The 110,000-nt window shown below is 44.8% G+C and overlaps 3 protein-coding genes across 3 annotated transcripts in view; 1 reads left to right on the forward strand and 2 right to left on the reverse strand.

The window, feature by feature from the left end:
• itga11a (integrin, alpha 11a) overlaps positions 1–5,871 on the reverse strand; it is a 48,505-nt gene extending 42,634 nt beyond the window's left edge. The window contains exon 1 of the mRNA XM_079997373.1: positions 5,794–5,871. Coding sequence (XP_079853499.1) covers positions 5,794–5,842 — 49 coding nt within the window. The 5' untranslated portion in view covers positions 5,843–5,871. The remainder of the gene's footprint in view (positions 1–5,793) is intronic.
• A 32,075-nt stretch (positions 5,872–37,946) lies between these two features.
• Positions 37,947–84,839, forward strand: coro2ba (coronin, actin binding protein, 2Ba). Its single transcript, XM_079997844.1, has 12 exons — positions 37,947–38,000; positions 68,067–68,267; positions 75,968–76,084; positions 77,656–77,805; positions 79,283–79,447; positions 80,112–80,228; positions 80,322–80,426; positions 81,448–81,544; positions 82,355–82,467; positions 82,611–82,701; positions 83,852–83,991; positions 84,343–84,839. Exons 1-12 carry the CDS (start codon positions 37,986–37,988, stop codon positions 84,475–84,477), a joined length of 1,446 nt encoding a protein of 481 aa, XP_079853970.1. The 5' UTR covers positions 37,947–37,985; the 3' UTR covers positions 84,478–84,839.
• A 3,604-nt stretch (positions 84,840–88,443) lies between these two features.
• Positions 88,444–94,620, reverse strand: anp32a (acidic (leucine-rich) nuclear phosphoprotein 32 family, member A). The gene is made up of 7 exons (XM_079998179.1): positions 93,126–94,620; positions 91,169–91,318; positions 90,927–91,049; positions 90,284–90,485; positions 89,891–90,027; positions 89,726–89,807; positions 88,444–89,636 (listed from the first exon to the last, which is right to left on the reverse strand). The coding sequence occupies exons 1-7, from the start codon at positions 93,177–93,179 to the stop codon at positions 89,566–89,568; spliced, it is 819 nt and encodes a 272-aa protein (XP_079854305.1). The 5' UTR covers positions 93,180–94,620; the 3' UTR covers positions 88,444–89,565.
• Positions 94,621–110,000: the final 15,380 nt, after the last annotated feature.

Genomic DNA, 110,000 nt, shown 5'->3' on the forward strand with positions numbered 1-110,000 from the left:
CTGATCTCCTTTTCACCCGTCGGCGGCGCTGTTGCGTACTTCCTCTCCGCTGTTCACTTGCTTTAGAGTAATGAGTAACGCTCCAGCTACTGTGGGGGTCGAAGGTCACGTCGGCCGTTACACAGGAAAACCAGCGATATCGGATTACGCTTGAAAGATCGCCAAGAATATACAGACTTGCAGGCGTGTAAAAGGCCCGTGTCACAATTTGCGGCGGGCAACAGAGCGCACGTTTAAGAGTAGCGAGGGGAGGAAAGGAAGAGGAAATGAAAATAGAGCTGCGCAGCTTTTAAAGCAATCACGCTTAATTACATACACAGCCTAGTTTCTGGCGCGGGGGGCGGGGGGCTGCATGTTTTTCCTCAAGAAGCGATCTGCTTCTTTTTCCTTTCTTTGTATCGCTGTCCGAGACCCTCAGCTGAGATGTAGAGAAGGAGGCCCTCACAAAGCCCCCACACTCCCACCCCGCTCTGGTCTGGCTGTGGTCCACGCGCCGTGGGCCTCCTTCCACCGCTTCCAACCTCTCCACACCTCCTCCGCTCTCGCCTCTGGATAACCATCTGCAAGGCTCGGGGGTCAAGTCGAGTCAAGTGAGCCCCTTTTACCCCCGCTAGGAAAGATTCTCCTCAGTATAAGCAACAAGCAGGAGGAATGATCAACATGCTAAACGTAGACACAACAAGTTTTTCGGAAAGCAGATGGCGGATACGGGGTCAAAGTCCGGGCAGTGGGACACGCTTCTCCCACACAAAGTACATTAAGTTTATGTACAAACTATAATGTAAAATGTTGCCCATTCACATAATGTGCATTTCATTGCAACGTCAATTGACCTTATCATGACTATCCACAGCATGGATATAACAAAGACGGTTCCAAAAAAGGTTTTGATACAAAATGCTAAATAATGTTAATTAAGGCTGCTAATTGGTTGAAGAATTGCATCCATACTTTAAAAGTTACCAAGCTTATCAGTGTAAACAAACAATAGATGGTTTCCAGAAGTTTGGGGTCCCGATGGTGGTTGCACGAGGATAAAATGCATAATATTGCATTTGTTATGGTTTGCTTTAGAAACAAAGAACCGGTTATACTACGCAGCTGTATTTCTTTAAGAACATGGTTCCTTAACAGGAAACAGAAGTCGTCCACATCCACATAGTCAATACATCGAGCGGATTATAAAATTGTAGGAGCAGGGAGGAGGAAACCTTAAATTCACTCCCAGAGCTCAGGAGCAGACGTACAGGAGGTTTGCATATGTCAAGTGGCAGTGAAACCATCAAGACTGACGGTTTTATGACTATAGGTGAGTTTGTAGTGGATGTGTAGGTTTTGGTTGTTGAATCTTCCAATCATTAAAACCCCCTTTTTGTTTTTAATCCTTCACAATAAAGTCTATCTGCCCAACAGGAGTGTATCACCCTGAAATATACAACTACAGTATATGCCTACTTCGCCTTGTGAAACCCTCCGTTCATGCCACGGCCTTTCAGCATTCATACCATTCATCTAAATATTGACGCATTTGGCACATTGCTCATTTCCCATCAGATGAATGGTGCTCGTATCCAGTCGGCCTCTTTTTGCTTCCCTCGAGTACTCCACTTTAAAGTCCATTAATTATAGAATGATCAGAAATTGAGCCTAAAATAGATATTTAAGCAAGCATGCAGGTTGGGTAAAGAAATTCACCGCAGCGACTTTTGAATCTACCATTAACTGTTGAACTCAAAGATAATTCAGCTAATGGACTAGATGATAGCTTGATTGTTTTATAATGATAGAGCACTCACTCCAGGAACAACGTCAGAACATCGTCGTGGTCTTAGTCCGACCGCGCAAAAAGAAAAAGTGCGAGAAACTGGAGGAATAAGGGTGATGGAGAGGGAAAGGGAAAGGCGTTGGGGCGAAAGCATGAGAGTGGAGGTGTTCCAGTTTCCATTTCAGGCCCCCTAACATGGCAAAGCAATTTAATATTCCAAGTAATAACGGCGGCTTCTAATGCTGGGTCAGAGTCTTGCTGGGTTTCCTGTGTACTGGCGGCCGTGCCCAGATAAATAAACCTCAAGCTGGTGGCTGCCGCTGCGACCCACATTCTAGCGCTACTGCCCTTGGCCCCGCACCAAGCTGCAGGAGCTCCACCGCAGAACCAGTGACACGGCCCCCACCCTGGGGAGAACCATCAGTCTGAGGAGGTCCACACGTAGTGCAAGTAGTGACGGGATCAAAGCAAAGGGTGACACCTTCACTTTGCTCTCATTTGAACCTTTTTGCCATGAGCAGCATGTAGACGCAAGCATATAAGCTCTGTGGAATATTCGATTCTGATTGATCAGTCGCGACAGTCGGCGGTCCGTCGTTTCTGAATACCGCTGTCTGTTAATAATGACCGTGGTCACGGGCAAAACACTTCTCCACCTGGATTCATGTCAAGATTTAAACAGATTAATGTTGATGTGTCCAATTTAACATTTCACCAACGGTTATTGTCATCCTGTACTGTATGTACTGTAGGGTGAAGGTTATTCTTGTAGGGTGAGTAGTTCAGTACATGTAGATAGATATAGATCTAGATATAGTAGTTACAATAATGTCAAATGAACCTTCCCTCTCAATGTATTATTTTATTTTATTTTTAAGCAGCTTTGTAATAAGCGGGATAATGTGCTGCCAGTCATTAGCAAATAACCCCCTTCAGATACAAGTTGTGATCATCCTGTCAGGGCTTATTTTCCGATATAGACCGTCTGGCTGCACATTTTCCCTTACTAAATTCAATGAAGGCATATACTGTATCTATACAGATGCATCTCCATCTCCCTTCCCCTCGTGCTACTGAAGATAGTATTTTCTTTTCCATTGATGCATTTTGGGTTTCCATTGAAATGATTTTCTGTGGAAAGCGTCGAAAAAAAAATGGACAATATACTTTTGGCCATTTTGAGACGATGTTACCCGTGGCCAAGGTAAATGCATGGGGAGGCGTGGGGTATCTGACACCAGATGTTCCTCATTCATGATGTCCAACTGGGCTCAACGTAGCAAGCTTTTAGCCAATCCAAGGCCCGGCCAGGGTCTTAAACAAATCTTCTATGATAGCGAATGAAGCCAAACCATACAGGATACAGCTACACGCACAGCTGTGCACCACTGTGGAGTTTTCTATGCATGGACCATAGAATATGTATTGAGTTGTATTAACTGAGCTGCAAAAATCCGACGTTGCTTTGAACATGTGCCATATCATTGCATGTCTACTGGACCGGTGACAGCTAAAGCGCAATACAAATGACTGCTTTGATTTCCCCTTCATTTTACTGTAAAGGTAACCTGTTTTTTTTATATGCAATGTTTCATTTTCATTTAATTGAGGGACGGCACTGTTGTGGCCACTGTGGCGCTGATACCTGAGAGCAAGATCCGACCAACGACAATCGACCACATGTTGAATCTTATTTGACTCTGGGAGCCAACTTGGATGCAGATCATTTCAGCGATTGTTGGTTTTGTACCATAATAGCAAAGTAAATCTCCCTGGATTGTTTAACTTGTTTGAATTTATAACAGAGAACTAACAGCGTGCTGTAAATTATCCTTCGAGAACTATGTTTATTTCTCTATTTATTCTTTTTAAGCTGAAATCAGCTATCATGGAGAATTTTCAACTGTTTATTACATATATTTCGGGTGCCCCAATAACAGCCAAAAAGCAGCACATGTGTATATCATTAGACCTACATTACATGTCTAGTCGAGAAGGACTAAATCGAAGTCTTGCTGTAAATTTCCTCCTGTAAATTCCAGGCTGTGTATGCTGATACCAGGATCCCCTATAAAAGTACCATGATACACTGGTTCTTTTATAGGACGAAGGTTCTCATTGGTAGTTCACATGAAATTCATAACTGCTCTTTCTCATCTGATTCTCCTCAAAATATCTGGACATTATTGTCACCCTTGCGTGAACTTCCTTCTGTGTTTCCTGGTGTGTCTATCTGTATGTTTTACAGCATTTTATCCTCCTTCACAGTCTCCATCTGCCTCCCCCCAACCTCCTGGAACCACCCACCGCTCTGCATTGCGAATCCAAGCCTCTTTTCCAAGAAATACCCAAGATCAAAGCAAATATTTACAAAAGTCAGTTCCTCCTCTCCGCTCTTTGTCCAAAGACGAAGATTAATGAACTTCCTCCAGCTGAATATTCCCAGTCTTCAGACCTCAGATGTCCTCTTCTGGTGTCAAACTCCAAGTGATGAAACTTTCACACTAGTGGGAGTCAAGTATTTTGAAATTATTTTCATCACTAAGATAAATATTATTTCTGCTTAATGAACTTAAAAGATCATATCCTTCACATTAACCGGCATTTAAGCTTTTTTCTTGAAAATGATGGATTGCATGGAGAGACCCAAATAAAAACAAGCATTTATTTCAATTATAATAATCCCATATCGAATTCAGCCCACTCAGTTCACATAAATATATTATATTATTGAGAAAATTCCTTCCGTTGGCTCTCCATCTCTCCCTCTCTCTCTTTTCCCCTCGCTCACTCTCACATTGACATGTTGGTGGTGTTGTGATTTCACTGGTAATTGACCCTGGGTTGGGCCACATGCCAAAATCTCCCCAGCCTCTGGAAACTCTGAGCGCTTGACGGACAGATAGCGTCGACTTTCAAATCTCAAATCGCAGGCCTGCTTCCAATGAAAGGCGGAGAACGCCTCCGCCAACACGTCCTCCGGATGAATCCCCTCCATCTCTGAGCCGAGTGACAGGAACCAGGAGATACGGTGAATGTGAGAATATGATCATCTGATGTTATGTAGAATATCACGATGCACAATTTACTGGTTTTCAAGGTTCCAGTCTCTACTTCATTGGCCAGGCAGCAGGCTGAATATTTGAGAAAAGTTAACAAACTTAATTTTGACACTTAGCACAAACTTTTGGTAAGGAAAAGTTTCCTCAGATGAGCAAGGGAGAGGTAAAAATATGTATATATATATAGATATATACAGTTCTGTGCAAAAGCTTTAGGCACTTTAGATGTTGCACAACAACATTTTTCTTAGACAATTATTGTCTAACTTCTGCATTAGTGTGTCAATGTGTCTGTAGCGTGACAACGACCCCAAATATGCAACCAGAGTCATAAAGAACCAGAGTCATAAAGAACCATCTTCAGCGAAAAGAAGAACAAGGAGTCCTGCAACAGATGGTACGGCCCCCACTGAGCCCTGATGTCAACATCATTGAGTTTGTCTGGGATTACTTGAAGAGACAGAAGCAATTGAGACCTGAGCCCGAATCCGCTGAAGAACTGTGGCAAGTTTTCCAAGACAACCTACCTGTGGTGTACCTTAAAAAACTGTGCAATTGCACCGACAATAGGAGAATTGGTGCTTTTTTAAAAGGCAAAGCGTCATCACCCCAAATATTGATTTGATTAATGTTTTTTCTGTAGACCATACTGTTGTAAAAACTATTCATGGCATTATTTTTGAAGGCATCCTCACTTCACAGGATTGTTTCACAAGTGTCTAAAACTTTCATACAGTACTGTATATAACATATGTAAAACTCGACACACGACATTTGCATGCTTCGACCAGAGGATGCACCAGGATCCAGGTGGATTCACAAACACGTGGATTCACAAAACACAGGTGACACACACAAGCACGCATCCATTCACACACGCACACACACACACACACACACACACACACACACACACACACACACACACACACACACACACACACACACCAACCCATTTCCACTCACCTAGCAGCTGGCTGCAGATCCAAAACACCAGGAGGTAATTGTACTCCATATTTAAACGGTGTCTGTGTGTGTGCGTGTGTGTTGATATCTGTAAATGTGTGTGTTGTGTTGGGAGGGCAGAGGCAAAGAGAGTCCCAGCGACATGTAGTGTTTAAAGATCCAGCTCTCATTGACTGCCCTGCTAGTGGAAAGGCTGTCTATATCTCAGCCAAAAAGGCGGAGTTTGTGGCTGAGCCGGAGAAGGAGGTCCACTCGTCTCCACTTCTCTCCTCCACACACTCTGGTCAATGAGGCTGAGCCCTACGCTGTGGGAAGATCCATCTCAATCTCTGATGCTGATTATTGGGCCAAAGCCTTTGGTTGTTGTGGTCTGGTTTTGGTTGACACGTTGAAATGTAATCACGTAAAATTGGGTGGTTTGTTGGGACACAAAATATTGAACGCATCATTCCTTGTTAGAGATAATTCGTTTTAAGGGCAATGCCGCCACATGACCGCAAGAACACTCAGAGCACAATGCACTGCAGCCACAGAAGACCGCCCAACCTACAGAGAAGCTGAGAATCCGCAGAGGAACACTCACGCATGACCCAAGGTGCACAAACCAGAGAACATGAAATGATCCTGCACCCCTGAACCATGTACTGGTTTTCTGATGAACTTGCACAAGGCATTTCCACCTGCCGCATTGTTTAATATGTTTTTGAGATTTGGATGCAAGTCAATGGAGAGGAAAAATCAGTTCTCCATGCAGTGGCTATAGAAGCTACTGGTCAAAGTGAGTGGCAGTATACAGTATGTGAAAATAACTACTGCAACTCTTCCACAGAACTTCCATATCGCTTCAAATGAGTAGAGTTAACAGACCTAACCCTAACTAATATAACAAACTACCATACTTACAAATGGAATAATTCAAATAGTTTTCTGAAGGGAGAGGGACTCAACAGGGAACTGCACATCTTCTCTTAAAGATCACTTCATTTTATTATGTACTTATATTTGACAATGTCCATGGCATGTCAGCTGATCTGTTCCAGAAGTGAACTGGACCATCAACATATTTAGTTTAAAGCCATTACCAGTTAATGCATAAAATGTTTTTATTTGTCTTTGCACCTTAGATTAATGGCATAATGTTTGTTCTCTTGCACGTTGTACTTTAATTCTATTTCAACTTAATTATGGGGTATAAGTACTTTTTCCACCATTGCTGCTGCCTTTTTCAGGTCTCTTAATGAGATTCCATAACTTCTTAGCAAAATAAAGGTTGAATAAATATTATTGCCAGTGCAATTTTTGTGAGAATTATCTTGTCTGAGCTCAACCATGCTTTACTAATACTAAACACATTCAAATATTGATAAGTCAGCCTACCAACCCATTGTTTGTTAAAAAGCGTAAAGCCCTCAGCCATATTGAAGCTATGCACCACACATGGCATCATAATAGGGAGACCGCAATCTAACCAGCATATTCACAGTGGCAGTGAATTTGGGGCTTGTATGTTACCTCATACCCTTGCAGTTGAACCATCCAGTCCTAACTATGTATAATGATCTGAATTACGTAATACATGTAGTTTGTTTTGGGGGGGTACAAGTCAGTACCCCTGATTTTCCATTTGTGGTCATTTACTGTAGCGGAGGACCAAATCACAAATGTAATGTTGTCCATACATCCCATTATTAGTCCATATCCTCCCTGAGGCCTCACATTCAGTCCTGCCTACTTATTTAATTTAAAAAACAAAGTATTTGTTAAAAATTCTTTAACTAAAATTAAGTAAAGGTTCAATATTGTTACAGTAGTTTCTTGTCTAGCTTTTAATAATGACGAAGATTTCATGTGTATAGTATGTGCTGTTGGTGTGCTATATGGGCCTAGCCCATGGTCGTTAACGAGATAAGACACGGTCAAATAAGATGAGATAAGATAAGGAAAGATAACATAAGATTGGGGAAATTCAGGAAGTTAATTGGATACAATGTTATCAGACTAGCAGTCACTCCATCAGGATTTCACAGTCAACGATAGAAGCAATGGCAGAAAATCAACAAAATCAGCAATATTTAATATTTAATATTTAAATTAAATAAAAACAGAGTGACATTTAACATCAAACTGAACCTGTTAAACATGGCTGATCACTGGCATTACTTTTCCAGACTGATGCTTCCTCCATATCTATAATGTGCTTCACAGATGCAGATCCTCACTGAAGCAGAAGAGCATCGGACTGAATGCTTTACAATTCCATCATGATTGACAAATGGCACTCATTGAGCAAATATCAATAAATTTGACAAATACCAAGGCATTTACTCCATTAGAGAGAAATAAATGCAGGACTGTCAATCGGCATCAGTCTTGAGGCAAAACGGGGCATATTTATGGACGAATCCATTCTGCGTATGAAATTATGTATCTCACCTGTTGCCACAGCTTTGAATGGAATACCAATATTTACTTCCCTTTTCCTTATAAAGTTTGAATCAAAATAGTTGAAATCAGAACAGAACCCTGTTGAAAACGGGAATCTAAACCCAGCTTGTACTTTAAACATCCAGAATCGCTGACCCTCACGAAAAGATTAAAAAACCAAAATAACTCAAAGCTTTCTTTCTTCATTGGAAGTGCTTAAATGCTCATTGGATTTTGTTTTTTTCTCTCTCTCCTCCTCCTCCTCCTCCTCCACTTCTCCTCTGAACTGCTGGTTCTCTTGTTCCTTCTTTTAAGTCAGGAAATTAACTTTGCACCTACTGCTGGTGCCTGTGTCCACACACACACACACACACACACACACACACACACACACACACACACACACACACACACACACACACACACACACACACACACACACTCCACTGTGTTGATATAACTGTGAATGTCTCAAGTTCTTGAATGAGTTACTGCCGCCGCCGCTGCCCACTGGAGAGGGAGAGCTGTATTCCCTGCGCAAGTCCATTCCTTTGGTCCATTGCGTTGGGAATGAAATCCTCACTCTGCAGGAGTGAACGTCTGCAGATACCAAGTGAAGGGTTTCAACAGAGAAATCAATCTATTCTAGAAAATGTATATTTGCTGCTATATTTTTGATTTCCTTACAACTTACAAAACAGTCATATTACAAGAATGGCTTCAAGCCGTATCGTGGGACACAAACACAGAGCTCGAAGAATCCCTCTCCGTACGTATGCAGGACAAATGATGAATCGGAAAGGAACCTACAATTAAGATTAAGGTCTTTTGCTCTGAATGGAGGCAGTGTGCCACTGCAGTTTCAGGAATTCTCTTTCTGTCAGTATTTCCAGACCAGGGGGGTGGGGGGACTAGCTCTCCCCAATGCTGTTTTCGCTGACCAAAATTGCCATGTGGATATTTAACTCATTTTCAGGAAAGGGTAATGGGTGTGGGGGAGGAGGGGGTGCAGCTGGGGCACCCCAAAAGAGAACGAAAGCGGGTGTGGAAAAAGTTAGTTTTGAAATCCTCATACTTTTCTACCATTTCAGCCTGAAGCACGAATCCCGAACGGGAGTACTATACTTACCTCACCTTTTCGGGGTTGTCTTCAACACCACGCCACAACTGCAAGCAATTACCCCAATCGCCCCCCGGATTAACTGTTCGTGTGCGATATACGGCCAGCTTCTCGGGGACTGAGAAGGGGCCAGCAGCACCGAGCCGGGCAGAGGTCAAGTCCACCGGGATCAGGAGAAAAAGCAACAAATAGCCAACCTGAAGGTGTGGGCCACATGTTAGAGATCCACATCTATCAGTGCTCTGCCACTCAGTCCACAGCCTCACGTTGCTTGTGCTCAGCTACTGTTTTCCTGAGGCGTGAGAGGAGAGGTTCATGTTGAGGACCTGCTCTCAAGCCAGTTAGACAGCTACAGGACGGCTATGGATCAGACTCAAGGAAAAAAAAAATGTCTTTGACCCAAATATGTGTTACTTTCCAGCAGGGGTCCATGGTTGACCTTAGCCATTGAAAGCCCAGAAGTCATGAAGGCTCAAGTGACAGAGTAAAAGCCATGTTCCCCACCACCGCTCCCTCTGTCCTTCCCCCACTCTCCCCCCATAGAACTATTACTTTTCCCCATTAGGGTTCCTGGGATCTGCTTCAGCAGTTTGGCATGGGTGACTGCTGCTGGCTCTTTAAACATACAGGAGATAAAACCGCTTGGAGATCAGATCAGCCTCAGCCAAGCAGAGTGACTGGGAATCTTTATGTATGCCCTCTATTCCTATACAAAGTTCCACTTGTGCCAAAACAACGTCAGAAGCTGTTAGGATCGCTGAGACCCTTGTCACAAGCCATCTCCGCACACTGTTGCCACGATTGACGTTTCTTGGAAAGGGCTCCTAAAGCATTGGGCTGCTGTGCAAGCCGAAGCCTATTGTCTGTGGAAATGTTGCGTTACAGAAATCACAGCGGAGGAAGCAGGCAACAGCAAATGATTACTTCCAGCTATGCCATGCACTTAAAAGTAATCTGAGAAACTTCTTGAAACAATATTTTGGGGTCGTTTTTCTTTTTCCTTTTTTAAAGCTGCCTATTTTCGGACCCCAATCTCCTGTTGTGAAGACATTAAGGAGAAATCACGGCACATTTCCGCCATGTGGTCCTGTATTAGTCATTAGACAGGGGAATGTACTGGACAAAACAGGCCAGTTGCTTTCTGCAGAACTCAGCAGGAAACATATTATGCTGAACATGATGTAACTAAATACTGCAGAAGGCGTCTCTAGTATCCAGCTGGGATTTATCTGCTAGTCTGTTTAAAGTATATTTGTGTCTTAAAAATTTACGAGGAAGTTTATTTATTTTTATTGTTTGTTTATTCAAAGATTAATTGTCACTTCATTATATTAATTATTTTGGATGAATGTTTGGTTTTGGTTAAACAAGGGTTTTAACATTAAAAAACACAGCATCAGTGAAGAAACCGTCTTTTAGAATATAAATGGTAAGGATGTCAAAGCAGGTCAAAGTAAAAAAAAAAGAAAGAAAGGTTTTGTAAGCAAGAAGGTAATTCATTAACATTTGAACCGATACCAGTAACGGTACCCAAATGTACCTTTTTCTGTACTTTACTCCCTCTGTAAAAACAAAAATGTAATTTCAGTTGTAAAAAAAGATGTAACATCTCAATTTCAACCTCGTTATTAAAGCGGTCCCGAGCTCCCTCTCCCCTCCCAACCCATCCCTACAACCTCCAGCCTGTCACAGTGTCACCACCAGGGCATAGCGTGAGAACGCTGTTGTGTTTTTGTCTGGGAGGAAGATATCCTTCCCAGGATCTAGGAGCTGTAGCAGGGAGGTTAGTTCAGTGGGGTTGGGAAAAATGGGGGGACATTTAAAAACATTTTTTTGTCAAGCTGGCCAGCAGTGGCATCCGGTCCCTCTTCTGCCACCACCACCGGTCGGGATCCACTGAGCTCAGGACTGCCAGGACACGAGGGCGGGTTGAGACTGGGACAGGGTGACCCGTCAGTGAAAGCAAGCGTGTAAACCAGGGGTTCCTTTCTTTTTTTTCTTGTTTTTGACAAAGCCGGATCAGAGTGATCTCAAATTGAAAACAAGCAAGCGAACAGTTGTTTTTTATTGTACTGAAACAAACAACAACATGCACATGTAAAGATCTATTTCTATTTTATGTCATAGTTATGGCAGTAAATGAGGGAGGAAAGTATGACAATTTTATTCAAATTATTTCAATTGCAGGACGGACGAGAAGAGAAGCACATCGGGGCAGGAGCGTGACGGGCGAGATCGCAGCCGCCCGCCACATCCCTACATAGCTTGCACCCCACCCGTCCTGCAAACCCTAGGCCTAGTGTGTGGTGTTTGTACTGAGTTTGAGTTCTGGCACTAGGAGAGATAGGCAAAGCAAGACCAGGTCAACGCAGGGATGCAGCAGGCCGGGCAGCCGCCACGCGGACCCAACCCCGGACCCAACTTGTCCCGCTTTTCAACATTCCCAACCAAATTGTCCCGGTTTTCAGCACAATTTAAATAATAATAATGTTATACTTGTTGTCAGCGCTCACATCCTGTACGTTATTTACTGTAAACAGGCAAGTGGAAAAGAGCGTGCACGAGGATCCCACCACGTGTGTGTGTGTATAGACGACTCCCCTGCACGTCCCCGTGCCTCTCCCTTACATTTTTGAACTCAAGATAAAAAGGGCCGTGCATAACGGGGACGCTCCCGCCGCCAACAGAGTGCCGAACATGCAGTAGACTTAAGGATCCCAGTTCTGGTGTTTCAAAAAGTGGTCACCGTAGCTCTCAGGTACTGAAATTTGGCAGCGATTAGTTTTACGTGAATTTGTACTCGTTAGTACCGACGTAATTTGGTCAGTACCCTTAATAGTAACCCTAGCAGTGACATTACGCAATTAGATGTGATGTTGAAATAATGTTAAATGATGTTTTGGTGAATGGCGTCTTCCTCTGGGAATGGGGAGAGTTATTCCGATGGTCACGGCTTCCAAACCCGCTAAGCTGGGAGTGGGAGGGGGTTTGGACGATTGAGACCGAGTGACAGAATGCTGGTCCTGACACGCTGCCTGGTTTTTGAATCTCGGATCTGGATTTGGATTTTTAAGACAGAGTCCTTCAATTTCGGGGACATGATTCAGCCGGCAGTCTGACGTCTTTTCTTGTGTTTGGTATTACAGTCTTGCCTTACACAAGCGGTTCGGGAGGATCTTGTTGTTGTTTGGAATGGATACGGCGACTGTATTTACCCAGGTCACAATATACTGTTGATGAGACAAAAAAGGATGATCTGTGTGTGAGTGTGTGTGTCTGTGTGTGTGTGTGTGTGTGTGTATATGCATGGAAATCCACTTATACAGTAAGAATGCAAGGCGCAGATCATCGTTTTGTAAACACATACACTTGTAAACAACTGATTTTAAGCAGTAGTTGTTCCAGTGGTTTGGGGCCCGTACTGTGGATGTTTTCCGACGGAGGCAGAAAGAATAAACAGTCGAAAGTAGCTGCAAACTCGACGTGACATCTATAGCGTCCGCGGCGACTCCGGAGCCAAGCTGTTGTGGAAATATACAATACTTACATTACAGCGACGGTAATATTATGATCAAAGATCTGCAGAGTTGTACTAGGACACTGAAAAGCAGAGAAGGACATTCGCTGCTGAGTCCGAAGGCCAAATGAATTGAATTGATTTATAAAGAGACATTTCCCTTCTATACAGCAGCAGAGTGCAGCACAGGCGACAGCCAACAAGCATTTGCTTTTTGTCTAATGTTAGATTTCTCTGTTTATTTCCTTTTCTTTTCAGGAACAGAGCTGCCTTTCCAGTGATTAGCGGGATGCAGATTTTTTGAAGTGGTAATCTGTACGATTATTTTGTAGAGAAATCCAATATTTGACACTTTATTTTGCTGGTACTCTTTATGAATCAGCCATTCAATGTATTTGTGTTATGTGCGCCTCTATATGCTGCTCGCATTGTTGGTGGCGGGGTCAGCCTTTCCTGGCAAGAATGCGAAGATCAGGAGAAAGAAGTAAAGGACCTCAGTTCTTGGTGACTATGAGGAAAGAACCAACTGTAGAATTTTAAATGGTTTGCAGAAAATGAGCAAAAAAAGACTTCTTGCAAAGCACAGATATACTTCACTGACCAGTCTTCATGAGCATCAAAAGATATATAATTGTGAAAATCTGAACTCTGCAAAGAGTCATCTCACCAAAAAGATGCAGCGGACAGTGGCAGTGGCAGTGGCAGTGGACACACATCCGCCGCAGGACGCCAAAATCTTGAATTGTTTTGTCTTGCCTGCCTCGAAATAGAAATGTATGTTTTCTTCTTCACGTCATTAGAGGTCCTGTGGTGTCCAAAAGGCACCGAGCACCGTGTACGGTATAGTTTAACCCACAAAAGTCAAACCTTGGCCGATGCACTTCCTGGCTATTAAGTTGTTCCGACCCCCATTTTGTTATTGAGTACCTCGGAGTTTGTCCGGGGACATAAACCCATTTCCCTCCCTGGATCTTGCTCAGCATTTTCTAAGCGTTTGTTAAATTGCTACAACTCGCCAACTTTTCTATTGGAACCACAGCGGAGGTCCAAAAAAATGTGACTACTGTATGATCTTCACAGGAACCGTGAAATAAAGCCAAAAGCAACGGGTAGAAGTCCAGCACTGGTGGAAGAACTTCACAGCATGTTTTTGCTTACAGTATACATTAGTGCTATATATATTTTTTTAGCCAGATTCAATCTTATTCTACATTCTGAATCCACAGTTTCTGTCTATTGAGGTAATAACGTCTCTGGAGCGTGGTTCTGGAAACAGCCTGAAAAAAAGGAAGAGGGGCATCATGACGATTGGTAGTCTTCATGGGCAAGCCGAGATGCCTCTGGAAAATTGCAATAAATAGTAAAAATGGGAAAAACAGAGGCATAAACAGATACTCGAAAGAGAGAGAAGGAAAGATATGTTTCTGTCTGAGCTGGTGTGAGTCATTCTAACTTTTCCAGATCTCTGGCAGACGACGGTGCAAGTCAAGTTGTGCCAGTAGCAATACTGGGATGTGGACTAATGTGGAAAGTGAAGCCACACACCGCAAGATGGATGACAATGGAACATCGCATAGCTCACGCATCGGGGCTCGGGGCAAAGCCTCCTCTCTCAGCACCCAGATTAAATCAAAAGCCACGACATCCATATGGCAGTAGTCATATTCTGAAAGAATATACGTTTCAAAGAGTAATTCATTGTATTGAAATCAGAGTTAAAAACCACTCGCCGCCTGCTATGGCCACATTAGGGCCCATGAGAATAGTCACATTAGGGCCTATGAGAATAGTCACATTAGGGCCCATGAGAATAGTCACATTAGGGCCCATGAGAATAGTCACATTAGGGCCCATGAGAATAGTCACATTAGGGCCTATGAGAATAGTCACATTAGGGCCCATGAGAATAGTCACATTAGGGCCTATGAGAATAGTCACATTAGGGCCTATGAGAATAGTCACATTAGGGCCCATGAGAATAGTCACATTAGGGCCTATGAGAATAGTCACATTAGGGCCTATGAGAATAGTCACATTAGGGCCCATGAGAATAGTCACATTAGGGCCTATGAGAATAGTCACATTAGGGCCTATGAGAAGGTCACATTAGGGCCTATGAGAATAGTCACATTAGGGCCCATGAGAATAGTCACATTATGGCCCATGAGAATAGTCACATTAGGGCCTATGAGAATAGTCACATTAGGGCCTATGAGAATAATCACATTAGGGCCCATGAGAAGGTCACATTAGGGCCTATGAGAATAGTCACATTAGGGCCTATGAGAATAGTCACATTAGGGCCCATGATAAAGGTCACATTAGGGCCTCTGAGAACAGTCTCATTAGGGCCTATCAGAATAGTCACATTAGGGCCTCTGAGAACAGTCTCATTAGGGCCTATCAGAATAGTCACATTAGGGCCTCTGAGAACAGTCTCATTAGGGCCTATCAGAATAGTCACATTAGGGCCCATGAGAATAGTCACATTAGGGTCTCTGAGAACAGTCACATTAGGGCCTATGAGAACAGTCTCATTAGGGCCCATGAGAACAGTCACATTAGGGCCAATCAGAGACAGTTATTGGAGTTCAACCTTCATAGTCACCTGATTTAAAAGCCGCGACCCAATGAAAACAACTTAGCGACCCATATGGCAAAACGTCCTTTATATTTACAATCCAGCGACGTCCGGCGTATAGCGCAAAGGTACTGAGGCCTGTCGTTCTCACACCAACATCCAGATCACGTTGCCTCTGCGGTCAAACCGTAGCCTCCGATGTCCTCGTCATGGCAGAACACATACTTCTGTTTCGATGCGTTTGCATTTACACTCACTCGGAGACAGATGGAAAAACTGTCTTGACAGGAAAAAAAACAATTTCACCCCCCCCCACCCCCCACGCTCAGTCTCCCTCTCATTCTTAATGGAAACGCAAACGCTCGACAATTTTCCGCATGTAATCGTTAGGTTTAAACAAGCTTACAGATAATCCGCTGTAGGCCGGCCGCTCAAACACCGGAAAAAAAAAGAAAAGGAACGTGCACCATACGACGGCGCGTCGGGCGATAAAGTAACGCATCATGTGGTGGTTCCAATGGGAACGTCTGCACTTGAAGGTGCTTCTCTGTTGTTCCAGGCCCCCGGAGCTACTGTTAACACCGAGGCAGGAGCTTCGGATCTTTATTTTTGTTAGAGTTTTGGCAGTTCGTTTGCTTTCGAGAAGACAGATTTGTTTTCTCCGGCTGTCTATTTTGTATGAACTATGTCATCGGGCAGGGAAAAGCTTCTCTTCCTCCAATGGGCTCCGCTCCGGTTTAATTATAGTTTATCCAGTGCCTTCATATTTTTACAGGACTGTCTCTGGCATGAGTGTTACACTGCCCCGAGGAACAAAAAAATGTGCACTTTCTTCTGGGTGGAGGTTGAGATTTTGAAATGACTGTTATCTTGGCACCGAATGCTCTGTGCAACATGAATCAAAGCTGGACACTGGATGAGGTTTGAGTCTCAGACGACATAATCAATTACTGTGCTGGCGGCTTCAATCAATGTCTTGTTTGTATAAAAGTGTTGAAATTTAGATATAAAATTACATTTTCTTCCTAACCTTTTGACTGATACCTCAAAGCATTTGTCAATTAGACCCAGGGTTCCCAAACTGGGGCATACAGCGCCCTCGGTGTCCTTGATTTCGGCCTCTAATAGCACCATGCATTGCGCACCAGTTGCGCCCGATTCACAAACGATACGCCATAACCTTTTGCTGCTGAGTGCAATTTGCGCTTGTGTTGTGTGTACAATGCGTTTGCATCGCAATTACTGCATCCATGTGACAAAGTAAATCATCTGCGCATCCGTGCGCCGACGAGGGCGGGGTGGTCACGCAGCCTGACACGGGACACACTCTGTTTATTTTAATTAGGAAAAAGTAGTTAAGTAAATACACCTAAAATAATACAAAGCCACTGCTTTTGTTTGTTTTATTTGGAGAAGCGGGGAACGGGCACACGCAGCGGAGCACAAATGTCTAATGGCGAGTCTTCGTTACGCATCTAGGTCACTGCTCTACACCTGCCTGTTTTACGAATTATCTTGTCTTGAATAAATAGAAAACTTTAAATAATTTTCACAGTAGTTATTTTGATTTAAAGTGTGGAATGAAAATGTCAAATTGTAAGGAAATCCTTTGGGGCACTGCGTTGGTGTAATGCAAAAGCTATAGCCCCCTCTTAACGGTGCCACTGCAATTTTGTGCCAAACGTATGCGTATTACCTCATTTAAATACAGGCAAAAAGCAACAGTGCACCGCGACGCTGTTTGTATGGCAGCGCAGTGAGGGGTGCAATTCACTGTTCGCGAATGCTCTGAGAATTATGGTAGACTGTTGCTTTTTGTGTTATTTGCGCAGGTTTAGCGGCCGCGAAAGTGCAATCCTTTTGTAAAATAAGCCCCTTAAGTGTGTTTATTAGTTTGAGGTTGTTTTATTTTTAGTTTATAATTTTAGTTAGTTCAATGAATGTGAATGAACTCACAAATTCAATTAAAAAAAATGTGTTGTTGTCAGATCTGCTGTTTTTGTGAGCCAGGTTTAAGAAAGATTTCATATTTGTGTATCTAATTTATTCAGCATATCGTCAGGATCTCTCAGCGAAGCCGGCAGTAATTCCACGCAGTAAGCACCGCAGATACTCAAAATAGCGACATGACTAATTCATCTCTTCCTTTGAATCAGCCTTGGAAACCAAAACTGTATACAATTTTGTTATTAAAATGAACTTGAAATCCAGCCGTCTGCATGGTCCCCCAGGTTTATTCTGGCAAACAGCCAGTGTCCAGGAATAAGATGTTTATTTGTGTAGAACAGGTATAAACAGTTTTTAACACGTAAATAATAATAGTAAAATAACTTATCGAAATAAAACCTCACAGTCAGACCAGTGCGCGTGTGCCTTCGCTTTGTGAAGCTGACGTGCGCTCCTTTTCAGCCCGGGCAACTTAAACAAACAACACAAGATAAAGAAGAGAAAAAGAAAGGCTCATCACCACGCGAGTTCCCCTCATTCCTACAAAAGAGCCGTTCAAAAGAATTGATCAAGTGAAGTTCGTAATAAAGAGGGACATCGCAGAGGTTAATTTCCTGCCGGACACTTTGATTGATTGTACCCTTTACAAACATATTTCTGTTTTCTTGAAAGGGCTGCCTAGCCACACACAGTTGAAAAACAGATCGACGTCTCGCGCCACAATAGAGAAAAGCTGCGCGGCGCGGCCGACATGGCCGCTGGCGCCGCAGATGGATTGGATTCAGTGGGAAGCAGCACGTACGGCATGCCGCTCCCGTACGCTGCGCCAACACGTCAGGTGGACTTCCATCGTGAAAGCGTAACACCGTCGTTCACGTGTGTATTGAACCATAAGTGGGATACTGAATTTTGATCAATACTGTGTTCTGTTGCATCCCAAGTTTAGATGGATGAACACTGGGACCCGATGGACGGTGAAACAGGAGGACAGGTTGAATCTCCGCTGGGGCAGGCCCTTTGCCACCTAGTGGGGATGCTCGCCATCCAGCAACAGACCCAGGCCTGCTTGAGTTTTAGAGTTGATGAGCCAGCATACAGAACAGGGCTCCAGACTGACTTTTTAAATTGGCGGCACTGCCTAACTTTCTCATTAAGCACACAACTTAGGTGCACCCGAAACGTTTCACCGCACCGTTTGGCGCCACAATACATTTTAAGCATTACCTTTTTTGTCAGTTCCCATACACATTGGCAATTTCTAAACACATTATGTAAATTTTTTTTTAAAAGGAATTAAGGTGCACATAAATGTTTGTCTTTATTTAAATCACAGCACACTCAACAAAAAATTGCGATAATCTCAATTTCTTCAAAATAATTAATAAAAAAAGTGACGTCAGGGTGGCTGCATACATGTTGCTTGGTGGTTTGGCTAATGAGCAACAGGTTAAAACCCCAATCCTCAGACACACTCAGTATAGGATCCCTGTCATAACATGTTCTATCTGCTCCTGGCTAATTCCGCCAAGCCTCCTCTCTACAATAAACTGGTGTCGACAACATCATCATCTCTGTCTCTGTGCCGCAGGTCCCTGAAAATGCCACTTGGGGGGCGTGTGGCAGACAGAACTGCCACAATGGTACTTGTCGATATTCCAAAATACATTTAAATCATTGCAAAAAATGTTAATAATAATAAATGGCCGACTCTGCTCACTATCGTTCGCTGGAAGCAAACCAGGGAGTTAAACCAACTGAATAAAATTAAACGACTCATTTTACTGAGTGACTAGTCAAGAACTGAGTCTCAGAAATGAGTCAAACCTTTCACCACGAGCAGAGCAGGTGATGTGCACTCGGAACAACCAGAGCAGACACTCTGCTTATCTCATCTTTGGCTATATTATAAGCAGTGTTCAATTATATTATAATTTCCTCCATTTATAAGAGTCCTCGCTGCCTCAGTTTGCCGCTGCCTGGCACTGAAACGCTGCGGGAAGGGGGCTGCTCTCCCGGTCACGTTCGTGCGCAAGGAATGTGGGAGGACTACAGAGCACGTGCTCAAACACGCACACACACACACACACACACACACACGCACACACACACACACACACACACACACACACACACGCACACACACACACACGTGCACAGTACATGTGCACATGCATCAAATTCCTTGTGTGTCGGGTTAGAGATCGTTAAGTTAAGGTATAGGCTTGGAGATGGACAGTTTAGGTATGAGGTTAGAGATGGTTATGTTTTGGATTAGGGTGCCGTCTGTGTCCAATACATTTTTCTGAATATTGGGGTAGAGCAGAGGACGTGGTGGAAAAGGTGGTGATGGTGATGGAGCAGCTGATTGTCATCCTCCCCGGCCAAACCACCGACTGGGTCCAGTGTCACCGCCCCACCAGCCTGGAAGCGGAGGTCACCCTGGTGGAGAACCATCTTTCCCTCCCCTCTCGGAGACCAAAAGAACGTGGACACCAGGTAGTCTAGACCCACACCGGCTTCAGGGAGTAGCTGTCCAGGGACGCACCCATACACCACACCCAAAGTTTTATTCCCCAATTAATCTCCACAAAAAAGCTCATGCCGCAGCCTTTACCCCTCTCTCCCTTATTCCCCACAGGGCCCAGCCTCACTGTCCCCTGTTTTGGACCCACACAGGGTACTTCAGACATCAGGATATTTGCTGGCATTGTCATCAACCCAGACACGTCCGCAAGGAGTGTCCACTGGAGCTGGGTGTGGTCTGGGTCATCGGCAAGCTGGCCTCCTCTCCCCATCCAGAAAGGAGGTACAGTATACCAGTAAATATACAGGGCTGCACACAGACTCTGATCCACCAGAGTTGGTGTTGGCTCAACCTGTGGCACTAGTGGAGGCGTTGTGGGTGAGGATAAGGTGTGTGCGTGGGGATATTCATGAGTACCCAGTAGTGCCGGTGGAAATTCACTGTAAGGGGAAAAAGCATAAAGGAGCTCCCAGTTAGCTCCCACCTCACGCATCCCCTGTTATTAGGGACTGATTGGCTGAGGTTAAATAGGCTATTTAGGGAGGTAGTGGGGGTGCGTTCACGACTGGCAGAGACATGTCAGTGGTGTGGTGCTCAGTGGAGACACAGGGTCGTCCGATGCGGCTGAGGGGAGAGAGCCAGAGGGGCCTGTAAAGGAGAGCACAGAGGCTCCTAAGGTCAGCCCCATGGCAGATTTCCCACACCGTGTGCTCGGCCTTTGACCAGGTGATGAAAATCCATGGTCAACTGGTGTACCCTGGCATAGCTCCCACTCACCCATACTTATGCGTAATCCAGGATAAACTGTACAGAGTCGTGACTCCTCCTCTGTTTGAGTCATGAAACTCAAACAGAGGAGGAGGTTCAGCAATTGCTCGTGCCGAAAAGCTGTAGGGAAATGGTTTTTCAGACAGCTCATCACAATCCTATCGCCGGTCACCTGGGTTATGATAAAACACTCAACCGGATAACAGCCTGTTTCCATTGTCCAGGGATTCACGTAGCTGTGCAACAGTGGAGTCAACTGCCGCTATTGGCTAACTGCTGCAAATGCCAGTTAGCCAATCTGCTGGTCACACCAAAAGCACCATTGTGGCCCCTTCCCTTAGTTGAGGTCCCCTTTGAAAGAATAGGGACGGACCTCATGGGGCCATTAGACAGGAGTGCATGGGGATACAGTGTTAGTCCTGGTAGACACGGTATCCCGAAGCGGTTCCCTGCCTAGCATCTGTGCAAAGGGTGTTGCACAGGCTCTGTTTCACCTCCCGAGGCAGATTCCTGAAGGGGCTCTGACTGATCAAGGCACTTAATTTCTGTCATGCACACTCAGGGAACTGTAAGAATTGTCGGCTCCATTCAGGCCATTGTGGAACGGTTCAATAAAATGGTGAAGAACATTGTTCGTAAGTTGGTTCACCAGGATTGCTGAAATTGGGATAGGTGGTTGGACCCTTTGTTATTTGCAGTGCGGGAAGTTCCCTAGGCATTTGGACACTCTATTATTTGCAATGCAGGAGGTTCCCCAGGCCCGGGAACTTTGAGCTTCTCATCGGTAGAAAGCCCAGGGGTGTGTTGGACCCCTGGGCTTAAGGAAAGCTGGGATTGAGGTCCAAGCACAAGTAAAAATAAGATTCAATACATCCTGGACCTGAGAGCAAAACTCCAGACACTTGCTCCAGGCACATGAACGGCAATGGCGCATGTATGACAGAGGGGCTCAGCTGAGACAATTCTCACTGAGAGATAAGTCCCTCATTTTACTTCACACATCTAGCTCCATATTACTTTCCAAGTGAAAATGGCCCTTTGTGGTCATGCAGCAAGTAGGGGATGTTGATTATGTGGTTGTATGCCCAGACAGGGAGGAGGGCTTACGAAACTGACCACCTCAACCTCCTAAAAGCATGGTGGGAGGCAGCCCCTGTCTTTCTCGCAACAACTGTAGTAGAGAGAGATGGGTTGGGACTGGAGGTCCTAAAGTTGAATCAACGCACCCCGGTCCCTTGTGATCTCCCACCGGGCCAGAAAGAAGAGGTTGCCATGGTGGTTTGCCAATTTCTTTTCCTCCTTGCCAGGGCACACCAACCTCATGGACCAGGGGTTACGGTACGTTTACGGCCCTATTGCTTGCCTGAACACAAAAGAAAGGTGGTGCAGGCAAAGATCCATGTTAGGCCATGTTAGACATGGGAGTGATTGAGGAGTCCAACAGCAACTGCCTTAGCCCCATTGTGCTGGCATCGAAGCCTGGTGGGTCTTTACGGTTCTGTTGAGACTATCCCAGGGTGCATGATGTGTCAAAGTTTGATGCCTATCCAATGCTCCGGGTCGACAAACTCCTGGATTGGTTTGGCACGGCCCACTTTTTCATGACACTGGATTTGACCAAGGGCTACTGGCAGATTCCCTTATGTTGTTGTCCTGAAGTGCTTGAGGCAGGCCAGGCTGACAGCTAACCTAAAGTGTGTGTGGTTAGAAGGGGGGAGGTATGGTATCCGGAGTACGACATGGGTGGTGTTCAGGTGCGTCCTTAGATAGACAAGGTAGTCGTAATTGCAGCTGACCCAAGGCCCAAGACAAAAAAAAACTAGTGAGGAGATTTTTCGGGGTGGCAGGCTATTACAACCGCTTTTTTTCAAAATTTTCAGTGCTGACCTCACCAAGAGGGCTGCCTCAGATCCGGTCCAGGGGATGGGGCCATGCCAAGTGGTGTTTGAGAAGATTAAACAGGCCCTCTGTGGGGAGCCAGTGCTCCATACACCTAACATACACCTTGATCTCCCTTTTGTCCTGCAGATAGACGGCTCGAATGGAGGATTGGGCACTGTTTTGACGCAGGAGTTGGACGGGACCGAACACATGGTGCTGTACATCAGTAGGAAGCTCTCTGGCATGGCAGTGAAGTGGGCAATTAGCACTCTAAGGTATTACCTCCTGGGGCGCCCGTTCGCCCTGTATTTTGACCACGCCCCGCTCCAATGGCTTGACTGCATGAGAGATGCCAATGCCCGGATCACACAGTGGTATCTGGCTTTACAGCCTTTTGATTTCAAAATGATCCATAGGCCGGGGTTCAAGATGGTGGAGGCTGACTTCCTCTATTGCTTTATCCGCCGCGGGGATATGTGGTAGTGGAGAGTGGTTTTGTGGCATCTGCAGGTGAGGAGAGCCAGCACTGGCAACCGGAAGGGGACGCAGCTGAGGTAAGCTTGAGGTAATTAGCAGAGTATTTAAAAGCTGCTGTGATTTCACCTCACTCTCACTCTCCTGACAGCGAGGCTGGGTTCCCAGACTGCATACTACGGTGCTTACATATACGTTTGTCTGAAAAAACAATAAACATCCAACAAAGACTGGTTTTCCGCTACACCTGCCTCCTGGTCCATCTCCAACCCCGCAAACGACAACAGACTTGTTACAGTGGAAATACCAAAATACTTCAAACCTTTTTGAGCAGTCCCTATACTTTTTCCTCAACAGTAATTCACTGTCAAAACAGGACACTCTTCCAAAAAGGGTCTCCAGAGAGACATTTACTCTGCAGAGGTACAGATAAACAGGTCTGGTTCCAATATCGCTTTGTTCTGCCACACACTTTATGGACTGATCTGCAGACCTCTTTTGCTGGGTTTTGAGATATGACACGGGTTTATGGTCTGTCGATGAGTCAGTGCTTGTGCTACACATCTGTGAACACACTCCCAGAGGACCTTTAGAGTAGACCTGTTTGTTCTGTTCCTGCACCATCTGCATTTGAACCTGCTGCTATGTATAGACAAACTGCTTCCCATGTAAATAGAGAGCTGTTTATAATCTGGGGGACCTGCCGCCGATCTGCCAGTGAGATGTTCAAATAAAACACGAAAATATTTGAAATGAGCTCTAAATCTGGAGTGGGTGGTGCCGAAAACTCAAGCCGATTCAGAGAACATTTTTTTTTGGTTGTTCAAACCAGGAACTGCTTAGTAATGCATCTAAAACACACTCAATTTATAGCAGACACGGTGATCTGATCTTCTACAAGATCCGATGGTTCTGATGCTTCAGGACAGCTTTGAACCTCCTCCCATGCTTCCCTTTTAACTCCATCAGTCTGGAAGGACTATATGAAAATAATTATTGAGTCGGCCCAATTGAGAACCCTTTGAAAACGAGATGATTGGTTAATTTGATGACGACAGGGTGAAAAAATGCAACGGCAACTGACAAGGAACACAAATTCTACACAACAACAACAATGACCACTTTTGAGGACTTTAGAGATGCTGATAAAAGTGATGTAAGACTCGCTAGTGATTCATTCGTCGTGAACAAATCTTTAAAGTGACTCAGAAGTCAGGAGTCACTCCGGCAAAAGAGTCATTCAATTGTTTCCTTCGTGACTCCCTAAATACAAAATTTAACAAAAATGTTTTACCGAGTCATTTCTCAAGACCCGAAGCTCTAAAAAGAGACAATCTTTTCAACACTAGATGTTACTCTTAACATCAGTTGTTTCCGGACTGGTAGGCCTTACTTTACTGAAAACCGACAAAATAGAGGTTTTTTAAAGACCTTTTTAAAAATGATTGAAGGTTGATCTAACTAATCTATATCTGCTCACTAACATCTCCCAGCGGCACCAGCAGCTAGAGCAGTGCCAAAAGCAGGCCTTATAAATGACTGATGGAGGATGCTTCAACTTTGTTCAAACAGGCTGACTGGCCCGACTTGCAATTGCAAACTCTGTCCCCGATTGGCCTTTTCCCTGTTTAGATAAAGGTTTATTATTCAGGCTATCAAATATTACTATTATATATTAGTCTTAATAAACCGATGGCGTAGATATGCTTTGTCTTTAGATGCTATTTTCGTTACAATCACAAGCATGTCATTAGCAGAGAATAAAACATTCCTCATTACACCATGTCTACATTTGGCTAAAGAATTGTTTTTAGCAGATTTCTCAAAGGAATGCTGGTTTCATCAAAAACGGCAGCTCATCAAGTAAACAATTCCATTTGACTTTCCTCATGCGGGTAATATGCGTTAGCTTCAGGCAGCTGGCACCAATCACGTCTCAAACTCGGCTGAGCGTATTTTAATTATCAACGCAATCTGAAGACTGAATGGAGACCATCACTGAGGGTATGCGGTGTCTCGCTGCTATTATCCAGGCGTCGGACGTCGCAGCGATGATGCTTTTTTCAGATGGAATTGACATTTCAGACATATTTCCCATTAGTCATTAACCTGGCTTCTCAAAAACTCTCAGCACCGGCGAGTTTGTCTCTCTTTGCTTCTCTTTTTTATCATCGCTCTCTTGGCCGTGCACCGGCATCCACCAGAGGTCCGCGTCTGCAGAAAGAGTTCAATAGCATTCCGAAGGTTTTAAGATAAGCTCCGGCCGGTTAGAGCTGAGCCTGGGAGTGAGAGGCTTGGGCTGGCGCTGAGGCTGAATAAGCACAGACAGAAGCAGCACTAATTGAAGAAAGAGCGCCAGACTTATCTCCAGACTTAGCGCTGTCTTTGAGGTGGGAGACGCACAGGCCACACAGACACATCCACATCGGCTGGTTTCGGTTTTGACTTCTCCTATTGTTTTAGATGACCACTCTTCGGTCCACCGGTTCTGGACCAGGGTGGGAGGACGGGGCAGTGAAATACTTTGGAAGGAAAAGAGCAGCCTTTACACGTGTTATTAGATGTGGTATTAAGCATTAATAATGATAAACATAACACATGTAATAACAAGTGTAAATGCTGTGTAAGAAGGCTGCTCCCCAAACTACACAGGATATGTCACCAATCACAATTAAGCGACAAAAAATATATTTTTATTTGCATTGTCTGATCGCTTCAGAAGATAGGCTATATCAAGAGAATTACATTGTAATTGGTACACAGGGTGAGGTGACTTTGGGTGCTCTCTCCATTCACCCATGCTTTCAGATGACAGCAAAGCAATTTAGGATTGCATTCAGACAAGTCCAAAAAATAAAAATAAAGTTTTGGTGCCCTTTAACTAGCGCCCAAATGGAAAACCAAATGGACCTAGAGCTCTCTAAATATTCAGCGGTGTGGTCAGAACCGCATTATAGGTCTCCTCAAATAGATTACCCGGGCAAAGGTTTGTGCTTCTAATGTGTTATTTACTTATAAAAGAGTTTAAAATACCGTGCTGGAACTCGCTCTAACAATGGGTTAAAAGTTAAGGTTTTTTGTTTTATTACCATCTCCACTAATGGCATCATGAGGAAACACAAGCAGAAGCCAGCATTCTAATACCGTAACTCGATGAGGCATGTAGAGGTCTTTCAAGTAAGCAAACATTATCTTCTATTGCGTCTCTAATATCACGATTTGGCAAAAAGTTAAGCGATTATTCCAATGTTTTTCTTTGTTAAGTCCATTGCATCAAACAGTCCTTAACTGCTACCACATGTGGGGCTGTTGTGTTGCTGTGCACTGACTTACTGTAGTTGTTTTCCAGACTATGTGTGTGTGTGTGTGTGTCTAGAGATAACGTTTAAAAGGACCTGAATACCCATCAGCAATAATAGGACATTGGGATCACTTGGACAGTTAGTGTCATAATGATTTCAGGATTAATATATATATCATATTTCTGTCCTCATAATTGAATATATAATATACGTATAATAATAATATCATAATACCAAAAATGTTTTAATGCTGCTTTAAAATGTCATAAAATTAAAATAAATGAATATTTCATACGCATCTCCTGATTTATTCTCATGATTTAGAAATTGTACAAATCTGCATGATCCCAACAAATCTAGTTTTAAAGTTTAATTTTTTTTTTATAGATGTCCCTATATAAGACAGACCTGCACACTACCTGTATCTGTATGTGTGTGTGTGTGTGTGTGTGTGTGTGTGTGTGTGTGTGTGTAGACAGTATACTCTATGTGTGTACAGCCCACGTTCTCATTGTCAACAATACTCTAACTTCCCCCACACACACACACACACACACACACACACACACACACACACACACACACACACACACACACAAACACTGTGTGCTGCTGAGCCGCTGATGTCATGACGTGGCCAAGGTTGGGGGATATGGCACATTGGAAAAAGGAACCGCTCTAATTTGAAGGCATCGGCCTCTCTCTCTCTCTCTTCACCTGAGGAGGAGGAAGGGAGAGTGGGGGGAGGGTGACAGACTTCTTCGTGAATCTGCTCCTATGGGTGCCAGGTGGAACAATAGATGAGCCGACAGGGACTCAGAGGGATGGGCTGGGTGGGCTGCGGGATTATCAGCAAGTGGGGATGTGGAGAATGGGAAAACATTGCAAAATGATTCAGAGTAGAGGGAAGGGTGTAGGGAGGGAGGGAAGGAGGGAGCATCGCAGTGTCATGTTTAGTACACGAGTGTGTATACAGTGTGACGATACACTGTGCGTCAGTTCTACGCTTGTACTGTGTATGTTCATTCACACAACCCACAGTTTGCAGGTTTCCCGTTATCCCTTCATTTCATCTCCCTGCACATGCACACGCACACGCGCAAACACGCACGGTTTATGGGGACATTAAAAGCATTAGAATTATTACAAGAGAACTCCATTTTTTTTGAATCATCATGATAAATCAGAAGATGAATATAAAATGATTTTTTATGAACGCTTACTTTTTTCGGATTATGAGGACACTACGTGTCCTGACGATTCCAGTGTCCCATGAGTGCTGGTGTCCCTTTAAAACCATGCATGGAAACACACGCACGCACGCACGCACACACACACACACACACACACACACACACACACACACACACACACACACACACATGCTTTGTACTGGTATCAAAGCGAGGTCAAGTCCTTGAAATCCTAATGAGGTGACAAAAACATTGAAATAGCACTGTTTCAACCAATCAATTTGCCAAACCATTTGACGTGTAACCAGAGCGCCCCTCAGCGAAGTGGAGAACAAATAACTTCCTAGTTCCAGGTTGCAGCAGATAGTAAAGAGTGGCAGGTGGTTGAAAAACTATTTAAATCAACAAATACGGAATATACTATGTATATAGATACAGTATCTATACTGTATACAGCATATAGTGCTTATCACCACTCCCAGCGCTTTGAGGCGGACGCTGATTGCAGGGTCCCTCCCTCCCCTCGGTCCCTCTCTCCATACCTGGATGAGACTCATTAAAAAGACTGATGTGTGGAGTGAAATGAAGTCCACCCTTCCCTTTTATGATTTCTTATTCATTTCCCTCGTAGATGGAGGATGGAGGAGGAAGTGGTTTGTGTGCAGACTGCGGCCGGCTGGAACACTCTGCCCTGAAACCGGAGCCCGGGAGCATTAAAAGTTCCACTAGACTCACAAATTCTGTTCAAGTGGCTGAAGGGGGGGAACCTCAGTTTGGGATGGGAAGAAAGAAGGAGGAGGAGGAGGAGTCAAAATATGGAGCAGGAGAGGCAGTGATGTCATTGTGAGTGAGTCTGTGTGTGTGTGTGTGTGTGTGTGTGTGTGTGTGTGTGTGTGTGTGTGTGTGTGTGTGTGTGTGTGTGTGTGTGTGTGTGTGTGTGTGTGTGTGTGTGTGTGTGTGTGTGTGTGTGTGTGTGTGTGTCTGTGTGTCTGTTTGTGTGTTTATCCATCAACCCCAGACTATGCCTGGGGTTGATGGATAAACTGAGCATACATCTGGTTGATTTCACCTCTACTAACGTCTGCTGGTATAATGCAGAAAGATTATTTTGTATTTTCTTTGAAAGATGGGCTGGACAACTGATTGTTCCTTTATCTGAGGATGTTTTACGGATCCAACCTGTAACTTAGTGCCTGTAGTTGGCTTTTAATGATAGGTAGTACAGTGGTATCAACTACTAATGTATATGTTTCTGTCGTACTTTAAATAAATACAAACATGCACTATATACTGTATATACAGTATGTAAAAAGTATCTATCGGCTGTCAACAACTCGTTTGCGGTCCAGTAAAATTCCCCTCAACACCGAAGTGAACACTGAAGTATCATTGAAGTATCATTTAACAGTGTATTTGATGTTTTATGAGAAATTTTACCTGATAGATAACGTAAGAGATCAGATGAATGGGACTTATTAACAACCTGGTAATGAGCTCAAAGTGGCATGCATGAGCTACGCGCCCTGTAAGTGTTTAAAGAATGAGAGGAAATAAACCTTGTGAAACAGAGAACAGTTAGTTCATCCATTCATTTATATAAAACTGCCCAAAAATGCACAATATCATAAGAACTGTGCTAAACTTCCAAAATGGAGAACAAAAAAAAAAAAAATCCATGTTGAGAATCCACATCCGTTCATTTGTTTTATTTATACGTTTATTCCCAGTCAGCGTGACCTGCAGAAGTGTCACTCATTTAAAAGCATTAGAGACACAAACAATAAAGACTCATAATGAATGTCTGCAAAGCGATCTCCAAACGTCTAAATGTCAGGGTTCATCGTCTCTCCCCCTGTTTACGCATCGTACGGTCTACTATGCGGATCCCTGGCCAGTCAGCCTGTCGCCAGCTTCGGCCGTCGGTCTTCGGTCTCAGAGGGACCTCAACCACGCCTGACCGCTCTGCCACCCACACTCTTCGCTCGCTTTGACTTTCGTGAACGACCCCTTGATTGTCTGCAACAAACCTGGTTAGAAACCGCGTGCGCTTACGAGTCTGTGTTCTGCATCATCGGGTCCCAAATCACACGTGTCGTAACACTTAACGTAAAAGCCATACGGGGGGAAATCCCTCTCATCCAGCTCCCTTATCTCTCATCACGTCCTGTTCAACTCTGATTGGTCGGAACGAGGCAGAAAGCGCATGAAAGTCCATTTGTTCTGATGATTATCTGTTATCAGCCTTTGTTTAAGGAGATCAGCAACACGAATGGACCTAGGAGATGAAGCTACGTCTCCCTCTGACTTATTTGTCGTTGCGATCATGGGCTGCTATCCTATATCACGACTAAAACTGGACATATTGGGGTCTGGAAATGGAGACTCTTTGTTAAACGTTATGAGGAAACTCCCCTAAATGATCCAAACCCAAGGCCCTCACAGGTCAGTTTGCAGAAAAGGTCACACGAGATCGCAAGTTGTAAGAAATGAAACCCACGTGTATAACCTACTGTATACACAGGTATAATCTATACATGGGTATAATCTATAACCTTCTAAAAGGTTACAATTTGAAGAAAAATGACTTGAATTAATTCAAAGTATGCACACTCAAATCAAACTAATCCTGAATCTGGATTAGCTCTTGTGATGGTGATCCGAAATGCGGATTCGAATCAGCTGTATGTGGCACAAAACTCTCGATGATATCCAAAGTCTATTTCTAGCAACTGTAGGACACGGCCTGTCTTCGCCAGACAATGTCAAAAGATTTAAAAAAAAAAATTTGAAAAATAAACCATAAAAGAATACAATTCAATTAGAATTGAAAGAGTATTTAAAAATGTAAAAAAAACAAACAAACAAAGAATTGTTTTCAAGATTTTTTTCAACTGATAAAAACATTTATTCATTACCTCACAGACATGTAATGATAGTACAATGTTAATTATGTTCTACCTATTTGAACGCAGTAATGAGTTTTTACCACTAGAGGGGAGCAGCACACAGTTAACGCATACACCCACTTCACTGTCAATACTTAAATTGACGTCTCAATTTCATTAAATCATTACAATTAATACAATTCCAAACTTAGCAAGCAGTACGATATATATATATATATATATATATATATATATATATATATATATATATATATATTTATTTATTTATTTATTTATTTATTTATTTATTTTTTTTTTTATCGATTTTTTAAAACACAACAAGTATTGGATACTTTATTATTGACATTTCAAGCCCTCCTTTAGGAATTGAAATTCAAATATCGGATTTGTGGCGATTTCAAAATGACGGAATCGAACCGTTGACAGCGACGAGGAGTTGTTTTGACAAGGCTGCTGTTGACCCAAACATATCACTGTTATCATGTCATCTCACGATGATCATGCAGGGGCATGAAAATGACGGCAACTTGCGCTTCTCTTGATTCAACAACGACGTCCGAGCGGTGTCCATCTCAATGGCGCTGACGGCGACCAGCATGTTTCACTTTCCAGCTCGTAAGTAGCCGGATGTAAACAAGTTCTTTAACTGTAGAAAACATCACCTATAAGAAATATACCTATGTGTGTATATATATGTATATATATATATATATGGAAGTGGGATATGAGAGCGAGGTTGATGAGCGAGCGGGTCTGGTTTTCGGCATGGCTACAGGCGACAGTAGCCTATGCTGTTATTCAATAAATGCACTGGACTATAGCATTATCACCCCTTGTGTTTACTCGAAGCCTTGAGCGGAACGCTACATTTGGTGTCAGAAGTTAAACGCGACGATACCTTACCCTTTAGCCTAGCTGGACAGCCGGCTACCACCTGGTGGTAGTGACGCAGTGGAATGGGGCACGCCCGAAGATTAAAGAGGCAGAGGGAGAAAGCAATCACGCTTCGGTGTCTGGTGTGGTGACAGAGTTTGGACGTGCTTCTGTGGAACACAAAACCCGCGTGATAGAGTCACTTGTAAGTTCGTGCCAGCCGTAACTCCCAGAGAGCTGCGCATCCAGATCCAACTGGCACACCCCCGTACCCTGCAAGAGGCATTGGAGCTGGCCTCTGGAAAGAGAGATTGTGGGAGCTGGAGCTGTAGAGCGCAGTCTTATAGAAAGCAGTTCTATAGTGAGAACTGCAGGGGACAACAGCCAAGCTCAGGAGAAGCTCATAAAGACAGGACGATACGGACCCCTGGCCTTGTGTCCCATACCACCCCATCACCAGCAGCAGGAGCCTGACAGCACATGCGGGGGAGGTGGGCTCCTCCCCAAAGCAGATGATAGCGGGGCCACAATTTGAGCAGAATACGGTGCAACTATGGACAGTGAGCGGTGAGCTAGCCCCTATGCTAGGGAAGGAAGGGTGACTATAGATGTGGGGGGTAGAGGTGCAGAACCCCTGTATACTCCACACCACACCACAGGGGTGCCCCAAGGCTCGGTGCTGGGACCCCTCCTCTTTGCCATATACACCACCTCACTGGGCCCGATCATCCGCTGGCATACCCAATATGCCACTCAACTGCTGGTACAAACCTTGGTGATGTCCCGTCTCGACTACTGCAACGCCCTCTTAACAGGCTTGCCGGCCTGTGCGGTGAAGCCACTGCAGATGATACAGAGTGCGGCAGCGCGACTGGTGTTCAACCAGCCAAAGAGGGCACATGTCACTCTGCTGCTCATCGAGCTCCACTGGTTACCTGTAGCCGCTCGCATCAAGTTCAAGTCTCTTGTGCTGGCCTACAGAGTGATTGTTGGGAATGCTCCCACCTACTTTAATGCTCTTGTAAAAGCACATGTTACCCCCCGGATGCTGCTCTCAACAAATGAGCGTCGCCTGGCTCTGCCGGCCGTACAGCCACGGCAATCCAGGTTATTCTCATTTGTAGTTCCACGTTGGTGGAACGAGCTGCCAAAAATGACCAGAGCAGGGACCTCCCTCTCTGTCTTTAAGAAGCACTTGAAGACCCAGCTCTTCAGAGAGCACCTCCTCTCCTAACTTACAATTATTTAGCACTACCTAGAAGTATTTATTGTTACACTAATGTCTCTGTCGCAATGTAGCTTGAATGTTATTCTCCCTTGTAAGTCGCTTTGGATAAAAGCGTCTGCTAAATGACTAAATGAAATGTAAATGTAATGTAATACTGGTATTGGACTTCCTGAGGTTTGCTCGCTGCCTGCTGGACCTAGGGGAGAACACACTGAACTTCCCTGGGTGCCCCATTGTTAAAATGATATTCTCCTCACAAACCCCAAGACCACACCCACTGGCTGTGAAGGCCAAAGAGACAAAATGTGACACTACAAACCTCCCAGTCAGTAGCGATCGCTCCCCATTACCGAGTTCAGAAGCTCAAGAGAGGTATTCCCCCACCCCTTCAGCAGTTGGCAGCCCATCCCTTATGCCCCACACTCCTGCCAACAGACGGCCCCCCTCTCTGGCAACAGTCCCCTCTATGTGCTTGTGCCCCCTTCCCCTGGCCCAGCCAACCATGATGGAAGAGATGGATAGATTGTCAGCGGTGAGGGAGATATGGAAACGCAACTGTGATGTGCTAGAGCCCTGGCAGTGGGAAGAGCTGTGGCAATGTGGAATTCAAGGACGTATTTGCTCTGACAGATGGTGATGTGGGACACATCTGGTGCAGCATGAAATAGACACTGGGGATGCTCATCCCATCAAGACATGTCTCCGACGTCTTCCCATGGCACACTGGGAGGCCACAGACAGCGTGATTGAGGAGGTTCAGCGGCCAGGCATCATTGAGCCCTCAGATAGCCCATGGGCTTTGGGAGTAATGATGGTCACAAAGAAACAGAGCCCCAAGATGAGATTGTGTGTCAACTACAGACCCCTGAACAACCAGCAAAGACTTGTACCCATTGCCCCACATCGATGAGTCACTGGACCTGGTGTCCGGTTTGTTCTGGTTCTCCTCACTCGACCTGTGCAGTGGCTACTGGCGGAACTTGCCAGTAGCCACTGCCCCGAGGTTGAGGTCTCAGCCCCGAGGTTGAGGGGCTGAGACCAAAGACCGCCTTTTGCACAGGTAGGGGGCTGTGGCAGTTTTGCGTCCCTAGCTTTGGTTTGTGCAGCACCCCAGCCACATTTGAGAGGTTAATGGAGAAGGTGGTGGCTGGTATCCCCCACCAGGAATGTCTTGTGTATATGGACGACATCTTGGCATATGGGAGCTCCTTCCAGGTGGCCCTGGGGGTGCTGCTGCAGGTACTTGAGAGAGTGGAAGTAGCAGGTCTGAAGCTCCACCCCGAAATGTGCCGCTTCATGAGAAAGGAGGTGAAGTTCTTATGGCACAGACTGGGGAGGAAGGCATCAGCACACTGGAGGAGAAGGTACACGCAGTAAGAGACTGGCCCACTCCCACTGACCAACGACAACTGAAAAGTCTTGGTCCTGGCCTCATACTACAGGAGGTTTGTACGAGGCTTCTCTTGCACACCCTGTACCATCTGCTGCAAAAGGACAGGAGTTTTATGTGGACACCAGAGTGCCAGCAGGCTTTCAGCTCTCCAGGGGGCATTGATGGAGTCCCCCACTCTCATCCCTTAGACCACACCTTGCCTTTTATTGTGGATACCGACGCCAGCAATGTTGGCGTTGGTGCGGTGCTGGCTCAGACGGGGCCAGCAGGAGCATGAGTGGTGGCGTACTTTAGCAAAACTTTCAACAAGGCTGAGCACTGCTACTGCGCCACTCGTTGCGAACTTCTAGCAATGGTGACGGCAGTGAGGCACTTCAAGTACTATCTCTGTGGCCTGCCCTTCACTTTCCGGAGTGATCACTCAGCTCTCCAGTGGCTGTTGTCTTTCAGAGAACTGGAGGGGCAGGTTGCACGCTGGCTGGAGGAGCTACAGTGTTATGTCTTCAACAGTGGTGCAGAGGGCCGGGGCTCGCCATTCCAACGCCGACGCCCTGTCCCGACGCCCCTGTGCTCCAGATGGATGCTGATACTGTGAGCGGAGAGAGGCATAGGAGAGGGAGCTCCAGGAGGAGGAGGAGTTATGCCCCATTCACGAAGGGAGTGGGCCGGTCTGTCAGGAGATGCGGGTAATCGGCACGGCTGAGTGGAGAGCACAACAAGAGCAGGACACGGAGCTACACCCAGTGTTGCTGTGGGTGGAGTCTGGACAGAGGCCACCTTGGGACGAGGTGGCGGGGAGTTCAACGGCAACTAAGGGACCGTGGGAAAAGTTTGAGGGTGAGTGATGGGGTGCTGCAGAGGGCCTGGAAGGTGCCAGCTACGGGAGAGGGAAGGTGGCAGGTGGTGGTCCCCAGAGCAGTGAGAGAGGCCGTGCTCAAAACCTCTCATGGTACCACTGGGGCAGGGCATTTTGGAGTCTCCAAAACCCTTCGCCACCTTTGTTAGGGGTTCTACTGGGGACAGTTCAAAAGGGATGTTGACGACTTTTGTCGCCGCTGTGACCTCTTCTGCCCACAAGGGCCCCCCAGGTCAGTTTCATGCCCAGCTCCAGCAGCTGGTGGTGGGGGCCCAGATGGAGAGAGTAGCAGTGGATGTCATTGGCCCGTGTCCCCACACCAACAAGGGCAACCGTTATGTCCTGGCTGCCATGGACTACTTTACAAAGTGGCCAGAGGCATATGCGGTGCCGGATCAGGAGGCAGAGACTGTGGTGGATGCCCTCGTGGAGGGCATGTTCAGTAGGTTTAGAGCAGCAGAGACTATCCACAGCGACCAGGGAAGGAACTTTGAGTCGCGTGTCTTTGCCATAATTTGTGTGCGTCTGGGCATGCATAAGACTCAGACCACAGCCCTGCATTCCCAGAGTGATGGTCTCATAGAACGCTTTAATAGAACCCTCGTGCAGCACACTCCCTGTCCCTCCCTTTCTCCAGCCATGGTCCCTGCTAGTCAATGGAGCAGCCTCAATCGAGTCGCCTTTGCCAATATCAGGATCACGTCCCCAGTGACTGAGGCAGGCCCCGGGTCATCTCAGAGAGCAATGCTCTTCGAAATATTCAAACTGTGTTCTTGATGTGTTTATTGTTAGTGTGTTGCGGGCTTAGATGCTTAAGGAGGCGGGTCCAGGAATTGGAGGGGGGGAGTGAGGTATTAGAGCGAGGTTGATGAGTAAACAGGTCTGTTTTTCAGCGTGGTTATAGCCAACAGAAGCCTCGGCTGTTATTCTGGATAACAGCATAATGTCCTTGAATTTCATTTTGTAATGCTAATAAACCCTGTCTATATATATATATTTTTAGCAGGTACTTAATAAGAAACAGCCATTCAATGTCAAAGGTATGTGCTCTTCTATACTCTGCCTCCATTGTTGGTGGAAACACAAGACAAGAGACGGAACAAAATAGAAATTCTTCACAAATATACTGAAGTTAAAGTAAAAAAAAGAGTTCCAATATCTACCCAGAAAAGCTGGGTTGTAAAAAGTTGGCAGAGAAATGTCCTCAAAAGGCTACTTAAGATTTACTTAGTAAATGAGTAGCTAGATCCTAACCACCTCTGGAATTAACTGTAATGACAGCACTGAAGGAAAACAGAAAAGACACGACAGGTCTCAAAGTGGGAGATGTGATTTAACTCCAATTCTCCTAAAATACATTATTTTGATCATACTCACCAAATTGCATTTGTTATCCGTTTGGATTTGACACACACACACGCACACACACACCCACACAACAACAAAAACAACGAAGCCTTTATTGTGGCAGGAGGGTTCAGCAGAACACGAGTGAAGGGTCCCATGGAGCTAGAAAAACCCAGGGATAGTTTATTGCAACCTAGATGGAATCTTGGCATGTGTCTCCGTCATCCCCCAAGTTGAGAAAGACTTCGTGACCTTGGGGAAAGCATGAGTAGTAACAAGTTTTGTCGTATGTGTGTGTGAGTGCCTCTCCTTGTGTGTTTCACTTAGAGATATAACTACTATTTATTTGAGTATACAGCTTGGCTGGTCTTTAGTAATTGCAGCCTGTTTTCCGTGTTTTGACAAAAACCGGTTGGTCAATTGGTGCCATGTGTCTGTCCAAACACCAAAGACGGCGCTCCACTGATCCAAATGGCTCAATTCTTCCCGAACAAAGCCTCGCTCTTTGTCAGACTAAAACTAGAATTAACGTTGGACACACTCTTTACAAAATGGAGAACTCTCTGAAAAAGAGAAGACTGAAGTTGGATTCCAACTTGGCATTGTTGTTTTGCTTTATTAGGGAGGGATCAGGTTGTGAGACTGGCGCTCCCTCTCGTGGTCAGAAATTACACACTTACTTAAAAGATTTTTTGCACTTGTGTTGTCTTATACAGTGATTCTCAAACTTTTTCACATCAAGGACCCTCGATTTAATATGAATTAAACCACAGACCCCATTTGATAAAATCTTGTCTCTGGGCGCCCATCTCAGGAGGTTTTATATTGTTACATAGGATTTAGTCCAAACTTCCATACCTGTCATACTATAGTTAGGGATGGGACAGTGAAAATATGATATAAACAGCACTTATTGTGCATTCTCTAATGCCGCCAACATGCTGTAAATTAAATAACTGAACAGAAGTTGAACTATTAATCATTTTGGCCCTCTCAACATAGGGTGGACCCTATGTTGAGAACCACCGTTCTCATTAATCTGTCACACAGTGTTTATTTCTATTACCTAACATTCGCGTGCACACACACACACACGCACACACACACACACACACACACACACACACACACACACACACACACACACACACACACACACACACACACACACACACACACACACACACACACCTACATCTGTTGGCTCACATGCACATCAGATGACGTGCAGCTGCTTGCCTGGGTAGCAGACTGCGACACAGCGACTCAGCTGCATCTCTCTCCCCCTCCGCGGTCCTCTGCTCCCTTTGCCAGCTAAAACCGTTCCCCCTCCCATCCTTCCATCCTCACATCCTTCCTGCAGGCCTGCCCGGCCGGCTGCTTGTCAATAAGCTTCATTAGCTCGTCAGTAATCAGATCAGGACGACTGCAGCAGGACGTCTGGGCCCTCTGTTTGTGTATTTCCAGGCATAAGGTAGAGGGAGTAGAGGCTTTGTGCTTAGCATCTCTTACTGTATGTGTGTGTGTTAAAGAGAGAGGGGAAGAGATAGAGAGAAATAGAGGGAGAGAAGGGGAGGGAGGGGTGTGTCTGAGCAGCTTTTCCTTGTTGTAGTAACCAGCAGCGCGCAGACTGCCAGCCATTACTTCACTGCAGCAATCAGCTTCTTCCTACTTAGTGAACCAGACACTAACCTGTCTGTCCCCCCCCCCCCCTCTCTCTCTCTCTCCCTCCCTCTCTCTCTCCCTCCCTCTCTCTCTGCGTGCTCAGCAGTGCTGCTCTCCTCCTCTCCTCACTGCTGCAGCGTTGCTCTCTGCTTGAAGGCGGGACACCGGCCTGCTCCTCACCCACCGATTCTGCATGACTGTCACAAAGGTAAGGCTCGTCCGGGACGGGAGACAACTTTCTAAATTCTGGTGCTGCTGACGGGCCCGCTGTGGGAGGTTGCTGCTGTGAAGGTTATTGTGGATGCATTCGGGATGCGTGGAGGGCAGTCGATGAAGTGTAGTGATGAAGTGTCAAAGCAGGAGGTGCTGGGATGCTTCTGTGAAGAGAACGCTAAGGAGATAAATAGTCTGTAACATTTGCACACTGTGGCTGCAATATAAGTTAATGTTGCATGACGCCCATGCTACGCTGCCAAACAGCACATAGTTGTTTATGCACATTACCACTGTACCCATGTCCTGCTGTTTGTTCACTACCCACTATGTGTTGCTGTTGACTGTACCCACTATGCGTTGCTGTTAACTATACATACTGTACTATGTTGCTGTTGATTGTACCTACTTTGAGTTGCTGTTGACTATCTACTACGTTTTGCTCTTGACGGCATCTATGTCCTGCATTTTACTGTACCTACTATGCAGGCCTGAGCAGAAATATTAATGGGTAGTAATAGCAGCCTGTTTTCCGTGTTTTGATGAATATCGGTTGGTCAATTTGTGCCCTGTGTCTCTCCAAACACCAAACACTGCTCTCCACTGATCCAAATGGCTCAATTCTTCCCGATCAAAGCCTCGTTCCTTGTCAGACTAAAACTAAGACTAAAAAGAGTGAGTGGCGAAGTTTTCCCATTAAGCGCAGTGTCTTGTATCGTTCCAGAAGGAAACGAAGCAGCACAGCGAAGCGCAGACCACGTGTGCCCGTGATGGTGCCCGTGATGGTGCCCCTCGGGACGCCCCTGATCTGCGCTGCGCTGTGCGCTCATCCCGGGTGCACCGAGGACACGTTCCTCGTGAATATGCAGGTCTTGCCCAGACAATCTGCTACCTCGATGCCCATTCAAGCTTAAAGAACTCGCACCTGATGAAAAGGGCAATATGGGGCAAAGGGGCAGGTGCTTCGACAGCCCCCCCCCTGCACGTGTCTGCTACTATGTGCTGCTGTCGGTTGACTTGACTACCTACTATGTGTTGCTGTTGACTCCCAAAAGGAATGTATGGCTTTTGCAGCCGCTAAGCCTGCTCAAATAATATCAGAATCAGAATCAGAATCAGAATTACTTTAATAATCCCAGGGGGAAATTACTAAATATATAAAAAGCAAGTGTCTAATTCTCAGAGCATCTGCAAAGGGTGAAATGCAACACTTACTGCGCTGCCACACAAATGGCGTCTCGTACTAATTGCACGTGTTTAAGTAAGATGTTATTCGTGCATTTTACAATTTCAAAATTGGCCCCATTCTGTGCAAATGAGCCTCGCAAAATTGATTGCAAAAAATCACCAGAGCTAATAACCACACGCAGTTCGAGTTGCTGTCTACAGAGAGCTGGTGGTTACTGCGCGGGCAAAAATGTTTTATGACTTGTATTTGTCCACAAGCTATATCTCTTATTCTATACTGTGAGGGTTTATGAAGTGCCATCTTGTGTCAGGAGCAGGACAGAAAGATATTGCATTGAGTTTTGCCCGTGTGTGTGTGCAGAGAGAGTGTCATGCCTGTGCCGCACATGTGTCTTCACGCATGTACATTAGCATATGCATTAGTCATTGGTAGCGCTAGGCGAAAGAGTTACGTCCAGAGCGGGACCCAAGTCAAATTCAGTAATAACATTCTAATCCACAGTGAATTAGTAGACATTTACAGTGGTGGATGAAATGCGGTCTTCATCTCGTTGGGAAGCTTTAAAAAAGTAGCACTCAAATGACACTCAATTTCAAGTCTTCAAGTGCAAGCCTTGCCCAAACCACTTCTTAAAAATGTCATACAGTATTTATGAGTGATATTTCCTCAGGGGTTGTAACTGGAAGATTTTGCGCATTTGGGGATTTTTCGACCACTCTATCACGCAAGGGTTTAAGGAGGGTTTTGCACTGGCTGTTTTTGGCTGGCAGCTGCAGCAAGTACATAACAGTTTGCCATTTGGGGTGGGTCAGTAGTTATATTCCTTTGTGTGGGTCTTTGTGGTTGTTTACAGACAGTTGAATGGGAGAATATTGTAGAGATCAGATATATTTGTTTGAAATGTATCATGCTTAACCCCCAAAAAGTAGAATGGAGAACGAGTTTAAGGAAATTGGGACAGAACACAAAAATACATAATAAGGGTTTCAAAAATTAAGAAAATAGATATAAAAGGCGAGATTCAGTAGTCCATAATCCCGTAACAGGACTAAAAGGTGATGGGAAGTAAAATGTTTAGACGCACACTCTAATCTGACATCACAGATTGCCTTTTTTTTATCACAGATTACAGATTATAAATTACAGCTTTTGCAAATGCTTGACGGTTGAAGTCCATGAAACATGAATATATTTGCATATTGCATACCTGAATATGCAAATTCCTGAGTGTGTATGTCAATGTGCATGTGAATGGAATGTGCATGTGTGTTTGTTTACTGTTTGTATTTTTGTTTTTCAGTGGAAAGTTGACCCGAGGATATGTGTGTCAGCCAGGTTATGCTGTGGTGTATTGGCTTAACCCTTAGAGTCAGCGGAAGGTTAAATCCTCTTAATTAAACGAGAGAGGGAGGAAGCGAGAGCGAGAGAGAGAGAAAGACAGGATAAATTAGCACAACTCCCGTGCTGAGATTTAACCTATAATAATAGATGACCTGCCTTAGATAGAGGACAATGGCCTATTTACTCATGTCTGGCGCCACACCTGAACTTGCACACACACTAACATACAGTACTTTACGCAAAATTACCCATTTTAGACATGCATGACCGTTGACATGCACAAATGTGTTGTGTATGTTTTTGTGCATGTGTGTGGTTTTGTCAGAGACAAAGTGAGAGTGTGTGGGTCCATTCGTGTCTCTGTGTGTGTGTGTTTGTGTGTGAGAACCACAGAATGTGTGGGAGGTGTGTGTTGAGTAGACAGGCGCTCCCTACTGTGATGAGAGGAAAGAGGACGGGTCAGGTGAGTGGCCCTGAACCAGAGATAAAGATAGACTGTAGCCAAGAGCGGTGGGATTGTGGAAAGTGGTAAATGCGCTGCAGTTGTAAAGAGCTTTTCGAAAGCTAAGCTCTTAACAATTAATGCCACTCATGTACACATCACACGCCAAAGCCAAATAGTCAATCATGCCAGGTGCCAACCATGGTGAGCAGTTAGGAACTGAAGGAAAACCTAACCTTATTTTTCCATCACCTGAGTGCTTTGCATTAGAATCTTTTAAATCAATCTAGTTTTGAGAGAGCTCCGCACTCCAGGGCAATCACGGTCTTTGAAGAACATGGTCACGATTGTCCCATTGTACTATGTATTGCAGCTCAGTTGAAGCTCTTCTCTCCATACTGGATCAATTGAAACAATTCAGACGTCTCGACTTCCATTGGTGGTAAATGAAGACTACCAGTGTTTCCCTTTAAGAATCTTGCTTAAGGGCATGCCTACATTTTTTTTATCCAGTCTTAGGTGGGGAAATGAAACCAAAAACCTTCTGTTGGTTGATGTTCTGCCTCTTGAGCTACTGCCAAAAACACAAAGAAACATTTTAGATCTGGAATTTCACACCTACACTGGTGGGGTTTAGGGGAAAAGGTGGAAGAGAAGCAGGGAAAAGAAAGGACAACGAATGCACTATGAGGAGGAATGGTAAGCATCTCTACAGGGAGGAAAACCAAAAAATGTAAATGCTTTTATCAGATGGATGCTGGATGTGTGGGAGGAGAACAGGGCGAGCGAGTGAGGAGTTGTAAATGGATCTCTGCCCGGAGACAGAGCAGGAGTCACCTTGGGAAGGAGAGGACGAGGGCTGCCATGCTGACAGGGCAAAAGAGCCTCCGTAAACATGTCGTAATGGTGTGTGTGTGTGTGTGTGTGTGTGTGTGTGTGTGTGTGTGTGTGTGTGTGTGTGTGTGTGTGTGTGTGTGTGTGTGTGTGTGTGTGTGTGTGGCATGTGTTTGTGTGTGTATACTGTGTGGCTCCCAAAATGAATCAAGTTTTGGATAGACAGAACAAAATGCTTGTTCCGCCCAGACCATTACACATAACATTGAGGGGAATAGGGAGTGTTTAGTAGCAGAAAGACACAGACAGACAGAGGCAAGCTATCAGTCCGTCCTCTCTGGGCTAAAATAGACCATTGCAGGATTAAAAACGTTGTGTGCGTTGCAGAGTTCAGGGAGGTCAGGCGGCAGTTCTTCATGAGATGGAGCCATAAGCTCTTTGGCTCACTCAGACAAAGACATAACTCCAGCCACTATCATCAGTTTGCTTTGCTGTCAAGGTTTAGAGCAACATGTAACATTTTTGCCTTAAAAAAAGAGCTTCATTTTGATGGTACACTGACTTGTAATATGAAGAACACCCCCCGAAAGCCTGTTCTTGCACTATGTAACTTCTGTGTTTGGCTACTAAACCGCAGGATACGTACGTCACGCTTTCCAGTCACTTGGATAAGATAAGATAAACCTTTATTATTCCTACAATGGGGAAATTTTCACAGTTACAGTAGAAAATAGAGAGCATATAAAGAGTTATAGTAACTAAAAGTAAGAGTCAGGGTAAGCGCTATAAACAATATAAAATATATAGAAAATGTATACCTAAGTAGAAACAACATTTTTTTATAAAAAAATTGCACTTTGGATTTACTACAGTTGAGTGTGTGTGTCTGTGTGTGTGTCTGTGTGTGTGTGTCTGTGTGTGTGTGTGTGTGTGTGTGTGTGTGTATGTGGTCTACTGGGTGCACTGTTGGTTATAGGGGTCTGACAGCTGCAGGAAGGAAGGACCTGCCATAGCGCTGCTTCCCACACTTTGGGTGAAGCAGCCTATCGCAGAAGGAGCTCTCCAGTGCCATCAGAGTCTGGGATTCGTTCTCCATCATGGATGACAGCTGAGCCATCATCCTCCTTTCTCCCACCACCTGCACCGGGTCCGGGGGGCCCCCCAGGACAGAGCTGGCCTTCTTGATCAGTTTGTCAAGTCTCTTCCTGTCAGCTGTGGTGAGGCTGTTGCCCCAGCAGACCACTCCATAAAAGATGGCTGATGCCACCACGGTGTCGAAGAAGGTCCTCAGGAGAGCCCCCTGCACTCCAAAGGACCTGAGTCTTCTGAGCAGATAGAGTCTGCTCTGTTCCTTCCTGTAAAGTGCATGTGTGTGATGAGTCCAGTCCAGTTTATTGTTCAGGTGAGCAACCAGGTACTTGTAAGAATCCACCATCTCAATATCCATTCCCTGGATGTTCACCGGAGTCGCGGGGGGAGGGAGTGTCTGCGTCTGTGGAAATCCACCACCAGTTCTACTACGTCAACTCCTTGATGTTTGGCTCCTTGATGTTTTCGTTTTTTTTTGCCTGGTAAAAGTTATAAAAAAACAAACAAAAAAAACCAAAACAATAAATTATAAACTTTCTGGTAAAAAATGTCCAGTAATAATGCTCATACAATGCCACTCCACCTCTCCGACGGTGCGGATGAAACAGGCCAGTCGTGTGCGCGGCACTTGGGCTGCGGAGATTTCTCTTTAACCGCATTGGAATTTGTAATCTTTATTATTTTTAATATTCAAATCCAGTATTTTCTAGCTTTTTAGAGGGGTGTGTGCTTGTGGTTCTGCATCTCCGATCAGAGTGATCTTTTCTCCAAACAATGCAAATAAAAACTCTCGATGTATTTAATTTACTCTGTTTCCTGCTGCTGCTCCTCTGCGGAGCAGATCACAGATCGCTCCTGAAAAACCTTTCGCCCGTGTTCTCACGGCCTGGAGGCAAATGCCCCACGGACCGTGCTGGGCTGTGAGCTGGTGGTTGGGAACTTCTGTACTATTTTCCCTCTTTCATCACCACATCTGTGGAATTACCGGACATTCTGGTCGAAGGCGCATTCTCTCCATTGTACACACAGTGAAACGTCGGCGGTGAGGGAAACGTGCTCGGCCGACGTGGACTTTGCACCTACCGGGAATTTTTCTCTCTCATGTGCGTTCACTGTGCAACAAACTGCATGAACTTATATTGAACTTTGTTTCTCATCACACGTTAATTGATTCGCTAACATTAGCCAAAACATTAATCATCAATTATTTATTATCAGCATTTGAATATAATGTAAATCTTTTTTATTTCCCAATTCTATTCGAATTTCGTTCCTGCGACCCCACCTGGTACCCTCTCCTTGGCCGACACGTGCTGGAACTCACTTTCATTGCGCCACTGGGTTTGTTTAATCCCCTGACTTGCGTGTGTGAGCTGATCTGCCAGGCCGGGCACATCTGGTACCTACACTGGTAGCACACAGCTCCCCACAGCCTCCCTGGAGCCACGGGGACTGAGTGCTCGCTGAAGCGACAAGGGGCACTGTACCCTAGGTGTACATTATATTTACGTTTGTAACAGGCGGTTATTGAAACGTGACCGCTTCGGTTCAAGTTCTGTTCGGATAGAGGTGTTAAAGTGCAATTGCACTCAGAAACTGCAGGGGCGCCAAATGCCAAATTCTGGAAGTTACATAATGCTACTTTAATGACAGGGTCTCTCTCTTTGACATCAAAATGACAACCCACAGAGGTACAATGGTGGTACCCCCTAACGTGGCATTAGGCTAAGTATCAATCCATCATTGTCATGTGCATATGTAGTTTGCCATCATAAAACTATATTATTTCACACCCTGAAATTCAGCTTTACTAAAGCCTTAGGTAGGGCCCTACCAAATACATGGACATTTTTGCTCAATTTCACAAAGTTAGATTCTCCCAAAAATGACAAATCTCACAGATTATAGTCGAAAGACACGACATTTCACTTCAACTCAAAATTAAGTGCACACAGTCAGGCTGAACCGCTCTCATCACATGCACTGACGTTTCATCCGGTGCCTGGAATTTTATGTTTACATCCATGTTACAAAAATGCCCGATTCGTGCGTGGACAAGACCAAGGCTCCTTATCTGTAGATCTATTGACATGAAAACTGTCGCATACTGTACGCATGACGTAGACGAATGCTGACGTGTCGCTTGTTGTCGTCACTGGACTTCCTGCTGCTGATGCCAGCCCTGCCGCTAATGGAAACAAAACCGTACGGACGGCTCGACTCGACTCAGCTCGGTGGCGCTTCGGGACTTTTTTTGGCAGATTTTCAAGACAGTGAATTCGGTAGGGCCCTACTTATAGGTGTGCCACCCCAAAGATTTGCTTTGGCCACATCTGTCTACCCCATTGAAGAAGAATGAATGGAGACTCAAACCAAAAGACCCGCCATGATGGACAAGTTATAGCGATATTATAACTACTACTACGAACTACGAACTACGAACTAAAAAAAACTCGGAAAAACAGAGGCGACGGAAGGAAGCCCAGTTGAAAAGCAGATCTGTCTCAAGGGAAACAGGATATGCTGCTACGGTGCCTGGACAAAGTCTCTCAACACTTCAGAGGAACTGCGGAGACCAAAAGGAGGGAGAACTCAATAATGTACTTCTAACAAAGGCAGCTGACCGTTGCAGTTTAATTCAACAGAGACATTAATCCTGGAAATACTTGTTTTTTAAAAGAAAATATGTTAAGAGTCAGAATTTTTGTAATGGTTTAATTCGAGTTGGCACCTTAGAATCAGGTTTTTGCTTTGTTGTCATGGTGACCATCTGAAAGTGAATTTGGTTGAGGAACAAATTGTTCCTTGTTTTAGAAGAAAAAACCAAGGTCTTTAACAAATGCGAAATTCTTTTACATTACATTTTTATATTTTTCTCTCCTCCCAAAAAATGAGAAATGTGGCTCATCTGTTGAAATATAGGGGCTCCATTTTGAGCGACTATCTACCCTATTGTTCTGGCAGGTGTGATAGAACCACCTGCATTCTAAGAGATAAATATGTGACACAGGTGGAAAGAGGGGGTGACAGGGACATTGACAGGAAAACTGGGAGTTTGTTGAGGGTGGAGGAGAGGCACCCTGGAATGAACAGTGTTATAAATGCTTGTAGATTAGCACTGGCATTTAGCTCAGTGGTAATAATAACCTTTTGTCGGGGAAAATCCATCCTGGAACTCATTGTGGTGGTACACTGCATCCTGGTGTACATGGAACCACTCGTTTGTTTCGCAGTGTATGGGAACATTATTCTCCAGGAATATGGGAACATCATGAGGGAACCGGGTTGGTGATCTCAGGCAGGTGCGCATGTTTGATTAAAACATGTTCCTAGGTGCAGAGCGCACCTCAAACAAGACGCAGAAGGCTTAGTGGCCTCAGTAGTACAGTATATCCACTGCCACAGGGGCATGGGATTAACAATTACTATATCTGGACAGGCTCTTAGTCCTAATCTACCAGGTACTGTGTGTGTGTGTGTGTGTGTGCGTGCGTGCGTGTGTGTGTGTGTCTTTGCTTTTTTTACTCCGCATGGTGTGTGGGTAGGGGTCACACATGTGAGCTGGCAGACTCGCTGTGCGCACGTGGGCGGATATGGCGGAACAACCGACTGCTGACTAGAGACAGAGTGGAGATAGCTTACAACGGTGCTAGCGAGACATCCATCTGCCCATCCATCCAGTTTCAAAACGCTTATAAGGTGCCAAATAACGATCTTAAATGTGGATCTCTAGGTACTCCAGTGAGTGTGTATCTACAGTATGTGTGTCCTTATAAAGATATTGAACGAACGACACGTTCTTAAGTTTTTTTCAGGTTTAGGAGTGGGTGTATGGGACAAAATGCTTCTTATTCAAGCCTTTTTTTCTTTATGTATATCTGGGTAGTGTGTGTGTGTGTGTGTGTGTGTGTGTGTGTGTGCTCCCCATTCTGCATCCCAATAATTCTGCATCCCGCGTCAAACCACAGCTGCTCCATTGCACAGTTTAAAAGCAGGACTCCGGACGGCCCCCTTTCTTGTCTCCAGTTTTCTATTCCCTTCCCTCGTGACGACCAATGGAGCTGTGACTCCGGCCTTCCCTGTGACTGCTGCCTCCGGTAGCCCTGCTGTCACCTCCCGTTTGATTCTCAGTCCGCAGGGCTCAGGGGAGAGCCGTAATGGCCGCGGTGGGGCCGCTCGTTGCAAGGAAACCAACCCCTCCACAAGGTTGAGGTCACCCCCACCCTCCCCACCCTTTACGACAGCCAAACGGCCTCCAGACAGAGACGCCAGGCAGCCGAGCCTCGGGGGGAATTGAATACTGTTTATTATTGAAAGCAATATCCGAGCATTTAGCAAAAAAGAAGCGACCATTCAGATGTGCCACAAAGCACTTGGCAGGCGTAAGAGGCTCGGGGCACAAAAGAGGCGGCGCAGGCCGTTTGGGACGGCGTTTGACTGAATACCATCCTTGATTGGATAGCTGCGATTCGCATGGCAACTCTTAAAATGGTCGGGTTGTTTTTGGTTGGATACCACAGACACAGCTGTGTGCCAGCACTGGAGCTGGAGAGGGGAGTGGGGGCGAGCTGGGGGGTCGGTCTGACAGCACCCTATTCTGTTCCCCCAGACACCCCTAACACTTAAGGGAGTCACTGTGGTGATAAATGATTGGTCCCCGTGGACACACACACACACACACACACACATGCATACATGAACGCAAACACACATACATACAAACAAGCACTCCTCTCACCGCCATCACAGACACACCCCCACACACACACACACACACACACACACACACACACACACACACACACACAGTGACTTGTGCCTTTCGTAGCAAGGCTTTCATTTAAACTTGTAGATGACTGCTTTGAATTCTATATAATTTGGTGTAGCGTTACGTGTGTTTGCAATTAGGTGTCCGCAAACACTCCAATTATGAGGAAGGCTCGTGCTTCTCTGATGTTGGGGTGCATGTGTGGTCGGAAAAAGACGTCTGAAAGCTATTTTCACAGTGTTTATGGCACATCTTCCACTCCAGACAGCTTCTGCTGACGATATAATGATGAGAAAAACTCTCTGCGAGAGTTTAATATGACGATAACGCTCTCATGCTAAGGACTGCCCAGATCTGTCTCGTCTACCCATGACAGGTTGTTTGGGTGGAATGTAACATACAAAGATTGTAGTTAATTGAAAAAAACAAACCAAACAATGGCAACAGACAGTACCGACCTCACGCATGCACGTATGAACTGTTCATTTCCCTGGGCACAGCCCCGATCGTAATTATTGTTTGCGGCTGACAGAGGATACTGTCCATTTGACAAGATTAATGGTTTACACGCATTGCAGAAGGACATATTGCATAAGGATGTGAATTATCTCCCTAGCAATGCAATTCCAATGTTTCCTAACTGTCGAAGACATAATACAGAGTTAATGAAATCCAGAATAGGGAGAGAGAGAGAGAGAGCGAGAGAGAGAGAGCGAGAGAGAGAGAGAGAGAGAGAGAGAACAGGAAGACATTGATATCTGATGAGATCACTGCCTCCTTACTCACCAATGTATATGTGTATATGTGTACATATACACTCATTGACCACTTTATGAGGAACAGCAGTACACCTACTTATTCATGCAATTATATAATCAGCCAATCATGCGGCAGCAGTGCAATGCATAAAACCATGCAGATACGGCTCAGCAGCTTCATTTAATGTTCACATCAAAATAAGGAAAAAATGTGATCTCAGTGTTTTGGACCGTGGCGGCGTGATAGCTGGTGCCAGGCGGGCTGGTTTGAGTGTTTCTGTAACTGCTGATGATCTCCTGGGATTTTCACACACAACAGTCTCTAGAGTTTGCTCAGAATGGTGCAAAAAACCAAAAACACCCAGTGAGCGGCAGTTCTGTGGACGGAAAAGCCTTGTTGATGAGGGAGGTCAACGGAGAATGGCCAGACTGGTTTGAGCTGACAGAAGGGCTGCGGTAACTCAGATAACCACTCTGTACAATTATGGTTACAGATAAATCAGAATGCACAAAACGTGGAACCCTGAGGTGGATGGGCTGCAGCAGGAGAAGATCACGTCAGGTTCCACTTCTGTCAGCCAAGAACAGAAAGCTGAGGCTGCAGCGGGCACAGGCTCACCAAACAGTTGAAGACTGGAAAAACGTAGCCTGGTCCGACACAGATGGGAGGGTCAGAATTTGGCGGCTTCAGCCTGAATCCATGGACCCAATCTCCCTGGTGTCATCAGTGCAGGCTGGTGGCGGTGGTGTAAGGGTGTAGGGAATTTTTTCTTGGCACACTTTAGGCCGGTTCATACCAATCGTTCATCGCTCGAATGCCACAGCCTATTTGAGTATTGTTGCTGACCATATGCATCCCTTCATGGCAACAATTTACCAATCTTCTCAAGGCTACTTCCAGCATGATAATGCACCATGCCACCAAGTAGAGATCGTCTCAAACTGGTTTCGTAAACATGACCATGAATTCAATGTTCTTCATTGGCCTTCCCAGTCACCAGATCTGAATCCAACAGAACACCTTTGGGATGTGATAGAACGGGAGATTCACAGCATGAATTTTGAACCTTCTGGTCTAAATCATTCTTTCAACTGTTCAGTTGTTCCTGGATAGACTGTTGTCTCGGCAATTTATCCCCAAAGCCTGGCATGAACTTATCTTGAAAGTACCACAAGGATAAAGCATTAATCTTACTCTCTAAAGGACTCCATGTTCCCGCTGAAGGACCCTTTGGGAGGCTACTGGGAAAGTGAAGCGGCGATCCGACTCACTTCTAAACACCCTTTGGTCAAAACAGAGATGAGGAAGCAACAGTTTTACTGGAGATCAGGCTCATGCAAGGGTGATGCGTGTGTGTGTGTGTGTGTGTGTGTGTGTGTGTGTGTGTGTGTGTGTGCGTGTGCGCGTGTGCGTGTGTGGATGCTCACAGTCAGGAAGTGCTTCCTGTTTGCAGGCTTTGTAAATGGACAGTAAGAGCATTGAGACGGAGTCACTTAGCCTGTTTTGTGCACATACAGTGTGTGTGTGTGTGTGTGTGTGTGTGTGTGTGTGTCTGTGTGTGTGTGTGTGTGTGTGTGTGTGAATGCACACATACTTTGTGATTTGTGAGGAAGGAAGGAAATACAGCAAATCAAATCGAGAAACATCTTTTAGTTTACCTTTGCCTCACAAAAGCAAGTGTGTATTTATACTCACATTGTAGGTAAATTAGACCCATCATTAAGCCAGCCTGCCTTTCTTTTGAGGCTGAGGCTGTCAAAACCCATGGATCTGCAGCAGCGTGGCCAACTCTGCCCATGCATTTTAATGCCTGAGTAAAGAGAGTAAGAGCAATGTCCGCTGCTTTCCCCTAATAGTAGTAACATTAGCATTCATAGAAATAATTGTCTTCACCGAGCTTTATCAAGCTAGATTCATGTCAGCACATCGCAGATTCAACATCTCCATTTCTCAAGTATGTTAAAAAAGCACAGCTTCTGTCATGCTTGCTTGAAATGTGATGTAAGGCATCGTAACGTACCTAAATGCCAGGCCACTTGTTTTTGTGAAAAATGGCTCAGATACAGCATTTCAGCAGCCCATATGAGATTGACATTCACAGAAACCTGCTGCTTGGCCACTGCTGCCATAGAGATACTGATATGTTACATATACTGTATCTCTATGGCAGCAGTGGCCAATCTTTTTTTCACAAAAACAGTCGCTAGATTTGACAAGTGGCCTGGCATTAAGTTACGTAATGATGCCTTCCATCACATTTCAAGCAAGCATGACCCTGACAACAGCTGTGCTTTTTTAACATACTTGAGAAATGGAGATGTGAATCTGTGATGTGCTGTTGTGAACCTAGCTCGATAAAGCCCCGTGAAGATAATTATTTCTATGAATAGGTGGGTGGATGAGATGGATGGATGCTTCAATAGAGTGGTGCGAGGATGACATATTTTTGCAAGCCAACCCGGAAGTAAGCATCGCCCTTGTTCCCCCAACCAAAAGCCAATGGGATTTTTCCATTGGATTTTGGGTTATTGTAGAAAATAAGTTCAGGGGCAAACAAAAGTTTGTGATACCGTAAGATACATGTTTTGTTCAGCAATAATCTTCACAAATGAATACCGCTTTTATGATTTTTGAAGCATACTGTAAATACAATCGGGAGATGTAAAAAGATTAGGCTTTTAAACGAGGATTAGGATATAAAGGAACTACACCACGGTCACGTGACTTCAATGTCACCACCACTAATGGCGCGTGCCATTTGAACTGGGAAATCCGAATTTCCAAGCTCCCAGTCGGAAATTTCAACTGGAACGCCCCCTCATGTCAGATTTCCGACTCAGAAAGTGGGAAGACCCTCATCAGTCCCGACCTGAAAATCCAAGATGGCTTCTCTGTGCGTAAACAATAAGTGAAAACTGTAGTGACGGCTGTGATGTTCACATTTCGTTTTTTCAAATTAAGTCTATTTGGACGTGAACATGTACATGTTCGTGGACCCCCAGAAGAGCACTCCATTCCACAGTCACATATTTGTTCTGTAGTTGTCTGTATTCCGAAAGAGCAAGTGCAGCAAAGGAGGCATCCATCTTGGTTTTCCGTCTTGTTGTACTGGAACACGGTCAACTCGGGTGGGGCTTTAGTCCCAGCTCCCTCTTCTGCCTTTGGAGGTAAACGAAACGCACCATAAGCTTGTTATTTGAATTTGCGCGCTTACCTCTTCTACAAAAGCCCGGAAAATTTGAGTAGCAATAGCTTGCAAGAGCGCGAGTGTGAACACAACCGGGGGCTGTAAAGGCGAACGAGGACTTTCCGTGTTCGGCGTGATGACGTTTAATGTCCCCGACGACCATTAGTCTCATTTTGCCACTTGTTAGTAACAGCCTTTTCTAAGACACGTAAAAGCTTCAAAATTCACGTGTGGGGAATTCACTGAAGTATTTTTTGTCGTAGGACAAAACCTGAAAATCTCCTCAGCCCGCGTTTAACCACAGACACCTATTTCAGGCATCGAACCAAAACCCCATTCAAAAAACCCATTGACTTCTGGACGAGGGAACCGGAAGTGCGAAAATGCCAACTCATTTCCACATTTTAGGACTCGTTCCTGCAGCACTCTGTCATGATTGATGAGGTGAGGTATGGCTGTTTGGTGTATTCTGCCTCACTAAATCGCCTACTTTGGTGCACATCGGTGGTGCTCTGTCGGGACGCGTTCCCGCCGAGACCGATCAGCGGAGGAGACAGAGCGAGGGATGAGTGGGACAAATAGGAAACGAAACATACAGAGGGAGATCAAACACTGCTGCCTACGCATCTCTCCCTCTCCCTCTCTCCCTGTCACACACACTGGAGTTCACGTTGGTGATCTCAAGCTCCGTGTTTAAATTTAGACAAAAGTCTCTGCAGCGTTGTGAGAATGCCTCTGCATCCAGAAGATGTCTGTACCAGCAGTGGATTTGTCTTAATTTAATATACATTTGGCTGTAGATGATTTGCTCTCAAAGACCTCCTCTTTCATTATCTTGTTGAAATAAACTTGTTTTACTAACCCCTGTTTTTTGGAAGATCCATTCAGGACCAAACCCTTTTTCTCTTCTGCTCTTATTGCAGCATGCCCTGTCTGTTTCTCTATAGACAAAGAGTACATATCTAAGAGCTCTACACTAATAATATTAATTTGCCCAAAAACGCGTAGTGTAACGATCACAAATAAAATTTCAGCAATAAAATTAGTTACCCACCCCAAAACAAAAAGTTACTAGGGGTGGGCCGATCACATGATAGTCATAATTGGATTTGTATCTGTAAAAATGTACCCCAATAGTCGTGACCGGATGGTCAGAATCTGAAAAAAATCGCTGTTATTGTGGAAAAAAAACCCCCAAAAAAAACAGATGTTTTTTTTTCGTTCCTCCATCCATGTGGACACTCACTCCCACGTCCAGATGACGTGATTTGCGACGTAGCTTAGGGGAGGGGCCGTACGTGCAGCTGTCCTATCACATGAGCATGATCAGATCAAGCGATGTACTCTATTTGTTATTGGCGTACAGCACATATACTGTGCCCAACAAGACCAAATGATAGCAAACGTTTCAGATCACGGAGATCAGGTCGATTACCCTGACATTCACACAGAGGCGCACATGCCGAGTCTGAATTTTGAAGAGAACGGAGGCAATACCAATTTTGTGGGGTGGTACGAAAAAACAATATAACAAGTAGTATAAGGAATTACTGTTGGCGGGAAGTAATAATATTACTTTTGAAAAGAGTCATGAGTAATTCAATTTTTTGAGTAAAAAGCCACTGACACTGGCTGTTAATTTAGTCAAAAAGGCCACCTCAGGACAGAAATCCATATAAAATCCCGAATCTATATCGGATTGCCAACTAATCAAGAGGCAGTTACTCATGGCCACATCAGCCATCTGACCAAATCGAACCCAACAGGTCACGTAAATCATAAACGCATAATCCTCTTATAGGGACTATCGTGAAAGTGCCGGCTTTGAGCTGATGTGTCGCTTAATGGCCCGGCAGCGTTTGTTGGATAAAGACTGGACCACATTGGTCAAAAATACCGCTCAAGGATTTGGAGGTCAGCAGCGATGCACATCTCTGATCTCTGGAGTGAGGGACAAAGGAAACAACATTTTTTATCAAAAATAAAAATCCACACAACATGGGCAATTGCCTAGGTATGACCTGCCCATGGAATGACCACCTATGCATAACATGCGTGTGGAGAGGATCTCCCGTTCAGCACGCGAACAGTGACGGCCACCAAGCAAGCACAAGTGAGGAAATATTTTATATCTTGAGCGATGTGCGCTGGTTGATGTGCGCGAGCCTCACGGTCAAAGCACGGCGCTCCGCAGCTCTGTCTTCACATCAACCGGGTGGATCGTAGCATTGGAGGAAATTAACCACGGGCTTCCTTTCTACACAAATTTGAAAGGCATAAATAAACAATCGACCTAATCTGACGTCAATAAGGTCAGGAAAGATTTAGGACATCCTTCGCTCAGGCTACGCTCCCGTCACACAGTTAATTATTAATCACGGTGGATAATTAGAAAGACGGGATCCATACTGCGTAGCCTTGGGGGGTTACAGCCCCCTGCACGCCATTGCTGCGTTTCCCTGGCTCCCAGCGAGCGATTTACCGATAACGCTCGGGAAAACTGCCATCACCGTCCTGGCAGTGGGGAATGGGAGCCGTTAACACCTGAGCTGGGTTAATAGGTCTGGAGGACGCGATTCCACACCGTCAAGGGAAAAAACAGCCAGTTGTGGTTTGGGGTGAGTGCTGTGGAGCTGCTGAGGAGAGCAGAATCACTGCCAACCATGTAATGGATGTTGGTTTGAAGAATCTCGGGTTTTATATGAGGTTATCTTTTCTTATCTTATACATAGGTTGGTGGCAATATGAGTAGGTAGGTATTTAGGTAGACAAATAAGCAATAATAAATTAATAAAATGAAAAATAGAAAAAATGAAAGATTTGTCAACAAACGGTAATCCTCAGTGTTAACATCTGATCTGACACATTCTTCCTAGCGCATTTTATTGCTTTGGATAATATTCATCAAGAATTGTATTGTTTTTAAGTTTGGTGCATATCACATGATGTTTGTGTATGTCGTAAGTTGTCGGAAGGTAGTATTTTTAAACTTTATTAAATCAACATCCACAACCCTAGCGTACAAAACGTCTCAATCCCTGAGACCCGCATGCGGGAGTCATCTCCCAAATGCCGTCCAAAACAATGTAATATACCAAAGCTGGGATCTGCAGCAATCTGATCAAAGCATTCCGCGCTGCAAGCCGGGGTACGACTCGGAAGGGCACAGATATCCGACGGGGAGAGGTGGGTGCCAGTAGATGATCTCTTTTCGGATCACGGCCAAGATGAAACCTTTTTCCCTCCATGGAGGATGGTCATAAAGAGGTCTGCGTTTTATTACTGCTGAAACTGGGACACATAGGAAGGCTTATTGTACTGTGAAAGTCAAACTTGATAGACACGGGCAGCCACAGATCAATATCGCAGTCTGGAGTCATGTTTACGTGTGATCATCACCCGTCATCTGAGCAATCTATTGAAATGGGTGGTAAATTATTGGAAGGATTATTTTGAGAATTATTTGAGGATTGCATGGAGTATTTCTAAGAATTTGAGAGAAATAATAAAAATAAAACATATTTTTGTTGCTGTTTGAAATTTTCTTTATTATTATTGTTATTATTATTATTATTATTATTATTATTATTATTATTATTATTATTATTATTTAATTGGCTTCTATTAATGAAAAGCACTTGCACTGAGCTGCATGTTGTATATGAATGGTGCTCTACAAATAAAGGTTATAATCATAATAATATATTATTATTGCTATTACTTTACTATTCTATCACTGACATTTTTATCAACAAAGTTGTGTAAGGAGTCGCCGGTGTTCGGTTTGAACTTCACTTTTGAAATCAACGTCAGTGGAGAATGCTCATAAACATGTGGAGCCGAACGCTGAAATAATTAAAGCAGACAGCATTACCATTTTAGCCATGCTTTTCCCGGGGGATGTCTCATCCGACTGACTGGCATCGGTGAAATAGGCCAACTTCACAGCACATTAACCTTCACCCTCATTTTGCACAAATGACATTTCAAATGTGCCACAGCATGCACTCTGGCAGCTCCCAAAAGAGGTTTGTCGCCGCTTCGCTCGCTTGGTGTGTTTATTTCCACGGGCACCGCCTTTATTCCCTTACAACAAACAGAAAAACGCAAACAGCCCTTTTAATGCTATTGAAACAGAAAGCCGAGTTGGGAAGGGACCCAGGCGGAGACGCACGGAACTTTCCAGAAAGAATTCAGGTCCAGATGAGCAATAGCCAGGGTCACCTCCCGGGGCTCCGGTCTAATCCACTACACCATGTCTGAGAATGTGCATACGCCTCAAACGCTCTCTCTCTCGTTCTACCCTGCCTCGGTCTCTCTCTTTATCCATGTCTCTTTCGATCCTGTCTCTCGCTCTACTTCTCTGTCTGTCTATGATTCTGTTTTGCCCTCAGACACAATTTGGGCACGAATTGAAGAATGGCAGGGCTGAAGAAAAGGGAATACTAGAAGGTATTTATTTGCGTATGTGGGTTTGTATTGTGATTGTTCTCACCGTAGTTTGTGTTGGTGTAGGTCGCAAGGACACACCACAATATACCATATACAGTATAGAGCATGCTCAGTGTATGTGTGCGACAGAAGAGAGACAGGAAGAAAGGTGAAGAGTGCCGGCCTCGATTTATCATCCCCGTCAGCGTTTTCGCTCGGCAGGCGGTCGTATTTTCTCATGCGACCCTCAGCCGTCGCGACCGGAGTCATCGCCGCCTCCGCCGTCTTTCTGTGCGAATGGAAAAGCACCTGAGGCCAGGCTCGCCGCTAGCTTCCAGTTGTGGTGGACCCTGCTTACCTTGGGTTGGAAAACCCATTAGCAGTCCTTCACGAGCTCTGTATTGAATAAACAGCAACATCTGGAGTCCTCGCGTCAACACTTGGTAGCAAGTTGAAAGGTGCCAGGAATGGGCCACAAACACTTTCCCCTCGAGGACTGTTTGCATTGTAGTCATCATAGTTTACTGTGGGTTAGTTTACTAAAAGGTGTGAGTGGTTACAGGCTACTGCAGTTAGACCATGTGTAGCCAATATTGCAAACTAACTGTTCAGATTAATAGGAAAGTAATTATAATTATGATCAAAAAGCCCTCCGTCTTTAAAGGAAAATTCCACCGTACTGTAGGTCTCTTCTCTATAAGTAGAAAGGTATGGAGCTCAATGGTCACGTAGTGATTTCCCCACTATTTACATATCCTAACCGACTGAGTCAACCGCGTTTGAACCTGCCTTTTTTCTCTCTTTCTCGGATTAACTTGATCTGCCGTTGATTTTAAGAATTTTCCATTGGTGTCCTTCTGTCAGCTTTATTATAACAAATGGAAACTACCATGTTGCTTCTCTTACACATTGAGAACAGTCCCACGGAAATACCCAAGGTGCGATCCTCGGGTGGTGGTTCACAAACATGTGCCAATGGGGCACCAGGCTCCTCACTGCATTTTTATGCGGTTTGAATAAAAACAGTTACACTCTTATTCCTGGATGTATCATAGCAATGAATATCCATGGGTAACCATTTTAAAATGGCTGCGGGATGGATGTTTGCATCAGCACTCCAAGCTGCGGTTGCAGGCGGTGGTTCAGCATGCATCACAGTATGTTCTGCATGTGGAGCTTTGTACAGTTGTTTAGTTGGGTCTGGATGACATTCATTTTATTGACAACCTGTGACGATGGGACTCTCGTGGACATCATGACCTCTCTTTCTATTGATGTTTCGCTAAATGAATTTGGAAACAAAATATGGGTCCGCGGGTGGTATCTAATGCACAAGTGCAGACGAGTGCGGCTATTGATACTGTAGCTTGAATTGATCTTGAATGAGGTGCTTCTTGGCCAGTGTGCTCTGAAAGACGTTTTGAAATTAGGCTTGGACGAACTCTGGATCCGCCTTTTGTTATTTTCTTCATCTCTGAGAGAGCGAGAGAGAAAGAGAGAGAGAGAGAGAGAGAGAGAGAGAGAGAGAAAGAGTTGAGGCTTGGAGAGAGAAGGGCTCAGTGTGTTCACACTGTGAAGCTGGAATGTCTGGCACACAACAAGGTTGAACTTCAAAACAAGGGACTACATCCAATTTAAACACCAACATTTTCCCATGCTTTTGCGAAATTGAGCAGTAAATACAAAATATTAAGGAGCTTTTAAAGAGGTTAGAACAGAACCACCGCTTTAACTAAATACCATTTAAATGCTGGATTCTTGGAGGGAGAGTGTTTGGCAGAGGTTCAGTGTCTTTAAAGCGTGAAATGTGTCTGGAAGCCCCTGTTGTAAGCTTGTTTGGGGGGGATCTTGACTCCTTCTCGGTTGCTTTATCAACTTGCATTGACACTGTAGCTTTCATTGGCCTGAGTAACACATGGAAAGTCACCCTAGTATTATGCTGTGTATAATTCTGTGAGTCAGTGGTTTGAGTCCTACTAAGACATCAAGGTGTTGACGATCACATCGATGGTCCAAACGCCAATATCTTAAAGTAGGGGGTTGCATGACGATTTCCCTCTACGATATCACTCACTCCTCAAAACGCTGTCTCTGTGCCCTTCATTTTGATGATAGATTTCAATATTTTCCAAAGGAAATTGCTCCTCCATCCTCTGTGCCAACATCACTGGCGGAAGGCCACACCAGGTTTTTTTCAGCCCTCGCAATTTCAATGGAATGTACTGTACAATACAACTGTATAGAATTTGGCATTTTACGATTCTGCGAGAGTATGCTTTAGCATCCTTTTCAACCTTTTCTGAAGCAACAACACCCATTTAAACTCTATGCGCTATGGCTATGCAGCGAGCTAAACACTCTCCCAATAAGTACCCGGAGACAGGAGCTCACTTTTGGTATCTTTAATGAAAGTGGTGTAAAAGTGTGGAACAATACAGAAATATGCAGATTAAGGATCAATCTCTATGCAGATGTAGAAAACCTGTTAAATTGGTTGTCATAGCTCCTACACTGTATCCATACACCAATAACATGAATTGACTCAATAATATAATCGATTGTGCTTTCTCAAGGGCAATGACGAGGCTGATGGAAGAGATGTTAATTCGATACTGAGACGTGATCACATTGACCGCGGTTGTCTCTCTCCGGCCATCTTATATGTTCGTGTTCTGATGTCATACTATCCTCACAATGCTATGATGTCGCAATACGGACTGGGGGGGGACCTCCCTGCCTGGGGGCAGAACGCCAGCGCTAATGCTGCTCCTTGTCTCTTGGCCTCCGTGTGTCTGGTAGCTGGTAGGCACATTCAAACCTTTAATTCCTTCTATCCCCCCACCCCCGATTGACAGAAGGAAGGCGGGGTGGCTGGGTTGGAGGAAGAGCTGAGTCACAGTTTGATGCCATCTGTCACTTGAGACCTCCAGCCTTGCCTCTCTCTGCCTCTGCCTGATATGGTGTGTATTTTATTTTATTGTTATTTTTTTATATACCTTTATCAGTCCCACAAATTTGCAATTTCTCTGTATTTACCCATCCTAGTAAATTATGTACATAGGAGCAGTGGGCTGCCATATAGCGGCGCCCGGGGAGCAGTTAGGGGGTTAAGCGTCTTGCTCAAGGACACATCAGCACGCTACAAGGAGGAGCCGGGGATCGAACTGGCAACCTTCCGCTTACTAGGCGACCGACTTTGTACCTAGAACATGTCTGAGTCTTAACCGCTTGTTTTTGAACAATTAATCGCTAACAATTGCACTAATATTTGCATTTTGTGTCGGTATATCTTCAGTGTATGCATGCGCACGTACGTGCGAGCGTGCGTGCGTGCGTGTTTGTGTGTGTGTTTGGTATCCCGGGCAGCAAGCAGGTGGTCTGACAGAAGGGAGTGATCATGGTGCCTGCATCTCTGGGCAACACTGTCTGGGATGTACCTCTCCTGCTGCTTTCTGTCTGTCTGCACCCCCCCCCCCTTTCTCTCTCCCTCTCTGTTTTCTTTTTGTCTGGCTTTGTCTGTCTTGCATTCACCTTGATTCTCTCTCTCTCTCTCTCTCTCTCTCTCTCTCTCTCTCTCTCTCGCTCTCGTTTCTCCCTCCGTCTCCCTGGATATTTCTTTGTTCTCAGTTTTAGCCTGGGTGGGGATCATCCTCACCTTCAACCTGTCCATCTCTCTCACTCGCTCTCTCGCTCTCCCTTTCTTTGTTGCTCTTCCTCTGTGGCGGTAGACAAAAAGCATCTTTATTGTATTGTCAGGACTGCCAAACAACTTGCATATACTTTTATATCCGGTTTAAAAAAAACATGACATTTGTGATAAATGATTATATTGCTGATTTATGAATTTATGAGTTACAATAAATTACAACCACACACACAAATACAGCCCCCTCCCCACTCCTTCACTGTCCTATCTCTTTGTTTTCATCATCCCCTCCCTTTCTTTCTTTGTTGTTTTCTTCTTTCTTTATTAATAACCCTCCTTCGTCGCAGCGGTCTGACCGTCCTGCCCCTTCTAAAGCAGCAGGCCACGTCATTCTGCTTCAGAAAGCATGTGGCAGGAAGCTCCTCTGGGAAAAGAGAAAGGAGAGACACACACGGAGGGAATTATTAATTTAGACCATTCTCCAGGTCCACGTTCAATCAGCACAAAGTGACTCTTCCTTTGTGTGTGTGTGTGTGTTTGTGTGTGTGCTTGCGTTTGCGTGCGTGCGTGCGTGTGTGTGTATGTGTGTGTAGCATCCACTTTTCAAAAAATTACAGCAATATATTGTAAAAAATGAACATTTGTTTGTGGTAAAAGGATGTCATTATAGATCTCTATCCCCCTTTACTCTTCTCTACTTTTACAAATATCATTGTTCCTATAGAAGATTTATTGATTTACTGACTATGCTGGTTTACCGACATATGTATTTCACATAATGTAATTGCCTTTCTGCATCTTCAAACATGTCAAAGTATCGAAGGAGCACCGTGTGGCTGGAGACCCTTTAGTCTTCCTGAACACTAGAAACCCATCCACTTCTCCACCATACACTGCTCTGATAACTACACTCCAGCAGGGGCAACATGTCATCATGGCCTTGGTAGCATGCTCTTTAATCCATAAACACTGGTAGTGGTGTGTGTGTGTGTGTGTGTGTGTGTGTGTGTGTGTGTGTGTGTGTGTGTGTGTGTGTGTGTGTGTGTGTGTGTGTGTGTGTGTGTGTGTGTGTGTGTGTGTGTGTGTGTGTGTGTGTGTTTGTGTGAGATTGAGTGTGTATGACAGAGGGAGAGAGAGAGAGAGAGAGAGAGAGAGAGAGGGAGAGAGAGAGAGAGAGAGAGAGAGAGAGAGTGAGTGAGTGAGGATGAGAGAAAGGCTGAGAGCTTGCATTCGCAGGTCTCTGGTCTCTTATTTTGCTGAATAACAACTTCATCATCCCAATGCAGTCAGAAACACACACACACACACACACACACACACACACACACACACACACACACACACACACACACGGGCAAGCAAATAACGATCTGTCCCCGCTGCACTGCGCTATAGGAGCTCAGACACAGATGTACACAACCCTCTGCAATATGCTGCTGTTCAAATTTAGTAAAATACGTAACAAGGAATAATGGACACTTATTCTTCCGTAGTTAAAAAAAAAATAAGGACGAAAACGACTGGAGAGCACACCAGCATGCAAAGTGACAGTTAACAAAGAATACAATTCTTAAATCTTGAATACCCTTCACAGAGACTTTCACAGCAGTAACAAAAAGTCTTTCATGGCCAAAAGTGTCCCGTCAAGCATCGCTTGAGGCAATGAATATTCCACTCATTTCTGCCAGGATGCGACACTATCACTGAGTCACAGAGTCACGGACTGAAGCGACCGGAGCCAAAACAGCCGGTCAGGCGTCCCTGTTGCTGTGATACGTTCTCCTCGCAGAAATAGGAAGTTGTGTTGATGACTGTATGAATGACTGTACGCTGAAGCAGAGGACAGGGAGAACGTGGTCCTCACAGTGGCCTGACGGGGCTCGTCGACAGATGGCGTGAAAAGATCCGTAACCAGCCCGTGGCTTCGCCATTGTGAGCTTTGTGTGAGATCTCCGATGATCCCACTTCCTCAGCTGGCAGAAGCATTGAGGAAACGTTGATTGGAATGATTATAGCCATTGACTTCTATTTGGCAGCTTCTGAATTGGATTTCTATGGATTTGGAATCCTTTCAGATCATATTTTGAATGCTTCCACAGACTGTCCGACAGGAAGAGGAAGGATGTTTCGACGGTATTTGCACATTCCGCGTAACTGCAGTTATGACAACATGTCGAAGAGAAATTGTTTGTTCTTCAGAAGGCTAACTCATTAATGGCTGATGATATTTTAAATTTCTTAATTTGGGGCTGTTTTTAATAAGGAACAGAAACAATACTTTTCGATGGCGGGGGGTGCATAAGACAAGAGGAATGAAGGAGGGAAGAAGAGATCGGACAGCATTCCCCGCCTTGCTGCGGGGAATCTCTTTAAAGTCAATAAATACAGAGCCCTCTCTGGAGTACTCTGCCCTGCAGCCCTGTAGGCTCCCTGGATATGCCCTTGTGGACAAAAATATGCATAAGCACACACAACACATACACAGAAGATTTGTTGGACCATTGTTGGACATAATGGACAAAGCATTGTAAGCAATGGATGTGAACAGGGTATAAATTATATAGATGGATAGAATATGCAGGATATTTCCAAAAAAACATATAATTTAGTATGCATGAACAAGATATTGAGAAGAACACAGACACACACAGACACAACAATAAAAAACCCACAGCAGCCTGCTGGCGAAAATCCGGGGGTCTACAAACACCTCACAAAAGGTCCAGGACCATCAGGGGAGGCATAATCCTCACCATCACACCTGCCAGCATACCCGTATGTCTGCAGGGTTATTGCGGAAGTCGTTTCTCCCATCTCAAACAACCTACAAAACAAAACCAGGGGCAGCCACTCAACTAGCAAAGGGATCATAAGCCCTCCGGGTCAGGTTGTAAAAGTGGTGCTGGAGCCATGCGCGCAATCATCTGCAACGGCTGCTGTGAGATGACGCTCTTGAGAAGCAATCAGCAGATCAGTGCGATCTCTCATACAAGATGTAAAGACGTTTTGTTCTGTCCGACACCAGTTCAATTCCAGTTCTGTCAATTCAGAGAAACCTGCCCATCCGTACCAATGACACAGTGACAGACCGTGATTTTATATGTTTAATATTATTTCTTGTTGGGTAGTGTTGGGAAAAGGTTCATGTAGGAACCCAGAGCGATATTTGATTTCAAGCAAAGTACTCCATGTCCCATGGAAACTGCTTGTCCTGAGTCCAGGAAAGGCCAGTAAGTACGCATTCTCTAAGGAGAATGCATTAGTCTTAAACAATTTAAAAGAACTGAGTTCATGATGTGTAGCTCTGACTGAGAAATTATGTTAAAAACCCCTCACGCTGGAGACAATGCAATGCAAGACCGCAGCATATCATACAGATTGCACCCCAATACGTTTGATATTAAATAGTATATAATAACAAACTAGCTAATGAACTAACTAAACAATAGGAAAATGACAGGAGAGGAGAGATAGAGTGGGCTGAGTAAGCAGCAGGACAGGAGCCGACGAGGAGGGGAGGAGAGGGCAACAACTCCCTCCCTCTGGTTATCAGTACCAGTGCAAGGAGGAGGAGAAGAGGGGGATAGGGGGAGGGGAGAGGGAGGGAGCGATGAGGGAGGCAGGAAGACACTGGGCCGTCTGCTTGGATTTGAACAGAGGAAGGGAAAAGCAGAGGAAGTCCTGGTGCTTTCTCATTGAGAGGAAGGGAAGGGTGGCTTTGTTTGCCATCTGAGAAGGCCGCTGGAGCGCCAGCTGTAGGGTCAGTGTAAAGGTAAGAGGCTTTTTCCAATGAGACCATGAGGAGACCATTACCTGGAGGACTATTAATATAAAGATGTCATAAAAAATAGTGCAGATGTTGAGATTGAGATCAAATGTTGTACTTTTATAACTATATACAGACCAGTTGTGTAGGAATAAACTCTTACCGACTGCGTATTCACTCACGCACGAGATATTTTCTTCCACCAGAAGTAGTAATGTGAGTAAGAGAAACCAGGTCTTATGACCTGTGTTAATAGATGCAAACTTCGTTGCTTCGTTGCTGCATTACTGATAGTGCGTGTTTGTGTTTTCCTCACACACACAAACACACACACACGCGCGAGCACACACACACACACACACACACACACACACACACACACACACACACACACACACTCTCATCCTCTTCATGCCCTATGCTGACTGATGAATGAGCATCCTTGTAAAGCGAGCTCAAAGCCAGCGTGTCTCTGAGTCTCTCTCTCTCTCTCTCTAGGACGGTCCCTCAGGCCACTTTCTGCTGCTCCTCTGTTCAACATTAATTCTTTAACAAGCTGCCATTATGCCGCTTATGCAGAGATTGTTGTAGAACAATCTGTCTTGGCTTTGAAAGGGATGACAGTAAGATGTGCATGGGGAGAGAAGTAGCCACACTGTCTGTACATTATAACTGGTGAAGTAGCTGGACTTGGAACCTTGTGTGAGTTTTACAGTAGTACTATTGTAACACCATTGTACTGCAATAGTCTATAATACAGCAATAGATCTCAGTGCATCTTTCACCATGATGTGGTTTGAGACTAAATGGGACGAAAACAATGGCAGAATGTGGGACTGCGGACATTTCTATTTGTGTCCACACACCACGACCAGTATCACCCTGAGAACAATGCTGAATGGAGTATTAACTGATGTCATGATGTCATCCGGCGACATTGCCACTGATCTGACCGCAGTCTTAAATCATGGCTTCAGTTCCTATCTGAGGACTGATCTCCAAATGGCCTCATTGGAATTGTGTTCAGGAACTGATTCAGGGTTTGCCAAGTTCTTTCCATATACATCCAAAACCACAATGATAGCTCCAGGACAGCTGACCTCTGCACTAAAAGTCTAGTTCTGCACGCACTCACAGGTCTGATCCCCTTCGGAAATATACCCCGTGCCACAAAGCAGGAATTCCAGAAACACATTCTTGCTGTGGACTGACAAACAGAAGCAGCAGCTTGACTAAATGTGAAGTTTCTACATCACAAGTTAACCATTTCCCTTGTGTTGTGTCAGAAGAATGTCTACTGTTCATTGTGCTACAAGTCCATTGGAGAACAGGCCAGGCTTGGGTGAAATTTGTAAGAAATTTCAGGTTGCACAATTGGATATCTTGGCCAATTTTTGTCCTTTTATTTTGCAACTTTAGTGACCATGAAAGCGCAATCGAAAGCGTACGCAATAGGAAATGGTATTCAGCGTTGCCGCTTTAATCGTATCCGGTGCTTTTCTCCCTGTCTGGGGAAATTCTCAAAAATATAAAGTAAATCACTGTAAACCCCGTTTTCAGGTCATTCTGAAAAAGGCTCTCTCTCTTTCTTTCTTCCTTTGGTTCGGTTCTGTTCAGATATAAGAAGAACAACGCGGCGGTGTAGAGGGCACTCATACACACCTGTTACCGGGGGGTGGGGGGCCCGTCCCGGGGAAGCCGCAGCCGCCGGCTCCGCCTCCTCCTGGGGGGAGCAGAGAGACCCAGACCGGGACGGCTCCTTTCTCCGGGATAGTTACACGATTTGATCATTTTATTTTGCTCCTCCGCTCTTTATCCTTTATCCTTTATCCTATCCTTTGTCAACCTCCGGGCTGCAGCCAGTGAGTCCGGCACACTTATTTTACATCCTTAGGCTTGCCAGTTGCGTCTGGTTTAAAACCAAAATAATCCCATATAGGGATTTTTGTATTGTTTTACGCAACAAGCTCTTCCATGATTGCATTCGCTGAAAATCCTTGTTCCACCCAAGTGCCGCACACACTGCTGGTTCCGAGCCCGAGCACCCATGTAGAGGGTTACGCACTCATGGGAAAAATGCAGAGGGAGAGGGAGACAGGGGCACATGGATAGGCGCATGGAGGCGCCCACGATCCGCTCCGCTCCCCATTGCAAAGATATAGACAATCGCCAGTATATGGGCTGATGGTGGCCAGTAGGAAAGTTTTGACATATAGCCCAACCCTAGAACAGGCCATAATTTCATGTTCTTATTTGAGCGATGAATCATGTTTCTGGAAGCCCGGCATTTTGTTTATGACATTTGTAGCAAACATTATTTCATTGCCATTCATGTTCCGACAGACAAGACAACCGAAACAAAGATTTGTATTGAATGGTCTAGTGAACTGGTCAAGTGATTTCTCTTTCTTCTTTCGCACTCTGCTATGTTCTCTTTGCAGATGGACTGGCTGCCATGTAAGAATTGGGTAATTAAAAACAAAATAAAATTTTGAAACCGGCTTCTAAAGGGAAATTCCACCACAAAGCAACATTTAACTCATTTAATAGATAAGAGGCAACTAACAACTGTTTGCTCTACCTTTGTGGCTCCCCAAGGCAATCTCTGCAGTGAGTTGAAAATTGCATCAGTAAACAACTTGGTACCAATATGTCAGTGTAACAGACTAACCCTCAGGTGAATGAGAAGGCGTTGGGATATGCACCATAGTTTATATCTCTGGATATATTTTAGAATCGATTGAAGGCTGGTACAACCCCTGCTGAGTGGAGAAAGTCGATTTTCCTTTGACTCTGGAGAGAAGGGAATCCGCCAGTATATCCAGTGTTGAATCTTGTGTTGTAAAAAATGTATCTGTGCCTAACTGTTCAAGTAGCTCGTTGACCAAGGGCATTGGGTACATGTTGGATTTTGACACCTCGTTCACCTTTTGGTAGTCTACACAGAACCGGGCCGACCCATCGGGCTTACCCACCAGCACTGTGGGGCTACATCAGTCACTTGTAGACTCGTCTATCACCCATGTGTCTAGCATGGCCTTTATTTCTGCCTGCACGACTTTGCGTTTTTGCTCGAGCAGGCCATACAGCCAGGAGTGTATCTTTATCCCCAAGGTTGTCTCCACATGGTGGTGTATGAAGTATGTGCAGTATATGCATATCCAGTTACTATACATGTAACGTCTGAACTCTGGCCTGCCGAGAGATGTTTACTGGACAGTCCCGGGTGGGATTGGTCGTTTTCGGAAAATCTGGCCCCAACCTATTCCCCTCGATCAAACGCGGTTGCCAGAGACACGGACCCCCGGTGATAAATCACAATCGTCCCGCCCCTGTCTGACCGCTTGACCTCATAATCGACCTCCCCAATCCGCAAACTCCCAAATCATCCATGGGGGAGATCACTGGGACTACCCTACTGGGAAGACCCCAGTAGGGACTCCTTCGCTCCCGACCCCGTAGCAATCACTAACGTCACCACGCGCCATGCAATACTCACATTTCCCTACTGACCGTGAGCGCACTCCCGCACCGCTCTCCCTCATTAAAGTGTCAAACCCTGGCCAATCTATACCCAAAATCAGGGAGTGAGACAGGTGGGAACTAACCACAGCCTTCACCTTATGCTTTTTCCCCTTGTAAGAAATTTCAGGTTGCACAATTGGATATCTGTGAATATCCCCATGCACACACCTAATCTCCACCCACGACACCTCTACCAAAGCCCCGGGTCAAATCAGGCATTGCTGTCTGAAAAACTGCCAGAGTCCAGCAAAGCCTCATGTCTACCCCCTTGTACTCTTACCGGTACGTTGTAGGTCCCTTGCCGACGCCCTTCCCCTCCCGAGTCCCTGTACGGGCACTAATTGTGGGAGTTTCTACTGATAAGTACAGGTTTTGGGAGGGAGACGAAGTGTTTCTGGCAGTGGGGCGCCGACATGGTGTGAGTCTTTAATAGCAAGTAACAAAAAGTCTCGCTGGCGAACACGGGAACATAAAATAAAGGGATTAATCAGAGTCGGGGAGTCTCCTCAGTTGTGGTGTGGTACACAGGCTTTTCCGCGACCTGCACCACCCGATCCCCACTGCAAGACAAAACAACACATAAAAAAACGCTCCCAGCCGGGTCCGACCAATCAGCGCTAATGGGGCTGATTAGGCAGACCCGGTACATCTGCGCCGCAGCAGGAAGAATCATCGTCACCTGCAGCCTGTAGCTTAACCATGCCCCCTCGTCTGCCACAAATGGGTATAGCTCTTTGAAGAAGAAGAATCACTTTTTTAATCTCTGTGGGGAAATTTGTCCTCTGAATCTGAGCATCCTAACTGTTTAGGAGCAGTGAGCAGCCACAGCATGGTGCCACACTCCAGATGTAGAGCCAACGTATTGGTCAAGGGCATCAGCAGGAGTGTGTACCTGATGTGCATGCCATTTTTATGGTAGCAAGAAATCTACCTGACCATGGGGAGAACATAAACTCCACATTGAAAGGCCCCAGTCAGTTTTGAACCCAGAACCGTCTTGATGTGAGGCAACAGAGCTAATCGCAGAGCCACCATACCGCTGTATAGTGTATGTTGCATCATTTTTCTTGTCTTTCTTCCTCAGATGTCATGGCGCCCAACTTACCGAAGCTCCAAGTTTCGAAATGTTTACGGAAAGGTGGCCAACCGGGAGCACTGCTTCGACGGTATCCCCATCACTAAGAACGTCCACGACAACCACTTCTGTGCCGTCAATGCCAAGTTCCTGGCCATCGTGACCGAGAGCTCTGGCGGGGGGTCCTTCATTGTCATGCCGGTATCCCAGGTAACCATCCCATCCAAACACATATCACTGTATAGCACAAGGGTCGGGAACCTATGGCTCGCGAGCCAATTATGGCTCTTTCGATGACCGTATATGGCTCGCAGACAATTTTGAGCTAACATTTTTCATCACAACTAACAAGTAATAAATAATTATTCTGTGTCATTTTAAAGTAAAACAGGTAAGAGAAATTACAATTTTGAAAATAAAATTCAAAATATAAATGTGGCGGACAAAGGGGCGTAGTCAAGCACCGGCTGCGGGCCACAGAAAGACTCCGGGGCGCCTTTCACTCGGCGCCCTGCCCCCCCCGGGTCTCTGCTCAGGCGCCACTTGTGGGAGTCTCTGCCCAGAGGTGAGGGTTTAGTGAGGGAGACGGAGTCTTTCTAGCCGTGGTGTGCCGACATGGCGAGAGTTTTATTGCTACAATTATATATATCACTGAGGATTATTATAATAATTGTGGATAATAATGATCCTCTTGGGCGCAGGAGGAATGGCGTTCCACTGCTGGGCTGCTTACGAGCCCATGCGCCGATCCCCTCTGTAAGACAGGCAAACATTAAGAAAACTCCCTGCCTCGGGTCGGACCAATCAGCTGAACACAAGTGGACAGAAATGGAAAAGACTTCAATATGTACTGTATGTGACAAATAATCTCTTGAACTTGAACCTGAAGACCAGCTGATTCTTCCCGTCACATAGCACACAATGCAGCATGAGAGTATTGCCGTATTGACCATGTTTGGCTCTACATACGCATGTGAGCAGTCTTTCACATCTGAGAAACATTAAGAGCAGCCTACGCTCACGTTGAACTGATGGAAGCCTCAACGCAGCACGAAGCCTAACCTCACTACGTATGAAGCAGACTACAAGGCCATCAGCCAAACCGGGCAGCACCAGAAATAGCATTATTAGTAAAAAGTATTTAATTTATTATTGGTTAACTACAGTATAACAACGATATTATTAAGAAGAATAAAGAGAAATTTATTATAGTGCTTTTTTAAGTACTCAGAGATGTGTTATACGTTTAAAATGTATGCCTTACTTAAAAATGCACGCATTAAGTTGCAATTTTATTAAATATTATATGGCTCACAAGGAAATACATTTAGAAATATTTGGCTTTTATGGCTCTCCCAGCCAAAAAGGTTCCCAACCCCTGGTATAGCAGAACCCTTTTAAGTGTGCCCGGAAGAGCTTTGCTCACCCTGTAGCCTGTGGTTGTGTGCGTGCATGCGTGCGTGACTCTACCCACAGGTAGGGATTAAGGAGCGAGGGATCTGCTCAGGGGGGAGTTTTTATTGAGAGAATAACAGAAAGGCTCGCTTGCAAACAAAAATGTAAATAATAGTGGATTTGTCAACTGGCAGTTTGTCGGCGGCGATCAGGTCACAGGCTCTGGTCCCTGCACCACACTTCCCCCCTCACTGCACGACAAACAACACACCAGAAAACCGTCCCAGCCGAGTCAGACCAATCACCGCCCATGGGCCGATCAGGCCGACTCGGTACAGATGTGTAATATCTGTTTTTTTTCCCATGTTTCTACGGTAGCCCAGAACGGACAAACCAAACACTGGCTCTAGAGAGGTCCTTTTGCGTTTTTCGGGAGTTTCGCGGCCACCGTAGGTTCTCCCACATGCTTGGAAGGGGAGGGGTATTCTGTTGGTTGCAATCTGCGACCTCCCCTCTAGATGCCACTTAATCTTACCAATACCAATATCCTATGGGACCTGTGTATAAAACGCTAAAGGGCTTTTAATTTGAAACGACGGACACAGGACTCAGTTAGTCAGTTAGTAGGGGAAAGACATTTGCGTTTATGAGGCTGCGGTTAATAAATAAGTTACTACGTCGGGCAGGGATTCCAAAGTGTGGGATTTGACGAGCGGCTTTTGCCGGTAATTAACAGGCGGCTCATTTCATGCATGAGCACCGTGCAGCACTTGTAAATTAAATTGATATTTTGAAAGCTGTTTATAAGTTATTGTGTTGGTGTTGCTAATAAAATTAACAAAATGTTCAGCACCCTCGCTGGTCATTCTGACACATTCAGAATCATTACAGTTATTGATGAGCGGCTTTTGACGTGTAATTACCAGGCGGCTCACTTCGTGTGTGTAGAACTTGTAAATAAAATGTATAATTGAGCTGGTTATTAGGTTTTGTATTTATCTGTAATGTAGCATAGTGTTTACAATGTTAGTTTTAACATTCTTTCTCAGCCCTGGTACCCAAATCCATTTTCTGATGCCCCAAACATATTTATTTGAATTCTTTTATTAATACCATAAATGCTAGTTGACTAGGAAAATCTTTAGTTGGGGGCAGTTCAAAATACAGTACTTTTATGGTATGCGTGCAAAGGCCAATGTATAATGTGAGACAGAGAATGTTATTTTGGCTTTATGCTCAGCTACTTTAGGACATTGCAGTTAGGCAGTCCCCCAAAATAAGATAAATACTCAGATTAAGTTATTTTCCAAGTCATCTAAATATATTACTTGAGCACAATTTTGGCATGACTTTGGCAAATTTCCATCTTGTCATCATATACTGTATACAGTATACACATGTTGTGAGCATTAAGGAAATCTTTAAAAAGTATCAGTAGTATTTAATTGTATCTAATTTAAAACTGAAAATTTTCAGACTTTACCGTACAGTTCATTTTCAATGCTGATATTACTTTTGAAGCTTTTTCTCTTCGCAGAAGTGCATTATTTTCACTGTGTTTCTGCTGAGCTTGTAAAAAAATGAGCATCATATTGTTGTCAGCCTGTTCAGGTCGACCTGGGCGGCTGTTATGTGTAGTTTCCCATTGTCACGTTGCCCAAGGCCTCGGCACCGTCATGGTGGGCACCGTCGTGGTTTATAGTCGCCGCAGCTGTAGTGTTGTTTAGTGTGTGTGGCATAAATGACGTCACTGCGGCGCTCACTGCGGCGCTCACTACAGCGCCGCACGGCGATTTTTTACGAGGGCGAGCACCTCACAATTTTTGGAACTCCGCGACCGCGCGCTTCAGGTTCTTCTTCTTTGGTGTTCATTGGCGATTGTGCAAACTAGCCTGAGGTGCATCACGGCCACCGTCCCTTGCTGCGTGTAAAGGGTGGACATTCCATCTCCTTCTGCGTCGTCTTTTCTCCGAATGCAATATTAAACCAATTATTATTTCTTCTTCCTCGAGGTTCAGCCACTCCATGTTGTAAACCGCCTGTTTTCATAGACTGGATCTGTTTATGTTTGCATTGCTTCCGGTAATAAAAGCCGGAAGTCAGTTATTTGAGTTTCCTCTGGTGGTTTGTGCACAGCGCCCCCCTGTCTTTCCGGAGAATATCACCATGGCATCTAAACGGCAACGCGCAACTATGAAAGCTCGTACTCTCTGGTCGTGCTTTCGCCATGAGCCCCACAGCTTGCTTGCGACGACTATAGCAGGGCCTCCAGTGGCACAGGCCCTGCATCAGGCTTCTTCCTATAAAGAACAACATTAAACTGTATCATGCATTGTAATTTACCTCTGGGAATTATACAGTGTTTTAAATGCACTGTATCCATTTACCATTACTTTATCAATATTCACCATAAACTATGCACTTTGAACTATATAAAGCCAGATTTCGGGAATGTCAGCAGCATAATAAAACTGATCACTGAATTACTGGAGGGAAAACTGTTTAAACAGAAGGAAGCATGGTATGTGCAGTGACGTCACCCGTCACATTTTAACCACTGGAAAATCAATTGCTGTCTGCCCTATTTGGCATGTGTGGCCATCATACACAGTCAGTGGAGCTGTGTGTGTGTGTGTGTGTGTGTGTGTGTGTGTGTGTGTGTGTGTGTGTGTGTGTGTGTGTGTGTGTGTGTGTGTGTGTGTGTGTGTGTGTGTGTGTGTGACACCAGGAAGGAATGTCACACATTTTTGGACTTGGACCTTATTCATCTTAGAAGGGGCGGGATGGAAAAGAAGATTGGGAGATTGTTTTTTTTTCGAGTGGAAAGGCTGGACCTGGCACCGCCTGGCACCCAAAAGGCTCCCGGTCACCAGGTGGACCCTCCCCAACACAACAGATGTTCCAAAATGTTCACGCAGATGGTATTGAATTAATTAGAGATCAGCAGCTACCTTTAAAATACATTCTACTCAATTACCTCACAATGTCTCTAAGGCTTGAAACATCCATCAGTTCACGAGTCTATTGATCTATTAATCATTGATGGTCCACTTCTTTAGGACAGGTACCAAGTTACATGTACTCATGCAGTCTTGTGTACCTTTTGAGGTCATTTTGGAAAAATACTACTCATACTTTTACTTAAAATACTGTGTTGCATCTCTTTTCCCGCTAAAACTGTTAATATGGACCGATCTGGCCTGCTGCTTGCTGTTGTCAATGTCTGTTACATTTCCTCCTTTAACTTATACATTTAACAAACCAATAATATACATTAGAATAAGTAAGGGGTAATGTGCAGCCAGTCGGCCATTCTCCCAAGCAAAACCCGATATCACTCTTAAGGGAGTGAGTCCGCCATAATGCCTGGCTGGCTGCATATTATCCCCGCTTATTACACAGAGACACAGGCGATGGGGTTGAAAACACACCAGTTTTATTCTAGAGAGTGGGGAAGGTGGAACAAGCCTGGAGCATGTAATATTGCGTGGAATACTTGTAACGACAAGGCCTCCTCTTCTGTGTGTGTGTGTGTGTGTGTGTGTGTGTGTGTGTGTGTGTGTGTGTGTGTGTGTGTGTGTGTGTGTGTGTGTGTGCATGCGTGCGCGTGTGTGTGTGTGTGTGTGTGGGGGGATGGGGGTTTTACCTGTTGCCGGTTGATTACTCTCACAAGCAACAGTCATACAACCAGCCTGATCCCGTGCCCAATTACCCAGCCCCAAGGCAGGGGTGGCTGCTTAAACCACACCACCCCCAACCCGCATATACATTGAGATGGAATATTGTTATGATTTTAGAAATAGCATGCCTAGTTTAAGAGCTTATAAAAATAACAGCCTATATCAGTGGAGCAAACTATTTGTTTCTACAAAAACAACTGTGCTCTACACGTGACTATCCCGTTTACTGTGAAATTGGACATTTCCACATTTGTCTATCAAAGCCTTCCATTGCAATTTCTATGTGGCATCACAAGATGGCGCCACTAGCTAGTGTTAGCATTAGCATGTGAGAGAAATCACTGCTGCTGTTGGCCAACTATAATCCGCAATATTCCACAGAGCCATGTAGTAATATGCAATAATAGCACAAAATCCAAACTCCAACCGGGGGTTGTTATTTGGTGTACTACTTTGACACTTGAGTTGGTATATTTAAGTAAGTAAAGTAATTGAAAAAGTAAATAGTTAAAGTAATAGTAATTGAATTCAAATGTAATTTCTGAGTACTTTACCTTCCTCTGATGTTGACCAGAGCCCGGCTTTACTGTCGATCGACATTCCAGTATATACTGTACGTACAGAACAAATGCTTTTACTTTCCAAAAGATTTCTTTCCACACCCCAGCACAGACAAGGCTTCACTGTACTCCGCAAAGGAATAGTAATATGTTCAACTTGTGCTGGGTGTGGTGCACTCAATGTGTGAGCCCCACCACTGTGCTGCTTCCTCCGTGCTTACCAGCCTTCAAGGCATGAGAGGCTTGTGTTATTAGCGCTGAGCTCACATGATAATTGCCGTACTGTTACAGGGTTTTAGTATTGGATGTGGCATTTGTGACTACATTGAAACCCTCCCCCCGGGGCTTTATGCTCAGCAGCTGGAGGACATGTAGCATAGTTCTGCAGTTGTTACGCGCCAAAATGAGATAAATACTCAAGACAAAAGTTATTTTCCGCACCACGAAATAAATTAGCCGCGTGCAATTTAACATCCATCGCATTTTGGCTCATCTCCCCGTTTTTTCGACGTGTTTATTGAGGTGTTGTTGTGCTAGTTATATCCGGTAATTGACAGTCAAGGTGGTTTGCACTAGAACAGATGCTTATTATAAAATCGAAATGACTGTGACTTACAACCGCTGTGCTTACGTACTTTTCCAACCAACCAAGCTAAAATTGGCCAGAATTCGTGGAAGTGAGGACATTATTTTTCGCGACGATTATTATTATGATTTATTTATTTATTATTCTACCCTAAATCGCCGTACACAGACTGGGATCCAAAATGGCCACTCTTGCAAAACAGACCCGTCAACGCTGATTTTTAGACAGATCCTCCAAATCGGCTTCATATGTACAGTTGATATTGATAAGTTGCATGTGGAGCAGATGTTCGTATTTCAACGTGGAGTGCTTAGAGAGCAGTGCTGTTGAAATTTGATATATTAAAAAAATAAAAAATAAACGCAAAGAAAGCGCACATTAGCACATTAGACTATCAACGAAGCTTAATGAGCGTGACGCAAGCGAAATGTGGGCGATGAAGCTGCCATTGCTAAGATAAGCCAACTTGAACAAAAACTAGCCTCAAGATAAGATGGCAGCGATGGCTGGGGAAAAAAAACTTCCCGTTCCGTTGTTTACGTACGATGTCGTGTTGTTCAAAACCTCATCCCGATGTTAAGCTTGTATTGGAAAACCACTAAGGTTTTACCAATACTGAAGCATCATAATTAAGCCTTTTCCAATTTCCTATTGTTTGTTTTGGGAGCGGGGCGCTCCACCCAAAAGCGGGAGCCGCATACAGTATTAATTTAGACGTTTGTTTGTGGCCGTAAGTGATCGCAGCCATTGGTCCTCCTCCAGCCGCACATCTGCTCGTCAACATGCCATTCCATCCTTGAGTCCCTCGTAGGAGGGGCCTCAGGGCGACAACCGTTTTTATTTTACCCGAGACTTCACTGCCGCCGTCACCGTCCTCGGCCGAACTTCATACGCGAGCCAACGTAAACAGTTTGGTATCAACGGGGCTGATGAGTAGGTCTTTTGTCGAATGTCTGGAGACTCTGCATTTTTTCTTTGCGCCGCCGTTCCGCCACAAGGGACGCAGCACTGCTGTAGCGTCGTAACGGGGGGTGCCGTTTTATAGCACGCTAGGCCCCGGGGTACGTTGTAATGTTTCAATTTGTGCCGTTTTTTTATATGCTTAATTAATGCTTCAGTAAGGACATATGCGCACGCACGCACGCACACACACACACACACATTTTGCTAAAGCCACATGGAGCCCTTTGTGAGGAGATATGTGAGGGAATAAGAAAGAGGTCAGTGGATTGAAGTGACATCAAACATTAATGACGTCATGGCATCCATTGGGCTGTGCCATCTGTCAGCGTTTACAGACCAACGCCCCCCAGTGGCCATGTTGGGGTACCGCAATAATAATAATGTTTCCCGTGAAGTCCTATGGGGCTCATCTGTCCTTTGCGTTGGTTTAAGTGTGGTATTTGAAGTTTTCTACTTTAACTGCTTCCAGCCGGAGATGGCTTGTATGTACGTGGGGCTCTTCAATTTACATGCTTTTTGCAGGGAGCACATGTATTTGTCATATGACTGTTAATGAGCTGATATCTTGTCTTCACTTTTGTCTTTTGTTCAAATTTTCCTCCATTTCTTCTCTTTTTTTCTGAACTTATCTGGGAGGTGCTTCATTCCCCTGCATGCATGTACTCAACATGGAGTTCAGGCGAAAACTAGATATCGTGATCACGTTGTGATCTCTCCCTCTTCCAGGCCGGCCGCATAGATTCCCACCACCCCAAAGTCTGCGGCCACCAAGGCAACGTGCTGGACATAAAGTGGAACCCCTTCTTTGAAAACATCATCGCATCGTGTTCTGAAGACGCATCGGTAAACAACAAATCCCCCTCTCGGGAATGCTTATACCTGGAGATGATTATAGATAATGTCATCAAATGTTCACTCACTGCTTTCAGGTCATGCCAGGGTTTACAGGCACTGGTATACTACATTTACTCGTATATATATATTTATTTTTTGGCACTTTGTTTTCAGTGGTTGGAAATGATTAAAGTGAGGAATCAGACACTACTGCAGAGGCAAAAAATGCAGATAATACTGAGGTGTCCTGGAATGTGTGGCATCCCAAGACAGCCCCATCATATAAGATAATTACTAAAAGACGGTGCCAGGGGTCCCGAGAGAGAGAGCACATCACCAGGGGTCCCGGTGATAAGGGAGGTGAAATAAGACCTGTGACCTATGTAGGGGAACCAAATGGTCAACGTTGTCTCTGGGCAAGCATAAAAGACCCGCCCGAGTGTCATTCGACAGAGAATCCATCCGGCTTGGTTCTCTCCTGGACGTCCTAGGCAGGTCTGGTCTGATGCTGTCCTTTTGTAATAAACCTATTATTTTACTCAAGTCAGCGTCAGCGGTCACTCCTTCGTCATCAACACATCAAATTCATCAAGAAACTACAATACCCAAAAAGAAATTAGTAACATTTTGGCCCTGAGAACCAGCCATGTTGTCCGGGAAAATCATCTATTGGGTAATAACAATAATGGGAAATTGCCGATGCCATGAGTGGAGGATCAGTGTACCAATCTGCTACCTGAGAGTATATCTCCGGGAAACACTCGATCAGTCAATCAGTTCACAGTCACAATGTTTTTCGGCATTACACTTTAAGAAACCAGGGCGTTCTGTGGTTAGGGGGGGGTACTTTTATTATTATTTACCTCCCTGTACAATTCACCGCTCCACTGCAACAGTGCAGTACAAGACCATTGAAGACCACCAGTGAAAAATGTGTTTACTACTTTCTCTGGCTGCAGGATAATCTCTCACACAACACAGACCTTCTAGCCATCGCTGTAATCCAGCCTAATCCTAAAACCACAGGCCACATTGGTAGGAAGTGCCTTTTTTAATCAAAGAGTATTCTTTCCATGCAACATTAATAGTGATTAATACAATTCTTCATACTAGGATACTATAAAAAGTTAGAGTTGATTATTCACAAAACAACCACTGTATTTCAGTTATAATTATTATTATTATTATTATTATTATTATTATTATTATTAATAATAATTATTATTATAATATAATAATAATAATAATAATAATAATAATAATAATAATAATAATAATAATAATAATATTATTATTATTATAGCCAGAATCTCGCAGCACTACTCCTCCCACGATTTTCTACCCACATACGCAAAAAATACATCACAATGACCAGCTCGATCCCGCTCCCACAATGTAAAAATCTAGTCGGAAGTATTTATAGTCTCTGAGCAGTTGTACTAGTCGTTTATACACAGGGCCAGCACACTTTTACAATTTCACCAGGAATTGTCTGGTTTACTGCTTAGTGTGTGTGTGTGTGTGTGTGTGTGTGTGTGTGTGCGTGCGTGCGTGCGTGCGTGCGCGCGTGTGCGTGTCAGGTGCGGATATGGGAGATCCCAGAGGGCGGTCTGAGGCGGAACATGACGGAGGCCGTTATGGAGCTGTACGGCCACAGCCGGCGCGTGGGCCTCATCGAGTGGCACCCTACCAGCAGCGGCATCCTCTTCAGCGCTGGCTACGATTACAAGGTGCTGAACCAGACACGCTGCACGCTCACAAAGGAGCCTTTTCACAGTCACTGCAGTGTAATATTTGTGTGGGTTGGGTCTGTCTCCATTTAAAAGTGCCAATAAACCACTATAGGCAACAGTATGAAGTCACTGGTGCTCTGGTACACCTAAATGGAACTGCAGGGCTTGACATTAACGGTTGCCCACATGCCCCGGGCGACACGATTTGGGTTTTTCTCAACTTCTTTGTTGCTGTTTGTAATAATCAGGTATCCAAGCAAAACTACTTAACTGTATTTCAAACTAGGGGTTTCACCGACTAGTCAACTAGTCCACCACTATAAGTCGACTACCATAACCACTAGTTGACAGCATTCAATTAGTCGCAGACAATGTAAATATGGTGACACTGACAAAAATGTCAGTGTCACCATATTTACAATAGTTATTGTATTAGTAAAATAATTTATCAAAATATGTATTCACATTCATGTCTTAAATTAGCCATGTAATGTTTAAAATTTCTCCTAATTAATTTAAAGGTGCAGTGTGTAGAATTACATGGCATCTAGAGATGAGGTGGCAGATTGTAACCAACTGTGTAGCCCTCCCCATGGCGGTGCAACATGGCGGCCTCCGCGGATGAGACGGTGGCCGCGAAACTCACAAGAACACGAAAGACCCTCTCTAGATCCGGTGTTTGCTTTGTCCATTCTGGGCTACTGTAGAAACATGGCGGTGCAACGTGGCGGCCTCTGTGGAGTGTACCCGCTCCCTGTGTAGATTCTTAGCTAATGGAAACACTACGATTCTTATTTTCCTGGGGTATGTACACTAATTAAAACATACTTGTGAATATTATATTCCATTTCTGCCATGGCTGTTTCGTTAATTCTACACAATGCACTTTAAATTTACGAAACACAATTTTCATTGTTGCCTAGAACCCCTCTCGCTACGTCTTTTTTACATAAAAGGTAAAAGACGAATAGTCGACTAGTAGATTACAATTATGAAAAACTTTAGTAGTCCTGAAACCCCTAGTTCAAACTGTTTAAAAAATATGGATGATTGCATTGTTCACCTTAAAGCAAGACAAACTGTTATTCTCTTATTATTGAAATATAGGTAATAATTATATAGGATCAATATTCCTCAATTATAAAATAATTAAAAATTGGCAAACCTTTTGTCAGTCTTGACATATTCGCCGGCAAACATATGACATTGCCAACTTGCCAACCACTTCTAAAAATTTCTGTCGGGTCTTAACCGTACTTTTTATCTTAAGAGTATACATGAGGATATACCACTATGAACCCACTGTGAAAAGGGTCCATAGAAATCGTAAAAAAAAACATGTGTTTGTATAAACAAAATAAACAAAATGAACGAAAATGTATTTCTACAGTTATGTCGCTGATTTGAATTGATAACGATGCAAACACAAAAATATGATCCTGACTATCCACTCTTATTAACCTTACGCGTCCAGGTCCTGATCTGGAACCTGGAGATTGGAGAGCCAGTGAAAATGATCGACTGCCACACCGACGTCATCCTCAACATGTCCTTCAACACAGACGGCAGCCTGCTGGCCACCAGCTGCAAGGACAAGAAGCTGCGGGTGATCGAGCCTCGCTCTGGCAGAGTGCTGCAGGTGAGGGGGAGATACCGCCAATACTGATGATTCAGATATCACTTCCTGAAAAATCGTATCAATAAAGCGATTTCGCTTTGTGTTAGACATCGTTATAGACGGGGTATAAACTGATGCCTAGGGAACTCCTTCAACACATCTTTTACATATCTATTCAGAACTTCAGGAGTTTAACTCAATATTGTTGTGGTTTTTGTTTTGGCTTTTTTTTTGTTGTTAAATACATATTAAGCGAAAAAGGATGGCACACCGTTACGCCATCCCTTATTTGTCCTGTTGGAAGAGGCCCAAGGCACGCTCAGACAAAACAGTGCAAAACTGTAAAGGAAAGCTGAATAGCGTCCAATAATAATACGGTTCAATTACTTGATTTCAAGATATCACACTTGTATGGGACCTTTTTTTAGGTACCAATTTTTAAAGCACAGCGTGTAAATCATTCCATAATTTTAGTTAAAAGGAAAACATTGCACACCGCTGCCTTTGTGATACCTGTTTAACAAATCAGTAAAATATATATATTTCACAAATTTTAATAATGCTATTGTGTGCTTATTTTACTTTGCATAATTGCTTTATTATACTTCACAGGTGTTTTTTTTATCGTCATCGTTCTCGTTATCGTTATCATTATGATCATTATATTGCCTCCTCCTCTGGTCAGCATGCCAGCTGTAAGAACCACCGTGCCAACCGGGTGGTGTTTCTGGGGAACATGAAGCGGCTGCTGAGCACAGGAGTGTCTCGCTGGAACACCAGGCAGATCGCACTGTGGGACCAGGTCAGAACACTTGCATGTGGATGCTTTCATAGAGTAGAGAGGAACACGGGATTTGGTGCGTTGGGAAAGGTCTCTACGTATTTGTCGCCCTAGGAGGACTTGTCCATGCCCATCGTCGAGGAGGAGATCGACGGCCTCTCGGGACTTTTGTTCCCGTTCTACGACACCGACACACACATGCTGTATCTGGCAGGCAAGGTGAGCGTGTCCCCCAGCGTGTTGTCACTGATAACGGAATACAATATTCCGGGAATCCTGGGAAACAGGATGCTGATTTTCACTTTTTGTGATGTAAAGACTTCCAACTGAAATGCATAAATATTTCCAAAATTTTCACATTTCACATTTTTTTAAACAAGGAATACTACATTTTTACATCTGGTTGAATTAAAAACATGTTTTCCTTGCAATACTAAACTTTAAGTTCAAGTTCAAGTTCAAATGAACGTATATGGCCAATATGCATTGCTGCTAATTTGTTATGGGTAGCTCAGGCTCCTTTCATCATATCAATTTTTAGATTTCATGGTTTTGACCTATGATGAGATAAACATTTCTAGGCAGCATGATTTCTTTCTATCCTTTTTTTTATCGTAAGTATCGTAAGTGTGGTGTGGGGATGGTGTGGTTTGAGCATCCACATCTGTCCTGGGTCTAGGTAATTGGTGGCTGGAATCAGGGTGGCTGCATCCTGTTGCTTGTTGGTTGGTCTAACGAGCAACAGGTAAAACCCCCACACTCACTCAGGAGAGAGGAGCCCTGTCATGACGTGCTGTCCATCAGCTCCTGGGTTTATTCCAACTTGCCCCCTCTCCACAATAAACTGTGTCTGAAACCCCATCGTCTGTGTCTCTGTGCCGGAGGTCCATGAAAACACCACTTGGGTGGCGTGTGGCTGGCGAAACTGCCACAGTAAGGTTATAATGACTCAAAAGACTTATTTTTACCTTATACTGATACAGTTCATTAATTTCAAGGCAAGTTAAGGTTACTATATTAACTGAACTGTTAGTTCAGTTTTTGGAAATGGTTTAATTAGGTACAGGTTGTAATAGGAATGTGGCATCTGGTATAAATACAAAGCAGCTCCTTCATTATCAGCTTCATATAAATGTGACTCATAGATCCACAGTGCTGGAAGTGTACAGTTGTTGAAGAAGGAGAGAAGCCTCATTTTAACACTCATACATGTAACACTCACACATTTTCACTGTGACAGGGAGACGGCAACATCCGTTACTTTGAGATCATGACGGAGAAGCCCTACATCCAGTACCTGATGGAGTACAGGTCCCCCGCCCCCCAGAAAGGCCTCGGTAAGATATTTGTTTTGTTTGGCTTCAGGCTGAAAAGCTGTAGGTTCTTAGTAATATCATTATAAGTTTCCAGTCACGTCTAAAGGAACGACCACAGGGCAAAAAGGCTGGTGAAATATACCCGATATGGTTAGAAGTTCTATTAGAGGGAAAAGAAGTCTTATAAAAAAGTATGTGTAATTCCCAAACCTTAACAACAACCAAACAAAAAATGGCAAAAAAAAATAAGTCATAGGGTGTGATTATAATATATACTGTATTATAGAGTCATATTTAAATTGTGTAATTATATCATTTTTCCAGAATCTATATCAAATTCAGAATCAAATTTGTCAAGTACATATATGTACATTTCAAAATTGGGCAGGGACTGGGTATACCGGTGTGTAAAAATATAAACATAATTAAAGAAAATGTATTGAACCAAAGTTCTGGGATGCCAGAAGTCACAGTTGAGTCTCCTGGAGGTGCGGTGGGCCTAATTCAATGAAGCATCGGTGAAACATCGGTGAGATACTCACCTTGGCAGCTGGCACTCGTAGTGGTTATTTCAGCTCGGTGGCCAACCGAGCCATGTGGAGCTGCTCTCTGTAGATTTATGATCAAACTGCTCGAGCTGCTCTCCTGAAGCGCAGGGATGAGCACACGAAGCTGTTCGGCTAGACTGGGCTCCTGTGTGCACCCCTCTAACTATCAAGGAGGGATTGAACAGATCCTGTGTACTATCGAATGTATGTTTTACAAATGCAAATGCGTTGATGAAAGACACAATTATAGGAATGAAAGATATGCTTCTCCTCCTCTCTCCAGGGGTGATGCCGAAGCACGGCCTGGACGTGGCGGCGTGCGAGGTGTTCCGCTTCTACAAGCTGGTCACCCTGAAGGGCCTGATCGAACCTATCTCCATGATCGTGCCGAGGAGGGTCAGTGAGAAGCGTGACCACGGAAGCGCACATTGTTCCGCTCCCCTCTCACGCTCAGCTAGGATCGAGGCAATGATGCAGTTCTATAGATTTAAAATGTGACGATGCAACGTAATGTATTGAAACTCCTTGTTGTGTTCCAGTCGGACACCTACCAGGAGGACATCTACCCCATGACGGCAGGGACCGAGCCCGCCCTGACCGCCAGCGAGTGGCTCAGCGGCATTGACAGAGGTAAACAAAAAAAGGCACTTGCACACTATATGAATATCAGAACACTTTCATAGTTGAAGTGGTTTGTTGACATCCTTTTCGCGTGATAACGCTGCTTAGCGTACGCGAAGATTACAGGTTTGCTTCTGAAGCCTGTCCACGCTCCATGCCTAACCTCATTCTGAAACTAGGAATTGCAGTTGAGGGTTAGGGTCTATTGTGACCGCCCGCAAATCCCATGAGCACCGTACAATTCATTTTTTACCCAATTATATATTGTAGCTTGAATGTTATTCTCCCTTGTAAGTCGCTTTGGATAAAAGCGTCTGCTAAATGACTAAATGTAAATGTAAATGTATATAATTTCTTTGCGTCCAGATCTGTAGTGAAACCGATAGTGGGCGAAGGGATGGATCCCATGGAACAGGGGGAAATCGTGTCTGGTATAATTCTGAAAGAATATTAGGCTGGTAGGTGAGAATACGGTGAATTGCTGGATTAAACGGTGGCTATGCTCTTCCTGGTGGGGTTTAGGTCATTTCCAATCCTAGTGGGGCCCGAACGTGACTTGAAGACTGAATGCTACACGAAACGGAGATTTACTCACGTGACTCAAACAACAAATACTCATGCAGAACACATATTGCGGGACAGCACACACTACAGTCATGTCTAATGACTCTGTGGTTTTTGCACTGATATCTGGTCCAGTTTAGCTGTCGCACTAATGGATTGCAGATGCCATGAAGAGAGGGCGGTTGATGGCGGCTGCATGTCAGATTTCAATGAAAGCTTGGGATTAAAAATGAAATAAAAATATGTTTTAGTCAGGACCCTTAATTCATCAGTTTAATGATGTTTCGTTATAACAAAAAAAAAAAAAAAAAAAAAAAACCTTTAAACTGCACACTTTATGAGGGAGATTTTGCCGGGAGGAATAGCGTGCACCTCTGCCCGCAAACGTCGCACTTCAAAGGCAAAGATTTTAAAGCCGATTCAAACGCACTACATTTTGGATCCTTGTTCCAGGAACCTGTCAGGTCACACGAAGGAGGAGGTTTGCATCGCGCCCATCGAAGCAAAAGGATACGGACATACGTAGCGTAGCCGAGTAAAGGTGGTCCGTGGCTAACGCCGGATTTCTTCCTCCCCCCCTCTCGCCCAAACGCAGACCCGGTCCTGATGTCTCTGAAGGAGGGCTACCACCGACCCAGCCAGCTGGTGTTCAAAGCTCCCGCCAAGGAGAAGAAGAGCGTGGTGGTGAACGGCATCGACCTGCTGGAGAACGTCCCGCCCAGGACGGAGAACGAGGTGAGAGAGGGAGGGAGGAGGACGTGGATCAGATAAATGGAGAGCGCATGGATGGATGGATGGGTGGGTGGGTGGATGGATGGATGGGTGGGTGGATGGGTGGATGGGTGGGTGGATGGATGGATGGGGCGGCGGATGGATGGGTGAGTGGACGGATGGTTGGATGGATGGATGGATGGATGGGTGGATGAATGGGGCGGACAAGAAGCATTGTCAGAACGGCTGAGAAGCTGGGGGTGGAGCGGGGCTTCATCCTGTCCATGGGGGTATTTTTAGATTTATTTCGGTTCATGTTCAGATTCAGGTTTGCCCTCGTAACTGTGAGCACGGACACCGGTGTCTCTTCTCCAGCTCCTGCGGATGTTCTTCCGGCAGCAGGACGAGCTGCGGCGGCTGAAGGAAGAGCTGAGCACCAAGGACGTGCGGATACGCCAGCTGGAGCTGGAGCTCAACAACTTGAAGAACATCAGCCCCAACAACGTTTGACCTCTTGCCCCTCCCTCGCCCCCCTCTCCCCCCAGCTGGACTGGCCCGTGCAGCCTCTCTCTCTTTTAGCCATAACCCGTCCCCCCCCCACATCTCCGTCACGCCCCTACGCGCCTCACGGCCCGGTACATCGCATGGCGTAACCCTCCGCCGGTCCGTTTTGCCTCCAGAGTGACCGGAGCCATCGGAGTCTCGCGGTGACGATGTAAAACGTGACGACGTGTTGGTGGGTTTCCATCCCCCTCGTGCTTTTTATCCGGAGCCCACGTTAGGACTATTTTAGAAAAATTAACGCACCGCGCATCGATATTAACCAATCGTCGACCTTTTGCTAAATTGGCTGCGGGGGAAGTGAGCGATCGCCTCCCTGGTCTCAACCTTCCAAACACCCCCCCCCCCCCCCCCCCCCCATACACACACACACACACACACACACACACACACACACACACACACACACACACCCCGATTGGTACCGAACCTCCACCCCCAGCGACGCCATCTCTGCCACTAAACATGGCTTCTTAGCTTTTTTGCTGGGGAATCATTTGGGGGCGGGCGGGAAATGACTCTGGTTTCTCTGGTTCCCCCTGTCCTCCCTCAAGGCCTGAGCTCCCTCTCCAGAAGCAGAACACGCTGAGTTGCAGCAACATCTTGTCTCTAAAAAACTCAGGCTGGGGTGGGGGTGCGGGGTGGGGGGGGGAGGAAACACGCGACGTCCTCTGATACAAATGTTGGATGTAACAAGCTCCTCGATACCGACGTGGAAGTCGCGCGTGAGACCTTTTGCTGTTTAAAGGGTTTGTTTTGGGGTTTTTTCCTGGAGGGTCCATTTTTTTTTTTTTTTGCTTTTATTTATTTGATTTTTGACTTTTTACCATTTAAGCGAATAACACATGTATAATTGTTCTTGTCGGGTTTTTTTTGTGTTGGCTGCACAGATTTTATTTTATTTTTTGTTGTTGTTGACTGAAAGTTCATGCTTAACAGGGAAACAGATGGACGTGTTGCAAAATTTGGTGGAGACCTTTACCTTGAATATTTAGTCTCCGTTTCTGTGTCAAAATAACTGTAAATTTGAACAATGTATGATATTGTCGCGTACGATTAACAAGACGGCAAAGTGGAATATTAACCAGATTATTAACAATCTATTTCGGCTTATAATACGTCAAGGAAACTGCTGCCAAATTTTGAATGTGTTGAGGTTGTTCCTCTACACCTCATTCTCCGCTGTCATCAACAGACCTGCTGTCCGACTGCACTTGAAACACCTTCACTCTCCTCTGCGTTTCCTTCTTTCCATTTGAATTTCCGAGCAGCTCATTAATTCCAGCGGCCTCGTGATCATGTTTGATGATCAAATGTCCTGCAATAATCCATGAACGGTCACAATCAGCATTGCCATTTTTCGCTCACCCTTGATTAACTGGAAGAAAAGTGGCAGACGTTTCACACGTGCACAGTGGAAAGAGAAGTTTGAACAAGTAAGAACATGATTGAATGAATAAATGATTGGACGGAGGACGCAAAAGGCGGTAAGATTCATATAAATCAACCAATACACCCTGAAAAATGCTTTGAACTCCAATATGAAATGTGGAGTTGAAAGTTGCAAAATGATGAATATGTTGTCGTTGGAAAGTCCTACTAAATGTGTCGGTGGATACATGACAGAGGGACTTCCAGAATTAAGAGTCTAAATGGAATGGAATGGAAGTCTTCTTTTAGGGTGTCGGGTCAAATGAGAAATGAACATATTACAGTTTGAATGAAACTGTCTGTCTCCCATTTTGTTTTATCCTAACATGTCTTTTTGGTGCCTCGATTTGACCGGACTGGAGTCTTGCTTGGATCAAAGATCATGATTGTTTTCCTGTAATTGGGCCTAGAAGTAAATGTACTGTATGTACACAGAATATACACCGATAAGCCACAACGTTAAAACCACCTGCCTAATATTGTGTAGCACCCCCTTGTGCCGCCAAAACAGCTCAGACCCGTGGAGGCATGGACTCCACAAGACCTCTGGAGGTCTGTGGTATCTGGCACCAAGACGTTAGCAGCAGATCCTTTAAGTCCTGGAAGTTGTGAGGTGGGGCCCCCATGGATCGGGCTTGTTGTTCCAGCACATCCCACAGATGGGCGATCGGATTGAGATCTGGGGAGTTTGGAGGCCAAGTCTGCAACAATGTTTAGGTAGGTGATACGTGTCAAATTAACATCCACATGGATGCCAGTACCCAAGGTTTCCCGGCAGAACATTGCCCAGAGCGTCGCACTGCCTCCACCGGCTTGCCATCTTCCCAGAGTGCATCCTGTTGAAGAAATTCTTCTGCGATGATCGGTGAGGTCAATCTGCCCGCTACAAGAAAACAAAACTGAGAATATTCAAGATATTTATTCTGCAGAATAAAGAGAAAGATTCAGTACTGCTCCAAAGCAGCGTTCTGATCAGTAATCTTATTTCTGATGAAGAGGGCTTTATACGACGACAGAAGGTGTGGCTTGGGTCAGAAGTCATTTGCAAGTCTGTGTCCCTCAACCGTCTCCCTGGACGCCAACCTCAAACAGTCAATTCACAGGAACTTGTAAATGACCTGGCAGACGCAGATTACGATCCCTTACAATGCACCTCCAGGCTCCCCTGTGGTTATTCTCCATCTCCTTACAAGGTAAACAGGGCCAAATGTGATCTGGTTCTTCCATGTTAGAATTGACTTTGTAGAGAAAGAACATTTCTCTTTCCATAATGTTGGGGGGGTTCCTGGGAAAACAGAGACAATGTTTAAAAAAAAAAACTCTGCCTCTGGAGGTAGAGGCCTTTGTCCTCATTCAAAATAAATGATCGTAAGGATTTTTCTCTCACAATCCTGGTACCATCTCTTCCCAAGGTAAACTATGCACACGCACCCGCCCATCCACATGGTGTCAAAGAAAATGTGATTCATCAGATCAGGAAACCTCCCATTGTTCCATGGTCCAGTTTTGATGCTCACATGGCCATTGTAGGCGCTTTCGGTGGTGAACAGGGGTCCGCATGGACACTCTGACCCCTGCAATGCACTGTGTGTTCTGACACCTTTCTATCATAGTAGCATTCATTTTTTCAGCAATTTGTGCTACAGTAGCTCTTCTGTGGGATTGGACCAGACAGGCTAGCCTTTGCTCCACGCTCACATCGGTGAGCCTTGGGCACCCATGACCCTGACCCATGACCTGTGCACTGGTTGTCCCTCCTTGGACCTTACACTTGCCCACGTTTCCTGCTTCCTACACATCAACGTCAAAGAACTGACTGTTCACTTGCTGCCTAATATATCCCACCCCTTGACAGGTGCCACTGTAATGAGATAAGCAATGTTATTCACTTCACCTGTCAGTGGTTTAAATGTTGCGGCTTATCGGTGTAATTCTGTGTTAAATGTTTATTGGTTATGCTTAACTAAATATAAGGGCCTCTTTCTTGAACATGTAGGGGTGATTTGATAGACAGAGATTAGGCCTGATCCGAGACGAAATCCACTTTTAATCTTGACTGATTGACTATGAATAACGGCCTGTCTCAGTCATATTTAGAATAGTCTGACTTGCCCTATTCTTGGTTAAAAAAAAAGATTGGAGCTAATCTAGGTCTAAGTGAAGGCTTAAATTGGATTAATGGAGTGGTGGGCCTCAAGGTTGATCTGGACTAAGACCAGCGCCAAGACCAGATAGATGGCGCTGACTAGTCCTTAAAGACCTTGGTCTAGGATTTCCTTATCTAGAACTAATCTCAAATTAAGCAACATCTCAGAAAGGCATTTTTATATTCTGGATTAATTGAATAGGTTTAGATTAGATTAAACCCTGTCTGCAAACCACCCAAAAATGTGCAAAATAATCTTGGTTATTTCATGATTTTCTTGCAAAGACCACAAACCTCAGCACGTATATAAAAAGTATTTAATTGAATGGGGAAGGGAATTAAAACATAATTTTTCTCGTGACAGTGAACGTAACAATGAGAGTGAAATCATTTAGATAGGCCAATTTGACCGATAAGTGAAATATTAGTGAACATCCAAAATAATTGACCATTTTCCAGCGTCGTCACTGAAACGAAATATTTTTAAATGCACGTTTAAACCACCACGTTTGACATCAGCTATCGTCTGTCTACACTACCAGCACAAATTCCATACAATGCCATGTGTGACACAAAACAAAGGTAGCGATGCTGAAGTTGCTCTTCATGGAAAGATTATGCATACAAAGTACTGTATATTGAAATTCAATAAGTTTCACACTGCAAATTTGAAGATAAAGCAGCATACGCATTTAATATCTTATTACAATTCAGAGTTTTAAATCAGTCGTATTTAATGTCTGCCTTCATCAAAGAGAATACAAAAAATAGATTTTGGTCATTATTTACAAGAACACGTAGTTTCCGAACTATCAAAGCTGAGGGCTCGAGGAATAGGAGCGTCTTTGACAAGGGCAGACATTTCCTTCTGTGATTTAAAAATATGACCTGTGCATGATAAGACAGAAGTTTCACACCAAAAGTAACCCAAAAACAAACAAAAGAATAATCATTAAAAAAAGAATATTGGCATACTGGTGACACCACAAACACATAACTTACTTAAAAATGTACAATGCATAAAAAAAAAAAATAATAAAATGTTTAAGACAGGGAGAGGACAGCCATACATGAAATCCAGTAGTTGAGTTTATAATGTATTTAGACATGCACACATTGGTTTTTTTTTTTTAACCTTTAATGGGAATGAGGTTGTCTCTTCAGAAATTAACTCTTTATACTAACGTGTGGGACAGTTCTTAAAAAGGTCATTTTTAAGCTAAGAACCAAAACAAAAAAAAACATGTCTGCAGTGCAGTTTAGAATGGACAATGAAGAGTTGAATATGGAGACGAAGCTCATAAAATCAAAAGTTACCCCCCCACCCCCGACTGGCCAAAAGCATTAAGCACTCAAATAATAATAATAATAACAACAATAATAATAAAAGAATGCATGGGACTTGGAAGTGACTGGGAAATACAGCTTAAACAGTCAGTTCACAACGTAGCTTATCAACATCAGTCGTCATCGTCATCCTCCTCTCCTTCCTCTTCCAGTTCCCTTTTCCTCTTCTGCCCTCGTTCCGCTTCTACAACCAGAGAAAACAAGGTTTAATATTATGTACTTTCCCCATTTAGGGACCAGAGGTCTTTGGTGACTTTTGGCTGCTCTACTGACCTTCCTCCTCCTCATCATCGTCGTCATCATCATCATCGTCGTCGTCGACTTCTCGGTCATTCACAGCCCCCTCGTCCTCTTCCTGGAAGACAAATTTGCTCAAAATATCACCGTTTCTCCCGCCATTCAGCAGGCGAGGACGGATGCTACCACACTTTGCCTCACCTCTGCACTGAGGTCGTCTTCTTCCTCCTTGTTTCCCTCCTCTTCCTCATCCTCGTTTTCTTCCTCTTCGTCCTCGTTTTCCTCATCCTCTTCATCTCCGGGTGCCGCATCTTCATCATAGTCGTCCTCGTCTACGTCTGAGAGGAATAAAAAGGAAACAAAAGTTAGTTCAAGACCGTTTAGCAATTATAAAAAGTTAAATCTCAACTTCAGGGAACATGAAAACCATGTCAACATCTGAACTACTACTGGTTCACATGACAAAAAAAACATTTGGAAAAATGGACCAAAACAAAGAAGCTGTGTGTAGTACAGAGGCATGAAAGTTTTTTGTTTTTTTTCATATTAAATTTTAAGTTACATTGAAATAGTTTTCCCCACTGTGAACCGTACCATCTTCATCATCGTCATCGTCTCCGTCCAAGCCCTCGGCGTACACCTCAGCGTCGGAGTCGGGCGTCTCCTTGTCGTCCTTGTCGTAGCCGTCCAGGAAGGTGAGTTGGGGCAGCAACTTGAACACATTGTCCCGGTAGTCGTTCAGGTTCGTCACTTCGCAGTTGAACAGGTCTAGGCTTTGCAGGCTGCCTAGTTCTTGCTGAAAAAATAAATAAATAAATTATTAAATAAATAAATATTAATAATAATAAGACAGACAGACAGAAAAATGATCAAAAACACCCTGGAATGCCAAGGCGGATCGTTGTGTCCATTGAGGGAGAGAGTGCATGTTTTGATGTGAAATAAAAAGAAAACTAAAACCTAAAGAGCAAACCGCATCTGCCTTTCCCTGACATGAGGAAGGGCTTTGACTTAACTTACTAACGTTTGAAGAGCCTGTAATAAATTCAGACGCAGATATATTTGGGCGTATAATAAAGGTGTCCAACCGACACGGCCTATAGAGAGGATAAAGGGGAGGAAAGCACTTCCAAACAACCACAAATGTCCAAAAATTCATTTTCTCGCAATTGTGTGCAAATCAAAGAGCAACCCCTTGATCCAGATAAGGGGGTTGTTCAAGGCCTCTGTGTCTTACCAGGGGCTCTATTGTGCTGAGGTCTTGGATTTCGTTGCCGCTGAGGTTGAGGTGTGTGAGGTTGGGGCATTTTTCCGCCAGCACTTCCAGTCCTCCTGAGATTCGGTTATCGCTGAGCTCCAGCTGTTAGATCAATAGAACAAGTTACAACAAACAACGTGCACTAGAATGAGAAGGGGAACAAATTGTTATTATTTTTTTTAATAGTGTGGGAAGGAAGAAAAAAATCATAATCTAAAAACCTTTTTCAGTTTGTTTAGCTTTGGCAGGTGGCCAACTGTGGTCAGGCCAACATTGATTGTGCTGAGGAATTCCAGCTCCTCAAACTCAGCCGTAAGACCCGTGATCTTCCCGCCGTCCGAGCGACAGTTGTCTAGCACAAGCTCTTTCACCTGCAAGAAAGGAAAGAGAGCGTGCGTTAGGGAGGAGGTGAAACTTAAATAGGTGACCCGCTTTGTTGAAAATATGAAGGCCGACTGTAGGGGTGAGAATTAACTAATTGGTCCCGGTTCTAACAATGTCATATTATATTGCAATAATACAATTACCGTATCTTGCCTTGGTACAATTACCAAGCCTCTATCAATATATCCCTCGTCCGTACTCGGTACACAAAAACAAGGAAACAAAATCACCCAAAATATATACGGGTGTGTTAAAAAAAAAAAACAAAAAAACTGCAATTGCTTTGGAGAAACGATTGGTTAGTTTAATTATTATAAATTTGCTCACATATCACGATCAAATGTGCCTTTATATTGATTGTAACTGATACTGCGGCAGCGCCATACGGTCATGACATGTATATTGTGGTGAGACAAACAGTCTGGGATCTTGGTGAATATTGTCCTCGGGGCTGGATTATAGTCAAGAAACACTCCCCTCAACTGTGTGGATTGCACTTATCGGGTGTAAATGTGCTGTTTTAAAAGCACCAACAGACAAAATATCGGAGAATAATCGATAGTGCTCTATTCGTCAAAAAAATATCGCGATAGTCGATTTGGTCGATCATCGCCCTCACCACTGTAAATGCGTGAGAGAGAAAAGGCAGAAGCCAGAGCCGGCTACGGGTCGGGCGTTGGGTCATTGCAGTAGGAGGGGCGGCGCGGCAGATTAGAGGGCGAGCGGCTGGAAAATGCCCTCGTCGTTGGTACTCGGGTTGAACGGCTATCGATTGGATTGGTGCTGCGCTCAGACATCTGTATGACCGAGGTACGACAAACAGCAGTTGAACTACGTCGAGTTGGGGGACTATTTAGTGGACTTCGAAGCGCCTTTGTTTTCTCGCTAAAATGGCGGCTCGCCCCAGTTGTTGGGAACTGGAGCAACGCGACTGGAAACGGCACTTCCCGCTGTACCTGGATTAACAGCTCGGGAACAGCAACGTAGAGACGGAAAAGCTACGAACTCACGAACCCATATGTATAAGTTGGGGTTTATTTCATATTAATTATATTATTATTATTATCAATAATAAAAAAAAAAAGATAACAATAAAAAATAATTCCATGACTAGTTAGAGGGGACGCACCGGGCCTGAATCCGTTGTATAACTTATTTCATTATTATCGCTATTAATATTCTTAGGGGTGGTTATTTGGAACGCACTCGGTGAGGTTATTAGTTGCACTGCAGACATGGACCTGCTCATTGATTCCTCCAAAACGTTAAGTGCAGTGTTTATTTTACTATCTTCTATATTTTAAAAATCAATGCAAACCTAGAGATATACCTCAATGCAATCAAGTCGATTTTTTTTTTTTTTTTGCGGTTTTTGGGCGATTTCCCAACGTTGGACAACGACTATAAATTCATTATGATCAAAAAAGAACACTGCGTGCCTTTGAAATAAGTGTTCAAACAACTGCATGCAGATATCGTTTTTCCATTCACAGGCTTGAATAAAAGAGGCGCGATCGGAGCCCAAAAGTTGCAAATATGGCTTCTCATACGACCCCCTTGTTTATAAAGCTGTGGTGCATCCACACACCGCGCACCGCAACCGTGGGCTTTTAAGATCGGCAAAGTTGTCCCAAACACCCACCGATCGATCGACAGCTGCAGACACGCTCGCAAGCGCAACAACGCAACACGCAACTTGCGAGAAACTTTGCATCCCCCAACGCAAAAGAATACCACGCGAAAGATTCTCCATTGGAGTCTGGAGCGTTAAACAAGAAGTGTGTTCGGTCTTACGTCTGATGGAGTGCGGTTCCGCAGTTCTAAATGGATTCTTTTCTCCATCTCCATGCCTTCGGTTGATCCGTATATATCCCGATATGCTCTAGACTTTTTTTTTTTTTTGTTTGTTTGTTTAGTTGGTAACTGCAAAATAATACTAGCACCTCTTGAATAGACTGCTGTTGTTCATTCAAACTTGATCTTCTCGATGGGCGGGGATATGTTTTACGATCGCCGTCACCGCCGACCAATCACATGCCACAAATAGAGAGGGAACGGATTTACAGACGCACCGACCAATCAGAAGCGTTCTTTCAACTGGGCGGGGTTTGGTTGTCAGGGTTTTTTTTTTTTTTTTTTTGCTTGACGGCTCCATTGTGATGAAAGGTTCGACTCTTTTTCAAGAGTCGTTCGATTTTTTTTTTTAAATTTATTTTTTCGCTCGTTTGATTCTGTTGGTTTTTAAGTCTCATCTATTCCGACCACTCAGAGGAGTCACTTCATTCTGTCCAGATGGTGTATACGACACAATGCTAACTGTGCACAACGAAAACTATTTAACCCAATTCTTTCAATAATGTGTCCGGGGCAGAACAATGCAAAGTCTAAGTAAGAAAAGTAATTTACTTTTGGAGAGGGTTGTTATTTACTCTGGTGGAATTTGAACGTTCGAACCCCTTTCTTCGCTTTGGACTTGAACCAAGTCACCAGAAATGATTTTCGGTGTGCGCGTCGGGAGATTCCGTCTCGCGGGGTGACTCACGACGTCGAGGGGATTCGTTCGCGTCGAGCGAATCGCTCGCGGGCCGCGCGCCGCCGTCTTACCGAGTGCAACGTGTGGACAAACACATTAAGGGACAAGATGGAGTTGACCGTTGGTTTGCGTCGTAAAACACCGCCCGGCGACAGGTCATCCACTATTCTGCTTGTCCCGAACCGCTTACAACGGATCCCAAGATCATTTCCAAAGTTCGGCTCAAACGTAACTGAAGAACGAAAAGCGACACGAGTCACCGCGGCCGACGCGCTTCCGCTGCTCACGCGCCCCTTCCGCACGCTCTGAAACGAAAACAAGGCCACGTGACCAGCTCGGCGCCATCTTGTCGTAGTCCTGTGTTAAGAGGCGCGCGACCCCAGAAACGCACATCGTTTTACAATTTGAAGAGAGGGGAAAAAAAAAAAAAGTTTGAGCGAAATAATAACAATAATAATAATAATAATAACATTACCTATCACCGAAGCCGCCTGTTTATGAGCGTTTTGCAATAACCGGGGTGCTTTGCGCGCTTTCTTTGCTTCTTTCTGCGACATCTCTGTCGTGTTTTCTTTGTCATGATTCATGGCTTTTTTCGACAGCTTCGTCTTCCTCCAACTCTTTCTTTCTTTCTCTCTTTCTTTCCTTCTTTTTCTCTTTCTCTTTTTTTTTGGGGGGGAGCAGAAATGTCTCCGGGACGCCTCGCCCTGCTGTGGGGGACCGTTTCGGGGTGGCTGTTGTCTTTTGTGTGTTTGTTTTCTCGGTGGGGTGTTTTCTGGGGGGAGGGGGGGGGGGGCGTCCTCCCTGGGCGTGCCTCGAGCCGCGCGGCGCGTCGGTGCCGAGCGCTGCAGAGCTCGCGCCAGCGTCTCTTCCCGCGCCCCGGCCGCGGGGGGGAGGCGGAGCGGGGCTGAGCGGGGCCGCTGCGGGGGGAGGCGGAGCGGGGCTGAGCGGGGCCGCTGCGGGGGGAGGGGGAGCGGGCCCGGCGGGGGGGGGAGGCGGAGCTGGGCCGTTGCGGGAGGCACAGCGGGGGGAGGCGGAGCGGGGCCGCTGCGGGGGGAGGCGGAGCGGGGCTGAGCGGGGCCGCTGCGGGGGGAGGGGGAGCGGGCCCGGCGGGGGGGGAGGCGGAGCTGGGCCGTTGCGGGAGGCGGAGCGGGGCCGGTGGGGGGAGGCACAGCGGGGGGAGGCGGAGCGGGGCCGCTGCGGGGGGAGGCGGAGCGGGGCCGTTGCGGGAGGCGGAGCGGGGCCGGTTGGGGAAGGCACAGCGGGGGGAGGCGGAGCGGGGCCGTTGCGGGAGGCGGAGCGGGGCCGGTGGGGGGAGGCGGAGCGGGGCCGTGGCGGGAGGCGGAGCGGGGCCGTGGCGGGAGGCGGCGCGGGGCCGTGGCGGGAGGCGGCGCGGGGCCGTGGCGGGAGGCGGAGCGGGGCCGGCGGAGCGGGGCCGTTGCGGGAGGCGAAGCGGGGCCGGCGGAGCGGGGCCGTTGCGGGAGGCGGAGCGGGGCCGGCGGGTTGGAGGCGGAGCGGGTCCGGCGGGGGCGACGCTTGAGCGGGTCCGGCGGGGGCGACGTTTGAACGGTTCGTCGGACGTGCTTGCGAGGCCAAGCGCGGGCCTCCCCTGTTGAATTGTGTTTTGCAGCTGAATTGACAGGCTTTCGTATTGGCCTGATATCTGCTACTGACTGGACGGGGGGACGCCGTGTTGTTGTTGGGTGGGGGTGTGGGTAAAGGGAAGCCACAACCCCCCCCCCCCCCCCCCCCCCCCAAAAAAAAACAAACAAACAAACAAAAATTCCCCCCATCACCACCGCTAGATGCCGCTGCGCGCGTTTTATTTGCCTCCTCTCCCGTCACGCTCACCTCGACAAAACAAACGGAGACTAAGGTGGATGCGGCTTTTCTTTTTTTTTTTTTTTTTTTTTCTGCTACAACAAAACAACTTGGGATTTGTAGTTATTAATTATGATGTTCGCCTCATTGCATATACATGAGCAGAAATGTTCTCATTCTAAGCCGCCCTTGCCTTATTTTGTAGCTGAATTGCACTCTTGACATTTTGAAGTTTGCGTTAGTTTTTCACTGTAACCCCTGTGAACGTGTCAGTTTGTTTTTTTATATATTCATGTGCAAGCTCATATTATACTTGTAATAGCCGATGTTGGCGTGTTATTTAATATTTATTTATTATTTGTATTACCTTTATCTCATATATTGTTCAGTTTGTTGTCCTCTATCTTTAGGCTGAATGTCTTGAATTCTTGTTTTACATTTACATTTACATTTAGTCATTTAGCAGATGCTTTTATCCAAAGCGACTTACAAGGGAGAATAACATTCAAGCTACAGGGTTTTCTTTGTATGCAGCATACTTTAAATTAAAAAGGTATATTACATTATATATATATGTGTGTGTATGTATGTATTAGGTTATACTTTGTAAATACAATGGTTTGGATAAGATTATAATATAAATATATGGAGAAATGAAATACAATATGTGAAATACAAATTGTTAAAAGCGAACATTTCCTGATCCAAGGATGCATTTTACCCTCTTTTGTTTAAAATGCATATCAGTGTTTCAAAAAGTCTTTAATTGGAAAATATGTTTACATTTCTGATCAATAAATCGATTGCGAGTTGCTTAAGAGATTGATTCTGTTTCCTCCAGTTAATTATAATTTCGCAAATTATTTTATCCCACTAAGGCAACACAATTTTTAGCAAAAATATTTTGCAAAATATACACTACTCACAAAAAGTTAGGGATATTTGGCTTTCGGGTGAAATTTATGGAAAATGTAAAAAGTTCACGCTACGGTGATATTATATCATGAAAGTAGGGTATAAGTAGAAGCATGCAATGGTGATTTCCTCATCTCAAACAATTTATTGAAACAAAAGCAACAACAACATTGACAAAAAGTCAATGTCTCAAAAACTTGTCATGTGCCCTTGAGCATCAATAACAGCTTGACAACGACGTCTCATGCTGTTCACAAGTCGACTTATTGTCTGCTGAGGCCTGACCCCCCACTCTTCTTGAGGGGCGGCCCTCAGGTCATTGAGGTTCTGGGGTACAGAGTTACGAGCCTCTACACGGCGACTCAGCTGATCCCATAGGTTTTCTATGGGATTCAGGTCTGGAGAAAGTGAAGGCCACTCCATTTGAGGTGCCCCAGTCTCCAGCAGCTGTTCCCTAATGATGCCACCTCCATGAGCTGGAGCATTGTCGCCCATGAAGATGAAATGAGGCCTGTGTTGTTCGTGCAGGGGCACAATGACTGGATGAATGATGTTATTCAGGTAGGATGGGCTTGTCACTGTACCATTCACAAAGTGTAGGGCAGTTCTGTATTGACTAGACACACCTGCCCACACTGTAACACCACCACCACCAAAGGCTCGTCTGGTGACAACAGTGGCTGATGCATAGCGCTCTCCTTGACGTCTCCAACATCGTTGGCGGCCATCATTTCTGCTCAACGTGAATCGACTTTCATCAGAGAACAGCACTGAGGCCACTGGTCCCTCGTCCAGCATCAATGCTTCCTGCCCTGTGCAAGACAATGATGCCTGCGCCTGGTGGTGTGGTCAGGTACCCTTGCAGGTCGTCTAGCACGCAGACCACGCTGATGTCAACGGTTTTGAATGGTCTGACGTGACACTTGGGTGCCCCTCACCTCCCTTACATGTGCCTGGAGTTGAGTGGCATCGTCATCCGGTTCCGCAGGGCACTGTTCACAATGAAGTGCTCATCAGTGTGGGATGTGGCCAAAGGACGTCCACTTCTTTGTCTTTCTGTCACTCCTCCAGACTCTGTTGCAACCTGCTGATGACACTCTGTGACACTCTAAGCTCAGTGGCCACTTCCCTCTGAGAACATCCTGTTTGAAGCCTCACAATGGCGAGGTACTGTTGATCAGTTTTTAGGTGTCGTCTTGGTCTCATGATGTCAAAATGTGAACAGCATGATGAAGAGGACTGTTTAAATACCAATTCTAATTGAATCAGGAAATGTATTGGTCGATTCATGGATCAAACACCTGTTGTGAATTTTGCCGTTCAGCTCCTTGTTAGAGAACAGCAAGTTGTGCAAAAAGTACTGAAACATTGAACAGTTGGGCATGTGCATTGAAAACTTTAGAGAAGGTCAAATTAAGTTCACCTGTAAAGATTATAATGCAATTCAGGTTCATCCTGAAATTTCACCCGAAAGACGACTATCCCTAACTTTTTGTGAGTAGTGTATATATGATAAAAATAATAATAATATTTGAGGTATATGGTAAATGTTGGCATTTTACTGGTCTCACAAGCTTCCCCTTGTGGTGGCTCTCCAGATAGCTACCCCCATACGACAATATATACACATACAGGTACTCAATTCTCATTCGCAATCGCCACACCGCCTTACTGTGAAATAACACGGGTCCTTGCTTAACAAACTGGTCCTCGAACGGAACTCGGTCGATAAGCGAGGACCCGTGTTATTTGACAGTAAGGCGGCGTGGCGATTGCGAATGCTAGTGTTGTGACTACTGACAGACTGACTGCGGGAACAACATTGAGAACGGTGATGAGATTCAAGAGGTTTATTCGTCACATACATTATACAGTACATATATGCAGTGAAATGTCAGATGAGATGTGTATATATAGTATATATCGTGTATATAGTATATATCGTGTGGATCAGTGGATATAGTATATATAGTGTATATAGTGTATTTAGTATATATAGTGTATATAGTATATAGAGTGTAAATAGTGTATATAGTATATCTAGTGTATATAGTATATAGTGTATATAGTTTTTATAGTGTATATTGTATATATAGTGTATATAGTTTTTATAGTGTATATAGTATATACTGTACAGTGTATACAGTGTATATAGTATATATAGTGTATATAGTGTATATAGTTTTTATAGTGTATATAGTATATATAGTATATACTGTATAGTGTATACAGTGTATATAGTATATAAAGGGTGATGCACAATGAGATGCTTGATGCTGAGACGCAGCGGTTGTGTACGCAGCGTACAATACAGACTGGTCAGAGAGCTGGTCGTAAATCGAACAGTTGTTAAACAGGTAGGTCGTAAAGCAAGGAGTACATGTATGTGTGTGTTTATTTATTTATATATACAGATATATATATGTGTGTGTATATATATACTGTATACATACATATACAGTATATACATACACATTTTTCTGGATTGATTATTAGAAAGTTTGACACTGGTGGGTTTTAAATTACCCCTTCAAACTGATGACCGTCCTAAATCCCTACAACTACCACTGATTGTTACTGTTACACTTCAGATTCACAGGATCTTTGATATTTGATTTCATGAGACCGAAATATCGCTTGAAGAACTGATTTATATCGACACATTACCTGTAAACAAGCCTTTTTTATAAGATCAGGTGTTCTCCATTAGAGTTCCACATCGTTGATGGACTATGAGAATAAAATTGAGCTTTTGTAAATCCAAACAAGCCTCATAATAACTTCACTGATACAACTGTGCCCATAAAGAAAGGTAGAGCTCCTCTCCTCCTTGCTGTCAGCCTTTCACATGGGCGTCAAAGGATGTATTTATATTACATAATTATATATCATTAAATATAATTTGAGTAAGAAGCAATATTTACAGATTTTTATAATGTTACTCCATCTCAGTGTGGCAGTTATTTCAACCATTAATACAAGTCTGAAAATGTCATTTCGTAAAAATATTCCTTGAGAGAAATTGCCCCCTGATAACAAAATTAATTCAATTTATATTTGGTTGACCGCAAAAATTCCCAATCCAATCGAGTGCAGGTTTACCCAAATATATTGTTGTTGCAGTAACACTGTTCCAGCGCTAGAGGTTGATATTTGTTAAGAAAAAAACAAAAAAAAACAACAGCACTAAGGCCGGTTGTGAAATGATGGCGACGACCGAAGCAGGAGATAAACAGATCAAATTGAATTTTTTATTCGAAAACTGGCGGTTGGATTGGATTGCAAACCTTACCTCAAAACACATCCCATGTATAATACATGAGGGCTATTGCATTTTTAATTTCAGCCTCCATTTAAATTCCAATTTTGAGGGGCTATTCAAGGCTGAAAATAAAGTAAAATAAAGAACAACTTGAACAACCTGAACAACCAGCTGCAGTTCCTCGGTTGGGTGATTCACTCACAGCAAAGCTCAAACGTCCATTGTGTTTCCAAGTCTAAAAGTTACCACGAGTCAAAGGAAGACATTTAAATAGGGGGCCAAAACAATGTACTCAGCAAATTTATAGAGTCAATTATACATCAGGAAACCAGCAACGTCATACGATAATTGGATTTTTTTTTCAGGTCATTGAGTTGTTCTTCCATTTGCATGCATTACCTTTGCAGCTTGGCGCCAAACGGTGGATACGTGGGCGTTCGGGTCAAACCGAGATACCTGCAGAATACTGAGTCCCCCCGAAAGTCAGGTGGTCAGCACAGTGGTGCAGGAGTTGTGGCCGCGGCCTTCAAGCTGTGACCACACTGAGATGTGAGTTCAGGACGCTCACATGTAGTGCGGTGCCACCTGATAGTCACCCACAGTGTAAAGTTTCACCCTGGTTTGGAGAGAGCCATGTTTCTCGCACGTGTATTTGGTCCTTTTTTGCAGCCGAGCATCTGGCTTCTGCGGTTAAAAACACCGGACTGGACTTTATCATTAATTATAGACGAGCGAGGTGAGGTGTGGGTGTGTGCTTGCGTGCGCGTGCGTGCGCGCACCTCCTACGAAGCCGAAATGATCCGTTCGCCTGCGAACAATAAGACAGGTAGAGGGAGCGCCGACCGGCCCAGCCCCGGGCCCATTCATTATTCATGTTAATTGATTCGGGCAGTTTGGAGCAGAAACCTGTAACGCAACACCCATGCAGGGACGGCAGAGTGATGAACGCACGACCCACCCTCTGCACGGACTCCCCCCTCGCTCCGTCTACACAAACACAGAGCTGTGACTCCCCCACTCAGGACGACTCATGTCTCGGAGACTTCCAAGGACTAATGGGTCTTAATACCAAGACTGTTTATGATGTGATGACGGTGACTCGATGTCTATAAATGGACGCCCCGGCCTCTATCCTACATTTCCAAAGCTCATTGAGCTACAAATCAACCCTTTAATGGCCGCATTTGAGAAGTTTACTTAGGCCAAAACTGCGGGGATAATGAGGAGGCGAAGAAGGTCACGTGCGGCGGGGATGTTGTCTGGCGTGGCATTCGGCCCCCGGTGCCGCAATTAAAAATTGATGAGCTCTCTCAATCCAACTCAGCTACAACAACAGTAAAACGCCGTGTCCCTTTATTTGTTTTACTGTCGGTCCTGCTCCGGCCCGTCCTCTTCGCAGTCACACTCTCCCATTAACGTGCGTCCTCGAAATATAGCTGAAAAGAAATTTAAATTAGAGCATGCTCTACTTCTCCCCCCGTGAACGTCACCGTCCATATGGCTTTTGTCGCTGTTAATCACAGCAAACGGTGCATAATTCAATATGCTCCACTGGATAATCTGTCGTGGTGTGAATCACAGGGTTAAGTGGTGACACGAAAGGTGGCATTGACTGGAGCAATTTTTTTTACGATTATTCATATTTGCTTCGTTGGCAAAGGGAGCCACTCATTCCCCTAAGACACAAGAATCAAATGTAATTTCCAGCGTGTACAAGAGAACTCTTCTGCGAAAGCAAATCTGCAAACTCGATGGTTAATAAGAGAAGCTGCGCTGCTCGGTGAAACAGGCTTTTAATGGTATTAAAGGGGCTTTTGCTGTTTGCATGACTTTGCTTTCTTTGTTAACCATAAGGGCTGGATTTGCATAAATTCCAAGATGCTTTAATATTTTTGAAACAAACCCCCTAATTGCGATGAATAAAAAGCCCCCTCACTTCGATGAGCGATTAGGAAAACTGCGACAACGTTCAAAATACATAAATGTACATAACTGTAAGGCCGACTTCACACCGTATTCATGTACGCATCCGACGGTCGACAGTCCAACCCATGCCTGAGAGACGTCCCATGGTGCCATCAGCCGACCGAACTGCTCCCCCCGACCTGAGACGATTCCCGTCAAAGATCTTGAGACTTGGGAGATGAAGTATGACATAATGCGTGGAGGCACGCGGGCTTGTGACTCTTTTGGAGCCGTCATTATGTTTGGCAGCGGGAGGAAAATGTAACTCTATATTCTCTGTGTCGCCTTTCTGTTTACACTAAACAAACCGACCCAAACGATAAATATTGGAGAGCTACATTACTCAGTGTTCATCACATGACTCCTCAAAGCAGCGACGCTGAAATGAAACAGATACTCCCGACAGCCAGAGGCGAGGGGGAACACACTGAGGCAGAAAAAAAAAAAAATGTTGTTTTGTGGTTTTTGTTGCTTACGCCGCACGTTTACCATCAAGGCAGGAGGGGCGAGTCTTGAGCTGTCCTCTGTGGTGACTGGGAGGACTGGCAGGACTGGGAGCATCGTCAGTGCAAATGAACTATGTGTAGGTGAGCCGGGGGGGGGTTGCAGCACGACGAGAGCGACGATACTATTGCTGTTACCACGACGACTCCTTAATGTTTTGTCTAAATAGTTTGCTTTAATCAAATTTGATTTTCTTAATATTTTTACGACAATAAAATAGTATATTACTATCAATTATACATTTTTAAATAATCAGAAGGAATATTTTAAATCAAATTCCGTTTTACAGTAGTGTTATTTGTTTTCATTAATCTTTTAGCTTTTAGTTTGCTGTTTGTGCACATTTTGTCAGAATGTGAATTGGTGATATAGAGTTTTATTGGTTATAGTTCATTTTTAGGTATATTTACGTTGCCAATTTTGTAAATTTTGTATTATTATTACTTTTGATTTGGGCTACTGTAAACACCACTATCTATCTATCTATCTATCTGTCTATCGATCAATCGATCGATCGATCGATCGATCGATCGATCGATCGATCTATCTATCTTAGCAGTCCATTTCCTACAGTAGAGACATTATATTAGGATGATTATTCACTGCAGCCTGTTGTATAAGTCAAGATTTCAGTGCATAGAATCTATAGAATCAGGGAAAATGGTAGAAAACCGTTAAATGGTGTCTAATGTTGGGTGATGACTTGGATCGTCCCGTGGATCTGAATGCTGCTCAGATCCGTCCTCCATCGATGCGTAGCCGTGGCTGGTTGTGATTGATTGCAAGTGAAAAAGCTGAGTTTCACCCAGGCTGCTGGCTTCAGCAGTTCCGAGCGCGACGGAAAGTCAGAAATCAGCAAGAGTGCAGCAAAGAATATTTTAGTGAAGTATTGGTATTACGGAGATGAATAGAACTGTCTACTGTCGCGTCGTTCCAGAATATTACGCAAACATATATGTTTGCCCACATAGAGTACACCTTCATACATCTGCCTACTGTACATCACCATCTGCTTGGCGGCGAAAAAGCCATTTTGGAGATTTAATATAATCTTGTGGCAGTTTTGCCTGCCACAAGTGTTACGACCAGGGTTAGGGGGGATTCAAACGCAGGACACAGAGACAGCTGGCACACAAGGTTTGACAATGGAGTTTTATTGTGAGTCACTGGCGTGACGAAGGGTGAGACCCGCCGCGCTGGATTGGGCGGACGGGCCCTGGAAGGCGGGAACACTGGACGGGAGAAGGCCAGACAGGGCGGGAACGGCGTGGACGAGGAAGGAGGGATCCAGGTTCTGGACGGGAGGACAGGAAGCCAGGCTCGGCAGCAGGACAGGAATGGCTTGGACGTGGAAGGAAGAAAGGCAGGCTAGCTTGATGACTGCACACACAAATTTTCAGAACTTAAGAAGAAGCCATGAGAGGTATTTACTAAGTTCGATTAGCTGATGATTTGGCCATGAGTGGATGGAAGGCCAGGCAATGATGCGTTGATGAGGGTGTTATGGGCATACTCAACCTACAGGAGTTGGCCACTCCAGAAGGAGGGGTTAGCGGCCGCAGCGGAGCATGGCCTCCATCTCCTCATTAGCCCGCTCCGTCTGGCCATTGGTCTGGGGATGGAAACCGGAGGGACAGACTGACCTTGGCTCCCAGGGCAGAGCAAAAGGCATGCCGGACCTGGGAGATAAACTGCAGGCGCCTGTCCGAGACGACGTTCACAGGGATACCGTGGAGGCGGAACACATGGGCCACCCGAAGGTGCCCCCGGTAATCTCAGGCCTGAAATTAACGGGGGCACAGAATTGGACTGCTATCGACAGCTGGCGGACCGCCTGCAGGTAGTCCAAGAGTATACCCGCCGGGCCCAGGCCAGTTGTGGCAGAAGAGGGCCTATGACACCTGCTGTCAAGGGCAAGCCTTTGTGCCTGGGGACAAGGTGTGGGTGTTCTGTCCTACCTGCACAAAAGGGGTCGCTCCCTATTGGGGCAGATCACTAAGGTGGTATACAGGGTATGACACAGTTATGGTGTCATGAACCCTCACTGAGATCCGGCATTCTCTGGTCTACTCTTTTAAGTTAATCTAGTTTTGCCTTTATCCTTGTCAGTAACTCTCCTGTCATTTCAGATCTGGCCACTCCCCTTTGCTCAACGTCACCTAGGTTTCCCGCTCCTCACCTGCAGCTCATCTCCTCATCAGTCACCCAGTACTTATGCTGGTCCACCTCCTCTGTTCTGTGCCAGATTGTTTTTGCTGAGGTTTAGCGCTCCAGTGTACTGTCTAGTGTTCCCTCTAATACCTTGTTGATTCCCCAGTTTTTGATCCTCTGCCTCTTCCTTGCCTGACTTGTTTACCCCCCCTGACGGATATCCTGGCATTCCTGACCCTGACCTGTTGGTTCTAATAAACCCCTACTTTGTGAACTTTCACCTGCTCTCCTGCATCGTGCTCTTGGGTTCACCTCTGGTCTGAGTCAGTGAGCCTAACAGGTGGTGCCGCACAAAGACAGACTCGCTCCTTATCGGCCCCTTGTCCCTCCTTCTGCTGGGGAAGAGGGCGAGCATAGCACCCAAGGTGATGACCGGCGCACTGTGCCCACAGAGACTTCCTCCGTGGAGCGCTGGTGGCCAGTCCGTTGGCATTGCCAACCGGGACATTTAGCGGACTTTGTATTGGGTGATGGGGTCGTCGGGGGTGACCGACCCCTCAGGTGGGGGGTATGTAGCGGCCCAAGGGGGAGGGCCGTGGCTTTATGTTGTGTTCAACGCAAAGGATTATGGGTCTGGAGATGTTATGGGTCTTATTGTGTTTTTCTATGTGTTTTCAGTTCGGGATGTTCTGTTGGTGTTGGGTTGTGTTGTTTGTGTTGGTGGGGACTGCGGACTGTGTAAATTGCTGTTGCTGACTGAGGACAGGACCGGGACGTGGACTGACGTAGCCGGTTGTGGCCTCTGGGATTCTGATGTGTGTTGTTGTTTTGTGAAAATAAATGGAAGCTGCCCCTGCCCCGTGAGTTTCTTTCTTGGTTATACGAAGTATGGGATGCAGGGGGTGACTTATAAAAGGACACTCTCTGTACTGATTAATTTGTTTCGTGGCCTAAGCACACCACAATATCAAAACCTTTTTGTCTTACCATTGAGGACGAGTTCCTTTTCTGATAATGTTTGGTAGTGCCAATCAATAAGCATTTGTACATAAATAAATAAAAACATGCATTGCTGTTTACCTAGCTTGTTATTTTCGTCCCCACAGCTGTCTGTCTTCTTTCCCTTCTCCACTGAATCGGGTGTGGGTTATAAACGGAGGGTGGGTTAGTAAATATTTATAAAGCCCCCATCCTGCTCCGCTTAAAGTAAATTAACACCGTGAGCCACAAGCGCATGAATCTTTCATGACCTTGGGAGAGGGAGACAAGCTCCGATCAATCACCTGTCACTCAGGTGGTGCTGGGTGTCTCTGAGCCCCATGCAGATTCCCGCCTCCTTTGTCTGCGCTCATGGGAAGATTCATCGGTGGCTGGGTGCACTGCACTTAACACACCGATTGGAGGCCGCTAGCAGGCGTCAGCATCATAATACATGCAGTAAGTTAACAGAACAGCCACGTCCGTGGTGGCCATGCCGTTGACACAATCAGACACTTTTAGTGCCTTCATGGAAATGACATCAGCTATTAGCAGCTATTTATCCGATGTCTGGTAGCGATAGTAGACAGCCGGCCGCTGGGCCGGCAGAAGAGGAGTACATTTAGATGGAATATAACCTTTTTTCGAAGCACTTCTGGATCCCATCCTTTTGTTTCTCCAAATTTGTGTCCAATTTATTTAAAGAGGACATACTATGCTCCTTTTTACAAAAGTTAATATAGGTCTCGGAGGTCTCCAAAACATGTTTTGGAAGTTTGTTGCTGAAAATACCACTCAGATTATGCATTCTAGCAATTCTAACATGCCTCTAAATCCATTGTGTTCCTGACGCTCTGTTTAAATGGGAGGAGCCCCCCTCCTGAAGCCTCTAGTTGTGTGAGCCAATGGGGGTTGTGCACAAGTTCTGGGTTCTGTGGGCCAATGGAGTTAGAACTTCACTTCCAGGGTTCATTGTATTTAGTCTGTTTCATGTAAATTTCGAAAATAAAATAAAATAAAGTAAATAAATCTACAATAAAAACACACTATTTGTATTGGTTTTGTTTTCATAAACTTTGAAGTTACATCAGAATGGTGAACATTCAAGATTAAGATCTCGGGTGCGTCATGTCATTGCACTTTCTATTCAAATATTTTCCATGCAATCTATCCAACGCATCATAAACAGAACAACATCAACAACCCCCCTCCCCAACCAAAAAATAAAGATAATATGAACTTAAATAAGGAAATAAATACAAAATAACATAAACATATGGTTACAGAGATTGTTAGTTATTAATTTAGTTTATTTACTGTCATCACCGCTGTATAAATTAGAACTGGATCTGGCAGCCGAAAAACGTGGCGATGGACTTCCACCGGGTTTTCAGCCTTGCTGCTCAGCCTCTGAGCTCCCAGTGCGCCTCGGCTTGCTGCTTTCCTCTTTCCTCGCACGCCTCATCTGCCGCATATTCTCATGGTTCAACTGCAAGCTGCTCTCATTTTCCAATAGCTAGCTCCCCCAAAACTGCCTTAACTGGAGTGTGTACACTGAATAAATCTTCTCTGACATTTACTTTGTCCTACAGTATGGAGCCAGTTGGATAATGAGGTCTGCCTTGTGGATCATTGGAATCATTTTGGGGGAGTTACAGCGGATATTTTGGACAGATGTTCTACCTGGGCATTGGCTGCTTCTGTGGTGAGCAATAAACCTAAATAAAAGAAATACAGAAAAAAAAATCAGCATGCCAGTACTTGGGCCCCTGGGCTCTGGGCTCCAGAATATTTGATTCACTAAAAATAGACATCGCAAGAAGCTCAACTAAACCGGCAACCTTGTAACCCAGTTAGAATGCAGTCTGGCAAAAGTGACATGGTCCATAAATGAAAGCGCAGCCATTATTCCTTTAAGGGTGCAATGGCCTGTCATATAGGCAGTACCCTCTAAACTACGCTCAGTGTACCCTTGTTGTGGGTAGTTGCTTTTAATATCTCCTTTACAAGGTACCGCCAGCCTCACAAGCAATTGTACCTCTCAGGGTAAAGTTGCTTGTCACACTATAAAGCTACTCTCATTGTACTCTTGGCATGGGTACTGTACTTGTTTGTAATTTTGACAAATGTGTCCCTCTCTGGTACAAAAATAGTACAAATTTAGAACTAATTTGGTACTATTTCACCATTACAGGCTACTGCCAGTGTGACCAGTAATTGCACCTTTAAGGATACGATGGCTGGTCAAATCGGCCTTCTCAGGTACCCTCATTAAATCCTTGGCATGGGTACTTGTTTGTGTTTTTGTACATGTACAAAAATGACAAACAAGTACCTATTTGCACATCACTGGCGCAACAATGGTGCAAATGTGGCCTTTACAGGGTATTGCAAGCGTGACAAGCCATTGTAACACTCCAGGTACGATGCTGTACTCAGATGCCTATGCTGTTGTCTCTGTCCTTTGGGCTTCATGACCACTTTGCTTCAGCTTGTTCGACCAGAATTCCTACACAGGAATTCTGGTGTGCAATGTGGTTCCTAAATTTGGGCCTGTGCCCAGAGAAATATCTCCATGCCAAGGTATTTTACTATAGCAGGTAATTACGATCTACGTTGGACTACTTCTGTTTTTCCTCATCTTATCAAGCAGTTTTAAACCCTGTAGTACTTACATCAATATGAGCTTGTCTCTCCGGCATATCGAAACGGATAAGTGTGATAAGTGGGAGCCTGCAGACAGTCTGTGTCTCTTCCAGAACCTTCAAGATAACCTTGTGACGTGGCAGTGAGTCGTTGCATATGTTGATGGAGAGAGAGCCTCCCCGTCCTGTGCGCCCCTGTCTATGTGCAGGGGTGTAATGAGTACTTTTACTCATGAAATGTATACTTAAGTACTTTTTTAAATATTTTACAATTCCTAGTAGAAATTCAATTTTAGGGCACCCTTCACCCCTTTTTTGTCAAACCAAAAATAAAGACTTGTTCTCCTAGGTATTGGATACAGGTCTCCACCACAGGCTCTGTAAAGGCAGCAAACATTTGACCTATCTTAACACTCCTGTTCCTCTGTCTCCAAGAAGGGAATTGTTTCTTTTGAATAAATGCACACTCACTGATTGTGATTACCTACTTACATCTGAGCAAGAGGTCTTTTAAGAGGTCTCCTTAATCATGTCCGGGGAAACAAGGGAAGAAGGGGAATGGGCTGGAAAAAAATGCGACCACATTTTACGCTGCTATTCTTTGCTCCACTGCTCATAAATGTACTTTACTGCTGTGCTGGGTAATAGGGTGAGTGCTGACAGGCGATTGATGCTTGAAGCAAAACTGAAAACTGCATTCAGGCCAGTACCAATTATTTCCATGCGATACAGGTATAGTATTTGTTGTGTTGTCCTTTTCATTTATCCATAGACCACAAGCCACGACTCAATCCAAGTCTAATTGTGCCACATTCAAAATATATGAATCCAGATCATATTTTGGTTCGCCATCTTCACAGTTTCTCCGAACCGGGATTCAAAGATGCACTGATGTATCACAAACTGTTGTGAGGCGGAGGGGAAGCAAACACATAAATACATCCTAAATACGAAGCTCCCAAATTGCTTCACCCTGAAAATCTCCAGTTAAAAAGATGGTTGGCTGTTGTCAGCTTAATATAACTGCCAGAGGGAGGTTTATTCTGAATGAAATGTCTTCTAATGAAACTTCCTCTCTCCCTCCCTCTCTCCACCCGCAGTGCTGTCAATCAGTTTATTTCTCTTCCTCGCGCCTGGGGTTGCTATCAGATAGAGGGGAGCAACACATTAAAGTGCTGCTCTGCTTCCACCTCCCAAAGTGAAAATGAGAAACTGCCCCGGAATACAAATAGCCATAGATCAAATGAGCTGAGGGGATTTTGAGCGACTTATCTCACCCACTCAGTCAGTTGGTTTGAAGTCGGCGGCTACTACAAAGACCCAGGGATAGAAGTGTGGCCCCATCATCCCTCTCGCTTCAATGGTAACAGACCTGTGTGCACGTACTGTACAGGCGCGCACGAAAAGCCACACAAAGACACAGCCAGGCCACGCCTTGCACAGCATCTGTTGCTTCCGAAAAGAGCGTTGATAACCAAAGTGGTTACTTCCAGTTCTAACTTATTTGCCTTGAGAAGAAAAGCCTTTCTCTCTCTTGATTAGTGTTACGAAGTATATTTTTTTGTGTCTGTCTACTCTCAGTTAGGAGGGTGGCAAAGATTTCACAGTTCTTACCAGTTGCCTAGAATCTGCAACCTGCCCTCTTACAGTACATTGTAATAACATTGTAATAATATTGTAATTTCATTGTAATAACAATGTGATAACAATGTGATAGCAATGTGATAACATTGTTATAACTTAGACTTAAGACATTGTAATAATAAAGTATAATATAGTCATTTAGATTTATGAATCCATTGTCATTCATGTCTGTATTATTGTGTACATATTTATTCATCCTGTCCTGAAATATGCAATTTATATTTTTATTTAAACCCACAGCCAATACATGC

The sequence above is a fragment of the Zeus faber genome, assembly GCF_960531495.2.
Source record: "Zeus faber genome assembly, chromosome: 3".
Taxonomy (NCBI): Eukaryota; Metazoa; Chordata; class Actinopteri; order Zeiformes; family Zeidae; genus Zeus; species Zeus faber.

Bases quoted from the DNA above. Each gene is read 5' to 3' on its own strand.
- coro2ba (XM_079997844.1), top strand. The intron at 77,806-79,282 runs GTGCTGAACCAG...TTACGCGTCCAG, and splicing joins GCGCTGGCTACGATTACAAG to GTCCTGATCTGGAACCTGGA. The intron at 82,468-82,610 runs GTCAGTGAGAAG...GTTGTGTTCCAG, and splicing joins CCATGATCGTGCCGAGGAGG to TCGGACACCTACCAGGAGGA.
- anp32a (XM_079998179.1), bottom strand. From the start codon at position 93,179: ATGGAGATGGAGAAAAGAATCCATTTAGAACTGCGGAACCGCACTCCA. The intron at 91,319-93,125 runs GTAAGACCGAAC...CCTTTCTTGCAG, and splicing joins GGAACCGCACTCCATCAGAC to GTGAAAGAGCTTGTGCTAGA. The intron at 91,050-91,168 runs GTTTTTAGATTA...TTGATCTAACAG, and splicing joins AGCTAAACAAACTGAAAAAG to CTGGAGCTCAGCGATAACCG.